This window comes from Pempheris klunzingeri, chromosome 18 (genome assembly GCF_042242105.1).
Source record: "Pempheris klunzingeri isolate RE-2024b chromosome 18, fPemKlu1.hap1, whole genome shotgun sequence".
NCBI classification, from domain to species: domain Eukaryota; kingdom Metazoa; phylum Chordata; class Actinopteri; order Acropomatiformes; family Pempheridae; genus Pempheris; species Pempheris klunzingeri.
The window spans coordinates 13,093,163-13,222,901 of NC_092029.1; the positions used below are offsets into that span (position 1 = coordinate 13,093,163).

Consider the following 129,739-nt stretch of genomic DNA (forward strand, 5'->3'; position numbering starts at 1 on the left):
AAAATTATAAAAACCCAAACAACGATACATGCAACAGAGAGAAACAGCAGATTCAAGTGGTAATTATCTGTGGGTTCATCACTAGAGGCGATCACGTTCACATTAGAGTTGTCACGGGATCCACTGATCACATACAAATACTGATTATCGCTGCTTTAACAGTCTCAAACATGTTGCCCATGGAAGTCAGTTTATTTCAAATTGTCAAGAGACGGAAAATAAATATTGCACACATTTCAACAGATATATAAACACAAATTCATTGTAAAAACAGGCAAGTTTAGTGCAAACAGAAACTCAGTAATCGGTGAAACACAGAATCACAAACAAAGACTGCAACACAAATGAGGTCAAGCACAGGCAAACTGGAAAGGAAGTAACGGACACTGCAAACGAGCCATCCGATGTGGAGGTGGAGCCGGAGTTGTGGGAAATCAGCCCAGGCTCCCTTTTACCTCTCCACTCAAGTGCACTTTAACCATGAAATCATCTTTACATCACCTGCAATGTTAAAGATAACAGGGTTGGTGATTTGGATTGTGTCGAGCCGGAAAGACAACGCCATGCCAACACACACGACCTCTGTGGTCAGTCGTCACAATGATGCATGCATATCGACATTAAGACTACATTTGGGTGTAGAACAGGAATGACCTCCAAGTATTTGATGCTTTTGAGGACTTTTCAATCAGTCAGTTATAAGTTGATGTTGTTGTATTGTCCTGAAGAGCTTTATTTCACTGTGGAAGAGTTGACGAAGCGTTCTGAGCGATTCGGCTGAGCTGCACTTGTACAGTCCATATATTCAATTCTTTTTAGAACAATTATTTGCATATACTGTTTGACCCAAGTGTGGCTTGGCTGCTTTGATTGAACAGAATAAATATTTAGCAATGCAGTTTAACTAAACCGTGTAGAAAGCTTGTTAACTATTTAATTAATTTCATTATCATCTTGTTCTGTGTCTCATTACATTTCATTAGGAAAATAAACATCTTTATTTTTGTTGACTCATTATTATTCATCAAGTGTGCAAAGACTGCAAGAGCTATAATAGTTTAAAAAAAGGTAACACTTTGCTTTAGCTCCCCTCCTCTGCATTTGGAAGCTGTAAGAATGTAAAAATAATGTGGTAATAAGCAGAGAGAAATTCATTTATAACTCTGTGGGTACTGAGGCTGGTGTATAAACAGATAATAAATGATAATATAATAAAACACAGGAAAATATGTCTTCCCAGGAGAAGTTATACAAAACAAGTAAATACATAAAAAATGTCCTTTTATCCAGTTAAAACTACATCCTGGTGTGTTGTACAGTTAACTATTGTGCCTGTAAATGCTAAACGGGGGCAGTTAAAGTAAAGTGTTGCCAAAAATTTGTTCATTTTTTCGACTATTTACCTAAATCAACAGCAGACGTTGTAGCAGTGGGAGATCTTATAGCATCACTTGAAATGAATGTCCATGCAATCGTCTGACCACTAACGCAGCGTTTCAGTTGAGCTTAATAAGCTGTACGAACACATAAAGAAAACATTCATTGTCATGTAACATTGCTCAAAGAAGGAGGTCATATGAGGGGGTTACTTTGTGGCAAGTGATTGCTTTTTAGTTCAGTTCAAGGATGGAGTCCAGATACTGTGAGTGAGCTGCAGGTGGGATGAGAGAGCTAGTGTCTTTTTTTGTCTGCCTCTCTCCTCGGGCTGAAGGTGGACGGTGGCGAGCTGCTGATGCTGATCAGAAAGGATTAGGAGGGTGAGTGTCATGGTTGTATTATATGAACTGGCTACCGAAGGCAAAGATGGCGCCTACTCTGTCCAGTGAGAATTTGCCCGCCTGGGATGCACGCCCAAAAACGTTTCTGACTTCTGCGTTGGAAGTGTTCATCCCATCATGCCTCTGGCCCAGCTGGCTTGGTGATTGGCTTATACCACAGCTGTGATATTCAGCGAAAAATGAATTATCTGCTCTTTTGAAATACAATACAATACAAGAGTGACTGTGTTTATAGCTGGAGGTGTCCTGTCAGCAGCACAGACGACCTTTTACAGTGGAGCTCTATGGAGAAAATGATTTTTGGGCCACAGGGGATTTTTTTTGTTGGTCACTGGGAAAAATTGGAAGCGAGGCTGAGCCTGGTATCCAGTTCTTATAATACACCCATGGTGAGACTGAGGGAGATTCCTCGTACTCTACCCTCCGCCTCTCCATTATTCACCCATCCTTCCGTCCTTCCATCCATCCGGCTGGCCACCCCCTCCCCTGTCCCCCTCTCTCGCCTCTCAGGCGCCCAGCAGTTTCTTGACGAGGTAGCCCGGCATGCTGTAGAGGAAGAGTCCCAGCATGATGATGAGCAGCAGGGCCAGCACAATCTTGATGATCAGCCACTTGTAGCGGTTACACACCAGGTAGCGGATGGCTTTCAGCGGGCTCAGGAACCACAGGAAGGTGGTGTCTGGGCGACTAGAGGGAGGGATGGAGGTTTTAGAGGAGGGGAGTGAGGAATATGGTGAAGGAGGCATGCGGGTGGAGGAGTGAGTTAATGAGGGGTGAGTGATGGCGGATGGAGAAAGGGCAGAGAGAAATGGGATGGAACATGGGGGGAGTAAAAAAGAGGGAGAGAGAGAGAGAGAGAGAGAGAGCTTGCATTAGTGGTTAGAAAGCCATGTCACATTAAGGAGTATTTTTCACTACAGCATGCTCACAACCCACATTTCTATCGATATAACGTTCCAGAGGACCAAAAGATCACATCACAGAGTGAATGCTGAGCAATAAAAACACATGAACAATGAATATGCTGATTAAAAATGGATGAATGAATGTTTGACCAACAGCTCCAAACGCCTTTTGGTGCCATTCACCAGACGTGCACGGACACCTCTGAGGCGACTGATCTTTTTGATTGTCAGTAATTTAATTGTATTTTATTGGAATTCAACTCCAGCCATCATCATCACATAGTATGTCATAGTATTAGTACCTTTACACGCATGATGTGGAACATGAGAAACCCACAGTAGTTAATCATATTCCTGTATGGTTACAACATTATTAACTGACCACATTTAATGGTTTAATATTTATTTCAATTAATTTTAACATTGGTATTTTTTTTATAGAACATACAAAGCACATTAATAAAGCAATTAAGATGTATGAAAAAGTTGCTTCACACATCACAATAGTTTGTACAGTGTCCTTGTATTTTATCTGATAATATAAGCAAATCAATATCTGTTGAGTTGTGGTCTGTCAGGATTTAGACAGACTCCCTTCGTTATCTTTGGGTTTCTCAGTTAGGAGCATCTTTTTTCTTTGTGCATGTGCCGTGTTTTCATAGAAACACTGAGAAACAATACGGCAGCAACATAGAATCTTACACCTGTCCTGAGGTGCCCACTGGTGTGAAGGCTCGTTACTCGTTAACGTGGGAATCCTCCCACCTCTAACGCCCCACCAATATGACATGGGTGCAGCATTTGGCGGCCGCTTTTCATACCAAACAGTTGGTCACTTATGAGATGTGTAATGGATCTCGGTGGCAAAGGACACTGGCTCACGCGAAGGGTTGAGACAACATACAGCAAAGGGTAGATGAAGGAGACTATTCTACAGCTGAGGTACAGCAGGAGGAGAGACAGAAGAGGAGACAATACAAAGAAGTAGGACAGGAGAATCCAGGAAGAAAAGGGGTTAAATAGCGAAGCAGAGACAGCGAAGAGGGGGCGGAGGCTACCAGCACGTCAGGCCCCCAGTATCTTCTTGACCAGGTAGCCAGGGATTGAGTAGAGGAAGAGGCCCAGCATGAGCAGCAGCAGGATCAGTCCCAGGACCTTGAGGATCAGCCAGCGGTAGTTGTGCCAGATGAAGTAACGAATGGACTTCAGAGGGCTCAGAAACCACATAAGACTGGTGTCCGGGCGACTTTGTGGAAGGAGGTAGAGAGGGAGGAAAGGTAGGAATGCAGATGGAGGCAAAAAACAGGGAGAGAGTGTAAGGAGAGAGGGGGAGTCACACACACAAAGGAGGGAAGGGACGAGGGGAGGGAAGAGACAGAGGGAGACAGTTGAAGAGATGGTAGGAGGAGAAAAGAGTGCGAAAATGTAACAGTGGCCTTTGACAGCGCAAAAAGCAGCGCTATGGTGAAACAGGACCAAATCATGTCTGCTTTTTGCACTGAGAGAATGATTTTCTCCAAGAGCAGATTTAAGGGACAGTGCCTTGTTTTGCTCCAAACAACCATCCTCTAATTTGTTTATTAAGTGTGTGTGTTTGTGAGAGTTTGTGAGATTCTTCATGTATTGTCAATAAAAACAAGTCGATGTCTTACTTCGGTTTCTCCAGTGGATCTGGCTCATTCCGTCCAAATCCTACAGGACTTTTCTCCGCCTCCTCTGCCGTCACCAGATGAAGCTCAGCCTCCACTTTCCCCTGCAATGACAGCACTGTTTTAACTCCACTGAAGCCGCCTGCTGTGTTCAAATGATTCAAGTAAAATAAAAGTAATTTTGAGATTAATTTTGCTCACGCCGTCACGCTTGCTGTTTTATGACTGACTTACCGTGAGCTCCATCTCATCGTTCTCATCTCGGGCTACAAACGGCCACCAGCCTTTGACCCTCTTTTGTTTGAAAATGGAAATGGTGGGCAGCTCTTGCTCATTTCGGATCATGTCGAGGGAACACTGCTTGGCCGTCTTGGCGCCACGAGGGAACCGGTTTAGGTCCAGCTCAATCGCACCTGGGGGGAAGTGATATTCAAAGCAGTCAGAGAATGGAGGACAATGGAAAAACCTGCTCAAATCCAACCCCATCAGTCCTCACCCAGGAAGTCATCAGCAGAGAAGTGGTCGGCGTCCCAGACCTGCATCGTGAGGCGAAGAGGGATCTTATATTCAGTCTCATCCCAAGAGAACATGGACTCTTTCTTAGAGATGACGATCTTCTCCTCAGCCATGAGGTAATCGAAGGGGAAGACAAAGCGCCAGTTAAAGTTGCCTTCACCAGTCAGGGAGTGATAGTGCACATCTGTGTCCTGCTTGTCCTCCTGCTGCCCTTTGAGCCATCTGAGGGAAGGACCATAGAGATCAGCGTTAGGCCGGCCTTTGGGATCATTTGGCGTGGATAGATTTTCTTGTTTGATTTTGTCAGTCATGCACTTCTAATGAAATTTAATTTGTCTGCCAGTTAGTGTACATTAATTTGGTAGATTTAAACAGGAGCATAGGACACGTTAAATGTACCAGTCTGCCAACAAGAGAGATGATGCTAATAGGTCAAAATCAAAACACATAATGTGGCTCCCCAAAAGCAAATCAGATTGTTGAGCGATACATAAACATCTGATTTGATGTTGGAGCTTCACACTTTTTTCAAAAGCCATGCATACATAAAGCTTGCAGAAATGCCATTTGTGAAAATTATCTGAAAAAAAAAAAAAATCCAAATAAACAAACAAAAAAAAACTTTCATCTTCACTGTCTGAATGCATATAGCAGGCGATCAAAGCCTATGAGGTTAGCCTATGCCGACTGGAGCTGTGCCAGCAACGGCTGAGTGAATCTGGCTTCATTAGTGAGGAGCAGGAGCAGATGGAGACTGAACTCCGTTCTCAAAGTACAACACAGTAAACATCAAAAGTAAGCTGATAACAAGCCTAAAGGATCTTAGTAAACACTGAAAAAAAGGGAGGTACAAATGACACAGTGACGCTAAAACACGGCTGATCTCGTGTGACCCTACAACTCAGTCATAACCACTGTACGACAACACTGGATCCATCTGAAACATCCCCGTCCTTCAGTCTTTACTATGGTCCGCCACTGAACTCTTCTGCACTAAATAAAGCTTAACATCCTCCAAGCATATCGGGTTGTTTGATGATGGCACCCTGCTTTTACAGTACAGTCCCGAGTTGACACATCCACGGGTGACACCAAGTCAGCTGAGGGAAAAGGGAGTTTGGTTAAGAGATGCAGGAGTGAGGAGGCTCCACAAAACTCTGACATTAATAACTTTGAACAGGAGTAAAAAAAAAACAACGTACCAAGTATTATTAGACCTTTTTCAGTGAAGACGTTTTACACCAAAAGGACAGAAAAACAGAGTACAACTAAACTAAACTAATGGCTGCACTACATAATTTAGGTGTCAGCTCCAAGGAGCTGGTATTGTTGTGTTTGCTGTGCTAGCATGTACCTGCACCTTTTAACAAGTCAAAAAGTCTGCCGTGAAGAAGGTCCAGTATTGGGATCAGACTGTTAAATGACAATGTTGTTATTCACATTGTCATACTGTCATGCATATTCTGTCCTTGTATACATGCAAGAGGCTCCAAATACCTTAAAATTAAAGTATCAGTGATTGCTAATAAAATCTGTAATACAGGATCAAAACACAAAAGCTAAACAAAACATGTTAGCAGATGGTCATTTCTCATGGCTACTATAGATGTTTAAAATATGCATTTATCTAAGCACTTGAAGGACTTCTTGTCCAGATTCCAACGTCATGAACGGACTTCCAGCCTCAGCATATCTGTAAATTTTAGCAGTGTGAAATTTGTTTTAGCACGTTTGCATTAAATGTGATTAGAATTGTTGTTTCTGTGGTTTGATCCTGACTGAACTCATTTTTAATGTGGCAGTAGTTCTCAGCGTGCTATTTGGAGGGTTAAAGACAAGCGAAGTTACATGCTGGATGGAGAGTTGAGACAGGAAGTGGGAAAGGGAAGGAAAAATCGACATCAGGGCTTCAGGAAGAAGTAAAGGAGGAAGTTGTACGAGCCATGCGATGGAATCGTGTGTTTACCCCCTGACATAGATGTCAGACATCTTCTCTCCTGTCATGAAAGCATCGTCCTCTAGAATTACGTCATCAGTGTTCCAAATAACAACACGAAGCTCAAAGCTAGACACCAACAGATCATTGACCAGAGGAGAGAGAGAGGACGACAGACAGACAGACAGGAGACACACCACAAACACAAAGACAGACACAACACGGATACGCACACAGAAAAAAATGGAAACAAAACAAAAAAAAATGGTTAACTGCAAAAAAAAAAAATCCACACACAGCTCACACCCACGGGACGAGGCATGGCCGCCACGTCCCGCTGTACCTACCCCCTGACAAATATGTCACTGGACTTTTCCCCAGTGAAGTAATCATCGTCCTCCAGTATTACTTCGTCTGTATTCCAAATAATCACCCTGAGCTCATATCTGGTAAGGGGAGGAGGAAGGAACACATACACACACAGTTGGACTTATATTTGGCAGTAAATAGAGAGCTAACTACTCAAAAAGACTCACCATAACTTAACCAGGGGATAAGACTACATATTCTGTAGAAAAAGAACTTTAGACACTTTGAATGTGATTAGCAAATATCTTCGCCAATACAGTTTAATTGTCATAATCAGAAAACATCACATTCACTGTGATATTTCCCTCACTGGCTCCAGCCTGGGCCTACCTCTTTGGTTTCCGTGGTGATATGTCAAGTGCGGGTCCAGGAGCAGGCATGTCCATAGCAAACATGTCCACCCACATCTCGATACGGCCCTTCAAACGCACAGAGAAAAAGACACAGTTTCACTGCTGTTTCAATCTGTTCCGTGGCGACAGACGGAGAGCGGCCCGTTCTCACCTGTTCGATGCCAGGTTTGTCAGGGTTCAGCAGGGGTCTGGTCTCCACGTGTTCAGGGACGAGCTTGCAGCCCACCCTTGGGATCTCCTCCCAGTGGTTGAGCACTGTCAGAGCCAAATGCTCCTCAGTCTGCTTCTTCAAACCTGGGATTTGGACAACAACAAAAGAAGATAACTGGAACACACAAAGTCAGTTTTACCACATTTATCACAGTCTAATAAATCTTAATCTTAATAAAACAAAATGTGATCATTTTCTAAGATTAGTTCAACATCCGATGACCATCACAGAGTTTATAGGATCAACGTATACAATGAATGCCCATCAGAAGTGTTGATATCCTCAGCAGAAGGCCAAAAGTAGCCAAACTCAAAGGTTTCATGTGCAGTTATAATTTTTCTATGCTGACTCGATATCATGGATCACATGGGAAATTTAGGGGATATTATTTTTTAAGTTCACAACAGGAAAAGAAGAAAAGAAGCAAATCTATTTGCAACAAAAAGACAAAACAAACAAAGCTTATGGTAAATGTGCTCATGACTATCAATAGAAAACGAATCACTTGTCTATGGTATTACATCGGAATCACAATTCATTTGACGGTTGAATAGTGATATTTAATATTGTATATGATCTCACAGTTTTAGGAGATAGATGCAGTCATACCATTTTCATCCTCGATCTCTGTGGATCCCAGAAAGATTCGATTCGCCACCTTGACTTTGCCTCCCGGCCCGTAATGAGGTCCATCAATTTTGCCGTCCTTACAGAGCTTCACCAGGATCTGACTGGGCTTCATAGGGTCCCGCCAAACATTGTATCCATGGCTAACATCAACAGATGACAAGCAGATAAGTCTTTGGGTATGTAAGCCATTCAGAAAGTTATAATTAAAGTTAGAATTATGGACAATCTTGGGGCTTTTGAGGTTCCTTCACAATAAAGAATACTGGAGACTAAAATATGTAAAGGATTAAACAGATGGAGGCTCACACAGAGTAGCCGGACGAAATGCCGCAGGTGGCTCTGTATTTGCTGTAGAAACGATTCTCCAAGTCAATCTTTGTCTCTCCAATCAGATCGTCAGTGCCGACCAAGTCCCAGTCGTACACAGACACCGTCAGCATGGACTCCATGGGGAATGTTGCCTCGATGTCAAATGATCTTTAGCGCAGACGATAAGAACAGAATAAATCAAGAGAGTTAAAAGCAAATGGCTCAGGCTCATTCACAATATTGCTGCACAAAAGTATCATATACATGCTTTGATGATGGTATTGCTAGGTTTGACTATTGTAACATAAGCAAAAAACACCACTATTTACTGTCGAATGCTGGTCTTAATCTTGATCAGTTAACAAAATACAAATATTACCTGGATTATTTGCATTTTTGACAAATATGTCAGCCAGACATTTCTCCTGTGCTACCAACATGTGACAACAAACTGTAACGACATGAAGAGCAGCTCTCTCTCTTGACTTACTTGCCAAACACAGGATTGAGCTGTTTGGAAATGTAGTTCTCTTTATCCTTGATCTCTGACTTGCCCAGCTTGATAACAACATACGGATCTGCCTTCCCATTGATATCAGCGGGATGAAGATCTGTAGCCTGAGGTGGAGGAAAAGAAGAGAAAATGTTTATTTGATTCTGCTCATTATGGCGTGTTTAGAGATTTTTTTTAACTGTAGCCAAGATTTAAATTTTAAGGGGGTCACGCACCCTGACCACATAGACACGGACAAGGACGTTGATTGGATCGTTGTGTGGAATGCTCTGGAACATGCCCATATTTGGATCAAATCCTGCTTCTCTGGTGATCTCCTCAGACAAAGGTAGCTTGTACATACATAAGGATCCCTGGGCCACAGAAAACAGGTTATAGAAATAACTTTTTTCATGTCAGGCGGAGTGGGGTGGGATGTACTTGTTCTTACTAAGTGTTTTCCTACCTTGAATCTGCCAACAATCCTGTCATCATCCAGAGCGTGTTCGTCGTCGTCCCCAGCCTTTCCTCTATACAAGTTGAAAGTGTGGAGCCAGTCTTCAAAAATCCCATACTCACTCTCCAGCTCCTTGTTGTACACCTGCATATCAACAAACACACTGTTTGTATCTATATGTATGGTGCTGTGTGCCTGTTAATTTTACCCTAAATGACATACTCACCATCAGCTCGTCCACTTTTGCTTTAACCGGCCGTTTCTCTAAACCATCTGCAGCCTGACCCTTCTTCTTGTCCTTGGAGCTCTTCTTCTCTTTGCTCTTTTCCTTCATCTTGGAGCCTTTCAGAAGAAGGTCATCGGGTTTGAAATCTGATTGGGGTGAGTGGAAGTGGATGTGGACAAAGCAGGGTTGGAGTCATGAAGAGGGCTGGCAGGGTGGCACACAGCACGACACGAGGCCTTCACCATGAAAGCTGACTGTTTATCAGAGTGTTGCCCCGACATCATGTTGTAAATGTGGTCAAATGTTCTAGAAAGGCACTCCAAGAATCAAAAACACCCCAAAATGTTTCATTTGTCTTAAAGAGTCACTTCCCACCACCTGAAAACCTTGTTTTTGTTGACTTCCACTGATTTACCTTTTCACCTTGCTGCAGTGATGCACAGGTGTACTCTAGGACTCTAGGACTGTTAAATGTGGTTTCAGGTGCAAAACAAGTCCACTTGTGACCACACCCATCTGTAATGTTAGGTGAAACAGGTGAAACAAACACTGCTTGTCAGGTGGTTGAGTTACTCTTTAAAGGTTGGAAATGTTGGATGGTAATTTGGAGAAACATGTTGCCAAACTTCATCTTGACAACAGAGACCACTGGTGCTCACAGGAAATGTTGTTTAAATTTACCAAATCACAAACACGTCGACCATCTTTGTACTCTTATGCTACACACAGCACATTTAAAGAAGGTTTATGCTGCATGGATTGCAGACTAATTAAAGAGAATATATGCATGTTAATACAAATGTGGTTAATTTAATCTGTATCAGCCAACTTTCATGTGTACAGCAGAGCTGGGGGGTCATGAAAATGTAGGAAATGGTCATGAATATGATAATGATTGACTCATGAATCCAAGGGAGGAAGGAGGTGAAGCTGCTTTGTGCTAGAGCTCACATTCAGACTCAGACAGTGACCGTTATTGAGCTTTGAGTTACAGTCTGAAATCACTCCCTCATTCACTTATTGAATAATCCTTTTCACTGACTGCTCACTTCAGTCAGTGAAATCATGGACATGTATGAACCACGGTCATTCTAGTTTAGTATCTAGTGTGTTCATACTAGAAAAGTGTACTTAAAGTCACTTAGATTGACAAGCCGACATCACACATCACACGTAATGTATATTTCCTTTTGGTATAAAATGCTGTATGTTGATATTTGTGTATACTTACTGTGAGAACAGTGTACTATGACAATTACTATTAAGTACATATTGTGTAGAATCTTAAGACAATATGTAGAGCATAAATTTCACACTTCACTCAAATAAAATAGAGGATGGTAAATAGATTTTACTATAAGTCATAGTAAACAGGGAGTGATTTTGAACTTTGAGTTGTGAATGAGTGTGTCTCATACTAAATTACTCTCTTCATCCTGAGAGCTATTAACTCAAAATAAATAAACTACTGACAATTATTGCATGAACATTGAGAAAACTAAACAAAAAGACTGCTGCCCATAAAAGAAATCAAGGCAGCAGGCATTTAGGCACACTGGCAGGCAGCCCGGCTGATTTAGTGGATATGATACCTGCTGCCTCTGCAGCTATCTCCAGGTCCTCTCTCTCCTCCGCCTCTGCCTGAGCCGCCTCCTGGGCTCTGAGTTTCTGGAAAACCAGACACAAAACCTCGTCAGTCTGGTAGGACTCAGTGTGTGAGGGCAATGCTATGAGACTAACAACAAACATTTGTAGACGTAAATACAGTAGACTAGAATAGAAGAGCCAAACCTCTTTCAGTGTCTCTATTGAAGCAAAATATTTAGACCACCAGTCCAGCACTCTCTCATCTGTCTCATCCTCTTCTTCCACTCCTCCCTTTTTTTTCTTCTTCTTCTTCTTTTTCTCTTTGTCGCTCTCCTCCTCAGTCTGTTAAAGCAGTTCAGACACTTAGGAGATTCTCAGTAGCTCAGTTTCTGTTCACAACGAGGCACCTGTTAAGTTTCTATAGGAATAATGACTTACCATGTCAACTTTTACAACAGCGTCAGAGGTCTATAACAGGGCGTCACATAAAACAACACAAAGATTAAAACACACAATGGAAGATGCAGGTAGGAGGTGCACAAGTACAGAGGCAAAAAGGTAAAGAGGTCAAAAGGACTGGACATAAAGCAGTGCTACTATTCCTCTATACATATATAAACACACACAGTATACATTGAAATTAGCAGGCCAGGCTCTACTGTGCATTAACTCAAAGAAAAGCTTACAGCATCTAGCTTGACGACTGTGTCCATCTTTCGGACCAGAGGCTCTGTGTCCATGTTGACGATGATTTCACCTGCGGGGCGAGAGAAGGTGCGGGAGGAAAGGCTGGGTGAGGAGTGAGGCTGGGACCCGCCATTGGTGAGGACCATGTAGCCATTCATTAGCTTAGCTGGAGCGAGGCCAAAGGGCAAAGACAGTCCGCAGCAGGAGAGCAGAGGACAGCCAAGGACACGCAAGAGAGGAAAAACAACAGATGGAGGGAGGATACAGGCAGGAAAAGTGGTCAGGGCAGAAAGCAAGCAGAGAAGTCAGCAAAGTTAATAAAGAATGAATATTCATTCTTTAGTGACCAGAGAGCTTGATCAGAGGTATTTACATGTAACTCTTAAAGTTTGTTTTAACCTTTGCGGATGTACAGAGTCTTGTTCTTGTCTAAACCTTCCAGGAGCCACGCCCAACTGGCATTTCAAAAAGGTTAAAACAAAGTCTAAAAAACATTTACAAACATTGTGTACCCTATGTTTGGTGAGGTCTTTTTCAAGAAAAAGAGGAAACCCAGAACTGACAAGAAGTGAACGAAAAGAATGGGCTCTGAATATCTGCAGAAACACTGTAGAGATATCACAGCATCCTCTAATTGTTATTCTACCTCTCTTCAGAGTATAAATCAAATACAATAAAATGAAATAATTAGCAGTCAGTGAAACAATAGAAACAGTAGAAACACAGTGTTACCACAATAGGCTCCTCGCTAACAGTAATATATCACAATAATCAGTATATGTACTATATATATAAGTGTAATCCTTCACGTGAGTGCTAGCACCTGCAGTGGCCCAGTTGTTGGAGGTCTTGTCTGGGGTGCTGTAGATGAAACGTCTCAGGCTGGTGACAGCGTGGGACCCCACCAGGATGTAACGGCCAAATGCCCGGCAGTCCACCACCCGTATGTTGAGAGGGGGGTGGAGAAGCTCATTTTCTGGAAGGTCCTGAGGACAAAATTTAAGACATGGAGTTGGTGAAGTGATGTAAAGGGAGAAATTCACATTATGCCTACGTATTATTCTCGCGATAAGTTACAACTGTTTCCCAAAAGATTTCAAGAAAGCAAAGACAAACAGACAAATTTATTGCAAGAAACGTAAGATCCAGCTTTGTAATAGTCTAAAGATCAAATGGGCGGCTGTACTTACCACTTCAAACCATTTAACCAGGGTGCTGAAGTTGGGGTTCTTCTTGTAGTTCTGGATGAGGACAGACTGCACACCTCTACCTGCACACTCTATGTCTACGCGGGGCCGATCCACCTGAGCCAGGTTAATCCTCTTCAGGTCCCTTAAGCCCCAGAACAAAACCTGAACCAGACAGAAAAAACAGCAGTAGGGGAAAGTGATCTTTAGAGCTCAAAAACAGAGTAGGTGCTTTAAGTCTCACCTCTATGCGGTAGCGACTCAGGACGGGTCGGATGCCCATGGGCACAGGAAGAATGGGTCCATGCTCTGAATCTGTTGGCCCTTCAAGGGGAGGAAGATCGGCCCTCCCTCCTTGACCAATCTAATTAAGGAGGAGAGAGGGGAATTAATTGTTATCATAACAACAACAATCTGTGTTTTCTGTATTATGACACAGTATGAGCATCATGTCAGACATCTTTCCTTTAAATCTAATATTTGTATCATTTGTTTCTTTGCTTGGTACGAGAACTTTGGCAGAGCGTAGAGAAGGCAGACGTTAATGTTATGTTCGTGGAGATAGAAGACCTTTACTGCTGTACAAACACCAAAGAGTAAGACAAAGTGGGATGAAAAGAGAGAATGAAAGAAAAGAGCACCTTTATTTGAGGAACAGCAAAGTTATGGACAGCGATCAGAGCTCGCCTAATGGCCTCCTCATCAAAAGGAATCTGTGGGCAGCAGGAGGAGGCACAGGAAGAAGAAAGAGACAGGCAAAATGGATATTTCACAGGAGAAAGGAGAAAAAAATTTATATGTCAGTGAAGGGAAGAGAGGGGTGGCGACATGGTGGCAGAGAAAACAAGGGAGAAAAATGGAGATACAAAGTTTAAAGGAGAAAGGTCAAGAAGAAATGCGTAGTTATTGTGAAAAAGTGAAAAGCATATGTGATGATGTAGGTGGGACAATGAAATAGAAAAGCCTAGATAAAGAAAAACCCTATTTTTGCTATGTTTTCCATGATCTGTTTGGTACATGCTCCACATCATTAAAGATGCCCTGCAGTACATTCGATGATTCTCCCCTTTTTCATTTCTCTTGTTGTTTTTACAAACTCTACAGCAGTGCCATGCAATCTCTCAAGAAGGAAACCCTCTGGAGTTGCATATGAGTGTGCGCGTGCATATGTAAAAGCATTCATTCACTTGTGCGTGTTTATACATGTGAGTTCCTGCACATGTTACCTGCAGCAGCTCAAAGGCAGCCAGCAGCTCCCCCGCAGTGCAGTTCCCTCTGTAAACTTGGAAGTACTCCAGCTGTGGCGGGAACCTCGGGGGGCCGTAGTGCTCGTCACACATCTTGATGGTGGGCCTCGCAAATGTCCGACCTATGAACTCTGCCTTTCCCTGGACACCACAATTTGACAGCAGGCAGTCGGGACAGTCGGGGGACAAGGGAAGGGAGTTAGACACGGGTGTGGGAGGTGCAGTTTCCATGACAGCCACTTGCTGTCAGTATTGGTCGAAGTAGTTACGAAAATGTGGAGATTGAGAAGAAAAGCTGCTCGTATATAACACAAACAAACATCCTGTGTGAAGATTACTGTGTAATAAAATAAAAACATAATCCACATAAGCATTTCTGAAAACTTTCTTTGTTTCCTGGTTGAGAATTGGTATGCAGATACCGCACCACCGCTACTACTACTACTACCCTTAATGTTCCTGCAGCTACTCTGTTACACTTGGAGAGATGAAAAATGGAGGAGGCACATGCAAGTTTTTCTCAAATCTCTCCAGAGCTCATCATCAGCAGGATGAACCAAGCATTTAATCCGACATCAGCTAACAGGCATCAGTAGCTATTAGAAGGTCTCATCCAACACAGACTCTACAGCGCTAATGCTTTCACACTCTGTTTATCCGGAACAGCATAAGCAAGACCAGCGTTCATGTAAAGGGCAGGGTGGAGTGAAACAAAGGTGGACAGACAGTCAGAACAAAAGGGAAGGAGAAGCAAAGCACTTTTATTAGCTAAATTCTTTAAAATTGTTTCACAAGCATTGATGCGTCTATTAATCACCCCCTCTGCGACACATCTGCTCATCCACACAGAGTAATATCCTACCACAGTGTCCTGGTCGTAGATTTCAACTACAATGATTGGTGGGTCGTCTCTCAGCTCACTGGCCTCCCCAAACAGCTCCACGTCGTCAAACACCAACAGCTGGTCCCATGTAGGGCAAAGAGTCTCGCTCAGGACCTGCAGCGCACACATACCAACTCAGTTTGCACATAATCAGTATGAACACACACACACTATTTTATACATATACACACTTTCGTGGTCCTACCTCAGTAACCTGACTGTGTGTGGAGAAGAAGACCCGAGCGAAAGGATCTGAGAGGCCACTGCTGTCAGCAGCAAACAGACTGCGGGCTTGGTACATGTGTGCTCTGAGCTGAAACACCTGCTTCACTGTTGGAGACACACACACACACACACGCACACATCAAATTAGCTGACAATCAGTCCCCTTTGCTGGAAATCGCATTGAAGATAGAAAAGTGAACCTCAAAGCAAAGTGATCAATAGAAGTCAAACATCTACCTCTGACTAAGTTTGTTTTGCTTTAATTCATTTTAGATTTAAAATGTAATATAATGCAAAAATGAAGAGAAGAGCGAATGCAGCGTGATGCTGAACGTAGGAAAAAACACATTCCAGCCAATGAAAAGCAAAACAACTTCAAAAAAATACTAAATGCAAACTTCTATATCCAAGAGCCCCCCTGTGATGTAGATTTGAATGACAGCACAGGGGCTTTGAGTAATTACTCCACTGTAAGCGCGGCTTTAAATGTTAAAGCTCCTACATACAGACTCTAATCAGCTTCTCACATGTGCTGAGCTGTCACATTTTGAGTTTGTCTTTTTGAGTGTGTACTTACTGTTGTAGACAAGGCTGACAGGGGGGACAGAGTGAAGGCCGGGGCCTGTTTTAGCCGCTTTAATCTCTTCAAAACCATTAGGCAGACCACTGAGGAAGTCCTTCCTCTGCTTGTTGAGACCAAGCCACAAATACAACTCCAGCTTAGCCTGAACTGTCCAGCCGGCAGGACCAAACCCCTTCTTACCAGGCAGCTGTGGACACAGATTACAATGAAAGGGAACTGAATCTTTCAGTTTAAGAGTTTAATTTAAAACATGAATAAACTGCCCTGTAAACACGGGGAAGTGCGAACTACATCCATAAAAACGAAGGAGCCACGTCACTGATTTTCTCTCTGGGCAGCTGTCGTACATTTTCAAGCCTATTCACCATACACTTATCAATACTGTTTCTTGATTAAACATCACTACCGATTAGTGCAGTCAGCAGCACAGCTTTAACTAGTGATGAGAATAGGTCTTAGATTTAATATAGTTAAAAACCAGCAGTGTGTTTTAATGAGAAAAGCAAACAGTGTTTGATGAAGAGAAGGAAGAGTGAGAGATGACTGTACCTTGAGGAAGACAGCTTTGACTTTCCCACAGTCTTTCCCTGTTTCCTCATCCACTATGGAGTACAGAATGTCTTTAGAGGGAATCCGGGCATAGGCGATGCGCTTGTTGTTGCTCATCATCCAGATGAAAACATCTGGGATGCTGTGCTGAGGCTGGACACAAGTTAAATACACGATACACATGATCAATAGGTTTTTATAGTTGTAAACATTTACTCTGTCAGGTCTTATATAGTTTAATTCTTCACACACTTAAACCTGTACCTCGTCAGCGAGGAAACGGAGCTTCTGCAGGAAGTTCTGCACCAGCTTGAGTTTGTCTCTTACTGTGTTTTTCTTCACCTGAGTGCGGATCTGCTTGGCCTGCTGGCCCATGCTGTCCTACAGGACAAGTGATGATGAGTGAAGCATACTAACAGAGCGGCGCTGCATCTTACACACACACACACACACACACACATCACATCATAGTTGAGATTCTATTTTTTAAATTCAACGGCTTGAATGGATTTTCTTTAAAATATGATAAATATTCTATTTCCAAGAGACTCTGTACAGAAATTGCTGACACTACAGCACCTTTGCTAGTGCAAATTACTATTTAATGGACTCCCTACAGTCCCTACACATGGTGACTTTTCACACACTTTTTTTCAACCATGAATAATTTTTTTCAAAGGAGATTTGTGTTCCTGAAAATACGTTTGCTTTCCATTGCAGTTTTCACCTTCCACCACACACAGTGGTGTAGTGCAGCCACAGGTTTCATTCTCAATATGTGTTAAAACATCTCTGCTCAAACACTGGATCTAATACCTATTATAATTATCATCTTCCCCTCTGTCTGTATTATCTTCCCCTTCCTTCTGTTTGAGAAACATAAATTATACCATCTCTCTCATGCAGGACTTGAGCCGTTCTCGATCCAGTTTGGTTCGGCCTGCCTGGCTCACATCCTTGTTAGCCAGAGTCACAAAACGACTGGAAATAACCAGAAAATACAAAGGATGAAACATGACAATGGCTTGGCTCTATAAATACTAATAAATTCTGTGGTCTATTTTTCTGTGATCTCAAAGTAATATACAGACTAATAAACGCTAGCAGTGAACAACTCTTAAGTGTTTCACAAAACAACTAATTGAACATAAAGAGACATAAATAACAATAAGGACACAGCTGGTTTATTTCAGCATAACAAATGTCAAATTTTGGAGATGGTTCAGTGCAGAGAGCTGCTGTCCTTGGTAGCTTCTGGGGGGGGTTGATTTGAGCAGCATTACAGTTTGTGGTCCTACAGCAGTTTTACAGCTTTCAGCATCGGTAGAAACTCTCAGTATCATTACTGACCTCTCAGTCACAATGTCAGTTTTAATACAAGGCCGTGAAAAATGATTATCATTATGCGGCTTGCCTGCAGCCGACGCTGAGCTCCTCCAGCACTCCCCTGAGTCTGCGTTCTGGAAAAGCCTTCTCTGTCTTAATGATCTCCTGGACATCATTCAAACCCTCTTCCTGTAGGGACACAACAAAATTAGTGTATCTTAGGAAAAAACAAGGTGTTTTACTATGTTTAAATCCACAACATCTGTTACAAATGCCAAATGCCCCTTATCTACATACACATACTATTATCTACTATAGTATACAGTATCTATAGATATACGCATATTTCAGCTGCCACTTTAATTATTTCTCTCCCTTGTATGCAACATGTTTATTATGAGTGATTGTGATTATGTTCCTTTATTTCCCATCTTTTAAGCCGTGCTAGCGGTATTGCTTTGTGGATAACAATATTGGTCGTTCTGAAATATCTCAACAATGATGGAGCGGCATTAAATTGTGTGGAGACTTTCATTGTCAACACAGGATGAAGACTTCTGACTCTGGTGATCCCCTGACTTTCCTCCAGCGCCAACCTGAGGTTAGCATTTGTGGGTGTGAATGAAATATCCGGACAGCTATCAAGTCGAAACTGGCATTTCAATCAACCTGAGATGTACTTTGTGTTTTGTGATAATTAGCAAATGTTAGCATGCTAACTTGCTAAACAAAAATGGTGAAAACTATACCACCTAAATATCATATTAGCATTGTTATCGTGAGCATGTTAACATGCCAGCTGACCAGCTTGTCAGCGATCTTGTCCATCATGTTGGAGTTGTAAAGTCGTCTTCTCTGGTCCTGCCACCAGCTCTTGATGTAGACACATGGCTTCTTTTCAAAGTAGGGAAGATGGAAGTAATTCCTGTGCAGTACAAACAAAATGACTTTGACAGCAGTTTAACACTCCAAATTGTTACATACTAAATCAAATGTTCAGTTCATGGCCTGAATGTTTAAACGATAATATAGCAGTCTGCTCCTGACTAATGTTATTTAACTATCTCTGGAAATTGTAAAGCTTTAATCAGTTCACAAGGACTTGATTTTGCTTTTATTATGAAACTAGCTTCCTAAGAACCATTGACCTCTTGATCTCTGACCTGTCGGTGATGACTGGCTTCATTGCAGGAGTGGAGGAGACAGAGACTAGGTCCCCGTCCTCGTCTGCCTCATCGTCACTGGAGTTCTGGATGAGCTCGCTCTCCTCTTCTTCATTCTCCCCATCTTTCTTCTTCTTCTTCGTTGATGAGGGCTTGCTTACACCATCTATCTGGTTGCCATAGTTACCTGTGGAGCGGCAGAATGTTGCACATCGTTATGGAGTGTGTTTGGTTATGGTAGCTAATGATTTTTGTTCACTGTACTACGGTAAAACTAGTGGAGAGCAGGTCAACGTTAACAAGATCAAGAGAAGGTTTATTCACCTATTGTGATTTCAAAACTTATCGTTTTGTCACCAATCTTCCTGTCGATCATGGTGGCCTCCAGGAAGGAACCAAAGAGGAAGAACTCCTCTATTTTCCCAGTGGCGCTCTGATGGAGTGACAAAAATGGAAAAGAAGAAAAAGTGAAACATTTTACTGGATGAAAGTGCATTGACTTTATTGCACTATAGAAGAATTGCTACAGGTGCTCTTTTCTGTGATTCACAACATACATAAACTCTACCTGCCTCCTCGCTGACTTACTGAGCCACTTAGTTTTTACATCACATTGTATTTCATTTCATTACAACTGCAAGTGCACTGACTTCCACCATATTTTCTGGCCTATGATGCTTTCTACTCATTCATATAGTTGTTATTACAACATAAAATATGATGCTTTTTCATTTAAAACGTATTATTTGCAGCAGTTTATCACAATGCCTCCCATGCAGCCATTATAGATTGGCCCAAAGTGTCCTAAATGCACTACAAATGACATACTTGGGCCAGCATACTGGCCCAAACATGGCACATATTTTGCACACAGGGCAGTGTATAAAGTATATAGGGTAAGAAAAACAACAACAAACAATGTAGCCGGAGTAGCAAAACATTGTCCATGCATGCCATAATATGTTGTATCTCCATAGCTGCTGTGATGGAAATGTCCATACAGGTTCAAGTTGTCGGATGTACGATAATTAAAACCTATAAGGTAGTTCAAACTAATTCCACATTAAACCATAATAAAAAAGGCCCATAAATAACCCTTTTATCTATAACCATGTAAAACCTTAAAGCCTTTTAGGTCTAATATTGCAGTTTTAGGGAGATTTCAGAAAACCCCAAAACGAGTAAGTACACAGTCTGGGATGACAAGTGCACTTTGCTGTGAATGATCCAAAATCATAGATGAACACATTTTACATTGTGTTAAAGAAGACAAAAGAAGAGTCACGGCATTTATTTGATTTGCAACATTTCCTGAAATTAGTTATCTGCCTCTTCTTCAAAGCAAAGTACTAGACAACTGGCACAGACTCATGCTGGCATGAATAACTGAGGTTCCCAGGGGAAACATTTGCACAATAGCCAAGACAGCCAAGAGGAGAATTAGCTGGCAAGCTTCCCCTGAAGCAAAGCATCTAAAGTATCCTGATTTCCCTGATGAGCAGTTAACTGCACGTACCAATCACAGTGTCACACTGTTTATTGTGCGGTCAGGGGGTCAGGAGAGGTTAAACAGCATGTTGTTCTCATGGATCACAGGTCAGGATAACAGCTTTTCTTTGTTTTGTCAGATAACTGTGCTTTCAGTGATGACACTGAAGGGACATTTTTATAAAGATAGTAAAGAGTAGCCTACTTTATTACAGAAAATAACACAACAATACAAGATCCAAAAACCTCCCAGCTGTGTTGTCAGTCAGGTCTTCTCACCTCTGAGATGTTGGAGACGCCCTCCATCTGCACCTCAGTGGAGCTCATGATCTCGGGTGAAGTGGTGTCCAGGATCTCCACAGCAACGGAGAGCAGGAGACGGGCTCTGAAGGACACGCCTTCTCCAAGACCCTCATTCAGGTCCTGGTGCTCGTCCATCAGAGTGTACTGACGGGTGGAACCATACATGTTGGCCCAAGCTGGACCCAGGGTGGGCAGGAACCCTGGAGAGGGTAAGAGAGAAAGAAATGTCTGTAGGAGATGATGTGGCAATCACCTACTGTTATAAAGTGTTTCAAAGTATGTGCACCCAATGTATCAAATACTAGATCTTCCCATCCACTGTTTAAAAGCAGATTTGAATTCTTCAATCTAAGTTTGGCTATTTTTGACTGTTGTTTTAAGCTCAATACTGCGCTGGTATTGTGATTCATTTTGCAGGGATTGTGTGTAAATGAACAAATTTGGACATTTCTGTGACTGTGTTTTTGCATTATTATAATGTCTGAGTTTCTGTAAGGTTGTACCTGTGATTGATCCTGTCATGATGGAAATCAGTGGTAATACTCAACTACTTTTCTTTTATTCCTAAACAAAAATCCACTGCTGTCATTGTATAACTGTATCAACTGTGGTGTGTGAGGAATGTTCTCAGAAAATGAGCACTTTGGTTGAATATATGCTAATGTATTTATTGTTTACAAGCCATTTTGAATGTCATCCACTAAATTCATACAGCCATTAGGAAAAGGTCATGTGGGTCATTTGGTTTGATTCATAATCTACTGCAGCAAAGCTAATTACTGTGTACAGTAAAATATTAACTAGTTAAGACTGAATAATTAATGAGCCAGACAGCTAATCAATGCTAAAACGGCAAACTGTGTGTGTGTGTTTTGACCAACCTTTGTCACCATCATTTGATATCTTGCGCAGATCAATAAAGTGTGTTCCTATAGCAACGTCGTTGACTTTGTCTGAGTCTCGTATCTGGACTTTTACGCGTTTGCAGAGTGGAGGGAACAGCTCGGTGAAGATGATCTGCTCGCTCCAGATTGGTTCGTAACTGCTCTTCTGGACTGAAGTCTTCCCCTGGAGACACACGAAGGAGTAACATTAAAGTCCAGGAAAGTACAAATATATTTGTAGTGATCGGTTATGTTGTTGTCATCCTGTTAGTAGCGGACACTGTTGTTTCGATAACATTACATTTATAGGAGCTATTCTATTTTATATGATCAGCAGCAAATTGGGAAACTTCCGTTCAGCAGTAAATTTGAAAATGACTAGATAACAGTTGGATTCACATTTTCTCATGTCTGTCCTAAAACAGCCCATATGTAAACAGCTTTTGTTTGCTGTGATTGTTTCATGTCCTTATATTACCCACAAAGAGGGGACATTCAGAGTAAGAGGTGGGGAAGAAAACCACAGTCCTTTGTTTATAGGAAAATTCTCCTGAAGTTTGGTAAAAGTCAATAAGAGGGAAGCAGATGTTTTTCAAAGTTGCAGTTTTTTTAGTGTTTAGTGTTTCCTCTTTCTGTTAATGGTTCAGTGATAAAACCATGTTTGCTCAAACACAAAGAGGAAATTCTGGACTGAATAGACTGCAACCTTGCAAAACACTAATTGAATTCCTCTAATTCAGGCGGCAGAGGTCATTTTTGCAGTGAGTGAAGACTGTGGGTTTTGTCCCTCTCTATTATTTGCCATTAATATTATAGGGCATTTGTGTAGTTACACTAAAACTTTGGGTATCTAATGGCTGTAGAATGTTTATAACCGGAATAAACAAATTAAAATGTAATCAAAATAAACTGTGCATTCTCCTCCTTTATAGTATATTGTTATTAGTTCAACTATGTGAATACCTTTAAGCCTTGAAAATCCAAACTACAGACATTTGCACTTGTATGCATTATGAAACCCACGGTGTGTTTTAGAGGAGGAGTGATAATCCCCTGGGCAGTAATAGCAGCAGCTAGAAACTAGCAAAGAATAGAGACTGCAGGATGTGTAGGGAGTTACTTTCTGTCCAGCAAACTGCACTTGAACGTAGGGGTCGACCAGGTCTCTGTTCTCTCCTATGAAGGCCTTCTTCACATTAGCCATGATGCTGGTGTTCATTTTAGGAAGTCCCTCAGCGCGGTAGACCTTCACATAAAACCTTGCCCACTGCCTCTCTGCTGGGATGCCCTCCGGGAGCAGGAGGTTCCTGGAAATAGACAGAAGCACAAAAACTCATAGACAAGGTTGTGCTGAGGTTGATTGCATTTAAGAAAAGTACAACTTGTGAAAAAAGCTTTCTAGAAATACTGGGTGATCCAAAACAGAATGTCCATGTATCCTTGCAACTATCAACAGTGTTGGTCAAAGTAATCAAATCTTTAAACTTCTCACAGTGAAAAAACTCTTTGAAATGAAGAGAGTGATGCAGAAACCACTGCTAAAATGTCTGTTATATGGAATAATTAACACATATGCTGTAACATTTGTTAGACCAGTTTTCAATGTCATTTGATAGCAGTATTCTTCAAATCAATTCAATCTGAAACTGGCACATCAGTACGAGCTTGTTACCCCTCAATGTCGTCTTCATCGGTCTCGTTGGCCTTGTGTGGGGTCTTGATGTTGTCGCCCTTCCCGACCACAGCGATGTCACACTTTATGTATCCTTTACACCCCGCTGTTATGTCGTCAGGGTCAGACAGGATGGCCCACCTGTGGTAAAACTGATGTTCTGGGATAGATGTCAATCAATGAGTCAACCAACAAGCAGCTTTTATTAAATCCATCTTCACTTCACAATGAACAAAAGACAAAATGTTATTTTAATTTTCAAATAGAGAGAGTGTACTTTACCAGGCTGAGAGTAAACAGTCCCCACATCCATCTTGAAGGTTCCCACCAAGGTCCCACTCCGAAGAAGATTTTTAGAGTGAATGACCTACATGAATGAGAGAGACAATTTCAAACAAAGAGCAAACTCTCAAAAAATTAAACTGGAAGTGGAAATAAATAATTCAAAAGTGTGACTATCATGGAGAAACAGATGGCAGTGGATTTGATGTTTGATAAGGGGCTGCATAATGTCTTCACCATTTTACATTAAACACAACTAGTTACTCTCTCAAAACATTAATTTAATTAATGCAATATTCAGCGATATCTTTTTATGTCTTCACACTTATCTATACATAACAACATATGCAGAATGCAGCAGCTCTGTGCTCTGCAGTGCAGTGTGTACTTATGGAGTACTAATTACTTACTGAGAGCTTGATGATCTTGTCAAACATGACATCAGGAGGGACATGGAAGTCAAAGACGAAGTACTGCAGAGAGGAGAGAAACGGTCTGCTCATTAAAATGTATTCATTTATACTGCTGGATGACACATTTTCCTTTCTTTGTGCCAGAATGATTGTGTCATTGTTTCTAGATGGCTTTGAAGTTCTCTTTGTATGTGTTTTTTTCATGTGCTCTTGGTGTCTGTTGACACTGGAGAGTAACACGGGACTTTTGTTCTCCTACAGTAAAAACTGCCAAACTGTAGAGAACAGTGCATCACTGACTTTGCTGCAAGCAGCATCTCAGCTGTGGACTATGGATCAGACAATGGGCCCCTTGGCACTGACACAAAAAGGCCTGTCTACCCCAAGTTAACAGTTTGATCAGAGGCGATGGCTTCACAGCCCACGAGTGTTTGGGCCCCTGGGCCAGTGCCTGGCAAGCTTATACAGTAATCTGTCAAAGATCTCCACACAGAAGCAAAATTCAGGATAAAACATGTGTACTAAATGAAAAACTAAGAGGAACAACATGAAAAAAAAGATGATGAAATAAGGTAAGTTGGATGTACTTTTATAGAATACTGACACTTTAAAAATACACCATGACCAGTGTATAGCAACAGTGAATGTGTAATTTCTACCCAAAGCCTGTCCTTCTAACCTAAATAGAAAGAAGTGAATTGGGGTGACGTTATATTGTAGTTGCAGTACATTTTAGAACCCATGAAGCCAATTTCACATAATTATTCCTGTGAATTGTGCAGCTATCTGAAATAGTGCAGACTCAGAAGAAACTGGAGGGTTTGGATATGAGGAGAAAAAGTTCGAAGGACTATTATCTGGATCACTCTGGTTTCAAGTTGGTCTGTCCACAGGGGATTTCAGACAAACAGAAGGAATCGATAGCATACAAATTGTCACTTCCACTCCCCCCTGACACAGCCTAGAGGCTGAGCTCTGCCTGACCCTTATCACCACCAACACTTCCTACCAAGAGAGATTCTCTGCTTTTCAGGAACATGAGAGCTGACAAGAACTCTCTGGTTAACAGTACTATGTGCAGTATTTTTAAAGCCAATAAACATCTGACCGTCAAACAGAACTCTGGCAGTCTCGATGCTGCATTTTACTTTGTGCTGTTTGTCTTGCAGGACAACAGGAAATACTGGTCATGTCTTCATGCTGAGAAATGCCTGCTCTCACTATGCCAGCGGCATGAGAGACATTTACTGTACAATACCAGTTATCCTGTTTATCCGTGCTGTTTGCAGATGCTATGTAAATTGCACTTGTGTGATTGTGTCATTACTGTATTGTTGAATATAGCAATCTTATATCAGAGCTGGTTGTCACACTGTTTTTTTGGTCAATTTTGTGAACTTTACTTTATAAACCAGTTTTAACTATTTTTTGGCTACTTGGGGGCAGTTGAAACAAGTAGCATCTTAAGATGATATGGTGAACTGAGAACTGTTTTGCTGAAAACAGAGTGAGAGTGAAGGAACAGACAACCAAAGCAGAGCTGAGAGTCGAGTCATTTTTATCACTATGAGCGACTTTCACGAACAAGTAGTCATGTGATGACTTGTTAGATATTGATTATGGCTGCGTCAAGTTGCCACTTAATTTATAAAATAAAGTACTATTTTACAGAATCCAATATGCATTCACATTAAGAACTGACATCATTACTGACATGTGCACTGTAGGCCTGTGTGCAGTACAGTACAATTCATTTTATGCACCGTGGCACTGTGTTTTTACCACTACTGTTGAGTCTACTCCAATCTGTGTCATTATTCTGAATCTAAAAAAAATCTCAGTCGAACCTCAATGTTGGCCATAATGTGATTTCAGGAACCATACGTCAACATAAAAGAATAAGTAGAAAACCACACAGGTTGAAAAATGCAATCAGCCTTGAAAGAGGCAATAAATAAAGAACTGAAGTGACAAAGTGAAGCTGACATTTAGAGATGCAGAGGAAGTTTGTGTATAATACATAAAACTGTGTCCATGGCCGTCTTGCATGACGAGGTTTGAAAGCTTAAAAGGCCTCACCTCATTGTAGTACGGGCAGTTGGTGGACTCCTTCATAGAAGTGTACTTCTTGTCGTCTCCGATCTCGACACACACCACAGGGTCCATGTTGAGGCCTATCAGCTGCCGGGCCTCGATTATTGTGATGCTGATCTGAAGGGAGACATTAGCACATCAGATATGACTCAGACAACTAAAACAACCTGACTTCCCAGCAGCAGTAATGGAACAATGATGATGATGAAAAATCATGCAACTATGCAGTAATTACCCTGAGGACAATTCAAAGGCAAATAAATAAGTAAATCAAATAAGTAAACTCTGATGATTGTGATTCCAGGCATTGAGGACTTTGGACCGATTCTACTTTTCTACCCTGTGATTTTACTCATCTCTCCAGGCTTAAGTAATGTAGCATTTCATGGACAAACTACATCAAAGTAATATCCCTCTGGTTTAATTAGTTGTTGGATAATGAAGAGAAAAAGCTAGAAACACAAATAGAGAGAGAGAGAGAGAGGATGAGTCTGCAGTCTAGAATTACACCAGGATTTCAGTCTGGTGTATTAATGAATTCTTGTTTTTAAATAAAATAGGTCATGAAAATAGGCTGATGGGACAGTGGAGGACAGTTAAACTGTGTCCACAATTATTCTGTTGCTTGGTTTCATTGATACTGTGGTGAACGAATTTAGTGTGGTAGATGCAGCAGGTAAACAGATGCATATTTGTAGATATATATTATGGCCTTATTCACTTTCTTGCCAAGAGTTACATAAGAAGATTAACATGACTTTCATGTTTGTGTATTGACTATGGCACTAACTTATAACTTGTTCTACTTTCAGTCTTTATGCTAAGCAAAGCTAACCAACTGCAGACTCCACTTCTGTACTATCAAGACAGACTGCTATCAATCTTCTCATCTAAATCTCAGCAAGAGAGCGATTAAGTTTATCTCCCCAAATGACTATTCTTCCAAAGGGTATCTAAATCCAGCACTATGTGGGATCATTAGTAGTCTTTTAATCTTTTATTTTCTTACAGCATTATTTGCATTAACATGGAAGCTGTACTTTGCCAACCATCCTGCCAGTTATACATCAAAGCCACACACATATTACACATGTATCACATAAAACAAAATAAAACACCACAATTTAAAAGCTTGTATGTGCAGATTTGCAAGTACTGAAGAAATGCATGTGAGTGTTAACGCACACACAGACAGCTAGAAACACTGACCTGATAATCCACAGGACGTCCAGAGCTTGGTTCCATCTTGATATCTGGCTTTGACCTGTGCAAAATTCAACAGAGTCAGTGATTTCTCTACAGTGGATAAGCAAAGTACATTTGCTCTTCTGAGGCAGCACTGGAGCACAATCTCAACTCTAAGTTTGCATCTTAAATTGTGAGAGCTCTCATTTCTCCATCTTCCCAGGTTGAATACATTTATTTTTAGAAATATAGGCTATTTAATGGTGTCACTGTGCAACCAACTTCAATCTATCCTAAGCAGTCTGTCTCAGCAGTTTGAGATGTACAGTACTGACAGAGGCCATTAAAGCTGTGAGCTTTACGTGGATGTGCATATGCGAGTCCATTCCTCTACCTGTGTGCAGTATGTGAATGCATGCACGCATTAATGGATGAACAAATATGAGACCTCTTATTGGAGACATTCGTGGTGACAGCCGTGACAGAGGCCAGAGAAATGGTGTCTGGGTCCAGGGCTCCAGCAAGACGCATCGCCTTCCTGTCCAGGTCCTCCATGTCCAGGACCGCCGGCTCATCTGGACGATTGAAATGAAGTAAATCAACAATTAGAAACTAATACTTGGTGCATATTTTATAGGTTGATTTCAGTTTATTTTGATATTCCATGTATAAATATTCAACCACTTTAAGGCCCTCATGTGAACAAATAATCAACCTTCATGTCGGGAAATACAATTTGCTGATTTTTTTTTTTAAGTTAATAACTAATAAATTCTAGTAGTTCTTAAAACCAATTAAAAAGGTTTTGAGACCCTATTTTGGTGTCTAAATTATCTTTGGGAAGGGGACTCTGACTCATGGCACAAGTTATAAGTTGATAAATGGGCTTGAACATGAATTTCCCCCCCAGATAACTTGCAAAATTTAATAAAGAAAGTGAATTTGACTGTTTGAGTCAAACAGGCATGGCCTCGTGTCGTGTGTGCTGTTTTTACCTCCTTTCTTGTGATCGTCTTTAGAGCTCTTGATCTTGCCAAGCTTCATGGCTGAGAAAACTCCCTTCCCTGCTCTGGTGGAGAAGAAAGTGAACTTATATCATGAAAGTGAACTTGTGTCTGATGCACTGCTGGTTCATCTTTAAATCAATTATTCTTCGGGTTTGTCTCATTAAGTTCACTCTCCCTCACTTAGACCCACAGGAGAAATTGATTAACATGAGGTACTGAACTTGACTTGAGCAGAAATGCCACTGCCCACTCGTGGACATTATCAAAATGGAACCCAGCACCATAACGTCCATATATCATGAACATCTATGTAACTCGACTACATATTTAATTCCAGTGGATTTAATCCCCCCCCCCGCGTCACCACCACCAATTCTACAGACCCTCAATCACAAAACAAGAGTATCCAGTGTCTCCTCATTGATATTATCTGTATCACATATCACCAAAGCAACAAAGAGCTTGTGGAGTCACCAGCAGAACGACAAATGAGGGGCCTTAATAATTAAAAATGAGTGTGGCCGTCCAATTTGCTGCGGATATGGATACATGTCAGGAAATTAATGAATAGGAAGGTTTTCCTTTTGTTTCCTAATGCATTCACAGTCGGGTGTATCAGAGCTCAAAGTCTGCTTTGATCTTTGCCTCATTATTCCAGAGGCAACCTTCAACCTCATTTTACGGCCTACGGGAGACTGGATGGTTTTAAAGGGTCAACATTTCATTTGATGGGTTCATGTCTGAGTGCCAATTCATAAGTAAAAGCCTGGAGCCCTGAGAATAAAGATAAAAGTTGAGAAAGATTGAAGCATTATTCAGCAAAATAAAAGGAAAAAGCTTTTCCAGTCAAATCAAATCAAGGACATGCTCCTTGGATCCTCAGCCGGTTTCATGCCTTTAAAGTACTATTTTACCAGTATATTTCCATCTCATGCTTTTTATTGAATTATTAGTGCATGTATGAAAAAAGCACCTTGGAAAATACCTCTGAATGTAACATCTGTTATTTGGAGCTGAAACTATGAAATAATGGGTCGATCTGCGGAAAAATAAGTAATTTAATAAGCAATTTATTAAGTCACGTTGGATTGTATATTTTATAATCCAAGGTATATTTTCTGACATTATAATAGACTAGATAATTCAAGCAACTAATTTAAAAAGCAATTTATAGATAATGAAAAACAATGTGAATTGAGGCCCTTGTTAATCACAAATTCAGATGTTCCAGTAATCCAGTCCATCTCAGAGTCTCCTTCAATCTATGATTCAACAATAAGATACCAAAATCAAAGACACACACATTTCACAACAACGATGTGTGAAAAAATGTCATACATACCACATGAAAGACACCACTGATCCTATTCAACTCCACAGAGAGGCCAGATATGCATAAATCCGCCCCAACAAGATTGCCCCTCAAGCTTCCCTCTATTTTGAACTATATTTCCATATTCTTCACCTGTCAGTGTCAGAAAGTCCAGACCAGCCTGGCAGATAACAGCTGGACAGTTGAGTGGATGATGCAGAAGAGAGGAGGGGAGGGAAAAAGAAGGAGGTGGGGGTACATGGCTGGAGATACAGGGAGAGGAGGAGGAGGATGGAGTGGGCTGGGCTCTCTGCACCACCCAAGAAGACTGTGGTTGAAAACTATCTGGACAGCCACCACAGTTGGTGTCACCAGGACAAAGTGACATAAACTTCATGTAATTACATACTTTATAACTTAGAAGAGAATCATAAAAAAGAGAAATATTTGCAGCACCTTCTGAGTGTTCGGGAATATGCAAATGCAAGTGTATTATTTCCTTGGTGGGTAAAATTGACACAGAAGGAGACAAAAATCACCATTAAATTAGAACAATGGGGAAATGATCTAATACTAACAATAACAACAAAGAGGAAATATTCTTGTTGCCCTGCTGCAGCCACACAAATATTTTGTACCAACTTGCACCTGTACATGTGTCAAACTTGTAATGAACACTTATTGGACTGTTACCTTAAACTGAACATTACAACCTCAAGCCCAACACTAAGCCTAACCTTACCTTACCTGAACATTATTAGAACCTTGACCATCAAACCACTTGTTAACCCCAAATTAATGTTTAACCTTGAAGAAACCAAAGGAAAAGGAACCCAATGTTGACTGAGACTGGATATGTAAAGAGTCAATAATTCCGGTTTATGGCACAACGATGCTACTTCTGAGAGAAATTAGGTCACACTTTCATGGTACATGTAAGGAAAACGTGAAAAGGTAAACATATGTTCTTTTAAGCTCTTGAACAGACATTTTGGTTATTGATGTCACTGGAAAATCTAAAAACTATCAACTGGAGCCACCCAGTATTCCACTTACTTGTCTTTCACTTCCTTCACTTTCTTTTCCTTTCCTTTACTGTGCCGAGTTAAGAATAAACACAAGGGCAAACATCAGAGACAAATGCTTTCAGCAGGCCACGTCTGAATTTAAAATGAGGCGATTTAATGACAAAATGTAACTTTAAAATATGTCAGCGAGAAGGCAAAGGAAGTTCAAAACTGGGGTTTCCAGCTAGAGTGATGGAAATATGCAGATTCTCACTTTACTTTAGAAGTTTGCAGGTAAAACAAAATGTCAAACTTTAGAGAGAAAAGGCAACTTGTTGAGCAGCTGAGAATTCAAGAGGACATTATATCTATTATTTTCTCTTTCCTTCTTGTCTTTTGATCTGAAATAAAGATCATAAATGCATCAGTGACTATAACATATACAGTAACATCTAAGCACTGCACATCAACCAAACACACAAACACCTTGAATGAGATGTGAAGCTCATTCAAGCTTTTTACAGTGGATACAGAGATAATAAGCTTACTATTGTATGCAAGGCCAGCTATTGTATTTCTGAAAAGCAGAGAACTCAGGCAATGTATGCACATGAGTGCTTAAAGCTGAAAATTAACTGTACTGTATGTGATTCACCAATCAATAATACATGAGAGCATGAATAAATTGCAGCAAAGATGAATGATCCAACTGAACCAGGATTATTCCCAAGGTTACCCGCCAGCACCTGGCAGCTTGATTTCCATCTCCTCCGTAAAACAGGGGTTTCAAACTGTGCACAAGACATTTCCATGAATTCACCTTTAATGTACGTGTCAGGCAGTGGGATGAGGAGCAGAGGACGGGCGTGTAAACTGCACTCAACTCCAGATATCTGGCTTTGAACTTGCTGTCAGCAGGTCAGGTATTATAACATGACGGAGCATAGCAACGCCTACTATTTAGCTCACATCCTTACATCTGCCATTTTGTCATTGTGGTGACCAAACAAACATCAACATCTGTTATCTACCCATATGCCCTTACCGACAATTTTATTTGTGGGGAACTATTTTGTCACTGTTTTTTGTAACAGTAACCTGTGATATTGAATTAAATGATTAAATTCACTATTTTTGACAGAGCTGTTATAGTTGGCTGTTATAGTAGCTACCCGAGGCTAATGTGTTGGTGATGCTGCACTCGCACAATGTCAGCAGAATGGGAAGAACAGATTATTCCAATGTGGGAGTACTCACTTATTATTCCAAAATGGTTACCCCACTGCTAGCCTAGTAGCTGCAGTATTTAAGATATCCTACATTATCTACTTGTGTATTTGGAGCAGTACGTTATCAAGTCGTAGAAGATATGAACAAATAGTATACAGCTCATTTTAAATTTCGCAATGTTAATATTGAATTTCATTTAGAAGTAATTGCTACAGGCGGCGGCATTGCCAACAGTTTGATGTTTGTGTAGTTCTTTCACTAGCAAATATATAAACTATCCAAATATTGTAGACTATGTCAACGTTTTTTCTGACTCGCTTGATTGTACTTTTGCACATTATATTTAAGCTCTTCGTGTACTCTTTTATTGACTGTTACAAAATTTACTCTATTGTTTAAACATCTGCTGTGCTCGTAGACTCTGCATTAATTCATGTGTTGTACTTCCTATGATGTTCTCTCTGACTTTGTTTAGTCTTTCACTGATTCTTTGTTTCTTGGTATGAGGGACGATGTAACTAATTTGAGAGTCTATACATTTGTCAGTCCAGTTGTCTTATTGCTCTACTAATTCTTTCTTACAATATCTTTAGTTCAACTTATTATATGTATGGTATCTCATATTTTTCCAGTTTGTAATCACTCTCATTGAATATTTTGGGTTTTATCTAACGTTTTCATTGTGTCACTTTTGTTTCCAATATAAACTCATAATTAGGGCAGAATAAGTATTTTATTTAAATGCAGCATTTTTTTAATAAATGTGATGGGGAAGATGTTCTACACTTGCTTGTATCCAAGTATATTGAACTTCTACAACCACTGAACAAAACTCTTATGCAGATGAAAGTAAATGAATAAAGGGAAGATAAAAAATAACCCGCCACCAATCAATAATTCATTGACCTATACTGTACGTTCTGCTCTGGGGGCTCTGCTGAATGGAGCTCAATGAGATACCCTTCACACACCTGCTCTCTCTCTCTCACACACACACACACACAGGCTCAATGCACATATTTCGGTGCTTCTAGGATCTGCTGGGCTGGAGCCAGACAAAGATCAGCTCTACCAGATAACACAGTTGGGGAATTAAAACTCTCACTAAACCAGAACTTTCTGTCCTGAAACTTTATTGAACGCTCTGCAGTCCTCTCTCTCTCTCTCTCTCTCTCTCTCTCTCTCTCTTTCTATATTTTCTTTGGCAGATTTCTTTCTCTGCTTCTCAGAGAATCACATCATGTTTCTCCAACTTTCTCTACCTTTATGTGACCAAGGCAGATAAAACTGGAACACTAATATTATTCATCCCTGTGATATTGATATACCTTCTCAAGTGCTTTTGTGGTGCTGTTTCTTTTGCCTACAGGATTGTTAACTGATCTTCTCTGGCTGTGATCTCTGTGCTCATAACATTGCACTCATTAGTGTTACATAGTTAGAAGCTTATGCAAGTTTGATATCGTCACACTAAAAAAAGAGGGGGGGGGGGGGGGTCCTGTGAGCTTTCGTGGCCTACATACAGCAAACAAAACATTTAAAAAAATGTTTTGGGGCAGTATTCTGTTTATTTGTGATGTTGTATGCGTGCGTTTGTGTGCATTCATCTGTAGAATAAACACACTTTGACAATATTTTACAGTATTTTTGTGTGCATGACTACATGAAACAGCTAGAGGAAGCAAGAAAAAAGAAATAAAGAGGAAGGAAAGAGTAGAATAACATACCTTACACAACAGCCAGTTTTTCTATGAAAACCCATTACTTTTTAAATTTTAATATTCACTCCAAATGGCACTCTTGCATTTTTTACTTCGTTATTGCATCAACTAGACTCTCTGGAAAATACACTCACAATCTGACTGCTACAAAGGCTTTGAAAGACAAAATGTTCCCTTTTTTTCTCGACATCCCTGATGACGTCTAAGGGTTTCCAAAGACATTTCCTTGTATATAATCTTAGAAATCATCATCTCTAATGAGAAGATCAGCTTCTTTAAATCCTAGTTTTTTACAACCGCTATCTGGGACAAACACACAGGTAATGCAGAAATTGGGATTTACCCCGAGAGGCATGTCTTCATGTCGTCATCGTCTGCTCCCACATCAGAGCTTGGAACAGGAATAAAAAAGGAGCGTAAACACTCGCTCACAGTGTTCAAATTTACACACCATGCTATCACACAAGGAACCACTGCAAACCACAAGAAAGCAGAACAGGAGAGCTGACAAAGACAGAGCAGTCCCTTGGGAGAATACAGCTACATGAGAAGAAACAAGGAATGTCAAAAATTCAAACGGCAACTGCTTAAATCAGGAATCTGTCTCAGCTGAAGGAAAAAAGGGAGAACAGCTGAAGAGGGAAACAGCAGTACGCACTTCAGATACTTTAAAACCTAGCCTGAAGGACTGATAATTGAAAATAACATTTTTATTTAATGATATAGACATGAAATTAAACTTTGATGATTTTTTTTATGCCACTTATTGCTACGCTTTAACAGAAATGAACTCTGTAAGGCCTTATCTCTGATTGCAGTGTGTCAGCAATATCTAAACTCACTGATCTCAAGTTTGTTCATTTGCTGACATGTACTTTTGAAAATTGACAGTTTGCAACCGTGTATATTAAATCTTTATTATGCTGTGTGTCAAGAGACCCACATATTTGATATCAATCTTTGCTGAGCCTTTCTTAAAGAAATAACAAAACACAGCAACAAAAGTATAAGGAATGAATTAAACTGGCTAACTAGCTTACTACCGACATTAGTAACAGTGCATTAATTAAAAAGCCAAGGAGCACATCCCAAACAAACTACATTAGTTTGTGGCGTTATAGGCTTATCAAAAATATATATCCACTGTGCGGTATTTCCTCAATGGGTGGAGGCGGTCTTGGATGCTATCAGAGTTTAGCTAACGTTAGCGCCTGTCCTGCTCTATATTGGATTTGGGGAAGTTCACACTACAGCAGCATGAGCCAATATTACTGTAGACACCAACATCCAATGGTCACCATCCTTATGGTGGCAACATAAGTGGAACCACCTGTGCAGGTAGGGCCTTTAGCAAACTATCCCAATAATAGCAAATGCAGAAAATCTATATTTAAGATTAATATATCTATACTATAAGAATGGCATGTTAGTGTATTAATTGACGCATCTGCTGATGTGAATGTGAATGTCAGTGCTCTGGTGAGCAGATAAAGACGACTGAGATAAAAGACAACACCTGCACCATGGCACTGTGTGATGATACGTCATCAACATGTGACGCCAGAGCTGCCTTTGAAGACACAACAATTCACACTGATGGATAAATGAATCATACACTTGGCAAAAAAAAATTACAACAAATAGATCAGCACTTGTTTCAGTAAATTATCTTTTCAACAGAAGTGTTGCTCAGGCTGAATTGTCTCTTCTGAGTGCCGAGTTTATGTTATGCAAATGACTCATGAATATTTAAATGTTCTGAATAAACATAATGACTATTTACAGCAAGGTGCTTCAGAGGGCCCTGCCAATTCATTTATGAATTGTTTTAACAAGAAAAAAAAAAACCCTGTCATGTTAGCCCTTAGCATCAGTGTTACAGTATGGCCACAGTCTAAACCCCATTTCATCTTACTGTTTGTTTTTTTCCAGTATTTGATGTCCACAGATCAAATCCATTCCCTTTATGTCTGGCATATGTGCTTCTCTGCATGCACTATTCCGCAGATCTGCTTCACTGGCAGTAAAAGCATGCGGAAGGTGATTTATTTATTAGGAATAACAAAACGCCTGCAAAGCCGGCTCATTGTGGTGCTGCCGATAACACAAAAAGCTTCATGGGCGCCACCATAAATCATCCAGCAGGTCTGGAGATGACGTGGAGGGAGGTAGAGGCTGCAGAGGTGGTAGCAGTGGGTTGGTCAACTTCTGGAGCAATTTCACCCAATTAAGGGGATGAGGAGGAACCAATATGCCTTAATAAGCTACCCACACTCTGCTGCAGTCATACCATGCAGCTATAATGAAATTCAATGCCCACTGAAAATTGCAATGAGCACAAACTCTCCTGTGAACAGCAAACATGACCTTTAGGCTGCAGGTGATATAAAAGAAATAGACGGCAGTGGGTGGAGTTCTGTGGAGACTCAGAGGTTCCTCTGTTTGTTCTTCCTCTCCATAGTCATGAGTAAACAGATACGATACTGCATGGGAATAATTCATAATGGAGGAGTTTGGGTTTGCATGTCTCTCTAGTGTTTTACAATACAATATAACTCCTGTTCTCACAAAGATTTTAGTTCAAAGTTTCAGAAAGAAATCTGGCAGCTGATGGCAATCAATAAGAGGTGCTGAAATTATCATAATGATTAGGAAGAACAAATAACTCTTCATGGGGTTGTTAAATGTACTGAACTTAGAAAAAGAGGGGAGATTACCTTGATGTGACATTGCTGTGAAATACTGGACTTGTATGAAAGAGAAGGTTATAAACGGACACGCAGCACCACAAACCAAAAGATGGGAAACTCAGACAGACAGGAGGGATTTACTGGAGGAAATGTACCTTGAGGCTACACCGTTTATGATGTTCTCTTCCACTTTTTCCTCCTCCTCCTCTTCCCTAGGGGAATGAGAGAGTCATCCCCAGTTATCTTCTACTGCACTTTAACTCTTCATTACCAGAATAAGAACAATCAACACTGGCTGTAGAGTGTCAGGACACAATGAAATAGCTTTAGAGAGTTTAATTCTGAAACCCTCTCACCCAGAGAAAAAGTAGGCAGCTGGTAATTCAGGATGTAATGCTTTGGATGAGAAGTGGCAAGGCCATTAATATTTCTCCATCAGTCTGGCAAACACCGGTGTGACGCAGATTAGAGCTGGATTTGTTGGCAAGGCAGGAAGTTACTGCTATTTTCTCAGCAACTCATACACCTTTTTTTTTCAGACAAAAGCCCCACGGCAGCCCTTAGAAAGTCTGACTGACAGCTCTTTGCAGATGACAGGTGATAAAGCGGCAAGGACGAAGAGCTTATTCACCTGAAGAAAGGTGAGGAAATGTAAATAAATGTGCTGGAGATATAACATAAAACATAATCTGACAGCATTCTGAATTCACAACCCACTTTTAATGAACTTTTTGCAGAATTTCTCCAAAGCTTTATCATCTTTTTTTTTCTTTGTCGACCAAATTGAAATACTGTATCTGTTATGTAACACCCGTGGGATGCTCTAAAACTTAGTCAACTTTTCTTTCTTGTTTTCCTTGGGCTGTTTCAAGTCTCATGTCGGCAGACCTTGAACAGTTTGCTGTAAGGCAGTGCAACTTAGGCGGTTAGTGTCAACAAACAAAAACAAAAATATACACAATATATAGACAGATGCGCGCGCACACACACACACACACACACACACACACGAGCCCATTTAACATGAGATATAGGGCTTTGGCTGTGCAGATAGTCTCATTGGAAATCAATACCACCCACTGATAATTTCACATACTATTCAGCAAAAACATGACCAGCAAACCAAAGAGGAAGACCAGAGGCAAAGTTTTTCATACTAAATCCATATGACCTTGTGCAGCCTGGGAATACGTGTCTTTCATTATGAACTACCTTATGCAATGTGTTCTAAACAGACCGTACAACTTTGTCCACGTTTTTGTTTTCTATTTGAATGTTTATAGTGCCGATGAAATCCATTACAAAAATTCCACAGAATTCTTTCAACCCTGTGAGCCCCGGTGGGAAAATTGTGAAAGGTCTCTTTCAACTTCAGTTTTTTACATTGTTGCCTCTTTGAAAGACAGCATGACACAGATCATGCTAATCAGGACTGACAATGACGATATCAACTAGGTTCAAACACGCCTACATGTTACTTTTTTTACACTTCTGCTTTCACAAGCAAGTCAAATTATGACATGTCAGAAGCACCTCACGCATAACCGTTGCTGCTGTTCTCTGATGCACCCATTAAGCTGTAAAAAGGCTTTAACTTGAGGGAAGAAGATGCTTTTGAACAGCTTTTTTATCCCCAGTTTGCTTTTGCAATGCTGTTTCAGTCCTTGAAGTAAACCTGATACTTTTTCTTTTTTGCAAGGGTTGACTCAGTTTTTGGTCTTAAAAATAATCCACCATCTACGCAGCTTTTCAGTGAATATGTTTTTACTCGTGTCAAAACCAAACAAAACGATTTTTAAAGTGAGCCTCTTGTACATTAAAAAACAAAACATGAAATGAACTGCAAATCTTAAAAGTCTCTGGAATGCTTTTCACTTTTTCTTATTTTGGCAATGAAAGCATTTTCCTGAAGCTTGGCTACACCTGATACCTATTTCAAGGTTTTTTTTCTGTGAGACTAGCCTCAGGTGCAGTGGCACTGGCTCCAGGGTTTGAGGGTGCGGAGGAGGAAGCTGTAGCAACAGTGGCTTTAGCTCAAGAAGTGGAGGAGGTGGAAGAAGAGGAGTAAGAGGAGGCTGTAGCAGCAGCAGTGGCTTTAGCTACAAGGGTGGAGGATGAGGAGGAGGATGAGGATTGTAGCAGCAGCAGTTGCTCCGGCTCCAAAAGCAGAGGATGAGGAGGGGGGGTGAAGCTAGAGCTGCAGTAGAAGTGGTGGAACCCTTCTTTACTTTGCTTTCTGCTGAAAGGACCTTTATAGGTTACTGCAGTTTGCTTGTTAATGTTCCTCTTCTTCTTCTTCGAATGATTTTGATGTCTCTCGGGCATGAGCTCCTCAGTGCAGGACTAATTTTCATTTCCCATTGCCTTCATGTGGGACTTGATGATGGCTCAGCCTTCATATGTCTCAATGCTCAGCCTGATCCCGTCTTTCTCAATGTCATCCATGATGTTAAATGATCCTTCGACAAGAGGGCCAGAGAATAATGACAGCAGAGCCTTTACCAACTTCCCTTAAATGGGGAATCTCATCCCTCCGTCTGGCTGCAGTCAACATTGGCAGGCACAGTATTCTCCTCATAGCAGTTGGCCTGTGCTCTGAGATCTAAATCAGTATGCTACGCTCACACCTCCTCATTCAGTTGACCCAGCTTCTCAGATTTCACTGCATTTGGCAAGACCTTGCCCAAGGTGTTGAATGCACTTTCGACCGATTTGTGAAGAATCAATGAAGGTGCTAGTGGAGACAAAGAGTGGAAGATTATATTGTTGAGGGGAAGGTTTTTCACTCTAGTCTTGTTTTAGGCAAAGAAGCTGGATCTCTCCTCAGACAACCTTTTGTCAAGGTGCTGTTGGTCTCTCTTCTCAACATCAAGCTTCAACAAGCCCTTCATGCCCAAATAAATAAACTTGGAAAGGAGTCTCCTGACGCAGAGCATAGACTTCACCCTGCAACTTCTTCAGAACACCTGAAGAATTGGGGGTGTATATATGTATATATATATATATATACACACACACACACAGAATAATTTCAGTTGTGTTGTCTCCCATTAATCTTGTATTTGTTCAAACTTATTAGATTTTATATAATTTGCAAAATGTAACAATAAAAAATAAGTCATAACATACAAAATGTATTTGAGTCTACGTTAACCTGACACAATTTAATTGTCATAAGAGAACAACATTTACTTTACCTTCAATTCAACTTTTGTGCCCACACGTTTAGGTTAGTAAGAGATTTTGCATCGGCTATGCTGCAGTCTGACTAGTACAGAGATATAAAAATAGATGATATAGTGCAGTGCTAATGCTGTTGTGCCTGTGTTTGTGTTGATCCCGAGGAGAAAAGACGCTGTAGAGGTGCAAAAATGAATGGATCCATAAGCTTCTGTATTCTGTTGCCCTCATTTGCAGGAACCTGCTGCTGATTGGACGTATTAGGCTCTTGTGCTCCAAATAGTACTGAAACTCTTTGAGTTGACTCTGAATTTTTCGATTTCATAGTAGACATTAGAGCAAATTTCTTTCACAAATTCCCTTTTGTGAACATGTGAACTGGACATCAGCAGAGACGCATGCTTATGTCCAGGAGTGATGGGTTTCTCTTCTGATTTGTGTCTCTGCTCCACACCTTTTCCCTCTCATCACACCACCATTATCCAAATGTTTAACTACAACCTGGATCCAGTTCAGGCTGTATGACTGGAGAATATCTGGAAATTTATGCTTGAGGGTTGAGGCATCTGCAGTGTTCACTTTCAAATGATAATAATGACAAACATCTTCCCCATATGCTCATCAAAGTACTGAGCAAGAACATTCAGGATCTCGTATAGTCCCCATTTAATTAATGACTTTGCAAAAAACCTTGCTGTTAACTGTAGTTTTGGGGCATCAGTGTCAGGCCATTACATTCTTTGGTGGGTCTACGCATTGTCAGTAATCACAGGATCCCTCCACGCTTCCCTCCATAATAGTGGCAGAAGTTACATCAGCTGGACAGCATGAAGCCTCGTTAATGTGCAAATGTTGGACTCATCTGTCAGCTTCAACACTCAAGTTATTTTCTCCCCCATGTGTGCCTCAGTAGTACTGTTACTGTTAGGGATCTCCTCAAAACTTAAGTAAATAATTCACATCAACACATCTTGTTTGCTGTTGTAGAGAGTCATCAGAAGCAAACCAACAGAATTTCATAGCCTGATTCACTGTAAAATAATAATCAAGTTATTACGCAGATAATGTGATGTTTGACTCACTTCCTGAAAGTCGGTATGGATCCTTGTAAGGATCGCCCAGGAGAAGTCCCTGACCCGTGGCTCTGTCCTGACAGCAAGCTGTCCGTTTCAAAGGCAAACATCCCATCACGGTCGTCAGGAACATCCAGGAACTCCCCGTCGCTCCACACTCCCACTGTGCCATCCATCGACTGGTATCTGATCTCTATAGTAACGCTGGTCTGAAAACAGAATGAAAGCAGATGAAAATTAGCTCGTATTATTAGCAGACAGATATAAACCTTCACAGTCAGTGGTCACAGTGCAATTATTTAACTTCAAAGCACCTGGAGGAAAAATAATTTCACCTTAATGTATCAAAAACTTTTTTGAATAAAGCAAAAGGTGCCAAATTATTTAACTGTTGAGCAGACCTCATTATTTCACCTCAGCTTCTGATGTGCTTATTATTTCTGCACCAGAATCAAATCCAAGGACTTGCAATGTCTATGCATATTGATCAGCCCACCACTTTGGTCAAGACTGAAATATATCAACTGCCATGGATTCCCTGAGTCACTATGGGGTTGATATTAGGGTTTGAGTAAAATGTCTCTACAACTATTGGATAGACTGTCGTGAAATTAGGTCCACATATTCACGTCCTCCTCAGGATTAATTGTGATAACTTTGGTGGTGCCATAGCATTTCATCATAATTTTAACTCGACCAAAAACCTAATGACCTTCCCAGGAGCCTCACTTTTACTTTGTGTTTTACTGCTAATTGGCAAATGTTAGCAAGCTAACACACAAAACTACCATGATGTATGTACGTATGTACATATGTATGCATTAATGTTTGTTTATAAAATGGTGTCATTATTTCCCTTTTTCGATTTTAACTGCTAAACTCAACACGCATAATGTACCTACGCACCAACTGTGGCATTGAGACATGCTATTTATAAACCTGTCCAGTGAAATTACCAACAACACCTTATGACTTAGTCTTGGCTAAGCTATAGCAATTCATTTAATTGTGTTTAGAAAAAGTTCTCGGTATCTGCAGCAAACTTTAACAGGACTATAAATCATCTCTTCTCCCTGGTATTTGCAGAGAGAATTCAGATTGACAGTAAAATCCAGGCCAGAGACAATGGCGACACTGCAGTTTGTCTTCTGGGGACAAATATTATCCCCCTGACAATGACCTCATCTTTATTACGGAGTAGCCAATTTATTCTACTGACAGAGACGGATGAGAAGAAAATATATACGGGGCTCTCGTTCCCCTTTCTCCCTTCATTTCTCTCTATGTTGCTCTCTCTTCCTCGCATTCTCGCAATCACTGTAGTCCATGAGGAGTTAGATTTGTCACTATGGCAACCACACTAGTGGAGTTGTGGTTAAAAGTGTTTCTCAAAGGTTAGGTTGAATTTAGTTTCACCAGTTTCTTCCTGCAGGGATGCACAGTGCAGAAATTCTATCAACTGTTCTTGTGCGTGTGTGTGTGTGTGTGCATGTGCTTTGATGTGAGTTTATGGGAAGCCACTTATACATACATGTCAGTGCATGTGGGTAGATGTGTGCATGTGTGTGTAAGCCCCAAAGCACTCCCATGCTGTGTGCCATCATCTCAGAAACGTCACATCAGCACTCCCAGCTTCACCATTCTTCACCCTGGGGTACTTTAAAACCTCATACGGTTAAGTTCTCCCTCACACATCCTATTGTACTTCCGTCATTTCCACTTACATATTCACTACTACATTATGTATTCAAAATCATCCTCACACTCATCCTTGACTCTCAGTGTTGCTGTTCTAAACACAATTTCCAATCAATAAAGGATATCTGGATTAATGGTGATGGCAAGAGTTCTAATGTGCTGATGTTGCTAAGAGACCAATGTATTTCCATCAGATCATTGTTGTTGTGCAGGTCCGAAACAGTGGAGCCTTTTATAGGCCAGATGATAGCTGTTGCCGCTGCTGCAGGTGCATTGGAAGATTGATTTTCCATTAAATGTTCCTCTATTTGCCTGCAAACGCATTTTCCTGGCTAAGAAAACTCATTTCAATTCTTCTGCTGTCATCACCACCAGTTTACAAGTCCAAACTGTTTGATTTAAACTTTTGTAAACTGTTTTCGGACACTAGTTAATACCTTTAAGTAGCTTCCAGCTTAAAAAAAACACCTTATTCAACATAGACAGTAAATATTCTGTATCGGCTTCTTCCAGCTCTTCATTGAAGCTATAAAAGTAAAATATTTAAAACCCAAACTCTTCCACTCCACTTAACCAGATCCAGATAATGTCTGTGCATACGTCTGTATATTGGTTGACATAAACATAAAAACTGCAAAAACAGTACCCGTTACTCATTATATGTCCCCAACCAGAAATAGTGTGGAGATATAAACTGGTTCTCAAAACATTAATCGTCCCACTGTGCAACCCTTGTAGATTGCTGAAACTTCAGTGTCAGTGTTAGGTTTACCTTTATTGACGTGTTGTTATCATCGATGAGCGTGTCAGTCAGCTCTAGGTGTCCCTCCTCAGCCACCTTCTGAAGCACCATACAGAAAGTCCCCACCAGCCTGCAGGAAAACACCCCCAAAGGGACAGAAATATGAGTGCGATTAATACATGGCATTACATCAATACATAGTGTTTTTGTCCTTGGTTTCATTGTCACATCACTTCGCCTATAAAGCTTTTTTATTCATCAAAAGCATCGGTTTCTGTCCTCCACCACACTGTATCAGAGTGTGCAGGTGAGCGCATGTCACCGACAGAGAACACACTGCTGTGTGGTGGGTGGTGATTGATACGTGCTGTGACAGACATCGAGAAAGCGCCACACTGTCTTTTTCACCAGCTCACCACAGTATGCCACTCCTCAAAGTAATTGAAAGGTTGTAGATAGCAGCTCAAACGGACACAGACACAGATACACACACTCAATCTTCCTTCCTTCTTCTTTTTCACCTAGCATCTCTTCTTTGTTGTCTTTATTTTGTATTTTGTACTGTGAGAAGAGTAAAATTTACTAAATCCAAATTTTTTTTTGCTGATTCATAACAATAGCTGGCTGTTCAGTGTATTCAAGTTCTGTCTTAAATTTCCTTGTGGTTATGGCATTGTCTGCTATGTTTAGAACATATATAAATGTTAGGAATGTGCAGGGTCATTGGTCATTGGTTTATCGTCCAGCTGTATAAACTTGAGGTGCTTCTAGTTTTGTTTCAGCACAGACATAAGCGTTACAAACATCCAAATTAATACCAAAGATAATTTTGTAGTTAATCAATACTGCTATGCTTTATGTTGGTTGAAAACTTGAAGCAAATTACACTTCTACACAATTCTCAGTGCTGTCACAGCAAGTGCTGACAGCCAGTTCAATTCACATCCTGCTGCTGGTTGTATGTTAGTCTACTGATGATGTTGGCAATGCACCAACACAAGCATCTAAACATCTTAATAATGCACAGTGTAAACTTTTTTTTTTTTTTAAATCAGCTTTAAGAAAATGTTTCATGGGGATGGAAATTTTAGACCTCAACTTTATGCACAACGTGTTTTGGTGAAAACTCCACAAAGCATGTTAAACATATTAACACATACATATTATACTTGGAAAACTCCCAATGTGAAATTTAACAACACTTTAAAAGTTGCTAATACTGTTTCCTGATCCCACTGAGAGCCATCCACTCTGTAGCTTTATCTGCTTTCCGCTTATTGGTTTGTTAGTTGCTCCATAGGGTTGTCTCCATTTTGTGCTCATCTGTATAAAACCACGGGCAGCTGCTACCTGCACAAGAGCTCAGACCAAGTTACCGTAAAGTACCTGCTCTGCGTGAAATGGCATTTGATGGTGTTTGCCTCATAATACACTATAATAAGCACCGTTGGGAGCACATTTTAAACTTTGTTGAGACATTTAGCAAATTATTTAATCTAAATATTGTGATTGGAAAATGCCACCCATCTTGTAGCAAATCAAAGAAATCGCTTAAGGATAAATTCAAAAAGCTTCTGTGGTGAGGCTCAGGTCTTCAAACATTTCAGAGAGCTAATTCTCCAAAGCTTTCAACACACCAGGCACCACTTCTTCGACACTTCTATTAAGCTCAAATCACTGCCCCCAGGGACAGTTGCTTAACAGATGAAGACTCACACACCAGACATTCACCCAGCACAGTACATTAAAAGGTTATTCTTTGCTTTCATTTTCTAAAGTTGGCTGTTACTTGGGAGTATGCAAGAAAAAGAAAAGTCCTCCCAGTTTGTTTAAATTCAAAAGTAACCCTGAAGGCTGCAGAGACTTTGTAGAGGCACATTTAGCATTTAACTGCAACCTTTTCTCTTTGCATTAAAAATAAAACATAGAGAAAACAAAACACAAATTTAGATGACTAAACTAAACAAAATTTCACTTTAACAAGGTGAATTGAAAGATTGTATTGTAAGATTGTAAGAATGTTTGTATACCAATCACCAGCAATTCTGTTGAATTAATGGATTATTTCAGTATAGTAAGTGCTGCGTTCAGTCCCTGTAATTACTGGCTCCAATTTGTAAAAAGCATTCTTATCAACATCTGAGTCATAATTAATAACATTTCACAATGGAAATCCTTGAAAAGAAAACAAACAAACAAACAAAAAAAGCTAATGATGACACCTCTCGTTCTTCTTTCAAGGTAATCACATCCATCCATCCATTATCTATACTGCTTATCCGTCACGGGGGAGCCGGAGACAATCCCAGCTGACTCTGGGCGAGAAGGTAATTACAGTAAATCCAAATGTATTAGATAGAGTTTTATTGCCAATACAGTAATTACATTTCTCATATTGTCATGGTTGGAAACACAGTAGGATCAGACTTTTTGACTGCTGTCATTACATACAAGATAATTTGACGTAAGGTTCATTTGTATGATGGGCTGTCCCCTAACTGTTGACCAAGTCTTAGCTGACCAAGTTTTCATTGGTTGGTTAATTGTAAGAAACCCCCCCGCCCCCCCAAAAAAACTCCAACCTCATTTGGGAGCTGCACCTTGTCAAAATTCAGTGAAAGCATGTACAGCTGGGATGTGTATGAAATGCTACAGGGCTTTTTATTTTAAACACTGAACACAGGAAATGGTGACACTCAGTCCGTGCTACAAGTTCATGTGTGGTGACAAAGTCTTCAAGTCTCCTTGCTGGCTGTTCCAACAATTTCAGAAACATTGCTGTTTTTGTCACTCGTTAACAGGCGGCTTTTAAAGGCTTGTTACTGCGGTTTTGTATTTCTCTGTAATGTAGCACAATGTTATCACTGTTACTTACCAAATTCTTTCTCAACCCTGGAACTCCCTTAAATATATACATTCAAATAAGTGATTAAATTAATGTAAACGTGTGACAACCAGTTGACTAATGGCTTGAATTAATAACTACCAGGAATCTCTTTGGTTGGGGGCACCCCTGTTAGTATGCTTCCCAAGCATCCTTCACAGAACATAACTGTAACAGTGGCAAGAAACCCAGTACCAGTCTCCATTGAACTAGCCAATTAGAGCTGGTGAATAATTTAAAGAGTTTCCCCCAAAACAATGTGTTGTTTGCAGAGCAATCCCTCATACACAAAGAACTTGCAGCGCAGCCCACACTGAGCCATAGCCATATGTATTTTCTATAATGGCCACTCAGTCTACTTACAAAGATGCAGACACGCACCCCAGTGACTGCATACAGCTGTGTTTTTAGTTTGAATACTTATGTGACGTACACTCAGTTGCCAGTTTATCAGGTCCACCTAGCAAAACTAATACAGTCTAATACAACAGCTTTACAATAAATCCTCCCTTCGTGATGGTTATAACGTTTAGTTTTTGTCAAAGCTGTTTCAGAGAGGAATAAATTCAACTGTATGGCCATTTTGAAGGATGTAGTTTGCTGTGCTTTTGAACTATACTATACTATCTTATAGTGTTTTATCATTTTATCCACGCCATTCATTTAGTAGGCTAAATAACAATAACACCTCTCTGTATAATGCAACTACATTAGCTTAGCTAGGTAGACCTAATAAACTGTAAACTGAGTTTATAGTCTAATAGATATAAAACACTTATATTAATATTAAGCATGAAATGGAGCAACAAGACAATCATTAGGAATCACCACTCACCACTCTGGATATGGGACCACAGGGAGAGATAATATTATGAAACAAGGGCATAAAATCAATAGCTTACCACTTGGCATGGACACACACGTACCACAGCTAATGATGTGAGCTTCCCAACAGGACTATAGAAATTGACAATCACATAAGAGTGAATGAACACACACAAACACATACACACTGTACACAAACACACTTGCACCTCAGTATGATGAAACAACATACATTATCTTACTGAATTTATAACCAAGGAGTCAAACAAAGACAGTGGGTCTTTATCAGAGAGCAAATAAAGAAGGCACTGTTTATCTCCTCTACTTATTCTGTCCATCTCCCTAGATTAATCCTATGCAAAGGGAGTCTCATGCTTGACTAATCTTGCTTCAAATTCTGGCCCCATTAGTTTCTCCTCACAAAAATATGAATTTGTGCTGTGTCTTTTAGGACACCTGCACTGCACTGTTCCTCTAATCAGGACCTAGTATCAGGCCCTGAGTTTAATCCCCTCTGAGGCCAGTGCTTCTCACAACATTGCTCTGAAAAGTGAAGCTGGCTGACTGGACAAAATTCCCACAAGAGTAACTTGCGTCAGTGTGCATCTCGGCAGCTGTAGCTGGCCAGCTCCCATACACACTTTCCTCAGGGAATGCCTTCTCTTGTCTATCTATCACTTTCTTTCTTTATATCAACCTCTGTCCTCACCTACTTTTTCTGTCCTCTGGAGTTGGTGGTGATGAATTCAACCAACAGTAGAAAGTTAGGCTGCATTTGTTGAAAGCTTAATAATAAGATCATTTCAACTACCAGTACATTACTTCACTTTGAAACCCAGTTATAAAAAAAAAAAAAAAAAAAGGCATGTGCTTCCCTTCAGGCGCTGGCAGATGCTTTCACTGTGAAGGTGCATATCTGCCAGGCTCCCCAATGAATAGCTCCATGCTCAACTTTACAGGCTTGACGTGACTCCAGAAAAAAGTCTGTGAGGATATCAGTGGTTTTCTGCAGAAAACTTTTTCTTTGAAGATGAGTAGAAACTTCTGCACCTCTGAGCAATATCACTGAAAATACTAACCCTCCACAGCACAGTCTACGCTTTCCTTCCCTAGATGGTGGTGATCAATATGTCCAGGGATATTTAGAAAAGCAAATAGTCTGTCATTTCCTTTCAGCCATTGTAACGTGTGTCCAAGTACTGAATAATTGAATTGAGCAGGGCCTATCATGTTCTGGCTCACTTCTTAGCACTTCAAAAGGCGGCATTCATTATTGATTGATCTGCAAACAATTTACTTTCATCTGCTCTATAATTCAGAGCTCCCTTCCCTTTCAATTTCTATTATTTTTCTTTGTGAGCCTCAAATTTCTTTTGCAAATCGAGGCATGACTCTGACGAAATCTCTGGCTCAGGTGAACTTAAGAAGCTCTGGGCACAGCTTTGAAATGTAAAATATATTTCCGAGTCAAACAGAATTGTTCTCAAGGTTGCACTAATCCACTGCAGCTGCTGGTAACTCAGCTGGAGGACGGTGTAAAATGGAAATGTTACAGCTGACAGGTGTGTGTGTGCCGAGCACTGGCCCAAACCAGTGGACACCCACTGACACAAATGTAAGAAGACTCAGCATGTCTTTCACTGGTGTTCAAGAAAAATATCCATTGATTCACAAGGACGCAATCAATACTCCAGTGTTTCTCTCTCTCTCACACACACACACACACACACACACACACACACACACACACACACACACACACACACACACACACACAGACAAGCATATTAATATACTGTAACCACACACAATAACAAAAGCTATTAAGACTCGTTTTCCATTGTCAGTGTCCATCAGCATGTATTGCCAGTCTGGGTGTGTGGTTAGAAACAGTGACGCTGCTCTTGTTGCGGTCATTCCTACAGGCAGACTGTTGTTCCCGCTTCAACAGCCATGTTGCTGGGCCAAATATACATAAAAAACAACATGTATGACACAGTATGATCCAGTCTTGGCTCAGTCAAATGTCATACTGTAGGAAGGGAGTGGACAAAGTGTAGCTGTCTATCAATATACTGTAACTGGAGTATTTATATGAGCCAGTGTGCTGAGTAAAAGATGCAATTAGGGCTGGATGACAGGGATTCAATTCTCTATCACGATAGGTGTAATATTGATATAACTATATCTCTACATACTGTAATATGGTCACATTTATGCAATAAAATGACCAAATAGGAATGTCTGCTTTTGGTGAATTCTCTATTGCCACAAAGCGTTGCTCATTGCTTATTGATTTATAATTTACTAAATCTGTGATGGTAGACAACTTTATGTCGGAGGAGAGGATGAATGGGAAGACGGCCGATTGATAGGAGCAATGTGTGAAGTACCGTCCTACAGTACTTTAATCTGTTCACTGATCCTGCTGTGAGAAATCCCCTCATCCTAGAGTCACCTGTTAGTGTAATAACAGACAACTACAGCCATGCTAGCAGCTGGTGCCAAACAGGTATAGCGGGTTAACCTGCAGTGAATTAATTAGTTTTATTAGTGGAATAATGGTCCGTCTCAAGACTAAGATATAAATTGTTGAGTCTCAATGTGTATATTATAGAGGGATTTATATTTATATATATATATATACTTTTGAAGCCAGAAAAGCCCCGTTGCTGTGCTTTTAATTCTAGATCCTGTGGGTGAATGGAAAGAGAAACTCATGCAGGGAGTAAAATAAATGGCAATGGGATGATTTGATTTAGTGCTGAAATCAGGAGAAGTGAAAGGCAGAGGCAGATTCATTTGAGCAAAGAGGATCCATGTAAATTGTAAACAGTCTTATCTCGCTTCAGAGGAAACTGGTCGCATGAAAAAAAAAACAATTTTAAAGATAAAGGGGAGAATAACAGGGAAAAAGTCAAAAACTTTGTATTGTATACCCACTCTCAACACAGAGAAAATAATTCAAAAGTTGTGCAGAGTCTGATGCATTTCAAAGGAGATAACAGAGCTTGTATAATTATAAACCACATGTTGTTATTTCTGAATGATCAATGTTTGTGTCAGTGATTCTGTCTGCAAAAACACAAAATCTTTTCTTTTTTCATTTTCATTCATTCGAGGCTGAAGATCAGATTACATTATAACAGCTGGACATAAATTAATTCTCATCTTGCACAAAAACAATATTTGGCTGTAGGAGTGTCGTAAACAATCGAGGCTGTGTTGCGCTGCCAACACCTCATCACATCCATCTCATGTTGCTTACAATTAAGCCAAACGTGACTAAAGCTGCATAATATGTTGCGACTTTTGCCTGAAAAGCTTTCATGCTTTTAAGTTTAATCTAAATACATGTGATCCATAGGTTAGGCTATCTACACTGATGGCCATATTTTAGCCACATGTACTTCCTCCCTATACTTTTGAATATCTTTTACTGTTAGCTTTTACGTTGTTTCATGACCTGGCACCTAGTGACACAGTAGAACTTTTATATCCATATGACCTCCATATGACTGAGATCCTCAGTCAGAGGCCTCCTTCTGTCTCCCGGAGATCCAAATTAAAGGTGCAGGCATGTCTTAACAGCCTTGTTGACAACTTATGGTGTATTTGGCCTTGAAATGAAGAGGATTCAGCTTTCATTAAACAACACCATTAATATTTCAAATTCTAATTCCAAGGACCCTACATGATATTCTGTCATGGGCCCTCCTGGGGGTCACTAACCAAGGGTTGAAGGCCTTGAATATACAATCGCACAATCATAAAACCTCCTCTGTGCTCCAGTGCTCAGTAACTCACACACTGCAGTATGCAGAATATAAAAGCATATCTCTCAGCCACAGGGGAAAACAGATAATAAAACAAGGTCTATATGCCAATACAGCACAAAGACCATCATGCATCATTGCGTTCTCTTTGTGCTGTGGTAATGCGATCACACTTGTGGTCGCAAAGTGCGACACACTGGCCCTACAGTGTGTTGGTGGCGGCAGTGATGAAGCAGATCAGTTATCGTGGTGATGGTGCTGCCTGTGGACATATGGAGCAGGTGTGAGAACAACACAAGCTATGACTCAACTTGAATTATTTACCCGCTTTAATGTGTGCCATATTGTGTTTATATGCATGTGTGAGTAAGTGTGTCTGCATGCAAACTAGTGAGAGGATGAAAAAGTTTATCAGTGGCATCTGGTTTAAAAATAGCAATACCATTTTTTTTTCTTTCTTTCCCTCTTCTTCCTCTGTCTTCTTCCTCCGTCTCTTACCTATTATAAGTCATGATGAAAAACTGGACTCCACAATTTCTGTGCTCTAAACTTACTTAAAAGTACCTTGCTTATGCTTTAACTAGCTTTGGTACTTCATGCGTGGGTTCGCCACAACAGAATGATGAAAACAAAGTGCCATGTCGTGGTCTGGCTCCAGACTGCTGCCCAAGCCTCCAATTTTTCACAAACAGAAAAACAACCAAGCCAGTTATAGCATTTTGGAAAAAATTTGAAATTAAGTACAGCCAAGGCTGATATGACTGTCAAACCATATACCTGTTTTGCAGGTGTGCGTACCAAACTTTGTGGCAACAGTTGTCGAGATAGTTCACTCAAAACTGTAAGGAATGAAGCCGGAACGCAGGAGGTATGTGCAAGCAACAAAATACTGTTGAGCCAGTTGAACAAAGGAAGAGCAAATGTAAGTGTAAGCAGAGGATGTTTGAGTGCGAGGGCAGAGTTTTTAGGAAAGGTATTACAGGACTGGGGCATGAAATCACTGACATACTCTCAAATTGACACACCACGGTCTCGAATAAATATAGGAAATAAACTCCATAATGATGGCGCTGGAGGAAAAGACAAGGGATCACCAAATTCAGCACAATTCTTCCTCCAGGGATTATGAATGTCTGTACATAATGTAAACATGTAATCCAGCTATTACATGTTTAGATATTTCAGTAGATGAGTGAAAAGACAGTCATTAGATGCATCCTCTGGGAACCATGAGTTTCTCTACCAAATTTCATGGTAATTCTTCATGAAGTTTTTGAGATAAATGTCAACCTCATGGTGACATTACAGGAAAAGCCAGAGGATCACCACATACACTAGCTGTTGATTTGTGGAGACCATGAATTTAAATACAAACTATGGTATGGTTGATGGATACTCCAGACACTTTCTGACTTTGCGTGAACTGTCGCGTGACCGTGAAATTCTCATGCCGTTTCTGTTTTGCTTTTCAATGTAATGGCACCAAAAAAAATCCTGATGACAGTTAAACTGCCCTGATGTGAAACTGATGCAACATCTATCTGCATGCCTGTCACCTTTGTAAGTGAATGTGTCACCACCTATGGTGCACACTTTCACACACAACTACATTCACACATGCCACACATAACAGACAGTGATGTACATACACACATACATTACCATCTGCAAGCGTACCAAGTTTAATGACTGCGTGGGCGACATAATGTGTCCTTAATCTGGACACATCAATCAGTCGTCCTGTTAAATGCAGCGGCTGTAGCGATCTGATTGGATTTGTTACGGACACAGGAGACGGACAGGCTTTCTGGCACAACCAGCCTGAGTTTCCTTCAGATCTGGACTCTGTAGCCTGTGGCGCTATAGTGCAACATACACTTAAAGGGAAACTAAGTTGAAGAAAAACTAGAAGAAGAAGATGAGGAGGAGGAGTAGTGGCAAGCTACTTAATTAGCAAGCTTCTACTATTGCCTCTGCACAAGAGATTTCTTAGAGGTAATTAGCGTGCTATGTGGGGCCCTTGAAGCAGGTTTGAGTATCAGTGCATTGCTCAAGAGCGCTTAAGTCATTAATCCAAAACTGTAAATGGCTTATAATTGAAATACATCCTCCTCAGCTTCAGATTTGTGAGCAAAAATATACAAACCACTGAACTGAAAATTTTCTCATCAGTTACTTTGTCAAGCAGCACTCACTCACTGTAAATATTTACAGCGCACTGTAAGAAATATTCAGCATGTGATCCCTGTTGCATCACCCACTAAAGCACCCTGTATGTGTTTTTCATGATCTGACCGTTTGGAGAGTGTAAACAGACAAATGTGCCTATTACTGAGGATCTACAGCTGTTTCATTCCCTCCACTCTCCATCTGATGTGAAAACTCATTCATGGCCGACTCTGTGGTTTGTAGTCTGTTACACACGCAATTGAGTCAATTTAGAACAAGCTCTCGGGGAATACAAGTGCATTCTCCACCATCTGAGGAACAAACACTGTGTGGCAGTCTGAAATGGTCACAGGCTGTGACACGGAGACAGGAAGGGCACTGAAACCACAAACAGTCTATTGTGAAATGCTGTTTGGTGGGGTAAATGTGGTTTAAGGACAAGCTGAGAGCAGTTGTACACCTTACCTGTTGGAAAAGACTTTGCTGTAATTGTACACTTGGATCTCCAGCATCTCGTTTCCATCCAGCCTGCTTGCAATGGGCCATCGAAATGTCTGTAAAACAAGACAGAATATGGTGGGTTTAGGAGGTAGTAGGTTATTCTATCAATTATTCTTTAGATTAATCCAAAAATGGGTTGGACTCTGAAATGGAAGAAAGTTGTGATATTTAGAGTCCATGAACAGTCTCATGTCAGCATACATATGTTCCTCTAGGTGTTCTTGATTTCAAAAACCCTACCTTTCAAAGGTAATGTTCTGGGGGGAATAAAACATCACAATGTTTTATTTATCATCTTAAAACATCTCCAGGATCTATGGTGCTGACTACGAATATTGATAAACTTTTTTGCTGCAAGGTAAAACAAGGAAAGGCAGCAGCCAAGCAAAATGTGTGGTGAGAAATTCCTGAAAATGTCTCGGATATCCTTGAGAAAAAGCTCAGGTTGTGAGAAGTGTGAAAAGAGCTTTGAAGAATAACCCTCCTTTGGCATTTTCACTTTAATTTGCTCTGAAATTACAGTTAAGACATTTCAGGTGGCTTGTTTTAAAGGAAACAATTTTAATTCATTTTCACCACAAATCTCCGCAGTGATGTCTTCACTAATTGACTTTGTTAGGCTGATCAGACACTTAGTATGGTGCTTTAAGTGTTCCTTCAAACCAGTAAGCAGACAGCGCATCTCTCTTGAAGAGCCTGCCGTTAAGCCTATAAATATATGAGCAAGAGTCTGTTTACTAGCAGAGGGTACAGTACACTTATTACTACACCTACTATTTTAATGACCTATTAAGTCTTTATACATCACATTCTCTGGCCACAGTTACAAAAACAAATATTTAATAAAAAGCACCATATAAAGGATTAAACACACTAAAAAACAGTAAAAACAAAAGAATAGAGTCACATAAAAGATGCTAGTTGACACAGGTTTAGACAGTCCGAACTATCACACCATCTCTCCTCCTAATCTACATTTACAACAATTTAAGGATTTGAGGCTTTAAAGTTGCTCCTGTGGGATTAAATGGTCTAATATAACTTGGTGCGTGCCAAACATCGTGTGAAAGTGAAAACAAGCATCAACAACCCTCTTAACCCTCATAAACTTATAATTATAGCTTAAATTAGCTGCAAACTCCCCTCGTGTTTGTAGACAGAATTATTCATTCACCATGTAATTAAGATTGAGACTGCAAGGGACTGTTTTTGGATTATGATTTAGCAGTATCAATACTTATCATGCATAATGATGGATGTCCCAAAAGCATCCAAGCAATTCCTATTCACAAGCAACATTATAGGCATTAACATGCATATTAGTCAAGTCTGGCAGAAAATTGTGATGTATTACTCGGCGCTGCTGCGTTGATTAACTTTGACGAAGCTACAAAATTAAGTTAAGGAGCAAAACATTCATTAGAAAGGTTGGAAGAATGATGAATCTATATGCTGATTCACAGTCAGTAAATCATCTCTGAGCCCTTTCCTCTGTACTACAGTATCTTGGGAAAGAAGCTGTAAGAGGGCAGTGGGTTGCACAGGTGATTTAAAACTCGTTCGCCCCCTGCCGATGTTGGCCTCTCATTCAAGAAAGCACTGCAGGCTGTTAGACAAGAGATCCATCAGGACGATCCCATTAACGAATCCTGGAGTTCCCACCTGCCTCTGATTGACCTGCCTTCAAGGATCTGTGGAGATGTGTGTGTGCGCGCATACACTGCATTAAACCATCACTCCGTGCTGGCTGCCTTGAGGCCCTGCAGTCTGTGGCTTCTCCCCCCAGACTTCAGCCAGGCATGACCAGTACTGCTGCTTCTTTCTTAGCTGAATTTCACTGGCGACATTCAGTGACTCAGCCACTCCACATCTGATTTAGAACTAAATCTTCTCCGGTGTGTTTGAACAGGCGGGAGAGATGAAGAGAAAGAAGCCCGAGCATGATGTTAATGTTGCACAGATGACAGCACACGCAGCTGATGGAGGTAATGACTACTAATATTCACATACCGGAGCATTACACAAACTGTAGCTCAAATGATACATACACACCACTGTAAATGTGGTTACTTTTTTTTTTTATCCTACACCAGGGACACAGAGCGGCCACTTTAATTTCCCCAGAGTAAGAAAACCACTCATTTTTATCTGTGCCTGCACAGACAAAACTAACTTGTGTGTGTTGTTGCAGGTAAACATTTCCCTTTGCCTTGTTGTGCACACAGACACACACAAACACACACGCTTCTACTCATAGCCATGTTAACTCCATTATGTGTGTCTCAGCCCTTTGTCTTCATTCGCTGCTATAATGTCCAAGGCTACTTATCTCCAGAGAAACACACATAGAGGAATCTACAACATGAGGGTGTAAGCTGTTTATGTTGCCTAATGCCTTCACAGCCACCATGACGGACAACAGTAGTGTCACTGTTCTTAAAGCGTACACATTGCAGATGAATAAAATGAGAGCAGAGAATGCATTACGGTGAGAAAATGGGAAGGTTTAGTGTTTGGTTTAGGTTCAGCTGTGCACACGCTCTAAAAAAATCAAATAGGATTTGTCCACAGCATTAGAAAAAACAGACAGTACACTAGTAATATTGACTCCTGCACTTTAAAAAGGTGCTATTTTTCTCAGAGGAAGGCAATCTCAGATAGTGCTACGCAACACTAAGCTTCAAATATTCACACTTGTCAAAGCAAAGCAGTTCACCAATACACTTTTATTTTCTGAAAAAGAGGTATCTAAAAGCAGAGTTAAAAATTTAAGACCATACTTTTTTGTTATTTAGAAGAAAGGGATGGCTATTTTTCATCTTCTCTACTTTCCAGCTATAGATAGAAATACGTGGTAACCCCAAATTTCCTCCACTCAGCTCTGTTCATTTATTTATCAAGTACAACAATCATGAATAAATAACAAGATTATGTGATGGCGGTGATTTAGCAAAATGTCTCATTTTTTTCTGTGAGCGGCATAAAACACATTGTCATGCTATATTAGCCTGGTGAACAGCTGCAGGCGCTTGTTTAGAATACCATGGATGAAATTTATGGACAGTCATTATGTTTGATTCAGTGTTTCCATGGTAACCCTAATAAAACCTTTATTGGATAACTGCATTGGCAGTGAGCCGACAATTGTGGACAGACAAATACATTTCTCAACAGGATGTAAGGCTGCTGGTGACAAATAACAACTTTTTTTGAGAGAGACAACTTCCATTAGGTGAACTGATAAAGGTCCCAGAGATAGCAGGCAGCACATTTTTAAGAGTTAGGCTACAAATGAAAGTGGATAAAACTGATGGAGCATGTTATGCAGCAATCATATAAATCTGACAGGGTAAATACTTTATGAAGTGGAGCAATAAAGCCTGAAGTCTTTGAGGATGCTTTTTTATTTGAACTATTCAAACTCTTGTGGTTTAAATAAATTAAATGTTTTTAAGATAAAAACAGTGTCTTCCTATTACTAATGGAAAACTCTGTTAAACACGTCTACAGGGACTAGAAACAACATTCATATAGTCTTCTCAAACATTATTGTCCCAATTCTGTGCATTGATGTAATGCAGGAATAGAACATTATTTAAGGCCTTTTCCCACCACAGCATGACAGCTGCCCTGACGACCACCAGCCTAAAAGAGCGATCCCCAAAAACGTAAAGTGGCTAGCTGCCGCCGGTAGGGTCCAAGGCTGCGATTACATCATAGTGTTGGTACAACCCTCTCTTTCAGTTTTAAAAATAACTCAAATTCAAAATTCTAATTTTCCAAAGTAGTAATTGTGCAAGCTAGCTTTAGCTAGCCCTTTATAACTGCCTAGCGCTGTGTTGTACAAGTCCAGGTATGCTGGGACACCAGCATTATCAGCATGGAAGTGTTTTATACAGTCTAAGCTTCTTTGTGACCCACAATGCTTACCTCCTTCATTTTGATTGGCCAAAGCCAGGCTGATATCTCCCAAAGTTAAGCAGGCAGCAGAGCAAAACCTGAAATGACTGACTGCAAGTTACCGTGCGGTGGTGTGAAAGTCACTTTATATGGAAATTTATATGCAAATGGAATATTGACAAACTCCTTGATCCAACAGTATAACACTTTAAATCAGTGATACTTTATCATGAGCTACTTAAAGGGACAGTAGGAAGAGACTTGTTATCCTGACATTTAGTCCCCGAGTAGTAAAGAGGGAAAGATTTTGTTTGGATGCAGTAAGTGCAAGCACAGTGACAGATGTTAATGACAGTAAATTACTACTGTGTACTATAACACTGTATACTGCTTTTCTTTGCCTGTTAGTCACATTATCTACCAGATTCTATGCTTACAACCCTGTCTGTAGTGTTTGGCCTGACTGCAGCTTTAAGGTGAGAAATATTGTACTTCTATCATTATCATTAGTAAAAAAGCTCCACGTCTGTGCAGAGGTCTCATCAGCCACAATAAATGAAAATACCTGTGAGGGTGTGCAGGGGCATTCAATTAAAAACACATTTAAGTGAGGTTACACTTCCTGTGTTTTTCACAGTTTATAGCTCTGCACCGATCAGACAGGAAGCTGTCAAGTAGTCACTGCCTAAAACAGTGACTGATGCAAAACTGCTGCAATGCGCCTACTATTATATTCAGTCTGACTCGCTGTATCAAAATGTATCACAGATTGTAAGGATAAAAAAAAAAAGTGCAGTCACCCCTGCACTGGTATAAAATAAACAAGACCCTCCTCTCTGAAGAACTCCCAGATCTCCCTCTAACCCTCAGCACTGTACCATACACAGCGTAGTTGGTGGAATGAGGCTGCTCATTAAAAGTGACAGGTATGATCTTACTAACCGGAAGCCTTGAGGCCACATTGGTCCATCAGAGGGGCTAAACGCTCAACTGAAGAGCGGCTATTACTGCTGTGATCCCACACTGTAGCATTGTGGCGAGCAGATGGATGACCAGGCCGTCCTCAGTTTCCCCTGCTTGGCATCCTTTGATATCTTATGACTGTTGCCATGGACACAGAGGATGAAAACACTTCTATGATTAACTATGAATAATATAATGTTTTATCTCTCTCACTCACTTACTACAAGGGCTGGGCAAAATATATTATATTTACAGAAAGAGCATTCTTTATGCAGTGTGTAGTCTTTTGTGTTGAGTTTAAAGGATTGTTGTGATCTTCTGATGATCCGTCCTCTGCAGTTAGATTTTGCAGGCTTAGATGTATTCTCAAAAGGATAAAAGAGATAAGGTTAGACCGCTGAAAGAGACACTATAAGCTACCTTCTCATTACAGCAGGCTTTACCGGCTGGCCCCATATGCTGCACAATATTTAGGATTGTGAGAAAATCCTGGATTTGCTGTTGTGTACAATACAAGTGAAAGTCCGCCTCTGCAATGGTAAATTATTAAATGCTGGACAGTCACTCGCCTGACAAGACAAAATATGTCATTTGAAAGAAAACCTATGTACTTGTGAACAATAATACTGAAGATATACAGAAGATACATAGTGTTGGTCTTTTGTCCACTAAATTTATTTGACAGCTACAGTTACAAGTTAACATCCAGATTAACATTTTACAAACAAAACCTATCATCGATTTACTTAGTTTCAATAGTTATTGATTAAACTACCTTACAGACAGCAGACAAAATGAGTTCAAACTCTAAACTCCAAACCCAGCCACAACATTAAAATGCTACTGACAGGTCATTCAGTAATCTAATCCAGTAATATAATGGACAGATAGTGAGACAGTGCCTGTGCCTTTATAGGAGCCAGACATAGTTTTTCAGTTTTTTTCCTTTTTCAGTTTATGTCTGTTTCGAGTTTTGTGTCAGCATCATTTATAGCCATTTTTTGTCTGTGTGGAAGTTTTTTGTCTCCTTACAGTCAGCAAGGGGCCCCCGGGTGAGCGCCTGGTGGGCACATTTACTAAACCTTACATAAATAATATTAACAACCACTGAAAGGAGCAAATGTGCTACTTTTGATAATTTAAGTATACCTTGCTCATTGTACTTTTGTGTGTTAAACTTCTGAATGCACTGCAATGTAATGCTTTCGTGGAGTAAAGATCCAGAATTCTTCCACCCCTCGAACACTGTCTGACAGTCTAGATAAAAGAGCATCTCTGATAAGATGGTTCTGCTGAGAAACTCAATCTTGTCCAATTCATTGACACTGATGCATACCCACTCAATCCCCCCCCACCACCACCCCAACTCAGCATCAATTTGCTCTTTCCATCCGGATTGTCCATCCCCGATTTCATTTCCATTCCCGCTCTGTTTCTCAGATGTCACTTTATCTGCATGCTCCAGTGTTTCTGCATTCATCTCAGTCTAATTTACAATATCTGTCAGATGGGTGTAGACACACTGACATTAATCCAGCCAGAATCTTTCATTCACACAGAATATATCTATATTTGTATATTATTATATTGTATTACGTTATTAGTACATTTATTAATGATTCTTGCAGCAGGCTGACCGTTGGATATCTCAATTTGGAATTAAACTCTTCCTCTTTGAGATTGACTGGCAGTGTGGACAGGGGTGAGACTTTTTGATCAGTTAATTCAGTGAAATCTCATTTTGTTTTAACCTGGACTCTAATAAAAATGCAATTAGTTCCACAGTTTCTGCCGTGGAAGAACAGATGGTACAGAGATAATGAACAACACATTTGTCAAGTAAGCTGCTCTACAACTCCTTGAAAATAGACGGTTGTTCTGGGAAATAACACTCACCACTCAATTAAAAACATTTCTGCTGAGAAGGATTTTTCTTTTTAACAATAGATGCTCTACCTTTTGTTCATCTGGTGCCTATTATTGCAAACAGCACAAGCACAATACTAAACATTATTAGTATTTTCATTAATCAAAAATCTTGTATTTGTGGAGGAAAAGAAAGAGTGTGAACTAGGATGATAACAGTTATTGTTAGAGCTGAGCTGCCGCAAAACAAAGTTTCTTACAAACAAACCTCCAAACTGTGGTACTGCAATGCCCCTTATCACAGCTATACAGAACAATATCCCCAAATGGCTTACAGCTTTACATTTCTCACCTGCTGCTCACCAGAACCATGCCCTTATATACAAACCAAACATCCCTAGGTCTCATCTATTTGAACATTTGGACTGCAAGAAAATCTCTTTGGCTTCATCCCAGTTAGTTTCTGAACAGGATGTCTCAAGAAGTGGAAATTCACTCAGACACATGTCGGATGTTAAATTGAGTAGTGTTTAGCCACACTAGTGGCATGGCTCTAGGAATGGCAACTTCAGTCTGTCAGTCAGCCCAAGCTACGAAATGTCAACAACTATTGGATGAATTGCCATGAAATTTTGTTGAGACATTCATGGTGTCTATAGGATGAATCTTACTGACTTTGGATATCCCCTGACTTAACACCTATAAATATATCTTAGTTATATATATAACTAAGATGGTGAACACAGTAAAAAATTATACCTGCTAAAGATCAATGTGTAAGCACTGTCAATGTGAGCATGTTAGCATGCTAAAATGCAATTTCATAGCATGGCTGTAGACTCACTGGGCTGTGCTTCAGATGCACAAACCATTATTGAGTTAATCAACATTTAATTAAGACATTTTTTGTGGATTGCTTTAGTTTGTCTAATTTATTTTTGTGCCAGTGTTTGACGCCGTGTCACTCTTGAGAGGGACTCTGTAAATCAGAGACGTTACAAACTGATGCACATGGGTACACACAGAAAGAGCACAAGAGAAATAGGCACTTAAATATTTTTCTTCTCCTAAGGGCTCACGAAACAAAGTAAACATACAGCATTCCCTACAGAAATTATGTTTTTGTGTGCACACCTATGTGTCTGTAATATCAACGCACTTCTGTTTGGCCATTCTAAATCCACAACACTGATGCACACTAAAAATCAAAAATTAGCAGCTAAGGATCAATACAGTTAATATGCAACAAACAATGGATTCCACTGTGCTCGTTTTGGCCGCTAAAATTAAATTTTTCAGCCTCCAACTCTGAGTGGGCAAAGAAAATATTCTGCTCAGATCATCATTTATTCAGTATACTCAGAGACAGAAAAGCACCTCCCTGGAGCAGCCCTGAATCTTAAAAACTGGGGAAGTTCATAAAGTATTTTTAGCACCAGCAGTATTCTATTGCAGCTTGTCCAGTCTAGAGGCAACTGCTACACCTCTTCTCCATACTGGTGGTCAAGTGGTAAGTAAAGCCTTAGCTGAAATATGACCTCCTCACTTACTGGACATGAACCCTGAGCTACTGTGTATGATGTGTATTAGTTTAAAAACCTCACTCTGACAGTGATATAGTGTGTTCTCACATAGCAGATACGCCTTAATCGAGCCCATTAACTTCCCAAATTTGATTACCAAGTTTTGTGGAAGTGATCTCGCTGTGGTCTCTTCCTGCTCTCTTTGGTTAGCCACAGCTCTCCCTTGACTTCAGAGTCCTGGTCTGCCGGTGAGGCCATCAGAGGTAAAATACTGCAAAGCAAATCTTCTCCCCTAGAAAATGCGTTTATATACTGCTAATTTATTTTACAATTTAGGTTTTGTCATTAATTGTAACTGCTACCTGGATTATTTTTGTTGCTGAGGTAATTCTATGCTTTTGTACTGCATCTGACAGAGCATGTTTGAGGCGGCCGGTTGGTGTACAAAGCACAGGACTATGACGGCACCGGTTAGAGTTCATATCCTGAACTCTGTTGTGTGGTTGGGTTTAGGTAACACATCCGGGCGGGGTTGGGCCGATGGACGTCATTTAGCCTGCCCTCATTGATACGAACAAAAAAATTTTTAATAACATCTACCAGTGTAGCACAATACTGTTGAATTTACACCTCTCTAAAGAACTCTCAAAAAAACCTGCACATTATTAGGAAGGCTTTATTTTAGGGCTGTTGTATTAGACTGCATTAGTTTGGCTAGGTGTGCCTAATAAACCGGCGCTGAGTGTAGGCGTGAGTACACAATGTCTTAAAGCCATAAAAAGTCATAGGTTTCAGAATTTAGCGTTACACAACTCCAAGACTCTCATTAAAAAGTCAGACTGTGGTACACTCTAGGGCTGCAGCAGCTGGAAGCTAGTGTAGAGGAAATATCCTTGCACTCATTATGTTTGCATAATAATTCCCCTTGCCTTGTCTGTATAGTTCGAATTTCTTGACATCTCGTTTGTAAACTTAACAAAACATATTTTTCATCAAATTCTTGCACACGCCCTGTCTCTCTTGCATACACATTGGCAGTGACAGATACACACATACAGTAGCTGTATATACAGGGCCATACTCAGTGAACCCTGTGGCCACATACAGTACTTGCAGGGCTTTCTGTTCTTTGCTCCAGTTATGTCTAACTAGTGAGGGGGAAGCCCTGGTGCACTGCAGCTAAAAGCCAAATCCCACCATGGAATGAATAATGAATACAGATTCCCCATCCAGTCTATCCGCATACTAGTTCAAAGGCGTCCTGCTAGTCCATGCATAAAGCAACAAGACACACAACTCTATGTTAATGGCCCTTAACTCCTGAGGCTGGAGTGAGCTTACTGAGCCATGCAAATGTTCCAGTGCTAAGGATGAAGATGTCACATGAGGAGGATGTCACATGAGGAGGATGTGATGAGGATTTGCTCAAGTGTTTGTGGGGGGTGAGGAGGGTGGCTAGGAGACAGTGCATGGGCACCAGCAGCATGCAACACACACACACACACACACACACACACACACACACACAAATATACACAGGCTCAGGAACTACTGGAAGTACAAGCTGTACCAAGGAAAGCCTGGACATTTCATTGATGCTGAGTGATGCTAACGACCTACCCTGCACTACAGGACCGAGACGAGAGCATCGGGTGAGACTGTCACAAAGGATCACATATCAGCGCCAGCCGCAGCTCTATACCAGTTACTGCAGTCAGGCCTCAGGAATGATGTAATGCATCATTGGAAATATTTCTGACACATTTGTCCTCCCTTTTATCTACTTTTTCTCTTTTACCGTGCACACCTGATGCAACAAAAACAACATTTTTGTGTGTGTGTGTGTGAGTGAGAGAGAGAGAGAGAGACAGAGAGAGAGAGAGAAACGTACTATGAAACTGGCCAATGTGTACAGTCATTTAGCCATTTTCCTGATTAGACTGAAAACAAACGCCCTGGCTGTCAGCAAAGGAAACAGCACTCTGTCAAAAGGAAAATATTTTCCTTCGTAAAAGCAAGCAGCTCAGAGAGGGAAAAAAAGTCAAACCTCCTCTGGGAAGGCACTGTATGTATTTGAGGCTCTCTTTCTTTGTTTTCCTAATTTAATTCCCTGACTTTATCCCCTACCTCTGTTGTGTCTCTTTTGCTTTGGCTCTGCGTGACTTTCCTCCAGCCCTTCTGTCTTGATCCCTACACCCTCACATCTTTCTTATTTCCTCCCTCTGCTCTCTTACATGACTCTTTGCATTTGAATCCATTGTAACACTGGCTTCTCGCTGTGACAGGAGCCTGCAGGAATCTTATTGGGAACATTTCCCAGAATCCCACAGCAGTGTTAGTGAAAAGAGACTGACCAACCAGCGCCAGAGGGGATCCAATGAAATCCGCAAGGTTCTGGAAGGCTTACTCAGGTCTGTGCTGTTGCTTAGAGTAAAGTAATTTCCTGAACTTCATGAAAAATCAAAAGGTCACTTGCACTAAACTTTTTTTTAGTTAATAGAAGTGAAAAGAACTTCTAGCTCTGGCAGAAGCGCTATTCGGGGAACCAGACCGTCCTCATTACAGCAGGGGAGTGTGGAATGTCTAGTTTAATTACAACAGAGCAAGTGTTCAGCGTCATGCATGGGTGGAGGCCGCTACCTCTGCCTCGCCTCTCAGACCCTGATTGGCTATTAGTGAATAGGAGGAGGCCATTAGGAGACACTTTCCAGGACATTGGCTATTTGCAAGCGAGAATCATTAAGATTTTGGGTTAGAGCATTAATTAGGTGATGAGACGTGATCCTTGGCTGGCTCAGTAAGCACTGTCATAGCATGAAGGTCCTGGGTTTGACTGGATATGCGTCTGTGTGCAGTCCAGTATCTTTGGTATTAACTCCATATTGGATGATTCTATTTGCATGCAATGCCAATGTTGAGTGCCAATGCAGGAAATAGTGTGGCCTACATGTAGCTAGCTGACCTGGCCCCTCAGTAAAAGACTTGTTACTATCTTATCATACTCAATGACACAATGCCAGGTAAGGTCACAGAGAAGATTACAGAGACACCAAATCGATTCAAACTATATAGTAACTAGATTCTTTTAATCTGAGTAATAGATGTTCCTGCCTCAAAAGCCCATCAACACAGAGAGGGCTGTCATGCATGCCCAGGCTGGTAACCATAGCAACTGAAAAGGCCATTTATATGATGTACTCAATGGTACGAACGAAACATGAACTATACTCCACATAGCTAGTTTTACAGTGACTGTAGCCCAGCCATATTTTAGCTATATATTTGTTCATTATCTTCATTACACCTGGAGGGGATCATTTGTTTGGCCATGTGTGTCATGTATCTGTCTGTCCGCGGCTAATCTCTCAAACTACTGAACCAATCGGCGTAATATTTTTGTGCACATTTATCTCTGTATGCAGAACATACTCTCATGGTTGCTATGATTCACAATTTTTCAAAGACATAGACATTCAAGATTCAAGATATTTGATTGACTATTGTATACCGTCATAGACTGCTGTCTTCCCACTTTTTAACCAGCTAAAAAGGGCTGCAAGTGTTCAACAACTGCTTCAGTCTTAAATCACAAAGCAAAAGGCATTCAGTGAGGTTAAAGAAGTCACCTTTTAAGTCATATTATGGCCTTCCACAGAAAGTTTGGTCTCATTTTCAAGCCAGATCATCAGCACATTAATTCCATACCCAATATTTATGATCCATTAAAAGTTACACACTATACGAGATAAATAAATCCCCGTTTCTGTTATCGTCCCTGCCATGGTGACTGTAAGCTAACTGAGGGTTAGGGTTCTTGCTCTGATTGGATTTAGTTCATGCGCGGTGGATTCTTGCAAATGGCTCTAGAAGCGCTAGGAGGAGCCAAAGGAACCTGATATTTTTTAAAAACATTACTTGGATATAGTTTCAACAAATATGACAAAAAGCTACATTTATGAGTTGCCTACTGAACCTACTAAACTGCCGACTGAAAACCACACCTGATCTTCTTTACTCATATGTTAATGCACCTTTGACACTGTGTTTTCACAGAAGCTATTTTCATGCACTAAATGCCAAGAACTGAACTTTGTGGAAATTTCTTTTTGCAAGCGCCACTCAAATGAATAGATTAGTCAATAGCAATCAACTTTATAGCAGCAGCACAGTAATGAAGTCCAGATTGTGTAGGTGTGTGTTTCCTGTACTCATTTTTATCTGATAAGTCCTGCTGTTCAGTTTGAGTTGTATTAATGTCATCACCTGAGTCTAAGACAGGATACACATCAAAGGTAAAATCTAATTGTTACCTTTGTAATTTCTACTAATTACTGACTTACCACCAGGTTCATTAACAAAACATACAGCCTCGTTATCTGCAGTGGAGACTGGCAGGTTGCGGTTTCTATTAAGAGATAATTGCTGGTCGGTTATTATCGAGGTGGGTAAGCATATGGCAGAGGAAATGAAGACACTGACCTCATTAAAGTTGGCCACCTCCTCACAGTTCTCTGCCACACGGCTGAAGAAGGACAGACCTGGAAGGTGGGAGGAATTAAGAGATTAAAAACAGGAAAATTTTCAATAATTGCATTATAATCATTGTAAGTTCAGTTTGAGTGGGTGGATTCTCTGTATGGGTAATTTATATAATTTATAAACACACAGTCATTTTTTCCTAAGAGCTTGTAACAGAAATGCAAACAGGTTAGGAGTAAAACTGTGAGAGCATTGCGTGGAGAGAGAAAACTGGATACAACTATGGGGGGTCCAGGACAAATCTTGTCAATTTTAATGATTAAATACATCAATCCTGGCTATTCTGGAACAAATTGTTTACCCATGCATTGTATCAGCTGGTTAAAGACACCAGGCATACAGAAACGGAATGACCACATGATCCCTAAAGCATGTGCAAGGCAAAATAAGACAAGCTTAATTATTTCCTATTATTATCATTACAGTCTTCAACTACATTTTGTGAGATGGTGATCAATGTTCAGGCGTGGTGAACTGAAAAAGAGTGAGATGGTACTTTAAACTGATAATCTTCTGTTGTTTAGTCACTGGTATTTCATGGGCTCAACCAGGCATCACTGACTGCACTGGGTAAACTATATGGTATGTAATATAGCGGGCTACTGATACACATAACATATTGTTAGAGAAAGTAGCATTTACTGTACCAATATGGCTAGTTTTGATGTGAAACTGATCATTTTGATGTTCAAACAGCCCGTGAAGCATGCCATCTAGAATGAAGGAACTTGCAATCACATGCTCACTGACAGCAAGCCAGCCAGCCGTTTGTCACAAAACACAACACATTGGGAGTTTTTTATTTTCAGCTACTCCGCTGTGTCACTTCAAAATCACTACTCTAGATAACTAGTGAAGTTCTAATTCTGTGTCTGATGTTGCAGCGATTGAACCACAGAATTAGATTGCCATTCATTTTTTTTTGGATTGTAGTCTCACTTCACCAAACCAATTTTCAAATGCGAAGTCTGGAAACTCTCCATGATTTCCATGGAGGGAAGATCAGAATGCTTAAGAGCAAAAAAATATTGGACGTTATCAAATCCTGTTGGAAGTATGACAAACAGATCTTTCTTATCAACAAAAGCTTTAAGTGCAGTTATTTATCTTCTTAAACGAAAATATACTAGTTTGGTTAATACCGACGCCATCCTAATTCAACACAACTTTCCACATCAGTAGTGTCAGCATGGTTGTTTATGAAAATGCCTGAACGGCGTTTATCTACAAGTCATTGTATGAAACCTGCCCCATATTAGATAAACAGTTGGGAACGGCCCTACCTGGACCAGGTCAGCAGGAAATCTGTCAAAACGGAAGAAGGGGACTGAACACAAGCCAATGACCCAACATGACCTGCACTGATACTAATACCTACACTTAATTTATTTTTACTTAATAATTTTACTTCAAGATTTCTTTCTTTCTTTTTTCTGTCTTCCACCACTGTCAGATACAGGTTAGACACATGAATGGCTCAATTCACAGAGAGACGTTTATCAGCATTTAAATGTTCCCATTGCTGTCCAAAATCTGTTTACATTTGTCAAATTAAAGGCCAGCGGATAGACAAATGAGAGCCTTAAGTACCTTAAAAACACACAAATGAGACAGGCTGTGTGGAGCCACAGGAGACGGAAAAAGAAATGCAGATGATTAAATGGCTATAATATGACTCAGTGTGCGACAGAAGAGAAACAGGAAAAAACTTCAGCATAATTGTATTAACATAAAAGAAGTGAAAGTGAACAGAATGTACAGAATTGGTCTCCGTTATTGGCTGGGTAAATGATAATCTGCTGCAGTGTGTATTCAAGCTTGTACACAGGGCAGAGAGTCAGTGACTGTACAGTAACCCGAGTCACTCAGGCGTGCTACCGCCGGTCTTCACCTGGCTGCTTTGTGATGCTCATGAATGGTATCAAACTGCTGCGTGCGCTCTGTTTTGTTGCAGTAGTTTGCTTTGTGTATTTGAGGCTTTGTGTGGGAGTTGATGTTTGTTTGGGTGCATGTAGACAGCTGATGTGTACTGGCATACATTCATACTCTGTACATACTGGCAGACACAGGGACCTATGAATTTAATTAAAGACCTTGTCAGTTTGGCTGTAATAATAAGTTTGAATAGAAAGAAATAGATTCAGCCTGGCGTTGATGTATTAATACCATTATTTACGCAGAGAGTATCCTTTCACACATTCAGAGAGCAAACACAACCTGAGATTAGACAAACTCACAATTATGCAAAAGCAAAACTGAAAATACATTTGTCTCCACATAATCCTACATAATTTGACTCTTGGGTTGACTCTAGTTCATAATCTGTCACAAGCGTTCCAATCTGTCTTTCCCACCACTTCCCACTCTCTGCAACCTTATAAAACCCACATTATGTGAAACATTTTTTTAAAAATATAAACACCACTTGAATGCAAGAGAGGGAGAGAGACAATATTCCTCCTACATTATTCAAAACAGAAGCATCGCTGTCACGCCAGCGTTTTCATCTAACACAGACGTGGGTTTAAAAAAGTAGATCATGTGAAACTTATGTAAGGTGCTTCACAGCAAACTACAACAACATTCTGCTGATCAGGTTGCCGTTTGGCCTTGGTGGAAACAGTGAGAAATAATGCGACTGAAAGCAGAGTAAGGAGTCGACATGTGGTGGACAAAAGAAAAGGAACAGGGAGTGCATTTTTATTTCTGAGATGAGACTGAGATGAAAAGAGCAAATCAGACGCACAGAGAACACTAAGACAGACACAAGCCATCATAAATTAAGGGAGCACAGGTTTTTTTTTTAGCTTTCCTTTGGTTTGTCCTGGACCAACAGAAGAAAAGAACGAGTGTAGAACAGAAAAATGGAAAGCATTTTGTTATTCTGCCTTACTGTCAGTGGTGGTCAGTAATCAGAGTGTTCCTATACGTCTCTGAGCATCATATCTTTGCTTTTGCAATACAGCTATTCAAATTTTTTCTTTTTTCCTTTTCCTTTCCTCCGAGTCAAACAAGAGATGGTGTACATCCCAAATAGGTACAGCAATTCAAACTACACACACAGTAAATGTCTGCTCTAGGGGAGGATGTGAAGAGAAGAGATTCAATGTGCTAGAGGGAAGAAACAGAATTTAAATGGTGTGTTTAGGATAAAGAATATGGCACATAATGCTGTTCCAGGCCAGAGAAAATTGAAGATTTGGAGTTCTAAAGATGACAAACAAACTGTAGAAGCAGCAGCACGGATGTTAAGTATCTGTGAGTTAAAAAGGGGTTTGATGAGAGGCAGAGGAAGAGAGTGGGACCGAAAGAGGCAAGCTGGGGTGGAATATCTTAAAAGTGGAGATAATGTCTTAATTTCTAATTGAATTCTGATGTATAGCGCGTGCGTTAGTGCACAGAGGCTCAGCCTGTACGAAACAAGAGCTGGAGTGTCATTCTTTGATAAAGCTAAGACTTATAGATAACAGCAAGGATTCTTCAAAGACTTGTCACACAGACAATTAAGTTTTGATGCGTCGCCTTTGAAGAACACTATTCACTGTAAACGGTGTCAGATAATAATGAACCCGTTTTAGCCTGAAAAGACAGGGAACTCTACACTCTTTATTGCTTTTTTATATTACGCCTTGACTGCAAATCGATTCACTGATTTATGGCTTTTATTTTGCTTGATGTTTGATTCTGGATTACTCTGGTTGTGTGTGTGTGTGTTATTAGACACCACATTAGGCCTCTTTCCTCGTCAGACATAACATGTGGAGTCGCCTGGTGTGCTCTCCCCACCAGCCTCTGTAGGGGTCATGTATGATTTGACACACTCGGGGGCTGTGGCTTCCTGGCAGACCTCTTCCTCTCCAGACAGGAAGCTGTTTGAGCTGAGAGCACTCAGGAAGCTCTACTGCCAATCTGCAGAGAAAAGCGTGACTGGAAAGCCTGCAGCAGTTTAAGAAGCTGGTGTCATAAGACTGACACAAATGCTGTGAGTAGAAAAAAAAACTGCCCACACAACATACATCAACTTTGGGATCGGCAGTAATAAAAATACAGATTATTATGTCTTCAGTAAATGGTTGATTTTAAATGTTATTATGGGGAAAAGAACGATTGAAGAGAGGAAGAAGATAAGTGGTTTATTTTTTGGATTCGAAGAGGGTTATAAAACTTCTGCTATTTAAAATGGTTTTACCATCTGCCACAAAGTAATTGCTAATTTCCAATTATGTAACAAAATACTGAGCTACCACTCAACTAAAAACTGATTTTTTTTCCTAAATGAAACTAATCATATGGTGGGATGATTCAGGGTACGATGGGTTTGATCCCAGCTCATATCGGTTGTTGCACTGCGCTCTCTCCCGCCCACCTTTCCTGTAATTCTCTGCTCTCTGTTATCTAATGACCCATAAATATCAAAACACACTTTACTCCTGGCTGCTCAGATGAAGTGACTTCATTCTTTTTCAATTAAATCCCAGGCTTTTCACTCACATTATCTTGCCAAATAATGAGCCACTTTCATAATACCTTCCAGAAGCGACAGAGACATAGTAGTCAGGATAATATGAACTATAAGGAGATGAAAGAACGGGACAATACTAGTATATGGGTCTTATATATATTTCATAGTCAGATGATGTGATTAAATGAATGACATGAGAATAAAGGACACACTGTAACATATTTCCTATGAGGTTGCTCACAGTGATGTGATATGGAGACTTGAATATCACCTGAATATTCAGCTACCATTGGCTTTACAAAGCTGTTATAGTTTCAGCTCATTGTTAAGACGTTTGGCCCACAACTAGCGACGTTTTCAGCGAAAAGGCTGTGAAACCTCTCTGATTTTCAGACACACCGGCTCAGCACTAGCTCCAGGTTGTGCCTCCTCAGTGGGAAAGTTAGCTTACACTGCAGCCACAAAGGTAACCATCAACTTCTCCGAATAAACCCACGATGCTGGAGAAACACTTAAAGGTACACTTGTTCTGAAATCTGTTGTCACAATCCAAAATAGCAATATTGCGTTTGTTGTATGATTACAAAACTGTGTCCACAAGATGCGACTCTGTTTCAAGCTCAAAACAAACATGGCGGCCAGTCAGCGCCCTCGACAGGAAACGGACTTTTTTTGCAGGTTGAGATATTTTTTTTTCCATTGAGGAGGTAAGGAGAGACTTAGGAGGTGGGAAATTACCGTCTGAACAGTGGTGAGTGCTTTTTAAAATAAGTCTTCTAGTTTTTTTTTTTTCAAGTATCGTCAGTTAATTCTCTTTTACAGAGACGGATAGCTAACGATAATTAACTTAAATTAGCTAGCTATGCTAGCTTAACCCACCTGTGCTGAATGCTGAAGATGGAAAACAGAGCTACAAGGAGAGAGAGATGAGACTCACATTCATCAGGCGGACAAACACAAGACTTCAAGTTAATCGTAATGTTGCTCTGTCGGCTGGACGTGTTGATAAATAAGATGCTGTTTGCTAATAAGTTCGCCAGATCACCTTAAAAGCTGACGACATGCAGGTGTTGTTGTTTCCGCTGCCTCCTAGTGGCCGAAATCACCACTTACACCCCATTAAGTGTTTCCTGACCAGGAAATTCAGCTGTATTTGCCTCTGCTAAGGATTTTATTTCCTTTTTATGTCATCTTTGTTTTGCCAAACAGTGTTGATACCAGAGTGATTATGTCAGATGTCAGATTGTGTGGTGGGCTACCACAGGATGAAAAAGACCAACAGTCTGGGTTCAGTCAGATTAATTTGACATGTGGTCAGTTACTGAATACAAATTACATGGTATGTAATGTTTGTAATGAGTAATGTAATCCAATAATAATCCAAGAAAATGTAATCTGGATACTTTTGGATTACTTTAAAATCAAGCATTGAAATATTACACTCCATACTTAAAAAAAAAAAAAAGTCAACCAAAACCTATATAAAGTTCTGGCTATCAAAGCTATCAAAATGTGCGACCCTTTCTAAACACCATGGGGGCACCATTTTTATCCGTTCTTATTGAAATAAAGACTGTGACAAAAACCTTTACAGCGACAATACAGCTCAAAATTCCTATTCAGGTCACAGAATATGGTGTGACACCGGTTTAACCCTGCAGATGTGTAAAGCTAATCTAGGTCTTTACAAACCTTTTATGGCAACTGCTGTTTACAAATGTTTCAAACTGTTTTAATTTTTTTTAATTGGTGGTATGTGTCATATATCGAATTTGATGTGAGTAAAAACCTGTGACAGTCACTTGTGTGGACTTTGCAGGATGTGAATTAGCTCTGACTGAATCTGTGCAGAAATGGGGTAGAAAAAAAAAAGCACACGCACACACACCATTGCTTTGGCTATTTGAAATTAAAAACAGTTGAACTGCAGCTACTGTGCTGACAGTTGGACCATGGGGGGAAGAGCAGACCGTCTAATCCTTGACTTGGATGTCACGGTTCATGTAATATCAGGACCCTGGTGAATTCACTGCGGCACAGAGCACAACACTGAAACCCACCCTCTCTCTGGTGCACTCACACACACACACACACACACACACACACACACGCACACACACACACACACACTGAGAGCAGTGAAGAGAGGAAGACGGGGTGGTGGTCTTGTAACATCCTATACAGTCCTGATGCTGACAGCGGCGGTCTCATCAGAGATCAGCTGGGAGTGGACACCTGTGAGAGAGTGGACTGATCGCTGTCCAAGGTTCTGAAACACCACACGCCTCTTGTCTTCCTCCCTGTCTATCTATCTCTCCCTATCTCTCTCTCTCTCTCTCTCAAACACATGCACACAGAAAGAGGAACGATGTCGATGAATAAATCCACTGAACTCCCTCCAATCCCACAGTGACTCCTGTTTCCTCTGACCGGCTGGGGAGGTGGAGGATGATGTCCCCCGAAGGAGCTTCGTAGCACCAGAGAACTACTGGAGGGGCAATTACCCAGAAGGTTTGATAGATGAGACCCCTCCCCCCTCACACACACACACATACACACACACACACACACACACACCTCCAACACCCTCCTCAGTAATCAATGCCAGTCAGTTGTAGCCTACTGACCTCTTCTTGCTTTATGAGTAAAATTACTCATGGAAACATCAAGTGAATGAACAGTAATGAGAAATCACTGTGATGTCACTGTAACAGAGAACCACACACTGCTTTTTCTCTTGGTGGCTACTGTAAATAGTTACTATTCTGATCATTCATATTCAAGCTGAGAGAAGACTGGATGTAATAGCTGTGATGGGTGTCTTATTTCTCATACAGTTTGTTTCTGTTCTACTTTAAAAGAAGTGAGGAGGCACAATGAGGGAGTATGCCAAATGCTTATATAACAAGCGCAAAATGATGAAATCAACTCTCATAAAGGGTTGGATTTTTGTGTAGCATAATTTTAAATCGCATAGTCTAGTTTTCTTTATTTGGATGTTTTAAAAAAAAAGGCGCATTGGAACATCGGAGCGCAGCGCGACCACTGATCCAAGAAGGGCTTTCCCAACTTTTTACGCACACAGGACCGCTTATTATCTTCAATCACGTCGTCTAACACGGATCAGATCAGATCACACCACACCACACCACACGGGCTGAACGCACAGAAACGGTGCAGTTAAAGACGTCCTACCTCTGAATGTGACTTTGGCGATCCGGTCACCTTTTCCCCGAAGGTGAGCGACCGTCTTCAGGTGAACCATTAGAGCCATCATTAGTCCACACTGGCCGGGGGGAGTAATTTTACTCCACACAGATAAAAACTTGGTCCGGTTTGGTGCAATCTGTGCTTAAAGGTCTTTAGGTGAGCCTCTCCTTGCGTCTGGACACAGAAATCGTCTTCCATACGGGCTGCATGTAGAATACTTTGTTGTCTTATTTTATTCAACACAAGCAGAAATAGTGAACTAATTATAAGCTCCAGTTGATAATTTCTCTCGCTGCGTGCGCGGTGGCTGCTGGGTCTGACGCGCATCTCCGGGCTGGCACTTGGTTTTACTCTCCCCGTCGTGCAGGAAGGGCGGGGGTGGGCTTCATATGGTGGATGCTGTAATTGTAGAGGATCAGTGTAGCCCTGCGATTTGAGAGAAATTTACTCCCTATGCTTTTCGGTTGGGGAAAAAAAACTGTATGACCTCATATTTGTAATCCTTATCTTCACTGCAGAGTGCCTGGTCAATAATTTAACATTCTGACATACATTCAGCTGTTTTACAGTAGACTCATAAAGGATGGACTGCTCCATAAAGTCACCCTGTGTAATATTCATATGGGTTTACATTTTCTATGGACAGAAGTTAAATGCAAATACTTCTCTTTTAATACTTCTTCCAAGACTTAGAACTTATTGTAGGATTAGATTTTGATCTTAAGGTCAGATGTTGAGTAAAATGCAGTCGCTAGGCAACCCATTTTCCAGTTGCCCTTGCCTTTTTCTGGATAAGGAAGGCTAAGGTCAGGGGTCAGACGAGATGAGATGAGAAGGTGGTCTTTCTTTCTGTTCTGGTAAAGAACCACAGAAGCCATATTTTACCTGCTGGCTGAGGCGCTGTAATCCATGTATCTGTTACAAGGAAAGACCAGCAGGAAGCAGCTGTGCCAAGAGTTTTTAAAACAGATCCAGGAATCAATCAGGGTCCTGGGGGGCTCCCCTGGGAGGAAAAATGAAAAATAAGCAAGATTTCAGGAGAACTTTTGATTCAATGTATGCCATGACTGTGCCTTTTGAAACAAGTAAAAAAAACAAAAGATGCTGCAAGTTTCTTCACTGTTTCCATGAGTATCACAGTCACACTGATGGCAGCAGGAAGGCCTCTGATAGCACTGTGATGTTCCTGGTCGTCAACATCACACTCAGGCCATCAGCACCGCTTATTGGACCTGCCAAGATATGGAACTGACTGTCAGATAGGACTCAAATCATCTGCTCAGAATGGCCTCAGACAAAAATACATATAATGTGTGACAGTGTAGTGTAGCCTGACACTTTGACAGTAGTTGAGCCTAAACGGGTTCAAATTCAAATACAAAACTGTCCAACAGCACCACACACTACATCCTCCAACATGATCGCACAGTTGAATCTACACCTCTCTACAACAGCTTCAACAAATACTGATCATTATAACCGTTGAAGTGAATTTATTGCAGGATTGTTGCATTAGACTACAAAGTGGCAACTGAATGTATATCTACAGAGCGTCTAGCAGCAATTTTCCCTCAAAGCTTGGTGTTTCTGTTCACTGAACCACCCTTGTTTTTAGCTACTATCACACAAGGAAGACAATGTTGAAATGAAAGAGCTCGTTCATCTCTGTACATGGAAAAACCCAAAGGAGCAGAGCCAGCAGACGTAAAAGACTGTATGTATGTTTGAAGTTGACCACTCCTTTGCCTAACTGCCTAATGTAGCCCCTTGTTATTTTTGCCATTTGCCATTTGCCATTAGCATGGCAAATGGCAAAATGACAAAAGAAATCAAGTAAAACTGCGGATAGAACTAGAACACAAAACTCATTTTGCTTTACTACGTTTCATATAAACTCAACTGGATGTGCAGTCTGACTTGATACAGGATATCAGCAGAGATGACCTGTTTCATCACAAACATCTTGTCACGTCACTCTGGGAATTATAGCGGGACCAAATAACCTGAGGCATTTGTATAACAAGATAGGACACCTTCTACTTACTATACTGAGCTGGCTGAAGCCTCTCTCTCCTCTACTGTGTGTGTGCGTGCGTGTGTGTGTGTGCATGCGTGCATGTGTGTGTGCATGCGTGTGAATGAGTGACAGTGTCTACACATTGCGCTGGCTTTCAGGCACTGACTGAAAGAGACAACTATCTGCTTAGATAAGATGTTTTTTAGTTCAAAAATGTATTATGCTTTGTGATGACGCATGCACTACAAACTGCTGCAGTAGCGTGTGTATGTGTGTGTGAGCGAGAGAGAGAGAGAGAGAGAGAGAGAGAGAGGCTGCTAGAGTCTCAATCAGGACCAGTAATGAATTTATGTATTTATGCTTCTACGGGCAGAGATTGTATAAAGTTTATGGCTTGTGTGATGAAAACCTGGCCAATATTTTGAATCCCTAATTTCCCTCTAACCTCCTCAGACTCAGGCGTTGCATTCATTCATAAGTGACGATTGAAACCTGGTCCTGGCCAACAGAGGGAGATGTTGGTCTGCAGTAAAACCACATACAGACAAGTGAATAAAGCCATCTTTTGCCACTTGATGTTGCTTAAAGAGCCCATTCAGACAGACAGACAGATAGATAGATAGATAGATAGATAGATAGATAGATAGATAGATAGATTGATAGATAGATAGATAGATTCATTTCATTCAGATGAAGTTAAAGAGTGAATTCTTGTAGTATGGTTGAGAATATTATAGATAAATTAACCTCTGAGTTATGAAGTCAATGGTCGGATGTTTGCTCTCTCTCGCATGCAAAAAGTGCTGCAACAATGTCCACAGCAGCAGGAAATATGAGATAATAACTGTGGGAAAAGTAATTAGAATATTAGAATTAGAAATAAGTTTCAGTTTCAACAATATTGAATTTAGAAACCCTGTACCATCACAAATGTTTATCATTAACAGAGGCCTCATTCATTATCTGATTCTGCACAAAATTGTTTTGAGCCTCACTGGAGCACAAAATCATCCAAAAACAAATAGGCGAGATGACTACATTAGGCATGCACTATTACTGTTAGAATTGTAGGCAAAACTTCACTTCTGCTCCTGTAACAGGAAAACACCAGTTCTTTTCAAAAATCCTGCCTTCAAGCAAAACGGGTTCCACTTCTTTTAAAAACGCAGCTTGTTGCTCCATCTAGTGGTGAAACTAATTGTTTGGAACATGGATGTAACTGTTCACCGTTGGCCCACAGTCCTGCTCTCTCACACCTGGAGAAGTGGTGGTGTCATGGAAATGTTTAATCAGGTCTGCAGGAGTCAGACAGGTGGAAGCCAAATGCTTATGAAAAAAGGTTTTTTTGATAAGCAGCTACCACAAGAATAACATTCCTGTGGTTTTCTAAAGAACAACTCAGAAAATGGTAGAAAAATCATCCACTCTTAAACAGTAAACACACTCAGGAGGAGTAGGTGTGGTTTTTGAACACGGACAGCATGTTCAAAACCACAGATCTGAATCATTCTGGCACTAATCGATTGTTTACACCCTGCAGTCTGTTTTTTCTCCCTCCACCTGCTACCAGACCCACAGTTTTTGGATTCAATCAGTGCCTTTCCCTGAAGAGGGAGACATTTTGTCAGTTTTATTTCATTATTTTATCGAAAAATCAAAGACACCCTGCAGGCACGATTAAAGGTCTGAAGAAGTATACACTTGAGCTACATTGGTAAAGAATAAAAGATGTTGTTTGAACACATCAACATTGATCTAGAAGTTGTCAGATATACATAAGACAGCAATCTCTTTCACGGTTTAAATGCTTACTTACTGATCACTACTTTCAGATTTATGGATTATTGATTTTTGAAAGTGTTTTGCCGAGTTAAAGAAGCAGCAAGTTGACGGTGAAGAGCAGCAGTCCCTTCATAAAGAGGGGTGGGGTGGGGAGGGCTGGTGCGTCCCAGCCCTCTGCGTCCAGCTGGTGCGTCGCTCCGCAGCAGTAGCGCTCCACACTCACTATGGCTTTGGCCGCAAGCAGGACGCTCTTGGCGCTATTCGTCACGTTTTGCGCACCAGGATGCGGGTGGACAGGTAAAATATTTGTTTTCTTCCACCTGAGCAGGTGCACGATTTGCACTAATGTGTCGATCCAGTTTGGTAATTGCTGGCACACTGTTGCTTTTGTCCAGTTTGATTGAGACAGTTGTTGCATCGTCTTGTGCTGCGATCTGTGCGTTTATGCAGCATTCAAATCTGATATTTCTTTACTCATATCTTGATAATGTGGTTTTGGAAAGGAAAGGAAAGAAAACACTGTGCATGCCAGTGTGCGCGCGTCCGCATCCATGCCTGTGCGCCCGAGGCTTAAACATCCTTAAAAAGTCTCAGTTGCTGCAGATGTCATTTTTCATGAAAACGAAATGATTAATTGCAGCTACTTAAACTGGATTGGAACATTTAATGTAGAGTGCATAGTTTGATTTATCATATGCAGCTGGGAAAAAGTTAGTTTAAGTGAGCAATTACAGCAAATACGGACGTTGACAGTCCGACGTTACTTTATGGGGGGAAAATATGATGCTGACCACTTAGCAGCAGTCATGGAACAAGTCCTTACCTCATGCCCTGGGCACATCCTGCAGGGAATGCATCAACAATTAGAAGATGATGGCAAATATCAGGCTGCATCACCAGACACAAAAGAAGAAAGAGTTGTGCTTTTTTCTCAGAGTTTTCATGCCAAACTGGTGACTAATCTGGCTTCATGGGAGAACAGAAGTGTTTGGGGCTTTTCAGCATGCTTTGAATGTCTTATCAATCATCACATATTAGACAGGGATGGGTGGAAAAACCCCCGATAGTAAAAGTACTGAATGTGAATCAAAATTTACCCACAAGAAGTTTTTTGAAGTTCTTTTCAAATGTATTTATTTTGTGAATCCATGTCAGCAAGGTGATGTCAAATGGATGTTGCATTTTTGACAGACACAGAGATTGTGCAAACCCCTTTGCTTTCTCCCCTTTAAGTTTCTCAAGTACTGTTTGTAAAATCAATTTCCAGGGAAAGAAGCCAACATTCCCCAGACAGTCAAAATATCCAAAATATCAGATGCCATAAAGCCTGAGGAGCTCTGGAGGACAGTGAGCTATCCCTCTCGGCTGAGTTTAAGGGCCACGTTAGAGCCAGCCTTTCTTTTCTCCAGTCTACTCAGTCCACTTATATTGTCAGTTGATCTCTAAGTTTCTATATTTCTCCGTCTCAACTGGAAGCACTTATTGCATGAGATCATTGCTTTCTCTGAATATAGGAACCTGCTATTTGTTGTGGCCTTTTCCTCTGAGTTGTCTTTTTTTCATTTCACTTAGGAGGTATTTTCAGAGTAGCTGTGCACTTTTTCCACAACATCCGGCTTTATATTCATTCACTTATATACATTCACACCTGGGAGCTACTTAACACAACCACAGTTCACTGCTGCGGGCCACTGAGCAGCTCCACTGGAGCAGACGGGAGTTAAATGCCTTCGTCTTGGGCATTCTGACAGTAGTTGTTGAGGGAGAGGAGAGTGTTACTCATTAACTTTCTCCACTCACATGTCACCAGCTTGTCAGTTTGAAATTCTTCAGAACAGTGGACGAAATTGGGCTCATGGGAATATGTGGACACCTAGGCGGGAGCAATGCAAATAAAGAGAACAGAAACATTCTGTATTTGGACAATAAATAATGTCAAGTTCTTCCATGCAGCCACAGTTCATCAACTCCTGGAAAGTGTGGAGTGCAGAGAGTAATTGGGACAGAGGGTGAGGGGAAAGAGGGAATCATGTCCTTGCAAGCCAGTGGAATTTAATTTCTTTGTTCCACTTAAAATCCTGGATTCTTCGGGAACGTCCCACAACAGATTACACAGAAAACTTTCAGAATCTGGAATTACCAAACTTGAACTTTTCTGTAATGTTCAAATATGACAGTTAGAGCTCATATTTCTGACATGTTCCACAGCGCTAGGTATGTTTGATCACATGACATAGTTTGACCCCCACCCACCTGCAACTTGGCTGCCTGTCAGACCTGCCAGCGATGGTATGTCTCATGTCATGATGTCATCTCTCCAGTTGTTTAAACAAGTACCACCTGGGTCTTGAACGCACCTGTCACAGCACTGTAGATGCCAGCATACTAAGTGGGTTGCAGGAAGATTTTAACATAAACTAACACTGTAAGATGTCAGTCTTCATCAGTGAGGGGATATTTGAATCATTTGGAAAGTGAGTTGGTTCAAGAAGAGAGCTTGTGACCCCCAACACTGAAATACAAAATATGCTATTATACTATAAGTGTACTGGCTAGCTTCTGTATGCAGATGTCATGGGACATAAATGTCACATATGTATGCATGTAACCCTCCCAAGCTAAACAATTACTCACCCCCAATTGTCGCTTTGAATAAAAATTCATTTTCACTCACTTTGCCCTGTTAAATGAGGCTTAACCATCAATAAAATGACAGCATCCAGTCAGACAGTCTGGTGATTGATGTGCCAATGCGACTGAAGTCAGAGGTCAGCAACCATCTCTGGTGTGTTGGCTTTATGACAAAGTTGATAGCTGGACTTAAGTGAAGGTCAGAGTTGAGAGGAGTGCAACCAAGACTGACAGAAGTGCTACCTAGAATTTTGTGGCCACAGGCAAGATTTGACATCAGCCCTACACCTAGAAAAATCTTTGTTCATACAGGCAGCTCAAATCTTTTTTAAAAGTCTATCAAAGTTTCAGAAGTTCAAATCTGAACAGCAAGAAGGACCCAGAATGTGATCTCTTAAAGGAATAGTTTTTGGTCTGTCTAAAGTAAAAAAAAAAAAAAAAAAAGGATCAAATATGATACGTTGATTAGTGAGCCTGTTTCACACTGTTTCTCATTCTTTCTCATTTGAAGGTACAGTATGTAGGATTTATTGGCAAAAAAGAAATATTCATAATTATGTTTTCAGTAGCTAAGAATCGTTGTGTTTTCATTAGCCTAGAATGAGCCCGGTATATCAGTGTAGGGAGTGAGTCTGCGGTGTTGCATCTCAAGTTTTAGCTGAAGTGGAATTTGGTGGCACGAATGCACCAGTTAGAAGACAAAGACAAAGAAGAAAGAAGAGGAACTGTGAGAATTCAAATTTTGACAAATGGAGGATCATACTTATTATTTAGCACAAGAAAAAGCAAGGGAGCGTGAGTCCTCTTTGGCTAAAGTTACCTCTTCTATATGTTTGGAGAGGGAGAGGTGTGCTGAGGGGTAGTCAGTCATTGCAATCTGCAACCTCACTGTTAGAGTCTTACACACTGTACCTTTAACTATTGGCATGAAAGCAAAAAGCACATTTCTCAAAATGTCAAACTATTCCTTTAAATGGTAAGTTTTAAATGCTGCAAGCACCACAAATTCATTTTGGATGGCATCAGAGACATATATTTTAAAAAACCTGAATAGTAAGTTGGGTGAACCTGCCCTTTAATCATTTTAATGTGATCTAAATCTGACTAATCAGACTCAAGTTTAAGTTTTATTTGCTTCATCTAACAGCCACTCACAATATAAGGCAAGACAGATAGGATAAGCAGAAATTCACATTATCCCATTATTTCAGTTTTTTACTTAGCCTTTATTTGGGGCAATAATTTAAAGAATGTTTGAAACACAGGAAAGTGGAAACTACTGCGTCACCTGTTATTGGACAGAAAAGACCTTCGTCGTTGCCATGACACCAGATTATTTTATTATCCAAGCACCTATTGATGTATATGACTTCAATCTGATTTCCAAGAACATACAGAGTAGACTGTCTTAGCCACACCTTTCCTCTAATGTGCCTCCTAATGAGCCTCCTCTGTCACACACATACACACACACACATTCCTGGTAATTGATGGGAGCTTGTGGAAGAGGACAGCTATTAGGGGTTAATGGTAAACTCAATAGGGGTGTGCAGGAGGTCAGCGTCTGCGATTTTGAGGCGAGGTGAGAAGGTCCTCTTGTAAAAGTGGAGCACACTGCAGGTGCATGAGCACAAGTATTTTCTAGAGCGGTTTTACAGGAGTCCTTTGACCTCAGGGCTTACCTGCATATGCTTCTTATACTAAACTAAACTTGCACATACACGTGCCCCTGTGAATCTATATCCATCTCACACACACTCTCTCTTTCACACACACACAAGCATTTTTATTTTTTTAAAAAAGAGAAAAAAAGACAGTGACATAATGACCCTCAGGCCCTGCCCTCATTCTTAACATACTTAATACTTTCCACTGTCTAACTCAATCACACTGTCTGCCTCTCTTTCCATTTAACATTCACAAACACAGCGTTGAAAATGCCATATTGTTGCTCTGGTTTCCCATGGCAACGTCCTGAAACCAAGCTTCCCTCTGTAGTATGATGTTACAGCCACTCAGTTGCTTAACCGCTTCCCAAACTATTTATTCTTGGATGGCAAAATATGCATCTGCTGTGCTTGAAGGAGTCTTGATTTAATCAGAAATATCTGGTTTGCCCTTGGATCATAAATTTCCTGAGAGGCCAAATCACAGGATGATGTCTGGACAGAGGAGCAGATCCCTTCCTACCTAATACACGGCCTTATTGGAAACAGGGTGGAAGTGACTGAAGTGTCTCCAGACTTGTGTCAGTGGAGTCTGCCATGAACAGCTGATAACTAACACCGCTGTAACCCTGCATTAATGAGGAAATAATGAGACAATGTGTTTTGGGTTTTTTTTTGTTTTGGGAAAACACTCTCACGCTCTTTCATGCACTCAGGCACAATGTGATGTGAGTCAGTATCTCCAGCGGAATGGAGTTATCTAGAGTCCGCAGGAACAGCAATGAGACCGTCTGTCAGCACATACTCAAACTCTAAGTTAAGCATAAACAACATTGTAGGCCTCCGAAGGGCTGTGACCACCTGTAAACTGTAGCACAGGAGGCCTGAGAGGCAATTATTTCTAAATGTGAAAAGTGAGAGTTCAGATCCAGCTGGGTGCACACCTGCAAGACAGCAAGGATTCAAAGTAACGAAGCGATTTTGTGACGATGCTAAACTGAAACTGTGGCTGTTAACCTTTGGGGAGCATAGGCAGTCATGAGGACCAGCTGTTTATGACATGGACAGACAGTTCTGACAATTATATGTGACAGCGATAAATGATCAACAGGCTAGTAAACCTTGCACTACTTTTGTCCTACATGTCCTCTCCATTTTGCAAATGCTTTAACACTTACTATTTGGATCTAGAGGTTTAAAGCTGCTATAATCAAATTTTTAATTCTTTGCAGCATTTTAGCATCTTTCAGTTCATTGTTTTGGTTTTACAGCCCCAAACTTTACTGTTTTGGCTTTTTTCCCAGCTGCAGCAGGCAGCTGTTTTTACCAAAAAATGATAAATCCGCTGTGCACTAAATGTCCAGCACAGAAAAGCACACAGGCACGCAAGTTCGCCACTAGCTAGTAAACAAGAGCCAGATATTTCCCTCGAGCTGGTGGAGACCAAAAACAAGGCTAAAATGAGACTGAATTTTGGACGTATTTTCATCGGGTAGACAGAATTGCTGGATTTGTTGGATGTGTTAATAGACGACTTTTTGCCAACATGTTTACTATAAATGAAGCACAGCATTAGTTTAAGCAGATCATTAAAACTGGGCTTGTGCTGGCTATATGTGCAGACATTGATTATGGGTTTTTATGAATAGTTTATTGGGTCAGGGTTACAAACACTTTCTCTTCCCCATGCATCATTCTTTTAACAAATGTCCCCATACTTATGTCGAGTCAGTTGAGGTTTCAGCATCCATGCAAATTCTCAGGCATGAGGCCAATATGTTGCACAGTAAGAATTTAGTCAGCTATTTTGCATATCTCAAGCTGTTGTTTATTATTTCCCATGTATGCAGTCTTCTCTGGGGGCATTTTTGGCAACTTTTTGTTCATGCAGGCTTAATTCACAACTTTATATTGTATGTTAAGAGATGCTCAATGCTTCACTTTATCATCTAAGTGAAATATTGGCCAGTTGAGTAATTGCACTGCCACCCCTACCTTCCATTAATCTAGCATGCAAACCACAAAAAGAGCAAAGAGGCAGTTATCCAAAACAGACGGGTGGTTACTATTTTCCTTGTTTTGTTTTGAGTAAATCTAGCCAAGACTAGACTCAAGATTGCTTATTGTCCTGAACTTTTAGCATCCAAGCAAATCCTCATTTATTTATTTAACCATCAAACTAGTTTGTATTTTTCAGTACAGCCTTACACGTAAGCTTATGCTTCATCAGAATCAGAATTACTTTGTATGCCAAGTACAATAAATACAGAGTAAATTGTGCTGATGGCACTGAAGAAGAACTGTATTAATATCTTTAAGTCTTTGAACAGCAGGCCTACATACTGCCACAATGTGTAGGGGCAACAGGACTTTATGTTCAGGGACAAAGAAGACTGTTAAAAGTGTAAAAACTTCATACAGACATAATTTATCCTGAGGTCATTTGTTTTGCAGCGGAGAAGCCCCTGCGGCCACAGAATGGGAAACAGACCTCTGTGGACAAAGGCCTGAGGGAGAGCTGGGAGCCTTCTATCCATCTTGACGGAAGACCTGTGGACCGCTTCGTCATCAGCTCCAGCAAACCTACGAGGTCTCACCGCTTCGCTAAAGCGGGAAAGGACAGTCGCTCTCATCTACTGGAGGATGTAGGTAAGGCAGAGAGATAGTTAAACAGAGAGAGCGAGAGCAAGACGAAGATGTGAGATGTTGAGATCGGATGGTTGCCAGTGTCTAGTGGTGTTTGAGGTTCAGTGATGTGAACCAATGAAATGGGAGCTAATGAGCTTGTTTCTGAGGAACCTGAGGAGTGCTGGTAGCATTGCTAGACAAAACAGTAATTCAGAGGAAAATAAATGGACACAGAAGCAGAAAGGGGCTTTGGCTTTAAACTATGGAGTGAGCTTTAAGATCTCATAGTTCTGCACTTTCTCAAGACAAGTGCCAAGAAGGAGGAGGGGATGAGCAAAGCTGTGAATAGAGCAGAGACGCCAGGAGGAGAGGTGTATGCACACATGTGTGAGTACATACTGTACATCTCACCTCCTGATTGTTCCCTCATCAGTGGATTAGTTCATAATTAGGTTTGCCGTTGTACAGGTTTACCAGAGAGAAAGCAAGAGCACTGACGGAGGTGACCGGCCATCGTGATACCATCTCAGCAGACAGTGGTTATTTTAGGCCTCAGGCGAGGGCTTTATTTTTAGGTCTTAACAGCTTCTCTGGTAATTCCTAATCCCGCCTTGTAAAACACAAGACAGGTCTTTATGTTTCTATACACATACAGTTTGCAGTGTTGACACAGTCTAGTCTGCTTTTGTCATTATTTCATTTTCTTCTGTCCTTGGCTTCTCAAAGCCATACTTCATCAGCGGCTCAAAGTCTGCAGCCAACCCTTCTTTTCCACATTCAAACCCAGCCCAGCTCCTATAACCCAATCCCTTGTGTTGTGGTCACTTGTTGTGTGTGTGTGTGTGTGTGTGTTTGGTGGTGATTGTGGTTGAGAATAGGGTGGCGCCAAGTGTTGATGTCATACATTGTCTTGCATGATGAGTCAGTGTGTTCAAACATGCATCCATAGATGCTTTTGTGTTTCCGTTAATGTGTGCACGTGTGTGTTTGTGTGTGTGTGTGTGTGCGCGCACCCAGTGTGAATTGTGGCGGCGGCCTTGTGGTCTCTCCAGCTCCGATGCAGTTTGCCATAAATCCCTGGCAAACTGAGCTGAGTCTCAGCGTTGCCTTTCCAGAAATTCCTTGCAGATCATGTGTTGTTCCCTCAGCGGCATGAGAGCAGCATCAGTTGTCATAAATAACACCATGCTGTTTGCCTCCACATCATTAATGTGTCTGGCCAGCTGCTGTCAAAAAACAAAGATGGAGCGATGACTTTAGGAGCAACAGGGTAATGGGAGATTGAGAAAAGACTTTTCTACTTGAACATGTCTGGTAGAATGATTTGGTAGTATAGAATAAGTAGAATAAGATTCTACTGGCAATATAATTTAACCAGATATCCTGTGTGTGTGTGTTTTCTTTTATTTCTTTAGACCCTGAATGGGTTAACCTGGATGGCTTTGCTGTATTGGGCGGTGCACCTGTCAGCAACTCATCAGCAGGTAAACCTGATCTCAAGGCACCTTTACCAACAACACACGGGAGCGGTGTGTCTCACTTAAAGGCCATACATGTAAAACTATCTGTTTCAATCCATCAAAAGTGGTTCGCTGAAATTATCCGCTGTCATCGTGGGTATAAAAAGATCCGCCGAATCTAATGTGATGATTCATAATCGTATGTCTCAGGGCGACAGTCTCCTTTTCCGTCAATCCCTCACTTGTTCTGTCCGGATGGGATCAGTGGGGAAAAACAATTACTGGTATCTGACTCATCGATTCCATCGATTTAGCTAGACATGTTTTCCTTGCAAATTTAACATCCATTTTAGAGGTTTGTTGCTCTTAATAGTGTAGACCACGTCAATTATCACATATTTGCCTGTTGCTGCTTTCAACAGACTGTAAAATGAAAGGAAATTAGCAGCAGACAGAACTGATTGTAACCTGACTGCCAGATTAGCCATACAGGGAACTCAAGTGTGGATAATTGATTAGTTAAATGATAGAACATTAACTGCCAACAACTGCAATCAACTAATAATTAACAGCCATTTCTTTTTCCTGTTTTATACGCTTATCATTGTAAATTCAGTACCTTTGGATTTTGACCTGTTGTTTGGACTATAAGAAATGTGCCATTTTAGCTATAGGAATATTTTTCATGGTGCTGTGATATTTTTAGACTAAATGATTTATTTCTTAATAGAAAAAAAATAATAGGTAAATAAATCAATAAGGAAAATAAGAAATTATTTTAAGCTAAACATTATTTTGGCTTCTTGGCGAGAATTAGATGGTCTTCTCACATGTTGAAGTCAATCAGACCAAAAGAAGGCTACCTAACATTCGGTTGTAAATTGCTTATCTGTTTATTTCTGTGCAGCATCATGGGGCATTTGGATATTCAGGCACATAAACACTCACTTCATCATCACACGGCTATCAGAAATAAACATACGGACCCTCGTGTTCGTACTGTTCCACAGAGAGACTTTAGTCTCTCCAAACCACTTGACCTGGCATGTCTTTGTGCTGTGGCAGTGAAAATGGAGAAAACACATTCAAATTCCTTACTGAAAGGATCAGGACCAGCGAGCTGAGCCCAGGACCTTTTTGCCGTGCAGAGAAAAAGCTAACCACTAAACCAACATGCAGCTCTGGAGTTTCAGTTGTATTTGTTCGAGGTAGAGCTGCTCTGGAGACGCGGCTTATCTTATTTGTTGAGTTTAACCTCAGCGAATGGAGCCAGAACACCGCTGTGTTTCTGGCAACGTAAAGCCTGTGAAAAGGAAGGGGCATGAAAAGATGCTGCATGCTGTGAAACCAAGCTAGCACACTTGCTACCAACTTTAAAAATGCCATCTATCAACCTGTTGTTGAACATATACTGAGTCTGAATACTAACAGCTGTTACTTAGTGCAGGTAATAGTTGTTGTTCAGCAATACATTACTCATGCGCCGCACAGCCTTATCTGCTTCCCTCCATCCAGACAACCATGTCCACTTTGAAGACAGGAAGTTTAGGAACTGTAGACCATTTTGGCACAGCCTGAAATGCACCATCTTTAGTTATAGAGTATATTTGGCTTAGCTAATTTGTCCAGTTAACAAATTTAAGTACAAGCTGATTATTTTGGGTTGTTTCTTTGCCAGTTGGGTTTATCAGTTGTCTACCTTTGTCTCTGCCAGTTGAGGCTAAATTGATTATTCCTGTTTATTATTATTCCAGGAAGGTTAGTTTGAGGATTGTTTGTATAAATGGCTTGTATAAATTCAAATGTGGCTAAACCAACCAATGTACTCTACCAGTTTATGTTTGCAATGTTTAGATTTGCTTTTGAGGGTGGTGAAATGTCAAAGACGGTGGATAAAAGCCTTGCTAGTTTTATGAGGCAGGAGTAAGCACACACTAGAGTGACATTCTTCAGCATCTGCCTGAGCACACTGAGGTGGGTCCGCTGTAGCAGTGGTATGTCTGTCTGTCTGCAGGCCAACCTCAGAGCACCTCGAACCGTCGTGCTTCCAGGAAAAGACAGAGAGGATCTGGCAGTGAGAGCACTGTGGAGTCAATGGTTTAGTGGTCCGTGGCGTGGTGACCTGGGCCAAACTATGTACTGTGACAGTTTTCCAGAGAGAGAAAAAAAGAAAATAAGGAAGAAAATAAGGAGAAGTTGCCTGATTAAAACCAAATGTTTGTTTTTTTAAGCAGTTAGTACAAGGAGAGACGATCAAACAGGTATAATGGGAATGAGACAGAGGACCGAAATTATTATTATTCCTAAAAGTGTAGCAGCCAAAATCACTATGTTTTTGTTGGGTGTGAATTCATTGCAGACTTTCAAATCAATCTGTGTTACATTTTCCACACAGTGGTCACATAGTGTAACTCTGACAGGCAAACAAGGAAACAATGTCAGCTTCAAATTTCTTTGACTATATTATAAAATAAGTGGAAAATCGAAGAGTCACATTTGAATGATATAACGCTACACTTCAGAAGCTAGGATGCATGATCAACTTTAGTTGTATATCATATTTCATATGAACAAACAAGCAAACAACAAAAGCAACGACTGATAGTGAACATGTGATTTGTAGTAAATGAGATAAAACAAGCAACCTCGATGCTTTCATGTGTTATTTTGATGGTGAATTTGACTAATGAAAGCAAAATACAATTTCTACTAATTACACCTTTAACATACAAACAGTTACAGATGGTTTGCTGTCACGTTTGCAGACAGACAAGAGGAACATGCTGAACAGATTACCCAAGAAACATCAGAGAGAGAGTTACCAGCCAACTCTCTAGACCCAGTGGGGAGAAATCCACTCAGCTGTGCTGGCAGGACAGAGACAGAGAGACTTAAAGATGAGAATGGAGAACTCCAAGTCTCCAAGTCTAGCTTTTCTAGCATGCATTTATACTCCCCTTCATATCCTCTTTGCCTCATCTTTGTTTTCCGCCACACATACAGTGTCATGGCTGAGGTCCACCAGGAAGAAAACTCTTCTTAAGCCATACCTAATAAAAATCTTTTGGGAGTGTTGACCTCTAATGGAAGGCTTTTCTCAGTTGGTTTACTCTACCTGTTTGTTGAAAGGGGAAATCCTACATCACAGTGTTTTTTTTGTCCTTATAACCACTTTGAATTTCATCAAATCTACTTTTTTTACATCAGCTGACTTGTCAGTACTCACCCAGCTGTGCATGTAGCTATCCTGATGGGAAACAGTGCAGATCCTTTTTCATCTGACAGTGATTATGAGAAATGGATAGAGGGAGGAGAGGAGAGAAAGAAGACAAAAGAGTGGGAGGGACAGAGTTTTTAGTTATATTGCCAATGCTATCGCTCAGCACTGCAGGCAGATGAGAGGAATTTTCTGGCTGTCTGAGTCAATGTCTGTGTAGATGTCCAAGATGGAGTCACCACTAGGGTGGGATTACAGCAGGAAGCAGGACACCAGAAGTTGGAGGCAGGTCCCCTTTGTGTAAGCTGGCCATGTTTACTGTCAATGTTGGATTACGGTGACATGTAATTATGTGTTTATCACTGAGCGGATGTGTCTTGTATGGAACAATTATGTTCATTGATTTTCCATGGCAGTTAGTTTTAACAAGACCCCAAAGACAAATCCAGCACAGAGCACAGATTATGAATGAGCTACGGGGTCGTGAAGGTAAGATGATCATCATCACACTCAGACTTTCCCCTTCTGTTGTCATCCACCAACAGGTCCAGCCAGGTCTCCACAAACTGCTGTCAGGAATCAGCCCTCACTACAGCGGGCCACCAGGGTGAACAGAACAGCAAGATTGGGCGTGTCTAATACCAGGGCACACAGGAGGGCCCCTCAATCCTCCTCAGGTCCCAGGCAACCTGAGAGAGCTTTGGCAGGAGCGCCCCCGCTGGAAAGGAGACGCCAACACCACACCAAGCCTCAGTCTGACCAGAGAAACCGAAACTCACACAAATTAAGTAAGAGGACCAACATTTTACACTCTTCATCACCAGATTAAAGGTGCAAAACCGAACTTCTCATAAATATGTTGATGAAAAGATTGGCAGCCTCCAAACTATATTTTGCAGATCTGATTTTGTGATTTTTTTCCTGTTAATTTTTTAGCTAAATGTATAAATTCTGTTTGCACTACCTTTAGTGTCCATAGTGTAAACCCTGGTCGTGCCTGGTATCCCTTTCTATTCATAGCATCTGAGTCCGTTCATGTGGTGTCACTGCAGGCACAGAAAGCCCTGGGCCAGAGCGCACCTGCCAACAGAGGAGTCTCAACTAAAACAACCACTCCAGGTACCTGCAGGGTTAAAGAAAATCACTGCATTCCTTTTCACATTTATCTGCCTGTCTTTGCATTGTGAATAGTAGCCGATTGATATTCATGTAAGTGTAAACTGTGTGAATTTTTCATGTTAGCCAAAATGAGAGAACCGACCTATAAGCAAATTGAGAGTTGATTTTGATGTCAGGCTCGGGCTAGACATTTTTGTCTCTACGTCTTTGTGTGTGTCTGTATGTGTTGTCCAGAACCACCGGAGTATGAGGCCCGGGACATCAGTGTCAGGGTCATGTCCCCGAAGTCAGTCCTCATCTCCTGGGTTGACCCTGCTGTTGAGATGGGGAAGGTCGACCCCGGTGTGTCCAGGTGGGATCTGTTATAGAGTTTGTGTCTGTTAATGACACATAAAGAGAAAGAAACTGAATTTGACATTGAGTAAAAGAGAACCGTAACCCTTTCCTCTAAAAATAAAACATCCCCATTTTCTCTTAACCCAGATCGTACACAGTTAGATACAGGGAGAAGGGTGAGTCGGCACGCTGGGAGTACAAGGACAGCGCCCAGAGGAGAATGATGATAGACACCCTGTCTGCTGATGGCATGTATGAGTTCTCTGTCAGAATCTCCCAGGGAGAAAATCATGGGAAGTGGAGCGTCTCCGTCTTTCAGAGGACTCCTGAGTCAGGTATGCACAGTGAGAATTGCTTAGTATAGTATAAAATTTGGAGGTCGGAGAAGTGATCAATAGGGATTTCTTTTTCAGAGGAGTATCTATAGAGAGCCAAAGCCCTGACTTTTTCTTAGAATATGAAGAGAGAATTTATTCGTGCAGAAAAGAATTCTGTCTTGCATAACCACGTCTGTTAGCCCTTTTCTTCCTATTTCCTCATACCACACTTCATCACATTCACTGCCTATTACTCCCATTTGATATTTGATTCAAGCTTTGGCTGCAGCTCTGTCATGATTGCAGCTTTTATACCGTGTCACAGCAGCTCCTGAGCTGCGGTTCATTGGAATTTCAGCATTTACTGCCTGGCTCATGGCTCAGATTTCCATCTGCAGCTCCATACATGATCTCAAGGGGAGGTTCCTGACATTGTATGGCAGCAGTGCTTTCCTCAGTTGAAGCCTCCTGGCACAAATGTCCTCACTGTTTTTACACGCTTTAAGCAGCAGTTTCTTCACCCTATTACCTCCGTGGTGCTGCTGGTTTTTGTCCTGCTGCTCCTCCTTTCACTGCTGTCTTTCCGTTCACATGTGTTCTCCTCACATGCTAGCACCATCTGGGCCACCAGAGAACTTTGAGGTAAAACCACTACGAGGGAAAGGAACTGCTGTCATAGCAACATGGGATCCACCTGAAGAACCCAATGGGAGGATAAGAGGTCAGGCCAGAAGGATTTAAGTCAAACTGAAAAGACATTAATCTTTACTCAGAAAACAGTATTGGTGTTTACTGTATGCACCTTTGAATTCAGCTTTGCTGTTTTGAAATTTTCTCCTGAATGGTCACACTATCTCTCTTCACAATGGTTTTCATGCTCTTCCTGCACACAGAGTACATCTTGTCTTATGCTCCTGCTATGAAGCCATTTGGAATGAAAAGTGTGACACATCGTGGCAGCACCACCTCAGCCACTGTAGATGGCCTCACACCGGGAGATCGGTACATCTTCAAGATTAGAGCTACCAACAGGAGGGGACAGGGACCCCAGAGCAAGGCCTTCAGTGTTGTCATGCCAGAATGTAAGCACCTTTAATTGTGTACAGTATGTGTGTGCATGTATGCTTGAAAATTTGATTAATTCTGTTTTTTTTTCCTACTGCCAGCCAGCAAAGCTGCCTCATCGGGTTCAAAAACCAAGGACAGGTACAGGACAAGCCACACTCCTTCTAAACAGGATACCAACCACGATGAATCTGACCTCCAGCCAACAGAGGTGACAGAGGAACCAACCACGCGGCCTCAACCACGCCCTGCTGTCCCTGCCAACAGGCGTGTACGCCCCCTTTCCCAATCACGCTCCTATCACAGCATCTTCTCCTCTGTAAGGGGCTCAGTCAGGAACACGATAAACAGAGGGTCGTCCAGCGGAAGAGCTCAAGAGGAGGAAAAGGAAGAGAAAATACCCACAACACCACCTCCAGAAGAAGAGACAACAACCATGGAGGTTGTACCAGAGACAAAAGAACCAGACAACAATGTTTCTCCCGAATCTGAGGATGAAGTGAGATATCATGAAGAGCCCCAGACTACTGAGACCCCCAGCCTCAAAGTTCTGACACCATCCCCAACTAAACCTGTGTCTGTTCGTCCCAAACCACCACCTAGAAGGCCCATTAAGATCAGGGTCCACCAAAAACCAGGATCCAAGGCTGCATCCTCCTCCTCATCAACCTCTTCATCGCCATCTTCTTCGTCCTCCAAATCTTCTGATTCCTCATCTTCTTCCTCCTCATCCTCTGATTCCTCATCTTCTTTTCCCTCTACCTCATCTTCATCCTCATCTTCACTTTCTACAACCTCATTATCCTCTTCCTCACATACTCAAGAGTCAGCAGCCAGTCGAAATGACAACGCAGCTTCCACATACTCAGAGAGCAAAAACACCTACGATAAGCCCAGCATCACACATACAAAACCCTCCACTCCGGTTGTAAAAGAGACCAACTCACGGCAGACTGAGGCTACATCTGTAGGAAGAGGTTCGGCATCACCAGGGCGCACCAATGGGTCTGGGTTTGGCTCTAGATATGGTTACAGTCGAAGACATCCTGGAAATTCATTCAGAGGGAATTCAAGTCGAGTCCTGAATGGTTACAAACCTGTTGTCACCTCACAGTCCAATGTGAACCAAGCAACATCAAACACACGTAGTTCAGCAACATCACAGTCCACTGTACCAGACAGGACTCAAATCCACAAAACACAACATACTTTCAATGCAGGATCCAGGTCCTCTTCACAAAGCGGAACCCACAGCCAGGCAACATCAGACCCATATAATTATGACAAAGCGCAGTCCACATCAGAGTCTAGGTCTCAAGGCTCTACAACTTTGTGGAGCTCAGGCAACAATCCATCCACTTCACAGAGCAGGTCAAACCAACCATCCACCGTAGACACAGAAGGCTCTTCACAATCAACTTTGCACAGGGGATCTCATAACTCTGCAACTTCACACAACACAGAGACTTCCCACACATCACCTGAGCAAGACCCAACAATAAGAGAGGGAAATAATGACAGTTCTTACAAAAAAACAGGTGCAGAATTAGCCAGAGTTGAAGAGCCTACCACAAGCTCTAAACCACAAACCAAAGAGGAGGAGAGAAGGGAGGAAGAGGGAAGGAGGGAGAGCAGCAATGAGAAACCTGTGGTCCCTCGTACCAGAATCAGCCCTTCATTTGCTGAAAGATTCCCTTGGCTAGCTAGCCGTTACCCAGGCAGGTTTGGTTCAGGGACTAGAACATTATCTTCCAGACAGGATGGTAGGACCCCGTCGACCAGGACTTTATCCTCCATGGGGGCCGGCAGACCGATTTCAAGGGGCACACCCACTAGGGTATCAGGAGCAGCGGGTGCTGCAGGAGTGTCTGCGATACAGGACACTAGTGAAGATCTGAGGACTCCTTCCACTCATGACTCACTAAAGAATGGGGTGGGGTCAGGTTCAGTTAAGCCCTCATTGACCAATCAAAATACAGCATCTAGTAACACTAGAAACCCAACTACCTCATCCTCTTCATCATCTTCCTCTTCAGCAGTCACCTCTTCAAACTCTGATTCCCATCATTCCTCGGGTGGACATGGTGACTCAATGGAGCCTATCCACAGAGGAACCACTAACGATCATAATGAGGATTATCTCATTGAGAGAAATAGAGTAATTGATGGAAAAAATGATAAAGTTGCGGACCCCACAGCAGTCCAAAAGAATCCTACTTTAACTTCAGTTGACCCTCACAGAAACACAGATGACCATCAGAGTGTGGATACTTCCTCTAGGACAAGACTTGGTGCACCATCTGGAGTCACTCCAACTCACCGACGTCCTGGTGTTGGGGTGAATGGGAGGATGCGATCTCCTCTGCTGGCTAACAGGCAGTTTGGTGGATCTAGGCTTCCCATCAGGCCGCAGCCAGCACAGAACTCAAGGCTGGGTTCTTCAACACCCGAATCCTCGTCTTCCTCAAATGTGCCCCAGCCGGTGTTAACCTCAGATCGTGTCGTTGGCAGTGGCACTACTGTGACAAAGACAGGGGGGTTAATTGGCGGCAACTCCCAGTCCACATTGTCATCTTCAGCATCTTCGTCCTCATCTAGAGACAGCTTTAGGGGCCAGGGGGGTAGGCCTCGCTATCCCATCGTCAGAGGGAAACCAACCAATGGAGGACAACTCAAGCCTGGCCATGGAAATGGTAAGGTCCACCGGCAAAGTGCATGCGATTAAAAGTTGCTGCCACTGCCAGCTACTGCACTACTGAAAAGGTGCAATGATTTTCTCGAATAAAAATCAAAGATAGTCTCATACTGTTATCAGTAAATTATTTAGTAACAAACTGACTTAAATCATATAATCATTAGGTAAAAATGGACGACCCAACCTGACAGCAACAAATGATAAAGAGTCCTCTTCCTCTCATGGAACTAGCAGCGCTGATGGGCGAAGGTTTATCACTGGACCTGATGGAACCAAATGGGTAATTACGTTGATAAGTGATAGGAACTATACTTTTAATCTTACAAGAATATTATTCTTGACTCTAAACTAAGCCATGTGGAATACATATCAGTGTACCTTGAAGTTTTTTAAGTACTTACTTTATGTTACTGCCACATGATTGCGTCAAATGCTGTAATTGTCCTGTAATTTTTGGGGAGCATTATGGGAAATGTGCTTATTATTTTTCTTGACAAGAGTTAGATGAGAATATCAATATCGCTCTCAAACATGAGCACATCGATCTTCACATTTAACTCTTGGCAAGAAACTGAGTTGATTAATGACTTTATTGCTTCAAATTTTAATTTATCGATCTAAAATGTCTTTGAAATGCCACATATCAATTGGTCCCATTCTAATTATTGACTGAATGAATACATTGAGAGGAAAGAGTGGTGAGTGGGAGTTTTACCTTTCTAAATCTCACAGTATGGATGAGGCACATTTTATCTACATTGATGGCTCTATAGGTTTGGCAAGTCTTTTTGTCTCTCTAGGTGGTAGACTTGGAGCAGGGGATCCTTATGAACCAGGATGGACAAGTTCTCCAGGACTCCCAGGGCAAACCCAAGAGAGTGGTGCTTGGAGAGGATGGACGCACTATTTTTGGTGATACACTTAAACATACATTGTACAGCTTGGACATGTATATGAAAAAAATGCTATATAATCATTCTCATTATTACAAGACAAAGTCATGAATATTCTGTTTGCCCTCCTGTTTGCTCCACAACTTCACCAGACCTCATGGGCAGTCCCCTGGTAAACGAGGAAGGCATGGCTCTGTTTGGCCACGGCAGAGAAAGTCGGCCTGTGGTCAACCCCAAAGACAAGATCCTTATGGTTGGAGGGAAACCTCTACTTGGCTTGGACCTTCCTCACCTCAGGACCACCACCACCTTGGCTCCTACCACAACACCTGAACCCACCACCGAAGATTGGTTTGCAGAGGAGTCTACGACTGGAATGCCGTATCCAACCTGTCCACCTGGAACCTTCTCCAAAACAGATGAATACGGGTATCCAATGTTGGACCCAGAAGGAATATTGGACTGTTATCCAGAAGGTGAGTCTTGGTGGAAGTACTTGATCATAACACACCCCAGATAGCATTTTGAAAGATTTATCTAAATGCATGTTTGTGCTACAGGAATGAAACAGAATACTGCAGAGCCCCAACTTGCAATATTGCTAAATAAATAGCTTTTCCACAGAACAGAATCGTTTTAGAGCCAGAATAGAGAACATAAATAAGTCTGACTTCACTAAATCTCTCAGTCATATTGTTTGTGATATCCATCAAGGCCAAGGCCACGAGTGTTTCCTGTCTGTACCCACAGAGTCCTATAACTCTATAACTGTGTGCTATAACTGTGTGATCTGGTCACTGTGTGTGTGTGTGTGTATGTGTATGTAGATGTGTGTGTCTATGAGAGACCACAGGAACCACATGTAAGTCTCCACATCTGGGTCCTGGCTGTCAGAGCGCTGCCTGTTTTAACGCGCTACAAGCTGCACACTGTGTTATCGCGCAAAGACACAAAATGAAACGCACTTACATGCACGCGCACACAAAGCATGGGTATTATTGTCGTTACAGCACACATGGTGGGGACTTTCAAAATAATTAAACAAAATCAAGTCTATAAAATAAGATTTGCAATAAACCAGTTGCAATAATGTAACAATATTTGCAATAAAAGTCACATGAAGCTAAAATTAAAACAGCAGATATAATTCAAGTAATAGTCAGATTTGTTTGTTTGTGGGGTATGTTTATGAATGAACAGTTTATTTGTCCTGCATTGTGAACTTTAAATTCATTGTAAATGTTCAAGTTATCAGCCACAATCCTTATCAGCCAGGGAAAAGCTACAACTATACTGACAACCTGGATGTGAAGGATTTGAAGGAACTGATGAAGTATTAAAGTACTTAAAGTATTTGGTTTGGACTAACTCACAGTAAAACTCCTGCCAAGCAATAAATAGATGTTTAGTATGAGGAGCCTACAAATATTTTCTTTACTCAGTGGAGATTTGGGAAAGAAACATAGTGGTACTGATTTATATCTTCGGTGTAGCATCTGTGATATTGGCCTCCTTATTGACAACAGATAAAGTCCTACAAAAAGTGTCTCATCATATCAAAAAATGTTGAAAATGTCTTGTTATAGTGAGATACAGTATATTTGTTATAATGAGTAAGCTTTCCCTTTGTAACAAAATACTATGACAATGATCTGTACCATACTATATACAGCAGGAAGCATTAGTGCAGCAGGAATAAATACAACCTCAAACATACGGCACACACGGTGAACTCAGACAGCTGGAAAGATGTTTGCTCATGAAGTCTAAAATGGAGAGAGTGGGACCAAGTGGGGAATGTAAAAATATGTATTACTGCTTGAACCTACATGTTCAAGTAGGTTTGTCTATGTAGATGTGTGTGTCTGTGTGTGTATGTCAACTCAGAAATGTGTTCATGGCCATGTGAGATTGATGCTACAGCTTGTTCTACTTCTCTGACAGAGGAATCCTCAGGAATGGAAATGGACCACATGTTTACAGTGACCATGGTGCCTGATGCTTTAGCTCTTAAGAAAGGTATTGGCTGAGTTTGGCTTCGGACCGACCTACCGCCACTGGGCTGGGATGGACTGAACTGCACTATGTTTGTTGACCGTGTTCTGCACTGTTTGTTTACTGTCTATTCATCTGTCAGTGGATCTGTTTGCTAGCTTCTTCCCGTCTCTTCCTCTTTGCCTGTGGTCTTCACTTTGTTTCTTTTCTTCTAAGTCTGTTTGGCTTGGTTTTGGTTCATTGCTGAGTTTTTGGATATTTTCCATTATGGGCTGTTTTTAATCACGTTTATTCCAAAAACTGGACTCATAGTTCATGTGAACTGCATTACTAAGCTGAAGAAAATGCCCTGGCTTATGATTTAATGCAACGTATTTGCTGTCCTAAGGGGTGCTTTGTAATGTAATAGATGAGCCCCGGCTTCAGCCAAACACTAGCTGAATGGAAAACTCCAGTGTTAGGTTGAAGTGCACTTTGCACTTTGTAATTTCACTACAGGTGTTTGGATCTGTCAAGGAGTCTGTTGCATGTGTGCAGCATTTAATATGTCCTGTCTTTTTTGGGTTTTTCTAGAAAAGACACATGGAGCATTACGGTATTTTCTTAGCATTTTCCTGCCATGGCTCAAAGCTGGTTGCATGTGTGTGGACCATGATGTAATGCCAAGGTCCACTGATGCGGCACAGGAAAAAAACCTGCGATGAAAGAGAAGGGAACTAATTGAATTTCACTCACTGAATCCCTTCGCATTTCTCAGCCTGGAAGACTTGTGAAATAGTCGTTGTCTTCAAGCCACCCTCACGTGGAAAGTACGGGTAGCAAAACATTATGTAAGAATGCAGCTTTGGGTGGAAAAAGGGGGTCATTTCAAAGTGAGCTCACACATCTGCCAACGCTTAATTAAGTGAATTTGACACTCTTATTACGCAGATCATGTTGCCAATCACAAAGGATTCATGAAACACAGCGACATGTTATTGAGTGAGGATGTGAATAATGTAAACCTCTTTAAATCAAAAGCCCACTGACACGTGTGTTGTTGCCAGATCAGCTTTTTGTCCAGACCACCCTGCCACCCACAACCACCACCACAGAGATCCCGGCTCCGGAGCCAAACACCAAACCCTTGAACAAAGGCCCATCATCCGCGCTTGACCTCAGCGGGAAGAAGCGATTCACAGGTATTCAAAGCCAGAAATAAGTGTCTTTTAACAAGTGTTTGTTCATGTATGTTTACTCACCTGCACCCCACTCTTCCTGGTCTAATGTAATCTCTTCCAGAGTTTAGCCTTGAGTCTTTTTTGTGCAGCTCTAAACTTATATTTCAGGTATAATATCCTGTTTCTATTATGCATGATCGCTGTTCGCTGAACATCCTTCTTCCAGCTCCTATGCTTCTTCCAAAGAGCAAGACTACAAGAATACTTTTCTGCTGGTTTGTCTCCCAGAGTTCAGCTTTCAGGTTGTGCTGTAGCTCCGAACTTAAAGGTTTAATATCATACTCTCATTATACACGATGGATCACCTTTTAAAAAGGAACTTTACTCCTTCAGATAACTGTATGAAAAACGTCTTCATCCTAATACTTCTCCCAGCATCTATTGATTTCTGTGAGTTTAAGATGCACACTCTTTACCCGACAACATGATAAATAGCATACGTCTCTTGCTAAGAACGTTAAAGGGTATGATTGACCATGCATTCATTAATTCTGAGAATTGCATGTTGTTTTGTGTCCCTTTTCGTGAGTGTGTGCGTATGATGGACGTCTCCTGTGCTGTAAATAATGATAGGCTGATGGGAGTTCTGTTTTGTTTCGTGGAGGAGTAATGCATTTGGACCTCTATCTTGGCTCTCTCAGCAATACCTCATAAATATCTGACCCTCTCAGACTTTACAGTAACCATCAGCCAAAAAAAGGAAAACACTGTAGTATAAGCAAGCCATTTCTTTCCCCTCGTCCATATTATAATGTGGGTGCCATGACAGCTACAGTAGAGTGCCAACAAACAGCCAAGTGCCAGTCACTGATTTGTGAATACATATATGAATAAACATATGTCACTTTGTCATCCAATCATAATTGGGTTATAATAGCAAAGTTCACTGAGGACACATTGTTCAGACTTGATCCCAGTAAACTTTGGCCACCTGCTGTCTTTTTACTGTTCCTGTGTGCTTACTTTGGCCTGTCGTACCTTATCACCTCATGTGGTTGCACAAACAGACTGTAATATTCTCTTGATAGAAATAACAACAGCATCTATTTGACTCCAACCTTTTTAAAAACTACATAATGCCAGAGGTCATTTTAATATTGCTTTGTTAATAACTTTTTTGTCATGCTTCAGTTGTTGAAATAATACTTTGGAAGACAGTGTAAGCGCAGACTTCAATAATACATTTATTTACAGAAGAGTATTAGTAAGAACTTACTGTACAGCTTTGAAAGTTTTTATAGTCGGAACAAACTCCGAGGGCTAAAGTATCAAGAGCAGGAGTGAACATTTGTTTTATTATTTCAATAAGTTAAAGAAGCCATAGTTAACTCAAATCAACTATCTATAAAAACAATGGTCAGAATTGATGCAGCGGACACAGTGAATCGACAAAGTGACTTGTAGTCCAAAAACGCTGAATACCACACTAACCATAATGCAACGTAAGCCACGATACACGACAGGCTTTTTTCAGGCTTGACAGAGCTTCCAGATCCCCAGTGAATTGACTTTGACAGTAAAATTGGTGGAGTGTTAACGCGGGCCAACGCTGTGGGATGTCATTCTGGATGCGAATGAGCCCAGAGTGCTGTTAGCCTCAATGTGAGCCTGTTGCTAGTCTAGCGATTGCAGATAAAACCATGAATAATGGCTTCACTATCATTTATCGACAGATTTAATGCAACTTGTCACTGTCATTTATATCTCTCTCTCTCTATATGTGATCTTTGCTAGAATCCTTTTTAAATGGAGCAATTTATGGCTGCGTCTTTATCAGTGCAGTGTCAGAACTATCTATGTATCATCTGCTCCAGAGGCAACAGCGGAACAATAACATAACTTTCTCTGGACGCCATCTATCTTGGTAAACAACGACTATCCAGTGATTACACACCTCACATAGAGCCATCTGAAAGCCATTACTCTCTCTGAGATAAAAACAGGCAAAAGCAGAGGAGCAGTGGAAATCATAAAAGTTAAGGGTGCTGACCTCAGCACAGAGAGAAGGCTTTGTTGGCTCAACGTGGAGACATCCTCTTTCCTATTTATCAGTTTAATATATTTTAGGTCCACTTCAGGAGCCTGCCAGTCCACTGACAGGCTTTGCATGAGCTGTCTGACAGAGACTTCCCCTTTGTCTGTTTATCTGTCCATGCATGGTATCGTTTGCATGAATCTATCCCAAAGCAGACACGGGACAAAAAGTATTAACTAATAACTCTAAGCAGTTGCGTGGATCTGCTTTACAGTAAGTTCCAGATGGATGGAGTTTGCCAGATTGGACTAAAGAATGACTATCAGGATATTTGGACTATTAGAATGCTAATTTATGCCTTACTTGACTGATATTAGAGTCAATCTGATGTGCTGATATTGTTTCCCAGTGACATTTGATCCACATCAGGCTCACACATGCCAATTTTTGTCAGTGTTTTTGGATTTGGTCGTTCAACAAGCAGACGAAGACAGTGTGTCTCGGTGGGGAGGTACTTTTTGCATTCAAAAACGAACACATGAGCATAAGTTAAACATCTGGATCTTCTGTGTGCATGAGCCTGCACAGATCCTGGACATGTGGATGCTGTACAGAAATACAGCCTTACAAGCACCTTGTGTATAGACACAGACTCATAAATCTGCTCACTGTGACGACAGATCGAGTATTTCGGTGTATGAGTTTGTAATACATAAGCCATATGACGGCGAAAGGCATACAGTAGGAGCTTGTAACAGCCTAAATCCACACAGCCTCACTGACTGTGTGTTGATGTGTAGATACTCACACGTGTTAGACTCTTGGCCTGTGCGGAGGGTGCATTATCTGGGGAGGTGGGACTACTCCAGGCCCAAGTGGCTTCGTCCAATTCCCAGTCAAAGTAAGAATTGTGGAATATCCAAAGTATTCACAGCTGTAGGACGGGTTTGCATTTCCAGATTTTCATTGAATACAAAAAGACAGAGACGGGGGTAGAGGACACAAAGACAAGTCACATGAACAACCAGGGTAGCTTCTGATTCCCCCTTTAAATGGCTACCAGCTAGCCACAAATGGTTTCAGAATGACTGAATAGTACGGCCTGCAGGTAAAACCAGCATCTTTTAAATTCTGTTCATACCAAAGATTATTCCGTTAAGAACAATGATTTTTTTTAATAAAAATGATACAAGATAAATATTTGAATTGATTCTAAATTGCCTGTATTAAGAAATGATGTAGGTAAAACACATAACTGTATTCCTTTCCATCACTTTTTCCTACCATCAGCTCCCTATGTGAACTACATCCAGAAGGACCCGGGTGCTCCTTGCTCTTTGACGGAGGCTCTGGAGTATCTTCAGGTTGACATCCTAGAAGACCTGATTGAGAAGGACAGTCTGGTGGCCAATCAGAAGCAGCCTCCCAAAAACAAACCTCATAACTTCACCATCGTCGCCATGGAGGGCTGCCACTCATTTATCATCCTGGACTGGGCTCGTCCTCTGAGGGATGATATGGTGTCTGGTAAGTTGAACTAAAATTGAAATGACTTTTTGCTGAGAATTCCGTATATATTGTATATCCTTGCGGTCTGTTTTGGCTTGTGGACTTTTTTTGGTCAAAACTGTTTTAAGTTTTTACTCTGCTTTGATGGCACCATTTAAATTTGTATTCTGTAGGAGGTGTGAATTTTTTAATTTTCCAATTTTGTACAAATTTCAATAAAATTGGTAAAAGAAAAATGCAGGTTAGTGCATGTTTCCGTTTTATGGCTGTTTACTAGGAGTTGGGCGCATCGAGGTAATTAGATAGTGATAGATTAGTGAGGCTAATTGTGCCTTTTACATGTCCTCAGCTATGCTATTCTGTCTGGCTCTGATTTTAAGAACTCATTCGAGCAGTTCAGTGTGAATAAATCATGAAAAAACAGGCTGAAACTGGTTGAACAGGGAAGTTTCAACAGGGAAAACCTGTGAAATTCCTATGACCTAGAAAGTGATACATAGGGGAAAAAAAGGGCTAGAAGAGAGACTGAAGATAACAGCCTACTGTTTAAGACGTGATGGACTATCAGAGGTAACAGACTGGCCCGCTATAGAGGCATTGTGTTGTCTTTGGCAGGAAAACACAAGCTCCTGATCATGCTGTGGGCTGGTCCGTCCTCTGATGTGTTAAACAGATAGATGGTCTGTACTGCCACCGGTCTTTTCTTCCCCGTTTCTTTCCATCTGTTCTCCGTGGTGTTTCCTCTCTGCTCACACACTCACATCTCAACACTCTCTGCATTCCTCGAATGCATTTTTGTACTTAATTTGTACATAATCACCATTTCCTCCCATTTCAAATACTTTCTCTGTGAATTTCTTTTATCTTACATACCATGTTGCATTTCAGAAACTTAAATTATTTTAAGTGTTTAGATGCTGATGCACGCTGTTATGTTTGATATCAATGATAAGTTGGCCAAAACTCTGGGAACTTTTAGTGATATTAACTTTTTCTTACAGTATTATTGAAGTGTTGCAAAGACATATACAGTAAGTACAGCAGGAATTATCTGATACACACGCACATGAGAGTACAGTTCACACATGCAGATGGGATCGCATGGTGCTGCTTTAGTTATTAGGGCGTGTGTGCATAACCATGTCTTACGAGTTATAGGTCACGGCTTTCAAAACAAGTGGAAGGAAACAGCTGTTAGCAAGTGGACTTGAGAGATGAGGGACATCGGTATGAGTTTTAACATGAACCCAACTACTGGTTCCATTGAACCTGATGAATTGAGAATATCATGCCTAAAGGTTTTGGGCAAATCATACACATTATTCACTGAGTATTAGAAGGGTTGCATTTGGCCCAGAGGACAAAATCCTTGGAAAAGATTGAATACATTTCTACTTAAAGCAGGAAAAGATGGCGTACAGAGGCAGATGGCAAAGCCAGGAGTCTAAACACCACTCCATCAAGACTCAGACTGACAATGTAGAATGGAGAAGGAATGAAAATACCAAAAGGAGAAAAACAAAGTAGCTAGTATTTCCCTTCCCTTCTGTCAGCAGGCAGCTGTGTTGGTGTGGCTCCAATGAAAATAGAAACATAAACTCAAAAGTCCAAAAGAAACAGTTGATGGTTTGATGTGCGGCAGAGCTGCTCTCCATAGCTTTAAAGTGAATGATCGAGGGCAGTGTGGCCTGAGTTTTCTCACCGGATTCTAAGGATTAGTCTGCGTGACTGAGATGAAGAAGAAAACAGACTCTCAGGTTGAAGGACAGTCAGCAGGAGTTATTAAAAAAAAAAAGGCCTGTAACTGTAACGGATTTTTCTTCAGAGTTAAATGTGTAAGGGAGACCGCCTACTCAAAAAGATTATTGGAAAAATAAATGTTGATACTTTATAAGTAGTCATAGGTCATGTGAGTCCATAAAAAGGGTTTTACAGGCTGTAGAGCTACACTTTTTGTGCTAATCTAAGCTTACCGACTGCTGCTGGTAGCTCCATATTTACCTTATAGACATGAGAGTGGTATCAGTTGTCTCTTGGCAAAAAAGTGTCAAATTCTCCAAATGTCTCAAAGCCTCAAAATAGTAAAAGTATTCCTTTAATGTTAAAACCTCAGGGTATTGTTGTATTTCATTTAAAACTTGATATAAACATATCTGATATACTGATACTGATGAGCTCTGCCCTTTATTTTGTACTGTTCCCTGCAGGCTATATGGTCCACAGTGCCTCCTATGACGATGTCCTCAACAATAGATGGTCCTCTAGATCCTCCAGCGGGACACACCTGCCTGTGGAGAATCTCAAACCCAACTCGAGGTAACACATGACCACCTGGTGTGTGTGTTTATATCATAATCTCACGCGTGGGACTCATCGAAAACAAGAACGTGAACTTACAAACAGGGATTTGCTTGGTTTGAGATCCCTTACCCTGACCTGCTTGTAATGTTTACGATCAGGTTGCTGGCTCGGGTGCAGGGCCTTGGCTGTGGCTTGGGAGTGTTTATTTCTGCTCGGGAGTGTTTATTATCATTATCCCATTGTCACATAATGCACAGAATTTACATCTTGTCTGGATATTTTCCCATGTTTATGTAGGAATATGCAACTGAGTTATCAAACTACGCGGGCTATGATCAGAGCAGAGCGGGAGTTGGATACCGACATTGTAATGTTTGTAAAAGAGATCAGAAAACCCTCAGAGTGAAGTAGATCCGTTTGGCTAAACGGAGGCAGGTCAGGAGACGCGTGAATCTGCACCAAGAGGTGAGATGCTGTAAAACTCTGTTGAGACCTTGGAAAATTCAGTGGAACGTAAATACAGCACACATTATCTGACACTTACACACGGCTACAGTCACCTCAGCCTGTTTCAGTTATTAGCGTGGATTTCCACAACCCTGTGTTATGAGACAGGGGTCACCGTTTTCAAAATGAATACGTGGAAACTGCTCCATAGCACATGGATCCAAGAGAGGAGGGGATCCAAAAACTATTTCTTGTTCCATTTACTGCTTTGCATGAAGCACCTTTTGCTTTTAATATGTAAGAAAGTTGTAGTAATTGTACTGTTTGATGAATTTTACCAGGGACTAAAGGACCCGAATATCAACATGTCTGTTTTATTTATCATGTAGTCAGTATATGATGCAGCTTAGATAATACACATAAGTAACCAGATGCTAAAGTGGCAGTTCCCCATCTGGTACTCCAAATGAAAATAGATATTATTTTAAGTAAGTAATCTACCTATTATGTGGAGAAAAAACAGTTTCAGATGTGTGAGTTCATCAAGAGCAGAAGAATTCTCTCGCCCAGTCGTAGCACGAATCTGTTTCGGTTGTTATGATAGGTTATGATCTTGGGCAGTAAGAGAGCAAACACCTGCTGCTGAACACAAACAGCAGACCTGCGTGCGTGGGTAAAGTTTTCCAAGAGCCTGCGAGGAGGGTTTCCCTCCCTGGCAACCAGTTTGTATGCACGATAGCGCGTCTTCCGTGGTTACGGTTGATCCTGGGATGGTTTACAGGACACTGTTGGCATTTCCCATGCTGCAGGCTACCGGGAATACTGAGCTTCTATAGTCCTAAACACACACATACATCTGTACACTGACATGTGGACAGAGTTCCTTGGATCCACAAGTTTTCCTGCTCATAAGGTTGGTAAATGCACGTTGCAAAGGACTTTAAAACATCTCATCCCACTGGATGATTTTAAACTTTCAAATTCGGATCGTTGGCCTGCAATTGTTTAATTGCCAACTGTTTTGATAATGGATTAATCGTTGAAGTCATTATTCCATCTGGTTTCATCTCTTGGGCTCAAGGAAACACTGTATTCTGACTATTTGTTGGTGTTTATTAGACCAAGAACATAATATATTAACAAGAAAACAATCCAGATGAATCGATGATAAAAGTAATTGTTAGTTGCAGCCCTAGTCTTTTCTCTGTACCTATTTTTTGTTATACTCAGGTCTCTCTCTTGCAAAAGGGACCTTGAACTCTGATTAAACAAAAGTTATATATAAGATATATACAGCTACATCATGAATTTGAAACCTCTGTGCTTGTTTTTTCACTTCTTTTCATCTATCATTAAACATCATGGAATAGTTTTCAGTTTATAATCGACTTGTACAAGTTTGCTAGATTCTGTGCCTGAACTATCATGTCTACTGAGGGGCATGTAATATGGCCGTGCGGAATTTGTGCCGACAGCATGCGCAGCTGCCACATAGATTTTCAACTGAAGAGACGACAAGGAGAGCGTCGCTCTGAATGAAGCTCTGAGATCTCTGCATTTAAAGTTTCAAATGGCTATTTTGGCTCGATGTTGCACTTTGTGGTCCATTCTCTGTTTTTATATTTTGGCTCATATTTTCTTTTTTTCTACCCTCTCTGATTGCTTCTCCAATTTCTCCTTTCATTACATCATCTCTCTGCAGCTGCTGTACTGTCTTCTCTCGCTCCCTCTCTTTCTCGCTCTCTCTCTGGTGATATATATATATATATATATATATATATGCATATACACACACACACACACACACACTTTGGTCACTGGTCACGTGGCTGTGGTGATTGGATCCAGGCCTCGTGGCTGTGCTTGGTGAAAGTTTTTAGCCAGGAATCGACGGACTTCCTTTCTGCGACCTTGCACACAATCACACACACACTCCAGCCATCTACAGTGGAAAAGTTTGCAAACTCTCAAAGTTGTCTCTGGCTGGTGTTGCTTTCAATCCGATTGGAGTTTGTAATTCCTCCACCACCCGGAGACAAAGTGAGCTCACTGCTCTTTGTCGAGAAAGCTTATGTCATAAAGTAAAGCTCTCCGTGAGAAATTTCTCTTTTGAGGATTCCCTCTCCTGTCATTTATCCAGTCCCTTTCAGCATACATCGATCCCTGTGCTTTACTTTTTACACCTCCCTCCTTTTTTCCTGTCTTTCACTCTCATCCTCTCCTCCTATATGTTAATCTCCACTTGTCTAAATGTCTCTTTTTCCCCTCACCAGTCTTCCCTTTGCTCTCCTTCCCTCCTTCCCCCTTCACCATGAGCCAAATAGCCATTTTTATTGTGCTGCACTCACTTTGGATTCTGTCCAATGTAAAACAGACTACACTTAAATCAGCCTGACTGAAGCATGCCCAGTCATCTGTTATGGTCATTAACATTTTCCTCACCTTCACCCGTCACAACAAAACTGGCAGAATGACACTTTAACTACTGAATCTCTCATTAAATCCTTATGCTGTGGTTTGTGTTCATTCAGGTACTACTTCAAAGTGCAGGCCAAGAATGTGTTTGGTTTGGGACCATTCAGCGAAACGCTCACCTATATCACCGAATCAGGTGTGTGTCCTGTCAGCGCCCCAAAAACAAACTTTGTGACGCCCTGTTGAGCTCAGTTCAACCGTCAGTCAAAGCTGTCTGCTGTACTGCAGTATGCAAGCACTTAACTTAAAAATGTCATGGTGCTGTTCGTTTTATTGCAATGCAAGATATTCAAATGTGAAACCACACTTGCAGCAAAAGCAGACTAACAGCTGCACACTGCATTATGGGTCTTTCATTCACAAAAATCAGGTGAATGCATTAAACTTGCAGTGCTGTCTGTGTGCTTTTCCTCCCTTGTGAAATGATCGCATTCTTTCTGTCTTTCAGACGATCCTCTTCTCATCGAAAGACCACCTGGTAAGTTCCTACACCGACTGAACATCTCTGGTTACTGGTCAGCGGGCCACGTGCTACCGCAGATACACTGAGGTTTTAAAGAGAGAGCCAACGTTCTGGTATATAACGTGACAGGACATAATTCCACGTAGATTATCACTCCTCAACGGTTTCCCATTAGGAGCTCTGATGGTAGTTTAGAAACAGGCCATCCTTTAAATAGTTTCTTTCCAACTATGAAATGGCCCACATATCACCAGGCTTTAATTACCAAATTTAGGAGATCCGTATCAAAAAAGTTTTTATTCTAAATTGTCACGAAAAAGAAAAGAACATTAGAAGATATTGCCAGGTTAGATTTTAAAATTTTGATAGCTGAAAAATATGAAGATAATCATTTGTAATAGCGTTTGGGTACAGTGCCTTTTTTTTCTAGAACTTTATAACTAACTCATAATCACTGAAACTAAGACAATAAATAAGACAATATCAAACTGCTTCACATGGAATATGAAAAGGCATGAAGACAATACAAGAAATACAAGGCAATGTCAAAGGATACAACGAGGTTCTAAAAAGACTTAAATAAAATGGAAGATAAATTATATTTGATAGATTAAACGGGACAGTAAAGATTACAGTCCAGCAGTGCAAGACATGAATTCCAAATCATACAGAAAAAGGGAAACAGAAATGTTTTAAACCTTGATTAAGGAAAAACTGCAAGTTTGCGCAGACCTAAAGGTTTCTGGGAGTTTGTATTAGACATACAAAAACTGAACCCTGCCTCTTCATGTTTAGTATTGACTGTGGGGAAAGTAGGCAGACCTGTCCCAGACGACCTGACATGTCTGTATCAGCAGATCAAAAGTACATTTTAACCCTAAACTATTCAGTGCTTCATAAAGCAGCAGTAGTATAAGTCATTGTAGCAAAAGTGAATATCATCCTTTAATATCTGAGCATAAGAGTATCAACAAATATTTGATATACTAATTGATAACTAGTTTGGACAGTCTTACAGACTCTCTATCCTCTCACCCTCCTTCAGTGTATCCACGATGTGTCTGTTCATAGGATACTGATACATTTCCTCCCGTTTCTCCCCCCTCAGGTGGAGAACCAATCTGGGTCCCCTTTACCTTTAAGTACAACCCAGCCCACAGCAGCTGTAAGGGCAGCCAGTACGTCAAGCGGACGTGGTACAGGAAGTTCGTGGGCGTGGTTTTGTGCAACTCTCTGCGATACAAGATCTTCATGGGAGATGGTCTTAGAGGTAGCGCATGACTGTAGCTCTATTTCAAACCAGTTATAATCAGTGGTTATAATCAGCCCTGTCAGCCAACATCTGTTTCTCCGGGTCCCTTCATGCCAAAAGATTTACCAATTATAACACCCCACTCCCCTTTACTTCCTTGTTTCCCTCCACAGAGCCTTTTTACAGTATAGGAGACACATTTGGCCAGGGAGAGGACCACTGCCAGTTTGTGGACTCCTACAGGGACGGGAGGACAGGCCCGGCCTACCTCTCAAATAATCTGCCCTCAGCACAAGGTAAACAAGAGCAGATTGTACACACACTACACATTTGTAGCAGTGATATTAAGACCTAAGCTGTTGTCATTTTTTCCATGCTGGCTAGTTTGTGGACCAGCTGCATTGATCTTATCTATGCAGAAGACAGATGCAGTTTAATGTTTAAAAGAGTGCTTGTTAAATGACCTACCAGAGTTTTGCATGCTTTAGCCCAGATCTCACATGCCTTTCATTACTGCAAACCATTTTCCTAATTATACCAGAACTTCTTAAATTCATGTCATAACCTCGTAGCAATTATTGGTTTCTGGTCACATCAGTGCATAATGAGAATACCTGAAACTTTCTTGACATAAGTAATCCACCAAAGTGAACATTATTCACTGGTATTTGGCTTTATTTATAGTTTATAGTTAAAAGTTAATACTGGACTAATTCACAATTTGTTTTTACTTGTCAATAAATCCAATGAAAAGACCAAAACTAATGAGGTGTTGGCTCATCTGCCAGTAGTGACTTCACGTCTCTATTTGTGGAACCTAATGGTCCCAAAAATGGGTCACAAACATATAGCTTTATTTTAAAAAAGCCTTAGTAATTTCCTAAAACAGCCGGTGACTGTAGTTATTAACAAACATTACTCAAGCAGGCTGTTGGTGTGGGGAAAAATAAAGAACATCACAAACCTCATCATTTAAGATGTAAGAGGCTCTTGAAGACGGTAGAACTGTCAATGAAGTCGAGCAAAATAACCAAATGATTGCTGATACGTTTCTGTGAATGGCTATGAACGGCATAATTTCTTTGTTTTACAGGATTTTATCGTGCGTACAGACAGGAGCCGGTTACATTTGGAGTCATTGGCCGACGCACGCCCCATCCCTTCGTGGGCTGGTATGAATGCGGGGTGCCAATTCCCGGGAAGTGGTAACACAGGAGGAGCGGGAGACATTGTAACCAAGGGCGACCATTCTGCATCCTGCTGCAGGCTCTTACCTTCACTGGCCCTGCCCCGAAAAAACACAGACTTTTTCCTGCCACAATGAGAAGACACCACTACACGTTTATTACAGCTTCACAGAGAGAGAATATAGTACTTTTAAACAACTCAATGTATATCATTACCATGCACTTTTTATATAAAGCAGTCTGTATATGAGGGAAAAAGAAGCATGTGTGCTCTTGCTTAGTTTAACTCTTGTCTGAAAGTGTCCTTGTACTATTAGCAACAATTCCAGAGACACGTCCTCACCCAGTGTTATTTATCTCACCAATGATGCACACACAAGGTCAAAACAGTGACATTGGACCAAAGCACAAGCTGCAAAGCAAACTGTAAGAATGGGCACTTAAGGTGTGTATAGGTCTGTTAATTTTCAGTCGTGAGATTTGTATTTCATGATGTATCAGCTTCTGACAGCTATTTTTTGTTTGTTTATTTGTGTTCTTAAACTATCATGCCGATTTTTTTGTTTTGTTTTGTTTTTTTTTTACACCCTTTTGGTATTCACCAGAAATCATTAAAAGTTACTGTGTAAGTTTTGTATGTATGTATGTATACTGACAAAGAATAAAAGACCAAATATTTGCTCAGGAACTGTTGGAGATTGAATAAAGGTGCTATGGAAACCACAGCAATCCAAAAACATGAATCATATCATATTCTCCCGCTGCCACATTCTTTTCGAGCAAAAGCTTCCACACGTGATCCAAATCTACTTAATCAACCTAATGGAAGATTTGAGCAGCAGAGAGAGCGTTTGGTGGAGCCAGTTGGAACAGCACCTGTTAAAATCAGATGCAATGTCAAAAACAACATATTGTGGACAGAAGCAGGTGAGCGGGGGGGGGGTCTCTCTGTAGGGATCCTTTCCATGATGCTGTCACACACTTAGAATAACACTCTGAGCCTGTCAGTGGATCAAACAAGCACTTTTAGTGGACCTACTGTGATCAGGTGCAGTTGGCAGTCGACTGAGGCAAACTGGACCAATTTTTTTTTTTTTAAAGTTCCACTTTAATGTCTGACTGAGCTGCAGTGAAACGAGGAAAGCTTCAGTGTGACTGCAGGATTAGTTGGTTCTGTCATGAGGAAACCAGCTGGAGGTTCCTGCAGGGAGACTCTGACCCACGTGACGACGTGACACCTCATCGCTTCACACCGTCGCATACTAAGAGCAGAAGATGGGCCGCATGTGTCGTACATCCAGATCACACACCTGAACGCAACACAAGCTGATTTGTAACGCTGCAGTAGGAAATATTACATTATAATTCTGGTTGAAATAACCCATTTTGTCACTACAATATTTATTTGAAGGTTTCCTTTAAAAACAAATGTGTCTGAGTGCTGTTCCCTTTGTGTTTAGATTTTTAAATGCACCAGTGATAATATCTAATTATATGAAAACACACTTTGTCCGTGACTCCTCAATTTAAAAGAAGAGCTGGAGCTGGAGGCAGGACGTGGTTAGCCTAGCTTAGCATAAAAAGGTGAAGCAGGGGGAAACAGCCATCCTGGATCTGTCCAGAGTTCAAAAACACACCTGTGAACACCTCTAAAACTCATAGACGAAAACACGTTGTGTCTGGGTTGAGTGTGAACACAAACAGAAATGTAAAAATAACACAGTGGTTTTAGGGTGAGTTACTTGCTGGAGTGACCTCATCTCACTCTTAGAGAGAAAGCTAAATAGCACATTTCTGAAAATGTTGAACTGTTTCTTCATGCTACAATTAGACAATTAAGTTAAAATGACATGTCATTTTATTATATGATACATATTATAATATTATAATATTATTTTTATGTGCAACATTAAATCAAATCAGATCAGCCAATACTCAGTAAACAGTCCTTGATTGTATCCCAGTATGATATGAACAGTAAGACACCAGTCTGAAGAGTTCTGAACAATGCTCTACAGAGGAACAACTACACGGGAAATCAATATTTAATTTCTAATTTAAGTTTTTATTTCAAATTATTTAATATTTTTTGTTTGTTTGTTTTTTGTATGTTGGATAAACCGGAGCACCTGGAGAAAATCAGTTTAAACACAGAGGAACAGATCAGATCCTGACCGACGGATCGCTCCCGTCTGTCAGGACATGAAACTGAACCTCTGTGTCTTGTTTCACGCCTCCTTATTTTTCTGCTTCTTGTTCTTGTACTGGCGGCGGTGTTTCGGTGTTAGAGCTTTCTTGAGGCGCCTCCACAAAGACGGCTGGCCGGTGACTTGGGCCTCCCCCAGTGGGGCGACCTCATCAGTGACTTGGCCCTCCCCCAATGGGGCGACCTCGTCAGTGACTTGGCCCTCCCCCCATGGGGCGACCTCATCAGGGACCTGGGCCTCTTCAAGTGGGAAAACCTCCTTGTTGACTTGGGCCTCCTCCTTTGGGGCGACCTCTTCGGTGACTTGGGCCTCCTCCTTTGGGGCGACCTCTTCGGTGACTTGGGCCTCCTCCTTTGGGGCGACCTCTTCGGTGACTTGGGTCTCCTCCAGTGGGGCGACCTCTTCGGTGACTTGGGCCTCCTCCAGTGGGGCGACCTCCTTGGTGACTTGGGCCTCCTCCTTTGGGGCGGCCTCTTCGATGACTTGGGCCTCCTCCAGTGGAGCAACCTGGGACTCCTCCGGAAGGGCAACCTCCTCTGCGACAGAAGTGTTCTGTGGTGCATGGAGGTCAGTTGTGATCAAGTTGTTTACCTTTGAAATGGGTTTTTTTCCAATCTGCTCACACACCTGGAGCATCATTGGTTTTTTGTAGGTGTGGCGAGCGGAGGGTCAGGAAAATAAAAAGATAGTTGTTCTTACTCTATTTAACAAATCAAGTTGCCAGACAACGCCACTTTGGGATCTCAGCCCAAAGAACTGAATGACGCACCTTTAAAGGCGCACAGGTCCGTTCACTCAAATAGCAAGAGACAGTGTTCCAATCTCAAAAAAATATAAGTTTTATTAACAGAATTTGATTAAAATGATATAAAAACACACCATTCACACAGGGATTAAACTAGGGGACTAAATTAAAGCTGAGGATACCGGTGCACGAGTTGATGGAGCGGTGAATCCCAACAAAAACAAAAAAAAAGAGAAGACACCCAGCTGTGACAGTCACACACACACACACACACGTGAAGGATGCCCGAATCCCAGGGAGCACAGCACACAAAAGGGGATCCCACCACCAGACCACCGGACCTCAGCAACTAAAACAAAAGGAACACACACACACAGGTTAGTGGGGTTACAGTAATCCAACAGAACAACAATATACAAAAACAAATAAATGGCAGCAGAAATCAATTAAACTAAACAAAACTACCGGTTGCCAAATATAAGTTACTCAAAATACAAAGAGAAATAAGGTAAGAAACAAGAAAAACTCTGCCCAAATGAAATATCTAAACAAATAAATCTAAATACAAAAATAATCAATACAACAAATCAAGACAACGGAGAAGGGCAATGAGAGCAAAAATGCAACCCACACTCCCAACAAACAGACTTTAAAAGGGCTCCAATCAAGCCAGTCAATTAACAGTCAGCACACCAGAGTACCACGCAATACTTGCGAGTGATGCAAGCCAAGGGAAAAGCAACTGTCTCAAGAAGGCAGGTCCACAGCTGGCGAAGCAGAACCTCTCCACCGGACGGACGATGGAAATCGGCGCGTTATAGCGGACACGCCGAGGAAACTCACTGACGCCGATCTCCACAAAGCAGCAGCGATCCACACAACGCAGCAGCGATCCACACAACGCAGCAGCGATCCACACAACGCAGGTCCCAACAAAGCAGGTCCCAACAAAGCAGCAGCGATCCCCAGCTACGAGCAGCGCCAACTGTGTTGTCAGCTGCTGACGCCACACACCTGAGCGCAAGAATCACCGTGCCGACAGTGAGCGGGGTACACGATCCATTAAAAACTCCGGGGCACTCGAACCAAGGGCCCTGCCCGACGAGAGCGTGGTCGAGCCGGCAGTGACGCAACCAACCAGGAAGCAGAGAGGGAGAGCCAGCAGGGGGAAATCCACCCCTTAAATAGCCATGGCGCCGTCAGTGGTTGGCTATGGTGCTGCCAATTGGCACCGTCAAAATATAATAATGGCAACACAATTTCTATGCTGCTACATTCTACCCCTCCTCCTTGCATCGTCGCCCCGACGATGGATAAATCAATGCAAACCTGAAAACTAACTCCAAGGCCTAAATAGAACTGAGACAGCGTTTGACACAAATACAGAAGGATTACCAGCCTCAGCCCGTGCAGGTGGCTGTGGGAGACGGTGAGGATTTGAGTGGTGTCCAGCAGTGGATCGTGCAGTCCTGCGCACAGTGACATCACTGAGACCAGGACTGGCTGGGGGAGCAGCCATAGACACGGATGTTCCAGCAGGTGAAGCTGTGGGAAGGTCTAGGTCCAATGGCACCTGAGGTATGGCCTGAGTCACAGGCGGAGGCTGTGCTGCAAGCACAACAGGAGGTGCCTCAGGGAGATTTTGTCTCAAAACCAACAAATCATACTCAAACACAGACCCATCCTCAGAGGGTGGCTCATCTGCAGGTGGTGAGTGATGGGCAGAGGCTGAACCAGGTGAGTTTACTCTGACCACAGCCTTCAGCATGGAACGGTGAACCTGCTTAACCTTAGTCCCATCATCTACTGGTGCAATGGTGTACACAGCACCACCTTCTCTAGGTATCCTCAACACTTGATACCTAACAGAGCTCCACCGATCCTTGGTCTTATGAGGCCCTCTGGCACTGAAATCACGCAAAAACACTAACTGGCCCTCACTCAAAGGCAAGTCTCTAACATGCTGGTCATAGTTTTGCTTTCTACGGTTGGCTGCATATAGCAACCGCTCCCTAGCTCCCTCGAAAGCCATCTGGAGCCGGGCCTGGTGCTCCTGAACCCATTCATGGACAGGGCCACTAACTGGACTCTCCACTCTACCCAACAGGAAATCTACTGGGAGCCTTGGTTCCTGGCCAAACATCAGGAAGAAAGGGGACTCCCCAGTAGACTGATGGGGAGTAGTATTGTAACAATACAACAGTTGGGGCAAACATGAGTTCCAGTCTCTCTTCCGAGTCACTGGCAGAGTGCGCAGCAAGTTGTGGAGGGTGCGATTAAATCGCTCACACTGACCATTTCCTGCCGGATGGTATGGAGTAGTGCGCGATTTCGCAATGCCATACAAGCTGCAAAGCTGTGCAATCAAAGAACTCTCGAAATTACGGCCCTGGTCAGAATGTAAACGAGCTGGTACACCAAACTTGTAAAACCATTCAGCCACTATAACCTTCGCCACAGTGGAGGCACGTTGGTCCCGGGTGGGGACAGCTACTGTGAACTTGCTAAACACATCGGTCATCACTAAAACATTTTCTACACCATTCTGGGCAGGCTCTAAGGTGGTGTAGTCAACGGCGAGGATCTCATTTGGCCGGGATGCTAACAGATGTCCCATGAAACTGCGAGCTGTTGGGTGAACATCCTTGGCAACCTGACAACGCTCACAAGTCTGACACCACTGGGCAACATCAGAGGACATGCCAGGCCAATAACACCTAGACCGCAGGAGCGCCAATGTTCGCTCCACCCCTTGATGGCCATGTTCCTGGTGAACTTTGGTCAGAACCTCATTTGTCAGTGCACTAGGTAACAACAACTGAAGCACCGCTTCTGCACCATCAGATCTAAAAACTTTGCGATAAAGGACTTTATCCCTCTCAACAAGGCGGTCCCACTGCCGAAGCAGAGCCAGTGCAGAGCGGGACAGCTGTTGCCGCTCCTCATGGCTGGGACGCTGCCCTTTAACCCAAAACTTCAGCACGTCCTGCAGAACTGGATCTGCCTGTTGAAGGGCACAAAGGTCAGCTGGGGAACGCTGTGGCAAAGCTGCGATGGCAGTTTGAGTTACCTCGACTGTTCGCCAAGCCAGAGCTTGCTGCAAAGGCTTTGGCATGGCAGTACCTGGAAGCATGGCTTCCACATCCTGAGAACCAGGTGGGAACTGACGAGAGAGAGCATCGGCATTGGTGTTACTCCGCCCTGACCGGTACTTTATTTCAAAATCAAATGCAGCAAGTTGAGCTGCCCAACGTTGCTCAGTAGCGGCTAGCTTAGCAGAGGACAAGTGACTCAGGGGATTGTTGTCGGTGTACACAACACACTTATGCCCTAGCAAGTACTCTCTAAACTTCTCGGTCATGGCCCACTTAAGGGCCAAGAACTCAAGCTTCATAGAGCTGTAATTTACCATGTTCCTTTCAGTGGGCCTCAGACCTCGACTAGCGTAGGCAACTGGCCTCACTTTGCCCGCTTGCTCTTGAGAGAGCACTGCTCCCAAGCCACCATGGCTCGCATCGACCTCTAAGATGAAGGGGAGGGAAAAATCTGCATAGGCCAACACTGGTGCAGTGGTGAGTCTGGCTTTCAAAGCCTGAAAGCTCTGCTGACACTCTGCAGACCAACACCCTATAACTCCATACTTAGACCTTTGATTTGTCTTTGAGCGGGCGCACTCAGATACAACCTTATGAAGGGGAGCTGCCAACTTGGCAAAACCCTCCACAAAACGCCTATAATAACTGGCGAAACCAAGAAAAGATCGCAACTCTGAGCTTGTAGTGGGAATCGGCCAATTGGCAACCACTTCAATTTTACTTGGATCAGTTGACACACCATCGCCAGAAATCACATGGCCCAAGTAATGCACTTCCTTCTGAAAGAAGGAGCACTTGCTGAGCTTGGCCTTAAGGCCTTCATGTTCTAGCCTGCTTAGCACAACCTTCAGTCTCTCCAAATGTTGTTCCACTGTTGATGAAAACACAACAATATCATCAAGGTACAATAACAGCGACTGACACTGCTGGTCTCCAAAAATACGCTGCATCAACCTCTGAAAAGTGCCAGGTGCATTACAAAGGCCAAAGGGCATCCTATTCCATTCGAACAAGCCAAACGGTGTACAAAAGGCAGTTTTTGGTCGGTCTGCTTCTGTAACTGGTACCTGGTTGTAGCCACTGGCCAGGTCCAGAGTAGAGAACCAGCGGGCGCCAGACAATGCATCTAAAGACTCCTCTATGCGGGGCAGAGGGAAAGCATCTTTTCGGGTTTTACTGTTCAATTGCCGGTAATCCACACACATGCGGAGACTGCCGTCCTTTTTACGAACTAGGACAATGGGAGATGCATAGGGGCTACTACTCTCTCTGATTACCTGTGATGATAACAACTGGTTGATGTGCTCTTTTACAACCTCGTATTCAGAGGGTGGAATGCGCCTGTAGCGTTGCCTGACCGGGGCATCATCAACCAGAGGGATGTCATGAGAGACTAGGTTGGTACAACCCAGATCTCCATCATGAGCTGAAAAGACAGGTGTGTACTGGCTAAGAAGGGATCTCACCTGACCCTGCTCCTTAGGTGACAATGATGACAGGTCCAAGTCATCCACCTGCTGCTGTACTGTGGAAGTGACTGTCTGAGACGACACTGTGGCCACACCTGATGGCACTTCAGTGAGACCTGATGGAAGACTGACAACATTTACCGTGTCTAATGTGCCAACAACAGTCCGGGGATACAACAGCACATCAGTTGAGCCAACATTCACAACTGGTATATATGCGGTCCCTCTGATCACACGTACCAGAGCCGGGGAAGCAAGCAACCCCGCTGGCAAACCAGAATCTAACGGTTCAAACAGCACTGTGGAGTCTGAGTACAATTCTGAGCAGGTGGCTGCCACAATTTTCATGACACCACCAGGGATGCGCCAAGCTCTCTTACCCCTGACCTTTAACCTCCCTGGACTGTCCGGCCGGGACTTAGCACTAGCACGATGGCACTGCTGCAGTGCCTGCACAAGGGGCTCTGGGGAATCAAAAACACAAGGCCGGGAGAACAAAGCCTTACCATGTTGTCCAAAAAGCTCTTGGTAACATTTATGCATGATGTTCATCCCCAAGACACCAGGTACCTGTGAAGGCACACCACCAGGCAGGTCTTTCACAACTAGCACCCCACAATGTGGCATTAACTTGCCACAAAGATGGACCTGTAGCTCCAAATAGCCAATATAGGGGATCGCTAGGCCGTTAGCAGCTCTAAGCTGCAACCAATGACATGATCGGAGGCGCTCCTGGCCCCAAGGCTCAAAATGCTGGCGGAAAAAGCTCTCAGAAATAGTAGAAACCATGGAACCAGTATCTACCAGACAAGGCACCTTCACTCCACCCATGTCCACATCTAAATGGGGACAAGAAGAAATCAGCTTAGAAGTGTCTAAACTATCTGAAACAGCCTGTGAGCCAGTAGCGGCCCCACCCAAACTGTGGCTCTGCAGTTCGGTGGGCACTAGTTTTCCGACGCCGAAGTGGAACGAGCCCGCACAACAGTATTGGACAGAGGTTGCAAGTGAGACTGGAAGGGAGGGGGGACATGCACTCTACACTCCCTTGCAAAATGACCAGGCTGATGACAGCGCCGGCATATTACTGGGCCATTACGACGAGGGGAACGACTACGTTGCTGAGAGCTCTGCAGCAGAGAAATGCTCTGAGTAAGCTGACTGAGCTGCTCCTGCTGACGCTTGAGCATCTCCCTCATCTCAGCCATCTCAGACACTGGGGGCGAAGAAATGATGCTCGGAGAAGGAACACGGACACCATACTGAACACCAACCACTGAGGGGACTGAATGACTGCGGCCTCTCACACCACCAGGCAAACCCTCCCGCTCCCATCGGATAGCCTCTGCTCTGACGTCAAGCAAGGTAAGGTCAGACTGCCTGCGCACCAACTGCTTCAACTCACGGCGCAGAGAACCATCGAGCACATGCTCAACAAACTGATCTCTCAACAGAGCTTGTGAATTGGGCATGCGACTAGGTGCGCTCTGCTCAACCTTCTCCATGAGGCCCATCAAAGCAAGGGAGAACTCCTGAAGAGTTTCTCCCTCTTGCTGTCTCCTGGAGAAGAAAGCCTCCTGCAGGGCAACATAGGATTCCGTGCACCCGTAAAGCTCCTGTAAAATGGCTAGTATTTTGTCAGGGTCTCCTCGCTCTGCAGTGGCACGGTACTTAATCTCCTCTCTAGCCTCTCCCTCAAGGTGGTCAAACAGAAAAAATGCCTGGTCAGACCATGATAAATGTCTAGCCCTCATAGATGCCTGTACCTCCTCCACCCACTCACCCAAACCTATGCCTGTTCTTCCCCTAAAGATGGGACACTTCCTATCTCTGGGAACAAAAACTAGTCTCTCCGCTACAGGGGCGCCAACAGTAGATGGGGCAGCAGGTAACGATGAGGTGGATGGTACGGCACTAGGGTCAACCTCTTCACGACGCAACTGCTCATTATCAGCTTTTAACTGTGCAACCAATTCTCTGAGTTCCTGCAGTTCGGCCTCCATTGCTACAGCGAACTTCACTAAAATACTAGTAAATAATCTCAATGAGAGAACACAGAAAAGCAAAGGGTGCGGAAGAGATCTCACCACACTTGTACGAGGGATGACTGGGAACCACTGCTGCTTTGCCTCTAAACTAGGATGCTCTGATGTGCCTACAAGAAAAATACAGCAACAATATTAAAACCAAAAAAAAAAAACACAACAAACAAACATGAGATGGAACACACGTCTCTGCCTTTAAATGAGTAAATCCTGCCGACAACGCCAGGTTGTGGCGAGCGGAGGGTCAGGAAAATAAAAAGATAGTTGTTCTTACTCTATTTAACAAATCAAGTTGCCAGACAACGCCACTTTGGGATCTCAGCCCAAAGAACTGAATGACGCACCTTTAAAGGCGCACAGGTCCGTTCACTCAAATAGCAAGAGACAGTGTTCCAATCTCAAAAAAATATAAGTTTTATTAACAGAATTTGATTAAAATGATATAAAAACACACCATTCACACAGGGATTAAACTAGGGGACTAAATTAAAGCTGAGGATACCGGTGCACGAGTTGATGGAGCGGTGAATCCCAACAAAAACAAAAAAAAAAGAGAAGACACCCAGCTGTGACAGTCACACACACACACACACACACGTGAAGGATGCCCGAATCCCAGGGAGCACAGCACACAAAAGGGGATCCCACCACCAGACCACCGGACCTCAGCAACTAAAACAAAAGGAACACACACACACAGGTTAGTGGGGTTACAGTAATCCAACAGAACAACAATATACAAAAACAAATAAATGGCAGCAGAAATCAATTAAACTAAACAAAACTACCGGTTGCCAAATATAAGTTACTCAAAATACAAAGAGAAATAAGGTAAGAAACAAGAAAAACTCTGCCCAAATGAAATATCTAAACAAATAAATCTAAATACAAAAATAATCAATACAACAAATCAAGACAACGGAGAAGGGCAATGAGAGCAAAAATGCAACCCACACTCCCAACAAACAGACTTTAAAAGGGCTCCAATCAAGCCAGTCAATTAACAGTCAGCACACCAGAGTACCACGCAATACTTGCGAGTGATGCAAGCCAAGGGAAAAGCAACTGTCTCAAGAAGGCAGGTCCACAGCTGGCGAAGCAGAACCTCTCCACCGGACGGACGATGGAAATCGGCGCGTTATAGCGGACACGCCGAGGAAACTCACTGACGCCGATCTCCACAAAGCAGCAGCGATCCACACAACGCAGCAGCGATCCACACAACGCAGGTCCCAACAAAGCAGGTCCCAACAAAGCAGCAGCGATCCCCAGCTACGAGCAGCGCCAACTGTGTTGTCAGCTGCTGACGCCACACACCTGAGCGCAAGAATCACCGTGCCGACAGTGAGCGGGGTACACGATCCATTAAAAACTCCGGGGCACTCGAACCAAGGGCCCTGCCCGACGAGAGCGTGGTCGAGCCGGCAGTGACGCAACCAACCAGGAAGCAGAGAGGGAGAGCCAGCAGGGGGAAATCCACCCCTTAAATAGCCATGGCGCCGTCAGTGGTTGGCTATGGTGCTGCCAATTGGCACCGTCAAAATATAATAATGGCAACACAATTTCTATGCTGCTACATAGGTATCAACTTGTTTCTGCAGTTCATGCGTCTTTAGTTTGAAGACCAACAGTTTAAGAGAGTCTCTTTCGCCTTTCAGCCTTTCTACCAGGCTCAGGACTTTGGTGACTCTCTCATGAAACTCAAGCCTGAGTTCCTCCAGTTCGTTTTGCAGGAGGTCAGCTCTCTGCCTTTCAGCCTGGACTTGATCTGTGAGATCTTTGATCAGGTCGTCTTTGTTGTTGTTCGACCCTTCCAGGGGCTCGGCTGCGAGGGCTGTGGAGGAGAGACTCTTGATTTCCTGTTTGAGCCTCACCACCTCCTTGTCTAGATCAAACCTCAAGCTCTGCTGCTCTTTCAGTTTCCACTCTGCTTCTCCACGCAGGTACTTCTCATTGTAAGAAGTTTGCTGCTCCCTATGTCTCAAACCTCTTTCATAGTGAAGGTCGGATAGGGCTTTCTGCAGAAGCCGGTACAGAGGTGGATCCCTCCCCCAGTAGTATGGAGTTGACTGGGCATCCCACTGGTTTTGAGGTTGCTGGGCATCCCAGTGGTTTTGAGATGACTGGCCACCCTGGTGGTATTGAGATGGCTGGCCACCCTGGTGGTTTTGAGATGACTGGCCACCCTGGTGGTATTGAGATGACTGGCCACCCTGGTGGTTTTGAGGTTGCTGGCCACCCTGGTGGTTTTGAGGTGGCTGGCCACCCTGGTGGTTTTGATATAACTGGCCACCCTGGTGGTTTTGAGGTGGCTGGCCACCCTGGTGGTTTTGAGATGACCGGGAATCCCAGTAGTATTGAGATGACTGGCCACCCCGGTGGTTTTGAGGTGGCTGGCCACCCTGGTGGTTTTGAGATGACCGGAAATCCCAGTAGTATTGAGATGACTGGCCACCCCGGTGGTTTTGAGGTGGCTGGCTACCCTGGTGGTTTTGAGATGACCGGGAATCCCAGTAATATTGAGATGACTGGCCACCCTGGTGGTTTTGAGGTCGGCTGCCACCCCGGTGGTTTTGAGGTGGCTGGCCATCCCCGTTGATTTGAGGTTGCTGGCCATCCTCGTTGTTTTGAGGGGGCTGCTCCCTCTGGGTGTTTTCATGAGGCTCTCTTGCATCCATCGGAGCAGGAGAGACCTCATTAGACTCCCAATCCATATTTTCGACAGCGCTGCTGCCATCATCAGGTAGTGTAACTAGTAACTCCTGTTTTTCGTCCTCCAACTCCATGATCTCTCCCCAGGTGAGACCCGCAGGCAGCATTGCCTCGACTGGACTGCTGTTGGCTTTCATTGATCTTCTTAATGGAACCGATCGCAGTTGTAACGGGTTTTCAATGGTTGTTGAAGTGTTCTTCGAACGGTGGTGTGTCTCGGATGTGTGGTGAACGTGTATCTCTCTCTGTCTATCTCCCTCGGCTCAGTTTGGGTTCCGTCTCTATTTATATCGTCTCAACATTCTGGAAGCCTCTGAGGTCATCAGTGACACCCTCAGCCAACATTCTGGTTACTTACAAACTTGTTTTTGTTTGAAAAATAGTTTTTCCAGTATTGTTCATCACATAGAAATATCTCAAGACAAGATATCTCAAGATATCTTGTGTATATGTCAATGGTTGCAGGAGTCCTTTAGGAGTTTCTGAGAGCTCTGGAAGTGGCTCTGCTATGACTTTTCATATCCGAAACTTTAAAAATATCCGATTTATTTATTTCCTCATAGAAATGAATGTGAAACATTTTCAACATTCCCATTTCTTCACCCGACTTCTAGCCCTCACAGCTCCTTCATGCTTTTAGCTAGAAACTCCATTGAAGCTTTAAAACGTTCATCATCTCTCCCCCTTTCAGCACATACCTCTACTCCTTTGTGCCATTCACCACTTCATCACAGTCGTCTTTTAAAAATTTTTAAAACTTTTTCTCATTTTACATGAGTGTGTATGTGGCCGCGCTAGAGTGGGTGACGTCATCACTAGTGTGTGGAGGAGCGGAAAAATCCCATGTCTTTAACTCGCTGGTTTGGCCGAACCGTTTCACCCACAGTCACAGTTTCTCACTCAAAATGTAGCTTAAGTCTTTGGACACGCAGTCATGTGACTCACAACACACAGAAACGCACGCAGCGCATCCCACGAGCCTCGGAGCGACGGGAGCACCGACCGAACGCCTCATTGACTGCCATGTTAAAATGACAGAGGAGGGAGAGAGAAACACTTCTCTTGCGCTCATTTCACCAGATAGAGACCTTAGATTACATCTACGTGTTCAGGAGACTCTCTTATGTCCACTGGTCTGCACTTTATGGCTGTGACATGGACCGTTTTCAGTAAAACCTGCATTTTCAGGGCAATGCAATAAAAAAATTAAAAATCAGGGCATTACGGAATTTTTCACCACGACTGAATTTTCTGCAAACTTTCATGAGTTTCGTGCATGTTTAGGCCCCCAAAATGCAATTCATTGGGGAAAAGGAGGAAGAGAAGAAGAAGAAGAAGAAGAATTCCTTGCATTTCAACTATGTTTTCAGCCCCCTGGTTGCTTGCATTTCATATATTTTTTCAGCCCCTTCGTGCTTGGGGCCTATGGGGTCCGTACACCTCTTAATAACTTTTCATCGTTGATGCCTTCTCTACCAGCTGACCAAGTTTGAAGTCAATCGCTGGAACCCCCTCGGACTAGTTCGTTCATTTACGTCCCCTGTAAATCGCCAAAAATGCATGAAAAATCCAATATGGCCGACTTCCTGTTGGGTTGAGGTCATCCTTCCAAGAGACTTTTTGTGTTCGCCTTGAAGAGATACATGAACCCACCGAATTTCGTACATGTACATAAAACGCAGTTCCGGGGCTGAGTTTAGGTGGCGCTACAGAGCCATTTTGTCACACCCATTTGCGAAACCTATGAAATACGTAATTTTTCACCACGACTTTTCGTGCATGTTTAGGCCCCCAAAAATGCAATTCATTTGCCTAAAAAAGAAGAGGAAGAAGAATTCCTTGCATTTCAACTATGTTTTTGGCTCCCTGGCCTTTTCATTTCACGTATTTTTTCGAGGCCTACCTGCTCGAGGCCTATGAGGTCCGTACACCTCTTGGTTCTTGGGTACTGGCCCCTTTCCTGCCTTGCACATTTTTCCCCCACGCAGTTTCAATAGGGTCCTCGCACCGCTTGGTGCTCGGGCCCTAATAATATCTGACTCAGATCAAGTAACAAAAGTAAAAGTAACAAAAAGTAAAGACGCTCCTTTTAAAGTGAAAGTCCTGTATTGTGAAGTATTTAATTATATTATTATATTATCAACACATTACATTTTGCAGATAATATTTCTGAAATGTATGCTGGATTTTGAATGCAGGACTTTTACTTGTAATGAATAATTTTTACATTACTATATCGATATTTCTACTCAAGTAGAGGTTCTGAATACTTTTTGGGGCCACTGTCTGAAACAGGGCCACATCTGCTGTGTTAGATTTGGAAAGGCCTACCGTACACATTTGTAGAAGAAATTATCACTGACATATTCTGGATCACTTGACACTGAGTATTAACATAATTACCTGGTGGACTTGTTAGAATTTCTTTCCAGTGTTGCTAAATTCAGATAAAATCTTTCATAAAGAATAGACTTTCGTTGTCATGCTCAAAGCCAGTCCATCTGTGTAAACTAAAGAAAAGATTCGAGCTTAGTGGGTCAGAATTGCAATAAAGCAAATAGAAATAATTTTACCTATGAAACTTAATGAAAGAAGAAGTCTATTTTGTATGTGCTCCCACTTAATCATTCCTCCATTCATGAGTTTTTTAGACTAATTTGTGGGAGTGTCTTTTCCACTAAACATTAACACCAACAATGAAACATAACGAAGTTTGGTAATGATTACGATAGTAAATACAATGATAACATTTTTCTTCTTCACTTCTATATCAGCGCAGAACACAATATAGGCCTATAGACTTCCCACTTTATTCCCCTTTTATTGATCTGAGGGGATGGGAATGGCTTCATCCAGGATACAAAGCCATGGGACATTTCCATGACCACTGATCAGACATGCTGCAATCTGGGAATCTCTTAACACTCAAGATGGCTGCCTGACTGGTGAACTAGTTGAACTAGTTGCACCAACAAACAGAAAAACTCCCGACAGTAAATAAAGAGGAAAAGAAGAAAAAGACTGTTCCAGAAATAGACTGATGCACCACTTTCCAATTTCACAAAAAGAGGGACGCCTACATGGGTTGATCTTGGCCCTGGTCATCATTTATTACATCACTTGCATTTATCACTTTAGGCAAACACTATTGTTTGAAAATGAGGTGCAGCTGTGGCTGGAAGATAAAATGTGTTGATGCACTTGAATCGCCAAATCAAGACAGTTCAGTTCAGTGCAGCTGACTACAGGAACTAGTTTACTTCATAAAATATGCAATGCTTCCTGCATTTGGGTCGGATCAAGGTCGGAAGTGAATGTAAACCGTCCCGAAATCATTCATTTCTTTACTTTTTGTGGTATCATCATCTATAGCTGCTAGATATTAGTGATTAGTAGATATTATATTTAATCTATAAATTTCATGTTAAATTATATTTATTTTGCTCAATTCAAAGAAATTATGCACAGAATGTGTTATGTCCAGCCCTGTTTATGACCAACAGAGCTGAGAGACTTTATCATAAACTCTGCACAGTGTCACAGGTCTGACCTGCAGTCCCTTATCTGAAGAGCACAGACAGTAGTTTGTTGAGGTTGGCTTCGATATGCTATGACAGTCAAAGTTAAAAGACAATAAAAGCAGAGGGATTTCTGAGGGCATAAAATATTTCCCCTTGGCACTGAGGGGGAGATAATGATTGTTTTTGGAGTGACCCATTTGTCAACACTTTGGAGGAAGGTTGTCAGATTTTTAACGGATTTTCCAGGTATGCTGTGTGCGAGTGAAAGCATCTGCTACCATGTGTTTTCAGTGAGTGCTGAGCCTCTCTTTGCCCCAAAATATTTTCATTGGCTGCAGCATGCAGTGCCATGTGACCTGAGCAGGTAAGGGAATTATGATATTTTATATCTTATACTACGCGGAATCCCATCCAGCTCTGAGACCTTAGATGGACAGTGACGCAAAATGGACACAAAAAAGAATATTTATCTGTGCTGTTGAGACGAAGAACAGAGAAGCAGAGAAAGAGGAGAAGGGGAAAAGAAGAGACGAGGAGGACAAACACGCTTCATAAACACGTGAACATGAAGGCTACCACATCTGCTACAGATGTTACAGAGGATAAAGTCATCAGCCCCTCTCCACTAAGGCTCTTATGTGTGCATGTGTGTCCAAGTCAGAAATAATGACTGCTGTCAGGGGGGAGGGAGAAAAATAGATAGGCTAAACCATAACCAATACAATGGGAATGATGCACAGCTACAAGCAGGAAGACAGGACTGTGGTCCAAGATTTAAACTCTGCACCATTGCATCCCCTGAGGCGTTGTGTCTTGGAAAGACCTGAAACAGCATTTACAGCATTTGATGCTCACATTCCTACTTAAAGCATTTAACCAGCCTTTTCATCACAATAACATAAAAACCAATGCTTCAAACAGGAATTTTGACCTTGTGAAACTAAACCATCCTTCACAATAAAGAGTTCTGACGTTAGCCAACATAGAATTATGGTAAAAGAGCACATTGCTTTCAGTATAGTTTTAGACAGATTGACACGCTGATGCACGGTGTCATTTGGTATAGGTGCTATTTTTGAAGCTGCTACTGAAACGCTGTTATGATTCCAAAACATCGGCAGAAACTCTCAAGGCAGGCATGCTGGTTGTGCTACTTTCCAGACTGTGTTAGACTTTATAGGGCAAGAGTTGTCATAGGCAAAGCACAAGTGTGATGAAATATTAAGAGTTAAGTGAGTGGAGTTGACTTGAGTTGTTATTACAACAAAGGCACGAGCTCATAATGTTGCAGGACAGACAGACAGCGAGGAAATCATCAACACAGCATGACAATAAATCCATCATATAACTAAAAATGAATACATGCACAAAATATAAAAGATAAGCCAAAAAACGGCTAGCCAAAACCTATTACAATATGCAAAACACCTCAAAAAATGACAGAGGAGGCCCGTTATCGTGGCAATCTGCACGAGATAATCCAGAGAGAAAGCATGCATCATAGCAAAGCTCTGAAACAGGAGCGCCTAAATTGAAGGCAGTCGATATCACGTAATGTTATTAATTACGCCTGTGCTTCCTGCCACGACAAGTCAAAATGTCTGCTGTAAAAATGAACCATCACTAATAGACAGCAGACAATTGGACTATTAGCCCTAGCTTAGTGCGATAAGTGATATCTGTCAGTTCACCTAAGTGGTATGTCAGCTGAGTGTTGACTGGCAGCTAAGTGGAATAATCTTATCCCAGTAAAGTGATATGTGCCACAGAAACATCACTCAGATGTTATGTTGCAGGATTGTGGTTCTTCAAAGATACACAAACACAAATAATAATATTAACTTCCTTTTTCTTACAAATAATCTTTCGGAATAGTTAACCAGCAGAGTACTTGATTGTGAGTAGTTGTAGCTCTACCACAAAGTGTCAGTGAAAATAAAAGCCTATTTAATGTCACATCTACATCACGTATGCAATCGTTTAGGAGCCCGTGTTCATCGAGGCAGGGTGGTCTTGGTTTGTCCTCTGGAAAAAAATGTGCTCCGCATACGGAGAGAAGAGACAGAGCTTGGCTAACTGAACGTAGCATCGCTCATCATTGTTGTCATTTTCTCCTCTCATCAAGAATTTACTTTGTCACTCTTCATCCTCAAACTTTGGATTAGGAATTGGATTGTGATTTGTTGCATCTGCTTTGATCGAGGAGCGGAGCCAAAAGCTGACATCAGAAGACAGACGGATTGAAATAGTGGCCGCTATCAACATTTCCCCAATGTACACATATATACAAAAACACACATGCCTTTCAAATGTGTCCAAAGATGTTGAAAGTTTGCTTATTTTCAGCCAGGCTAACACTATGACATCCATTCATAATGACACTGCAGTAAAACATCACATGTCAGCTATTTTCCAGAGTGTGTCAGATCCTCTGTAATAGTTTTCAGTCAAGGTCTGTGCAAAGAGCAAACTGCAGATCCTTTATATAAAAAGGGCATAGGCCACGCTTGCTTTATTAAGTCCAGGCCCAGCTGACTTTCCACACGTGGATCTTACATTATAAATTCAGCTACTTTTCAAACCGGCTTCTTGATGCCAGTAAGCTACTCCTGGCATTACAGCATTGATTTAGAAATAGCTAATTTCCATACATTTGAATATAGCACAAAAATTGCTTGATTACAGGAAAATTAAAATCTCATAAGAAAATAAATGTGGTTGTGAAAGAATGCAGGTCTTCTAACTGTTTTCCACATGCTGCTTTTTTGTTTCTTTTTGATAGAAGTGGGTCACGCTATTTGGGCTGGAAAAAGTTAGACTTCATTCTGGAGAGCTGAAATCATCGCAGGAAAAATCAGTTAAAGGTTGAAGAGAGAAAAGCAAAAGAGAGAGAAATAGGGTGAGAAACAGATACTCAAAGCACAAGAAATGTCACGTTTTATTTCAAATGTGTGTGAAAGGATGTAAAAGGGTGGGAATACTATTGTGTCTTCATTACACAATCGAACTTTATTGGTTTGAGATAAGCAGTAGATGGGACAAATTCTCCAGTTCGGTACCAATACACCACTGTAGAATAAGAGGGTGAAAAAAATGTACATTACTGAGTGAGCATTAGTTTTTTTTCATGTATTAATGTTAGGAAGGTTACAGTCTCCTCATTGCTTCACACAGATCTGATGTTTTCTGATGTCTGATGTGATGCTGCTATTATCAAAACTGAAATGAGGCTGACAAAATGCATTACTGCTGACCTCTCGCATTATACATTGTTATTTCAACCTTTGTTAATACACAAATATTGAATTAGAGCAGCTTTAAAATACAAGGTCTTTTGAAAATGGTGTAAAGCTGCACTGGAAACATTGGGGGATATTACATATCTTTCATTTGGATAATTTTCTGTGGGATTAAGGACTCAAACAC

General features: G+C 41.6%; 2 protein-coding genes and 1 long non-coding RNA gene across 4 annotated transcripts; 1 reads left to right on the forward strand and 2 right to left on the reverse strand.

Annotated features, from left to right (window-relative positions):
- Positions 1-2,228: 2,228 nt before the first annotated feature.
- On the reverse strand, positions 2,229-73,935 carry otofa (otoferlin a). Its single transcript, XM_070848849.1, has 47 exons — positions 73,854-73,935; positions 66,137-66,195; positions 53,370-53,458; positions 43,281-43,380; positions 40,820-41,019; positions 28,586-28,659; positions 28,039-28,165; positions 27,615-27,669; positions 26,391-26,522; positions 24,309-24,371; positions 23,899-23,983; positions 23,617-23,776; positions 23,065-23,251; positions 21,942-22,128; positions 21,037-21,260; positions 19,594-19,702; positions 19,270-19,456; positions 18,911-19,031; positions 18,195-18,295; positions 17,671-17,761; positions 17,045-17,161; positions 16,781-16,933; positions 16,226-16,418; positions 15,629-15,753; positions 15,403-15,537; positions 14,520-14,681; positions 13,935-14,006; positions 13,538-13,657; positions 13,297-13,458; positions 12,930-13,092; positions 12,106-12,272; positions 11,858-11,887; positions 11,624-11,761; positions 11,425-11,500; positions 9,833-9,978; positions 9,616-9,750; positions 9,386-9,523; positions 9,147-9,274; positions 8,654-8,824; positions 8,327-8,487; positions 7,658-7,800; positions 7,484-7,572; positions 7,132-7,230; positions 4,829-5,070; positions 4,567-4,745; positions 4,336-4,436; positions 2,229-2,465 (listed from the first exon to the last, which is right to left on the reverse strand). The coding sequence occupies exons 1-47, from the start codon at positions 73,933-73,935 to the stop codon at positions 2,285-2,287; spliced, it is 6,159 nt and encodes a 2,052-aa protein (XP_070704950.1). The 3' UTR covers positions 2,229-2,284.
- A 3,956-nt stretch (positions 73,936-77,891) lies between these two features.
- Positions 77,892-111,204, forward strand: fndc1 (fibronectin type III domain containing 1). The gene is made up of 23 exons (XM_070849130.1): positions 77,892-77,964; positions 84,420-84,614; positions 86,009-86,077; positions 89,816-90,058; positions 90,291-90,389; positions 90,624-90,741; positions 90,873-91,060; positions 91,656-91,763; positions 91,936-92,124; positions 92,209-93,400; positions 93,536-94,800; positions 94,967-95,082; positions 95,603-95,714; positions 95,848-96,171; positions 97,640-97,714; positions 98,737-98,871; positions 102,176-102,412; positions 104,602-104,710; positions 107,674-107,753; positions 108,066-108,095; positions 109,189-109,350; positions 109,506-109,628; positions 110,426-111,204. The coding sequence occupies exons 1-23, from the start codon at positions 77,892-77,894 to the stop codon at positions 110,539-110,541; spliced, it is 5,358 nt and encodes a 1,785-aa protein (XP_070705231.1). The 3' UTR covers positions 110,542-111,204.
- A 2,337-nt stretch (positions 111,205-113,541) lies between these two features.
- Positions 113,542-120,766, reverse strand: LOC139218365 (uncharacterized). Of its 2 annotated transcripts, none has more exons than XR_011585652.1 (3): positions 120,535-120,766; positions 120,123-120,190; positions 113,542-113,820 (listed from the first exon to the last, which is right to left on the reverse strand). It is a non-coding gene; the product is annotated as an uncharacterized lncRNA (long non-coding RNA). The 2 variants fall into 2 exon arrangements; XR_011585651.1 differs by having other exon boundaries at positions 120,583-120,654.
- Between the last annotated feature and the right edge of the window lie 8,973 nt (positions 120,767-129,739).

Coding starts and splice junctions, on each gene's coding strand:
- otofa (XM_070848849.1), bottom strand. CDS start 73,935: ATGATGGCTCTAATGGTTCACCTGAAGACGGTCGCTCACCTTCGGGGA. Junction 23,777..23,898: donor GACTGTTTACTCTCAGCCTG/GTAAAGTACACT, acceptor CATCTATCCCAG/AACATCAGTTTTACCACAGG. Junction 14,007..14,519: donor CTGCCTTTGAGCTGCTGCAG/GTAACATGTGCA, acceptor TGCTGCCCACAG/ATTCCTTTTGATGAGGAGGC.
- fndc1 (XM_070849130.1), top strand. CDS start 77,892: ATGGCTTTGGCCGCAAGCAGGACGCTCTTGGCGCTATTCGTCACGTTT. Junction 109,351..109,505: donor CATGGGAGATGGTCTTAGAG/GTAGCGCATGAC, acceptor TTCCCTCCACAG/AGCCTTTTTACAGTATAGGA. Junction 109,629..110,425: donor TAATCTGCCCTCAGCACAAG/GTAAACAAGAGC, acceptor TTTGTTTTACAG/GATTTTATCGTGCGTACAGA.